Consider the following 121,743-nt stretch of genomic DNA (forward strand, 5'->3'; position numbering starts at 1 on the left):
ACACACACACACACAGACACAAAGTGCTCTGGAGTGGTTGACCTCCTCCACAAGATAATGCCAGAGGAGAACCTGTCCTGGTCTCACTATCAGCTCTGACATCACACGCTGACAACACACCACTTCAAAGACCTTGCTTTTGATGCTAACCATCAATATGCATTTCATCCTGCACCCTTCCCCTCTCCAACATTCCTCGCTCGCTCTCTTCCTCTATGGTAATTGCCTTCAAAGTCAATTAGTGCAAATCATTTGAGACCGTCCTGGAGGTAAAGACCTATAGTTGACACCCGGAAGAGTCGACACTGGAAGTGTCTTGGAGGTCACGTGTGTTTGCTCAGTGATTCTCATTTGATATAAGCCTTGCATTCTACGCTTGTTCAAATAGGCTATCAGCATAAACCATGTCAGCTCTCATACATTAATCTCCAAATATGGTGTAGGGCTTTTGAAATGCATTTTCAGGGAGCGCATCAAGCTCACGGGCCATGCGGCATGAACATGGGGGACTGGTAAGTATGTTTACTTAATTTGTTGGACTGTGTGTTGCAGGTTTGCATCCGTTGCCTAAGCTGATGTTTGGCTAATGCTGCCAGGGTCATTTCACCCTGGTGCCTGCCTGCATCCCCCTCGGAAAATACATGTTTTACTCCGAGAGACAGATCAAAGGAGAGGAGCTGGGATCAAAGACCAGCATCACGCCGCTTCGGTCACATCTGTGTTGTTTACATGAATGCTGAAGGCACTTATATATCAAATATGACCAACTTTGAAAAATATATGTGTTGTATCAAAGTATTTTGATGTCACTTTTGAAGTACATCAATGCATCTGGGGATAATTTGGAAATTTCACATTAACAATTTTGTAAGCCTTTAACAAGATTGAAGGACGGAGCCAGGAAGGTCCATGCATCCGTTTGCATCTTCAACAATTTTCAAATTTGGCGATGTTCACGGTGTCGTCCTTAATCCCTGTAGGTGTCTGCAGAGGATAGCCCCATCTCTCCACATCATCTCGCTCTCTATGGAGGGATCAAACAGCAACCCTTCTGAAAAATAACAACTGTTAAGAGAAAAAAATATGAGCATGTGATCTCGTCTCACATTAGATAGTGTGTTTCTCTCAAGTGTCTTGTCTATCTGGTGACCTCTGATATTGCCTGTTGGTAATAATCTGCCCTAACAGGGGTAGGAGACAGGAGGGGGGCTTCAGTGACCTGTGAGCCTGCCTGCTGTTGGGCTGGGGGCTAAATCCACCCCCCCGGCCCCTTCTCTAACTGGATTATAGAGCCCTCCACCCCCCCCCCCCCCATCCCCCCAACCCCCATCCATGCGCCTCTGCCTCAGTCCTCCAACATCATTAGGGGGTCGGGCTGGTCTCGGAGCATGACTAAAACACCAGACCCTCTCTCTCCACCTCCCTCCCCCATCCATCCCCAAAGGTGGGGGGTATTAAGGGGCAGGGGGGAGGGGGGGGGAGGTGTCGAGGAGTTGTCGAGGGATACAGAGGGATACACTTTTTCTTTCTCTCTCCTTTCTTTCTCTGTCTCCTCCGACCCTCCTATTCTCCAGCCAGTGACCCCTGACAGAGAGGTATGTGTAAAGATAAGTGAGTCGGGAGGAATGTGAGGTTCTGTGGGGTTTGGGGTTGATCTGGTCTGTCTGTTACCAGGTCACCACTGGACTGAGCAGAAGGACCCCCAGCCCCACCCCCACCCCCATCCCCAGCCCATGGCTCCAGGCTAACCAACAACTGCTCCAGAGGTTGGCACTCTTAGGAGGACCCTCTGTGCTCTTCATCTTCCAGAGTAGCTGAGATGCTGCAAGGTGTGTGACACAGAGGTGAAGGAATCCCCTGGCTGACTCCACAGCGGTTGTTGTGGGCAGGAAATATCTTTTGTTCATTCATATTCATTTATGCTTCTTGTTTTGTTTTGTATGAAAATGAGTGCAATGCATCTTTGCCCCTTGACCTGAATGAAGAGCGATAAACTGGGCTGTGTATTAATATTTGAAAACCGTCTTACAGTAAAAGTACAATTGTCCGAGAGAGAGAGAGAGAGAGAGAGAGAGAGAGAGAGAGAGAGAGAGAGAGAGAGACCAGGGAGACGGGGAGAAACTAGAGACAAAGAGACACAGAGAGACATACTGGAGAAAAAGAGACAGAGTCAGAGACAGGGAGAGAGACAGACTACAGAGAGAGAGAGAGAGAGAGAGAGAGAGAGAGAGAGAGAGAGAGAGAGAGAGAGAGTGAGAGAGAGAAGGGGCAGAGGCCATGTTGACCTGTAAAGTGATGCATTCTCAGCATCTGCAGTCCGATGAAGACAGGATCCAAGAGGAAGAAGAGACAAAACAACGTTTTACCTTTCTGAAACATCCAACCCATCAACTGGTGGAACCTGGTGAGATATTACCAGAAATTAAAGAGAGAAAAAAACATCCAGACATACTTATACCCTTACTAAGGACATTAGGCAGCCTAATACAAAAAGTGATTGCAATGTGAGGTGTGATAACAGGGAAATCGAAAGAGGTACAGTCAGCATGGAAGCACATTAAAACAGAGCACGACATGGAAGGCAATGTCTGAGAAAACAGACAAGGATCTAAAAGGCCCATGTATATTTTACAACTCTACTCCCAGTGTATGAGAGTGATAGCACCAAGCTCAGTTCACTCCAGCAGGCAGGTCAGAGCTTCAAGGTCCTGAGCGCTCCAACTGACAGTTTGCTCTCGCGGGCCTGAGTGGCCCGAGCCTTTCGAGTGTAAACTGGCGTTGGTCTGTGTGTTTTGGAGCCGTCGTGGCGGGAGCGGGCCGGACGAGAACAGCAGCAGATGCGTGCTGACACCCTGACGCCCCGGAGCAAACGCACAACGAGCGCAAACGCCTGCTCACACAACCGGAAGAGGTGACAAAATAGATCAGGTAACGTTGCTTTTTCGGGCGGGTTTCCTCCTTCCCACTCCCTCCCCTGGTGTCACAGACGCATGATACATCAGACGTCCGCGCTCATCGCAGGTGACGGGCGGAGAAATCATTTAGTAGGAGGGGGGTGACACTTACTGGTCCAGCAGATGCCAACCGCTGCTGGTGTTTTCAACGAGGAAACACCTAACTGCATCTCCAGTTTCTTTAATCGACAATTAAAATAATTAGATGTTCATCTGAATTATGGATTTATGTCTTGGGAAATGGATGGGAGGTTGTACAAACTGTTAGTACATTACTACAGTGCGAGCTTTCTATGGCATATCTAGGAGAGGCAAAGACCTCGAATTAAAATGATTTCTGATTGTTGAATATCCGTTGAAAAGAATTATATTTAAATTCCTTAACCAGTCTGTTGTTACAGGGGACCGCCATTGTCCTTGGTCCCTCATGCGATATGCCAGGTTCTGAACTGGGAAACTTCTCAAAGTGAAACCCTGAACTAAAACATTATTCCAGCGTAAAATTATGAGAAAAATTACTCATGACAATTAAAAAAGAATGACCACCATTGACATCAAATAAATGCCAACCACAGTGTTTCCTTGCTTGAATTTTTTTTTAACTACCTATGGCATTAGCTCTCACATTCTTTATTCTCTGTGTGCATACGTCCTTGGATAGTGTAAGGAAGGTATTCAAGATTGAGCCTTTGGGGGGCTTAGATGAGGGGGGATATTTTCAGTCCAGTCATTAATTCAGCAGGCATCTCCCGATTTGACATCACAACCCAGTTCACAAGCTCATAGAACCCCCTTTGCTGTTCCACTTGGTGACATTATGCTGAAATATTAAAAACTCGGCCACATCTGCTTTTTTATGCATTGAAGCATATTTTGTGTAGTGCTTAGGAATATTAAAGTATAATTTATATTTCAGGAGTTTGACACCTTGACATTTTGGCACCTCTGTTTTGAATTTCAGCATGCGGTTTGACATGTTTGTATTAATAACATTGTGATCTCAGAGGGCACTGGCCCCAGGCTACTTGAACAAGACTACTAAAGAAAGGATTTCAAAAGGAATTCTAGAGCAGCCTAGGGACTCGTCAAAATCAGCCCTGATACTTTTGCCCTGATAAAAATCCATTACACACATACGTACAAGTGTGGGGGGATGGTGGTTAGCACTGTGTGTGTGTGTGTGTGTGTGTGCGTGTGTGTGTGTGTGCGTGTGTGTGTGTGTGTGAGGGAGAGAAAGAGAAACTAACTCTGTGAATGTTTTTTCCAGAAAATCTTTGATTCATTTCAGATGGACGGCGGTGAGAACGTCTTGATGGCGTGCACGGACGATGGGCTGAAGACCGCTGCTTCTCTCACAGGTCACAGGCTTGCGTGAACCTTGCCTGGTGTCATCCTCTCTCACTGGGCGGATCACTTTTGTCTCCCAACTCGCAGCATCTGTTTATCCATTCTGGCCTCCTCAGTCCTCCATCTTGTGTCCATCTCTCGACTCCTCCATCTTGTGTCCTCCTCTCACCGCTGTGACTGCAAAAAACCCTGCCTTTTCTCTGTGAGACAGAGATCAAGACTGGTTTCTCTCTCTCTCTCTCTCTGGATCTCAGGTGTTCAGGTACATCACACAACGCCAGTAGCCTCAGGTTGAGCTCCATAAAGCACGTTTGAATGACTCCAGGTTTCACTCCAGTCTTTAGTCTGTCACTCTACCTCTACTCAATCTTTATCCCCCCATCACTACGTCTCTTTACTGGCAGAGAGCTGTGCTGTACGGAAGCTGCTAACTAATTGGATCTGAAGAATGAAACAGTAGAATTGAAATCTGATTAGTATCAGACGGCAGGTAACACAACACATACAAGCACAGGGAAGTGCAGTCAAATACTATGTCATTATCTCCTGCTGCCCTGGAGTCTAGTAGAGTAAAGACATCGATTACACCTAATGGAATCTAGTTAAAGGGAACCACCAGACACTGCTGGTGTGAACCCACAAGCAGCCAAGTCAGGGTGTTAAGTAATGGATGTCCCTGCCTGTTGGAGGGAAACAGAATGAAAACAGAGGGAAAGCAGAAACGAGAACTGGGATACAAAAAAAAGGCTTACATGAACTGTCAGACATACGATTGATAGTGTTTGACCGCTTCAAATGCAGGTGATAGAGAGACTTACAGTGAATGTGTGTTTGAATCTCCACTGGATGAAATCTAATTTAAGCACTGTTTTAAATTCTGAATCATTTAAAATTCTACAGTAGATATAAGATGAACATGGTACCTCCAGTCCAGATTTGGCTCTGTCATAAGGAAGCCGTCAGATTCGAACTTTCACAGGGGATTGTGAATTGTGATTGTTCTGTCACATCTGATCTTTCCCTTCTTTAAGAGTCCCGATGAGCTGCTAGGTCTGGCTGCTCTGCCCGTTATCTCCACTCCCCTACAGTGCTGCTCTGCTACTCCCTCTTGGTAGTCTCGTGGTTAGCTTGTCTCAACTGTGTAGCATCACAGGAGTCACCGTGGCTGTGCCGTGGTTACATTATTCATGCTTTACAAATCTCTGCTATTCCTTCACCCTCATGTGATAAGAGAGTGTGTTGCTCAATGAGCATCGACCCAAGAAACGACGTGTTGGGCTTGTTTCTGGATTACAGCTGTCTGCTGCCCTTTCTGTTTTCAGTCTGGGAGAAATATCCCTTTTTAACTGTTTATTGGTAAATAAAAAAATAAAAAAAGAAGATTATGACATTGTTGGGATTTTTGTGTGTAATGATAACATGAACATTGACGCACAGAACATATTTCTGAGTGTACATCACGATGTTGATGTATGTCAAAAACGCAAGAATTTGGATTGACTTTGGATCTACACTATTTCCTGTACACAAGTCCTGCATATCCACCCTTGACTGGTCACCTCCACCCCAGACTGTCACCTCCACCCCAGACTGTCACCTCCACCCCAGACTGTCACCTCCACCCATTACTGACCACCTCTTTCCCAGACTGTCACCTCCACCCCAGTCTGTCACCTCCACCTCATACTGTCACCTCCACCCCAGTCTGTCACCTCCACCTCAGATTGTCACCTCCACCCCAGTCTGTCACCTCCACCCATTACTGACCACCTCCACCCCAGACTGTCACCTCCACCCCTTTCTGGTCACCTCCACCCCAGACTGTCACCTCCACCCCAGACTGAGCGCTCCACTTCCGAGCCAGTCCTAACAGTCACAGGGGTTGTGTATAGAGAACATAGATTGGTTTAATTGAATTTCCAGTGTCCTCCAGTCCAATGCACCAGGGTATACATAATTCCCTTATTCACATCAATGCAGGCCCTCTGCTGGGCTCAGTGAAGGGCTGTGGACCTGCTGTTAGCTGGCAGGATCTGCCACAATCAATTACACAAGCCTTGTTAAATAGACCCTCTGATTTCCTGCTACCCTCCCTCACACTGGCGGAAGAGGGTTACAGAAGCAGTGAAACATGTAACTCTCTTGGATCACTGTTCAGCCAAAGCACAGTTTACAGTCTAGGTTGTCTTAGAGGCCCTGTCCTAAACGGTGTGGCTATAAGAGCCTGTCTATGAGAATGCTGGGTCCAGAGTTAGCAGGGATCTTGTGATTAGGGCTATCAGTAGAATGGCTGAGTGCATTCCCTTACACTAACCACACAACTTCACAGCCTACCCAGCAGGGGGTGGAGGGGGGGCGGCTTTCATCTGGCCACGCTCAAGCTCCCCCACAACACTTTGCACACACACGCACACACAAACGCAAGCACAATTACATGGACGCCTCATTACAGCTGTTTGCAAAAATAAATGTGTTTTTGTATTGTGATAGTCCATGTTTCCTTTGAAATTGTACGACATAATTATTAAAGACATGAATGTATCAATATAGTTTCTTCAAAATTCCCTTTCCATAATTTTTAAAATATCTATCTAAAACGATTTGACGAAAATAATTATATGTTTTTTTTATAATACGGCAATATCAAGGATTGAATTTTATTTAAATGTATTTTATTTATTTTAACTTAATATCATTATTTTAAATTGTTTAAATAAAAGGTAAATTAATATAGCACTCTTACAAATACTCTGTAACTCTTAACTGTATTAAATGATCACTGTCTAAGTGTCTTAAATTCACACTGACTTAAACTGTCTAAAATAATCATTGACTTTAACTGTAATAAATACTGTCTGTTTTTAACTAGATCAAAAACAGTATCCGATCACACATAACAATAATGGTAGTCATAAAAATTACATACCTATTTAATAGGGTTTTGTTTTAATGATGGTGTTGAAAAACTGACCATGATTTAATTCTTTGTTTCCATTTAAATATGAATTGATTGTATATTGTAATGTTGTTTTGTGCAAAAACATATAAAAGGAGTAAATATGTCCCTTTGCTCTAAGGCATACCAACTAAAATCATATTAGATGTCTTAAGTGTTTTAAAACACTTTCTGACACACTTATTTGCTGACAGTCTTTTCATCCTCCTGTTTTCACTCTGAAAAAAAAGGATCTTTTGTGAATGTGTTAATACAAAAATATATCTTTGCTGAAGCTCCTAAAAGCGGCAGCTCTTTCTGACACCTTCTCAGCTCTCAGTATTTAAGATGATTTTCTCTTTTGTGGCTCGCTGTATTGAGGAAGGTTTAAGTGCCTCCGCGAAGCTCCTCTTCATTGATGTGTTCTACTCTCTCCCATGGCCTCTCTTCAGTCTTCACCACTGCATCCCCCCCCCCCTAAAAAAAAGATGTCACTGTGAACTCCGACCCCTTCCATGTCCACATCCACTCTCTCTCAGGAAACACATGCCTGAACAATTAACTCTCGCACTGCCATCAATTTAGCCTTGGAGGAAGAAAGAACCGAGTCACTCAGGTTCAAAGCAAAAGAAGTAAAAAAAAATACAGATTTTTTTTTTGAGAAAAAAAATGTTTTCTTTTTCCACCGCCGTACCTGTCACCGGACTGACGGAGACACACTCTCAAGGGTTCTCCATTCATTCAGCGGCAGACGCCTAACTGCACTGCTAACAATGGCAGGGAAGCATGGGGGTTGTGTTTATCCTTAAATCTGCGGCTGTGAAGTTCGACCGGTGTCATGATGAACGTCTGCGGCAGGTACATCTGTTTGTGAAACTTCCAGGAGTAGAAGGGCCGTCGGAGAGTATTGATCCGAGTCACGCATCAGTAAGTGGTCAGCATGACTCCCATGGCGGCGTGACCCTCCCTGTTTGAAGCGGCGCCCCTGTGTGAGCTCACTCTGCCTCCAAACCCCCCCTCCCCCTCCCCCCCCTCCCCATCCCCCCTGTAGAGACCCTATTAGAGGCTTGGAGGGGCCGTGGACCTGCTTTTTAAAGTTTTCAAGAAATACTGACAACACCAAACATCGTTAACAGTCTTGCAGCACCCGATGCTGTCGGAGGAGCAGAGTGGGCAGAGCTCTAAAAGCAAGAAACAAGAAACTGAGCTTTTAGATTTTAAGAGGCTGTAATTATTTGAGGGGAACTTTTATATCAAGTACATCCAGCTAGCACAGAGACAAAGAGGGAAGCCGGGAGATACAGTGGTTTGTTTGGTTCGCCTCTCCTTTGATCTAGGGGTGCTGGTGGGCTGGTCCCAAGGTCAAGGGGAGTCAGATCACTGGAGAGGACTACTGACAACCAGCACTGGGGAGTCCTCGCCCTCTTTTTCTCTCTTCATCCATCCCCCTCTTTCACCTTGATTCTGGGGATGAGTGGAGAGCCCTGCCTGCCAATTAGTGCCAATCAGGCCAGCAGTGAGCTGAGGTGTCAGCCGCCAGGCGGAGGGTCTGGGACTGGGACCACCTGGCTGCAGCTCACATCTGGCCTTCAAGCCCCCCCCCCTCGACAGAACCAGGCCTCACTCCCACATCTGACAGGACCGGGCCCAGAATGCGCCTAGATCCCCCAGTACCACACTGGAGTCTACACTGTGTGCATTGGTTTATTTATGTGTGTGGATGTGTGTGTCAGCGTGTGGATGTGTGTGTCAGTGATTGGATGTGTGTGTCAGTGAGTGGATGTGTGTGTTTGTGTCTTTGATGGAGTGGTTTTCAGCACATGCCTCTGCCCCAGTGCCTCACTGCAGCTCCCAGTACGGAGGTTTTGGCCTCAAGTTCTTTCAAGAAATTGCATCTGATCACTGCTCTAAATAATGCATTGCAGGGTTTTTGTAAAAAAAAAAGTTGTCTTTTAGCCATGTTGTTGGGACAGTAATGCCACCTGACAATCGTTCCCCGCAGTCTTGACTGTGGGCTGCAGACAAGAGGCAGGCTCTGTGTGATTGACAAGGACAAAAAGAAGACTGATCCCATTTATGTTTTTGAATTGTCAACCGCAGCCAGGGGATTTGGACATGAAGGATGAAACAGTGACTTTGACTACAAGAGGTAAAGGACTTAAACATGACAAGTGTGATTAAAATATCCAGGAAAGTCACTTAGGGCGCCATGGTAAGAGACAATCTCAATAAGACATTCAATTATTTATAACATCAGGGAAAATGGGGCCACTAGTTTCAAGGCCAAACGTATTCCAACGGAAGCTCACAGTTTTTAAGAAGTGATTTAGTCACACATAGTTTAACAAAACCAATATTACTGTTCAGTCAATACTTAACAGAGATTTCAATTGGGAGAGAAAAAACCCCCCGAACCCCTCAAAAAGTGATTTAACATCACGTAGCCCCTTTGAAGCTCATCTTAATGTTTAATTCCCCCCCGGGGAACACAGTGTTCATCCCGCCTCTACCTTTTAGGAACCCTTCAGCTGCCTGGGCTCCCTACACCCGGTCACTAACCAGAGACATGTTGTTCAGGATAACGACAGATTATTTGAATCCTTTCCTTATGAGCTTTGGTAGCTGTTAGGCGAGTGGAGGCAAAATTGGAATTCTTTCGCTTCTCAGCCACACCAGTGAATTCTCATGACTGTGATCCACTTCACTGAGCTACAGTGCCGTGTGCCATATAACAGTACAGTATAACTGCATGGACTGAAGATGTGAGGGTACAAAATGTAGGATCGGTGTTTCGCCCTGAGTGAGGGCAACAGTTAAGTGGTGCAATGTGCTCAATCCCACAGACTCCTGCTCCCACACAATACTCTAATGGTACCAGTACTTTGGGCCCCTATCCAGTCAAATGGCCTTATGCAATCAGTAGCATCCTCAACCTCTCTAGACTTGGGAATGACCTCATCCCGGCACAGTTTCATGTGGGGAAGTTTAGCTACACCACAGACTGTTAGGCCAGGCCGGGCCAGCCCACACTCCTGCAGTCAGTTCAGATTGTTTCAGGGACCTGGACCTTGGAGGGAGAAATCTTAGACAACAATTCGCAGAGGCCAGACCTTCTGGGCCTTGCTGATCTCTTCATATCCCAGTCATGTTTTATTTTATTTTAGTTTTTTTTGCCTGTGAAAAGCAGTACTATGTAATCGCTAATAAAATGTCACTGGGAAAAGACAAAGTATTTTACTTGTCTACAAAATGAACAGGTTCCATGTCAACTGCTAGCCCGTGAGGACATTCCACAAACAAAAACACAAATGCACAACACACGACGACACACACACCAACACATACCCGCATACACTGTCCACTGTAGCCATGTTTAGTGGTCTGTGAACGCAGCAGGAGTGGATGTGAAACGTATCAGTGGCGTAGTCACCCTCCCAGCGCCGCCAGCACCATGGCGCTCGGACACCCATACCAGATGCCGAGCGCCCTGGGCTCCGAGCATCCCTACGAGGGGAACAAACGCAGCGACCAGAGCGGGGAAATAAGCACCTGTCATGTGCCAAGTGAAGTGTTAAGTGCACAAATTGTGGAGGCGAGGGTGATGTTTCCGCGGGGGTGACAGCTCTGGGTCTGGGTGCCATGTCAGGCCCTGGCAGATCATGTGGAGCACCCCCCATCCAGTCACGTCCCCCCCCCCCCCCCACCAGCCCTGCCGACGCTGAGGGGCACAATGGCAACTACTATTTACTGGCTGTCTGCCTCGTTTCCTCACATGCATCCTGGCTGGGCATCGCAGGGCTATGGGGGTGCCCTCCCCCCTCCCACCTCCCCCCCCCCCCTCGTGTCATCGCTGAGGGGCGGCAGTGGCAAAACAATCTCCAACGAGCATTTAGATCGTTTATTCAGAGCGCCGGGTGTCAGCCGCAAACCAAATTGCCCACGTTTGCACGCCTCTGTCCTCTCTCGCCTCATCCCTGAGGTTGGGGACGAGCGAGAGACCGTAGAAGGTGTTCTCCTCGGGTGTCAAAGGGCCTTTCCGCAATCTAACATTAATGCCACCTGAAGGCCCAACACTGGACAGTGTGAAACTGTGAAATGTATTATAAATTGAGTGAGCCAGGGGCTTGTGGCTGAGAAGCGCTGGTTGCAGGCATTGTTATGACTATGGCTGTTTAGGATCATGGGAGTTGACAGTGCACCACTGGTAGCCACAGACTGCACATTCAGCTGGCTGCTTAGACCAATGAACAACTGTCACACAGCAAGGGGAATACAAGAGGAATACTTGGAGTTTCAAACAGCGTCTTCAACAATAAAAATGGTAGGCCCTACCAAAGCACTATTACCAAATGTACAAAATATTGGTTTCAAATAACAAATATTTCAAATGCAATATTAAACTCAAAGGACATATTACTATTTAGACAGACAGACAGACAGACAGACAGACAGACAGACAGACAGACAGACAGACAGACAGACAGACAGACAGACAGATATATACATAGGCCGAGGGGTAAGAGTGGTAAAAGTTTGCTAATTGATCATTTACAATTTTTGTCTGACCTCATATCCTGCTATCCTGATCATAGGGGGAAAGTAGAGAACTGAGCAGAACGCTGTGAAGCAGTCAAACATTTACTCACTCTGCTGCCATCTATAGGAAGACTAGTGAACTGTTACAAATATGATTATTAAAGCGCATGTTATGATATCATACGAATCCACTGCCACCTACTGGAATCTGGAAGATGCGTCGATTTATTTTTAACAAATAATCATACGCTACAACTCTTGAAATTCACAAATCTTTCCAAAGTTTGTGGAATAGGATGTCCTTGAAAACAAGGCCAGAAACTTCTCACAGACTCCTTTTCACTAATAATGTATTTTTGTGTAGGCTATAGCTTTCAGTGAAAATATTTTTTTGGACCAAATTATAAACTATTAATCAACATTCCTGGGCTATAGCCAAAACAAAACAGATTATCGGTTCAACGTGTAATTCAAAGATGACAACAAAAAATTATCTACGCAATTTTTGGTATAGCTAAAAAGTGGATTCCGTTATCAAACATATTAAAATAACAAATCAAACCTGACATACATTTGTAAATTATCATTTTTATTTTGCGTCCACAACTATAACATTTAAAAGGTTTGAAACAGGTAGGCTATGAATATTTCTATTATTGGATAGTTTTTATAAACTACAGACGCACCAGACCTCTGCTGTCGTAGTGACGATGTTGGCAGTGTTAATGCGACTTATATTTTACTATTAATCAGCAGCACATGGAGAAACAGGGTCAGCTTCACTTAAGGATTTTTAACCGTAACCTATACTGGATACATACACACATTTTTTGTGCGTGTGAGGAGAGGCACCGTTACCAGGCCTATTCACCGCTTAAATTATTTATTTCCGTGTAAACTGCAGTCTTGCTATCAAAACATTGATGGTCGATAATTCTCCTCTCTGTTGAGAAGGACGAAAATCACCAGTAAATAATCGTATCATTGGAATATTCACGGAAAAGATGGCTCGACCACGGCCGCGGGAGTACAAGGCTGGAGATTTGGTTTTTGCAAAAATGAAAGGATACCCACACTGGCCAGCGAGGGTGAGTATGTGATGCAGCCGAGCTGAAAAGAAGGGAGGCGGGGTTGCCTAAGACAATACCACCGATGCTTTGGGACGAATGCTATGGAGCTTACCTCCTGGTTTTACCTTGCTTTCATGCCGTACCAGTAACACCTTTACATGCCATGAACATATTCCTGTCCTCTTTTACATTTAGTAACACCTCCAGGTCAGATCCTATGGTAAATAAGAAAATATGTTTCGTAGCTACAACATCTACGCCAGGAAATAGTAGGGTGAAATAGAGTGGCACGCGGTAGGTAGGGCACCTCGTACTTTGTAGCCTGTAGTTAATTTCCACAAGACACTAGATTTCCAAAGGCTTTAAAGAATTACTAGAAGGTGCGCTGCTGTAAGCTAATTAGCTTGTAGGGTTGCTCTTTAAAACCTGCTCCCATCAGTAGTCTATTGGAATAGTGATTGCTAGATGAGCACTTGACCCTAGATAACCGGGTAATCCATCATTGGAATGAGAATTATTCTGAATAAAACTATTGTTTCGTGCAGCCAGGCTTGTTACATTGTTAAAATGGCAGTAATTAAGCAACTGTAGGCTAACTCAAACATATGACAGGCAACTTGGTTTTGTTGGGGAGATCCAGTAGGATTGTGTTCGTATTTCTTTCTTTCAGATTGATGAACTTCCTGAGGGAGCAGTCAAGCCCCCCGCTAATAAATATCCAATATTTTTCTTTGGAACTCATGAAACGTAAGCACGCTCGCATCTTCAGGCCTCATGACGATTTCTCTGTTTGAAAGCCACAACTAATATTTAAACATTTATTTTCAACAATCAATTTTGGGAAACACGGAAGTATATGTATGTTTATTTTCTCTGTTTCTCTCCCTCCTCAGCGCATTTTTGGGGCCTAAAGACCTCCTTCCCTACAAGGAGTACAAAGACAAATTCGGAAAATCTAACAAGAGGAAAGGGTTCAACGAAGGCTTGTGGGAGATCGAGAACAACCCTGGGGTCAAGTTCACCGGCTATCAGGTCACCCTGGATTCATCCTTACAACCTTATGTCTCACAGAGCACCGGGATGTTTTCCTAACCAATAAGGGAGTGTGTTTGTGTCCAAACAGGCCACCCAGCCGCAGAGCTCCTCTGAGACAGAGGGAGAAGGGGGAAACGCTGCTGACGGCAGCAGTGAGGGAGAGGAGGGAGACTCCATAGGGGAGGAGAACGACCAGGGCAAGGAGAAGGGAGACAAGGCTGCTTCCAAACGGAAAAACACGACCTCTTCCAAGGTACCTGCCTGGCTGTTACTCCACTCCGAAGGGGGGGACCTACTGGGTGACAGTGAGGCCCGTGGCCAACCACCTTTCTTGGTGGGAGTCAGGTGGCTGAGCGGGTAGAGCATCGGGCTAGTAATCTGAAGGTTGCCAGTTCGATTCCCGGCCGGTGCACATGACGTTGTGTCCTTGGGCAAGGCACTTTACCCTACTTGCCTCGGGGAGAATGTCCCTGTACTTACTGTAAGTCGCTCTGGATAAGAGCGTCTGCTAAATGACTAAATGTCTTGGTGACCTCGTAAAGGTGTTTTGTTTTCTGGGAGACGGTGGCGTAGAATCACATTAATAGTAATAATAATCTACTGTCACCTACTGTTCTTATGCAGGGTATCCATTGTACACATGTGGGCTGTTATCGAAGGACTCTGTGCTGGGTGGTGTGTGAGGGAGCTGGTGTCACACGTCACCCTTCGTCGGGTCTGCTTCAGAGCCAAAACTGTGCTAGCATGAGCAGAGCAGTAGTAAGGGGGGGGGGGGGGGGGTTGTGGGGTAGACGAAAGCACTGTAGATCGAGGCAGGTTGAAAAAGTCACCCACAGCCCAGCTACCCACTCCTTGCTTAGCAACCGCTGTTGCCTAGCAACTGCAGGGGCTCCGTTACGCAGGCACATGCAGGACATCCACCGGAATGTAGCTCCGCTTGCTGCTGCTACGGCTGCATTGCTGCAACGGAGCGTTCAGCTTCAACACTCTCCTATCGCTGCTTTAGTTTGTTTTCGTAGAGGAGTATTTGCTGGAGTCGTCTATTTCCTACACAAGTACCACCTAGGTGTTGTACTCATGTCAGTGTGATTTTAAACCATGAACTGCAAAGTGCAATACAGGGTCGCCATTCAAAGGTAGAATAAACAATATTGGGTACGCCAATGACTATTAGTACCCTGGACATAAAGCGGTTGTCTGCGGGCTCATGGTGTTTGTCATTGCTCTTCTGTGCTGGTCCCAGAAGTCATCGAAGCTGTCGAGGATCTCGTCTGGAGAGGAGGACCTGGAGAAGGATGGCAAGCAGGATGACCAGAGGAGTGTCTCAGAGGCGGGAGACCCTGAGAACAACATCATCCAGAACACCACGGACAGCAAGGTGACCAATCACCCACTCGACTGTCCCCGTGCAGTATCCACATATGTCCACCAGGGGGATCCTTGTACACAACTGTGGTTTCATAAGTGTTTATTGCTTGCTAGGACATACCAGGGCTATTCAACCAGGCTTGAGAGGTATATGTGACTTATTTTCCACACGTGGTCACATGGTTCTTGTTGTGTATTGTCTTCCAGAACCAGTTGCTCAGAGAGGAACACTAGGCCGCGTGGATTCATCGACTTGGGACAGGAAGTGATTCATTGTAGCCTTGATATTAGAATGGTGAAACTTACATTAGCCCCCTCGGTTTCATGACCGTCATTCACCTCCACCACTAACAGCACCATAGGTTTCATCCTGACCGCACATGTCTCGACTCCGGCCTCTGCCCGCTCACTCACCTGCCATGTCAACCTGGCTCTATCGGAGCCTCTCTGAGGCTTAGGGCCAATGAGAGTGTCCGCCGATTAGTGTTGCAGAAACCACCTCATACAGTATCTAAACACAGTGTAAGATAACCATCAATCAATATTTATACTGACCCCTCACCTACGCCACTGATCCTAATGATGACATGTCACCAGGTGTAAGTTAACAGTGTTGTTTGATAAGACTGCCATGAATATACAATGTGTGCTCTTTAGCGAGCTATGATATATGTTGGTTATAACAGTGTGCTTATACCTCTTATTGTAGCTTGAGATTGCTTTTCTGGAAAAAAAAGGGTAAAGGGGTTGGGTTTCCAAATGGAATTTCTGTTTGTCAAACATGATCCACATCATTCGCTATATGTTACTCTTTTATGTAACCTGAAAAGAAGAATGGACCAACGTAGATATGTCTATAAAGTGTTTGTATCTAAATATTATCTATATAGTTTCATTTTGCTGTAGAATATAGCAGCACTATTCTACTGGACGGCTCTAGGTATCTGCATACATCTGATTTCTGTGTCTGTGAATTGATTCACTGTACATTTTAAAGCCATTTTATAGGTAGGTATTTTACATGTGTGGCATGTTCCAACTGTTTTTTAATTTTACATTCACACATCTTCAGCTGTACAGACCTGAATAACATACACAAAATAATCCTGTTCTACAGCATACAGATTGTCTCACGACATACAGACTGTGTTGCAGAAGACAGACTGTCTAATATTGAGTGTGCAGTCTAGCATTGAGTGATCTTTCCTCCATCTCCTGTTTCACAGTTGCATTTCTTCCTCGTATCTCTTTTCATGATAAATGAGTCTTCACAAGATATTGTATTTATTTTTTTGATAGTTGATTAAAGCACTGTGTGATATGTAAACCCCATACAATTTTATTTTTGTTACCTTTCAATCTTTGTTAGCTCGTAATTTGAACATATTTTACATTTTCAAGGTTTGTAGTTTAATGTAAACTGTTTTGCTGTTTATGGATAACTTTTACAGAATAAAGTAATTGGAATGCTGTCCAAGTGTTCTTTTTACTCATCTTAAACACCTTACAAAGTCATAAAAACCTTGATTTGTGGCTTTGCACTGTATACATATTTAATGCGACTATTACTGAATACATAACCTGATTTCACAGATTTACCTAAACATCCAACAGTCTGGTCATCTATCATTGTTTTGGAGAAAGGGAATGTTTTAACACAGGGAAAGTGGTGTACATCAGCTATTTTGTATATGTCACTACGGTAACCAGTCCCTAAAGAAAGTTCTGGTATGATGCTATAATCTTCATCTACGTAACAATATCAGTGTATACAGTAACTGGTCCTCTACTCAGGCCAGAAGACCTCACTGAGGACCATTTTATAAACTAAATTGGTTGGAATAAAAGTGTCTGCTAAATGCATAAATGTAAATGTAACAATGTATCAATTCAAAGCCCCCTCAGATCTGGTCAACTATTCTCCAACAAAGTAGTCTCACTCACTTCCCTCTATCACTGACTCAGTCACTTCCCCTCCCTCCTCTCTCCCCCTCTCTTCCCCTCTCTCTCTCTTTCTCTCACTCACTCTTCTTGTTGAAAGGAGGGGCCCTGAAGAAAAAGGCAGGGTTGGTGACACAGCGGTAGCAGAGGGCCTGGGGCACCAGAGCATACAGGACGTTCACCAGCAGGAACACAGCCTGGCTGTCAGCAGGTACTCTGAAGGAGAAGGGTGTCCGTGTGTGGACAGACGCTCCGATGTGAGAGAACTGAGCCTGGGAGCAGAGAGAGGGTCAGGAAGGAGTTAAAGGCAGGGTAGGCAATGTTGTTGAGAAACACTTTTTGTCATGAAAGTAACTTCACGTCTTGATAGCAAACAATATATCTAAAGGTTTGACGGTAATAATAAATAATTCCGACATCTGTGGGCGTCGCAATACTGTAATAAACACGACCAATCGTTAAGGGGTACCCTGACTATTGATTGGACAGGCAACCTGTCTGTCTACCTACCTGGGAACACTCTGCCCCTCCACTCAATACTCGTTACTGTAGTGTAACGGGAGTGGCTTTGAAGGGAGGAGGTGGGATATTTTGGTTTGAATCATGTAAAAAAGAAGATCAAATAGCTTGCTTCTGCGCAACTTGCCTAGCCTGCCTTTAAAAGAGGAAACCAATCTCCATCTCTGCCGCTAGAGGACACTTTCCTATCTGACGTCCTCAACCGTGAAAGGATGTTGAAAAAGACGTACGAGTCTGTCTCATAGCAACACCAAACTGTGTTTGTCTATTTATAGCCAGGCCAGACGCCCGACATTCAGGGAATGCCACCATTCCTCCTGGTCTGTCGTCATCCTGCTGGGAACTGGACTTCAAGCAGAAGGAAACACTCGGCTCGGCAGAGATCAGAATGCAGCCAGACACAGATGCTGTGTGGAACCAAAGAGATTCCTAAAGGATCTCTCCTTAACTAAACTAAGAACAGTTTGTCTTTTTCTGGGTGAGCTGCACAACCATGACCTACTTTCTCAGAAGGGCATGGGAGGCCAAATACATGGGAAAGCAGGACCTTTCAAGTGATGATAATACGGTACCTTGCAAGAAAGTGCTGCAGTGTGTGAGTCATTTCTATTACTTCCCAGCTGGGAGGTTGGCCGTGATAAGAGTTACCCTCTAAACCTTTGTTATTTAGAACAACTCATAGACAGCAGGTATTTATAGCTGTGGTCAGAGTGCTGTCTGGTATCTGTATTCCATTTTAACCTTGATGAGTGCTACCATCTTTCTCAAAGGGCTCAACTCCCACAGCACACTCCGCACAGCCATAATGCCTCCTCCCCTTTATCCGGTTCCACTGACGACAACATTCAGGGCAACTCAAGATGCTCTTTTTCAGTTAAAAGCCCCGTCACACCTTAACGTTCTGGTTACGTTCTTAATCGTCCATGGTCGCTGGTATACTAGGGCCAGAAGAGCGTTGTGTGGACGCTGGAGATGCTATTGGCGGTAATCGGCGGTGATTGGCGGAGGTCCAAAAAAAAGATTTGAACATGCACAAAAGTGCAAGTAGCTTTCAGGGGTGGTGACTTGGTCGCTGTTACACGCTCCTCGTGCGTCAGTCCCACGCTAGTCGTGCGTTAGTCACACGTTAGTCACTCGCCCTAGAAAGCTCGAAATTTAACGATTAGAACGTTCAGAGAACGTTGACCAGAACGTTATGGTGTGACAGGGGCTTAAGGTATACAGAGTGGACACTGTCGAATGATTCACATACATCCTGCCACATAGTGTATCCGGTCCCCCTCACCTGGGCAATGGCTCCTGAGTGCACCAGGGTGAGGTCAGTCATCCAGTGGCAGCCTGGCACCAGGAGTCCATACAGACAGAGCACATAGTAGGGCACGGAGTACAGCATGCCCACCAGCATCTGCCACACAGACACAACCATGACTCATAGTTACTCACAGGGTTACTGCACTCGACTTCCTATACAAACGTGTTTAAGCTTGTTTTTGTTGTTGTTTTACCTGTATTCTAGAGTAGGCACAGGGGTCTTTAAGGTAGGGCTCGTAGAGTTGGCTGTATTCCTGACACCATTCGGACGGGCAGTCCAACGCCACCTAGGACACACAGCTTGGTGAGCTGCCTCCTCACACTGCATCATCTGCCCTCACACCGAGCGGCATGCTCACCAGGCCTCGGAAGATGCAGAAGACGGTGGCGGGGATGAGGCAGAGGGCGAGCAGGAAGTCAAAAGGTCTCTGGAGCAGATTCTTCTTCTGGGCTTCCTGGATATTCTGACGAGGCGACAACACGGCAGATGTTCCTTTGCTATCTGATGTCGGCTGTGGTGGACAGTTTTAACAGTGGTGGGCTCCTGTACTGATAGGTATAGGAGGTCACGTGGCTAAGCGGTTAGGGATATTAATCCGAAGGTTGCCGGTTCGATGCCGTGCCAAATGACGTTGTGTCCTTGGGCAAGGCACTTCACCCTACTTGCCTCGGGGGAATGTCCCTGTACTTACTGTAAGTCGCTCTGGATAAGAGCATCTGCTAAATGACTTAATGTAAATGTAGGTATACCGCCACAATTAGTCACAGGGCCTAGAAATGTTGGGCTCTCACCATTGGCTGGGTCTCCGTGGTGCAGGGTTGTGTGATGATGCGGAAGCAGGCCCACACAGACACCAGGATGTACAGCATGTGGACGAGGAACAGAGGGCTCACCTGGATCCCATACTTCCCTGCAGATGGAGCAGAACTAATCTGTACCTTAGCTCTGTTTCATAACACAGGAGAGGTGTGTCGTGACAGGTAAAGATATCTGTCTGGTAGACAGATATCTCCTTATGAGTTCATAGAAAACTCCTAAACTCCTTATGAGTTCATAGAAAACTCCTAAACTCCTTATGAGTTCATAGAAATGAACTCATAAGGAACGTATTTAGTATTGGAAAATGTATCAGCCGTATCAACTTCAATGGTGCGAAATAGCACATTATACTGTTATCTGCTTTTTCTGAACCCAATAATGGTCTCATCAAAGCTTTTGCCTGACACTAAGTGCCTTATTGTCACATGACAAACATATGTGTCATGTATTGCATGTGTCATGTATATATACTCAGAAAAGTAATCTGCTTTAAATAGTCAATTATTATTTATGTGCTTACCTATAGCATTCCCTGTATTTAAGACAATGGCATGGATGAGGAATGAGCCCATCCAGTACAGTCCAATGGCTCTGTAGCTGGCCCTGGAAACACATGGCAGTCCTGAGTTCGACAACATGCCTTCCAGACTGAGAAGGTGTCTTGCTCGCTAAACAGACTTTCAAACCATCTGGGACGGATGTTAGGTTAGCTTCCTTAATCCAGGGAGTCAGGTGGCTGAGTGGTTAGGGAATTGGGCTATTAATCAAAAGGTTACTGGTTCGATTTCCGGCTGTGCAAAATCACGTTGTGTCCTTGGGCAAGGCACTTCACCCTACTTGCCTCGGGGGAGTGTCCCTGTACTTACTGTAAGTCGCTTTGGATAAGAGCGTCTGCTAAATGACTAAATGTAAACGTAGTCAATGTTGCCAAATTTGGACCAGTGTTAGGAATCATTAGCAAGGTGGTGACCATGTATAGGACTAACAGGAGTTGTTGGGGTGACACAGGACTGTAGAGAAGGAGCACGTACCCCCATGTTATTGCTGCCACTATCAGAAGGTACATGAGATAGTGGACACTGCCATCCCAGTAGGAGGTCATGTGACCATGCGCAGTGTTGATGTAGGGATCTGCCTGGACAGCACAGATACAGTCACACATAAACATTCTTCAGACCCTAGAAATAATAATACATTTGTTACAGACTATAAAGCTCGTATTTTCTGACCGGATCTCTTGGTGTGTGCACTCACTCACTCACAGCACAGTCTTCCTCAGGTAGATACTTGCCTTCTGGAGATAGTAGGTCATGAAGTCGTCGATGATGCCGTCCTGTTCCAGCGCTATGATCAGGTTCATCACACTCAGGAAGGTGTAAGCAGCAAACACTAGGGGCAGAACCAGACTGTTCATATTGAAGGCATCAAATGAGATGATCTATTTAAATTATTGATAATAATAAATAAAAATACCATAAAATAACGGGTCTTTAAGTGCTTTCTTCTTTATTAAAAAGTACGCTGATATCGCAAGTATGAGAAGTGTTGTAGATCCAGCATAAAATACTGCTTCGATGCTGAAAGTTTAACAGTTTAGTTAGAAATACGCAAACGCACTTTGCCATTTTTAATCCAATCTCAATCCATTCTAATTGACAAGGCAACAAGATACATTAAGCATTGATAACAAACAAATCATAAATTGTCTCTCACTCACCCGCTACTGTAGACAAGGGAATTGAATAAATAGGAGATGGGTATGGACATCAAGGACAAGACAAAAACTCCTGTCCCAGCCGACGCATTCATTGCCAACTGCTTTTACGTTTAGAAACTCAAAATATTTTTCTTTTAATGTTTTGAATTGCACAGCATTCAATTGAAAGAACTACAAGCATAGCCTATTACAGCATCGTCTTGACGTAAAACACATGCAGGCACTTCATTCGTGCACGCTGTGACACACGCACCCACACACAGCTACAATCCCTCTGTCTGCAATACGGAAAAGGCTGCTGTAGCTTTAAATTAGGTGTGTATGACAATAGCGGGTTCGACATGGCGGAATATGACTAGTGCAATAATGTCTTAGCTTCAAAACAAAAAAGGTTATGTTATGTTAAACTGCCGTATTGCACACAAATTAAATAACAGAATTGGTGAATGTTGAGAGACTAGTTTATCATATTAAAATCTCCCCTTCCGCACACATTTGATGTTAGTCATGCAATTCCCTGTCGGGCAAGTGATTATTGTGTGCTTAACTGATGGATGAAATATTGCCTTCTAGTGGGTGTTTCTAAAACACCAATTGAGCGTAAAAATAGGTCAATCTTTCGCAACACAGGAAGACGCGTCAACCACGGAAGTGTACGTCATTTCTGGATTGCGCATAGCAAGTAAACAAGAAGACAAAGTGATGGTCGGTTCTTCTGGTAAAACCTGTTAATAGACCGTAGATATGACCAATTGACATTATAGACGTTGGACAGTATCGACATAATAATATTTCTGCTACATAACCGTAACAACACAATGGCAACAGGAGGTGGTGGCGACGGACCCGCATCAAATTATGAAGGACAAGCATCCAATTTTGCTCGTTCTGGTGCGGGCAGGAACGTCGCAGCGGTGTCGAATGCACCGGTCGCCGTCGCAGCGGCACCGATTTGTCCCCCGTCTGTGGGCCTACACCGGGAGCCTATGTATAACTGGCAGGCCACAAAGAGCTCGCTGAAAGAGCGCTTCGCGTTTCTTTTCAACAATGAACTACTAAGTGACGTTAGGTTTATTGTAGGGAAAGGTAGACAAGCACAGAGGATACCAGCTCACAAATTCGTTCTAGCTGCAGGTAGTGCTGTATTCGACGCAATGTTCAACGGTGGTATGGCCACAACCTCGGCTGAAATAGAGTTACCCGATGTTGAACCTGCTGCCTTCCTCGCTCTGCTAAGGTAAACAAACTGAATGATAATGATCTCTTTAAGTTTGTCAGTGGCCCAGATTAACGATGACGACCTTTTCCAACAACATGATACATTCGTGTCATTCTCAGTCTGTAAAAAGACGATTTCCAAATGTATACACTGTGCATATATGCACAGTCCAAGTCATTTCCATTTGAACGTAGTTAACTTGTTCTGATTGGCCTCATTGTGCTCTGGGTGTGTCCACCCTGATCCAGGTTCCTGTACTCTGACGAGGTCCACATTGGTCCGGAGACTGTAATGACAACTCTGTACACAGCTAAGAAGTATGCTGTCCCAGCCCTGGAAGCTCACTGTGTGGACTTCCTCACCAAACACCTGCGTGCTGACAACGCCTTCATGCTGCTCACTCAGGTACAGAGAGTCAGGAGATTTCTCCGAACAGCCGACGGCAAACGGCCGCGGCAAAATGCAAAAAAAATCAAATATATATCAATAATAATACACGGCCATGGGCCGGTCTGCGTTTCAAAGTCCCGGTCCAGACCTGCACTGAATCATTCATGTCAGCCAGTAGAAGTGGCCGACATGTTCAAGAGCACTAAAAGTGGAGCATGAGCCATAAGATGTACTTGGCTAGAAGCCATATACACTTGCAGAGCTGACATGGGTAGCAAACCATTGTATTCTCAAAGTCATTCCTCTGTGTTTTGTGACATTTCCTTTGCTAAATGTTTGGAATGTTTTCATCAAGTCCTTTCCCCACTGGAGGTTCCCAGTGTGATAGTGTCCAGTCTTGTGGTGTGCGTAGACGCCTAGCTGTCATGCAGTCACGCGGCCTATCTTGTTCTGTTCCCAGGCCCGGTTATTTGACGAGCCCCAGCTGGCCAGTTTGTGCCTGGACACCATAGACAAGAGCACAGCGGATGCTATAAACGCAGAGGGCTTCACCGATATCGACCTTGGTACGGCAACACCTGTTTTTGGCCCTCAAACTGACAGTTGACGAATGTTTCATAATCACAATAACAGTTTTAATCTTCAGGGCTCTTGGATCAAAGTGGATCTGATGTGTGTGTGTGTGTGTGTGTGTGTGTGTGCAGACACCTTGTGTGCGGTTCTGGCAAGAGACACTCTTGGGATTCGAGAGAACCGTCTGTTTGGGGCGGTGGTGCGCTGGGCTGAAGCCGAGTGTTACAGACAACAGCTTACCCTGACCTCGGAGAACAAGCAAAAAGTTCTGGGGAAAGCTCTCACACTCATCCGCTTCCCGCTCATGACCGTAGAGGAATTTGCTGCAGGTGGGCTGTCCACCTTCTCAGCGCAAAGCGTATGACATGCTTTGGTCAAATGAACATCATCCATAGCAACATTCATCCGTTCAATTTTATCCATATGAACATTCATGAACACTTCCAAATATATTTTATTGTGATTATTTGTGTCATGTGTCAAAAAACATAACCATAGAAACCAGTTTGATATTCTCTCTTGTGCAACAGGGCCTGCCCAGTCTGGGATATTGTTCGATCGGGAGGTGGTAAATCTGTTTTTACACTTTACAGTAAACCCCAAACCGCGGGTAGACTACATAGACAGGTCACGCAGCTGTCTGAGGGGCAAGGAGGGCAGCATTAATAGGTTCCAGCAGGTTGAGAGTCGCTGGGGGTACAGTGGCACCAGTGACAGAATCAGGTGAGACTGCCTACCTGGACACCGTAGAGGACTAAGGACACCTGAAAAAGGCTGTGTTGTTAGCAGGGGAAATACTTTGATTAACATTCTCTTGGTTTTGCTCTGTAGATTCAATGTAAATAGAAGAATATACGTGGTTGGGTTGGGACTGTATGGGTCCATACATGGGCCCACAGACTATCAGGTCAACATACAGGTTAGTGGATTCATTTGGAAGGTGAATACTTTTGTCCCCCACTGTGTCAAGGGGAAGACACACAGAACATGCTAAATCCACCTCATCTTCCTGTAGATCATGGACAGTGACAACAGCCAGACGCTGGGACAGAACGACACAGGCTTCAGCTGTGACGGCTCAGCCAACACGTTCAGGGTCATGTTCAAACAGCCTCTGGAGATCTTACCTAACGTGAGCTACACTGCTTGCGCAACCTTAAAAGTAAGCTTGCCCGACAGGTTAACCACAAAACACACCTGCAGTATCACTGTCTGGAACCCTCCCTTCCTAACTGTGTGTGTGTGTGTGTGTGTGTGTGTGTGTGTGTGTGTGTGTGTGTGTGTGTGTGTGTGTGTGTGTGTGTGTGTGTGTGTGTGTGTGTGTGTGTGTGTGTGTGTGTGTGTGTGTGTGTGTGTGTGTGTGTGTGTGTGAGTGAGTATTGAGAGAGCCACACCTCTCTAACCTCAGATTACGTATATGTTATGTTATGCCCAGTTACTTTGCGTTGTCTTGTCCAAATAATCTTTTTTCAGTGCACAGTCACAGTCTGACTTTGTTGTTTTGTGCATCTGACAATCCAATACTTGGAACTAAACTGCCTGTCTGCTGTATCTCAGGGTCCAGACTCTCACTACGGGACGAAGGGGTTAAAAAAAGTCACCCACCAGTCTTCGACGGGGACCAAGACAACGTTTTTCTTCTTCAGCTCTCCTGGGAATAACAATGGCACTTCAGTGGAGGATGGTCAGATACCGGAGATCATCTACTACACCTAGAGGGAACCAGCTGCCACCCCTCAGCCTAACTTGTAACCACTCGGAGGGTTCAGGCTGTGTGTTTTCTGTTGAGTGTGTGTGTGTGTGTGTTTGTTTGAGTGTGTGTGTGTGCGTGCCTGTGTGTGAGAGAGACAGACAAAGAGAAAGAGAGAGAGAGAAAGCAATCTTAGAATGGTATTTTTGTTTGATTCAATTTAAACGGTGAAGTATCTGGTTACTGCTTTTTGGTCGCCTTCTTCCAGGAAACACGACAGAGGCCTGTCTGCATTGGTCAAACTGCAGAGTTACTCTGATGATTAAAGTTACCACAATTATATTTAGTGTTTGCTTCAGGGACCACCTATGTTCCACACCTGTGCTCTACCCGAGTCCTGTTTTCTGTTAGTGTCAGGATTCCTGAGGGGGTTTCCATGGTGAGGATTAATGTTTGTACAAAATGTGAAAGTTTCGACTTTTAGACTACTTGCTGTCAATGGTGTAAAATGTTCTGCACTTGTCATCTACGAGAAGAACATTGATATTTGCTGGATAAATAAAATGTATATTTGTAGCTTTTCGGAATAAAATGATTGGTTTTCAAATGTGTTCAATGAACCATTTGAAATCAGTTTGTATCTATGCCAAGAATCATCTATCGAAACACCCCAAAGCCATGTGCTTTTCGTTTGTGCCACCAGAGGGTGCCAAAGGAGCAAAGACCAGAGATCCATTTAGGTTTATAGCAGTGGTCACATGTACTGCATTTAACTATGAAATTGACAGAAATACATCAGCATTAGTAATTAAAGCAGTTATGTTATCAATTGTAAGGAATGACTTCTGCGGTCATTTTATATTGTAGGAGTGGAGTGATATCAAGGACAATGATATCTGTTATGTCAAACAGCTTGTCTTCACAAACCCAGACACTGAGTGTCTGTCAGCATTATACAGCCACCTCCTCATCTAGTCCAACAGCATCTACTGGATTTTGCATGTGAACATTACATAAAAACCTGTCATCCACCATCAAACACAACAAACACTCCAGATGACTGGAGATCTTTCAAGTGTTCTCTGCAGGAGAATGACTCAGACACAAGCCTGTGAGTCAGCAGCACCCCTGACACCTGGCCGCCCACTCCTCCAACCCTCTCCTCCACCCCACTCCTCCACCCCTCTCCTCCACCCCACTCCTCCACCCCTCTCCTCCACCCCACTCCTCCATTAGGTATTCTGATGTCTGCCCCTCCAAACGACGTCTTGGGCGCACACAATAACGACACGCAATTAGACAACCACCAAAGGTAGAACGCGGACCACCACCTCTCTGCCGACTGGATCTGAGCGTGTGCGAGTCCGCCCCGCGTGAAGGATATCATTAAAAGTGAGCTGAGAAGCCGCGTCAGTGGGCAGACGAGGCACACAAAGACGATGCCTTGTCTGTGTGTGCGAACAAGTGGGCAGAAGGAGCAGCAGAAAAGGCTGTCTTCTACTTCAGTTGGACGCCCACGTAGAAACCCTGAACAGGAGGCTGGGGCTTGCCTCGGCTGTCCCTGGCCTCCAGCAGCACAGCTCCCTCTCTCTGTGTGTGGGAAGGAGCTGCAGCCCAGTGTTGAAATGCAGTTGTGTTGGAACAGTCCCAGGTCCTAATGAGATTCAGCTTCTCTCCATCCGTACCAGAACATTCCCTGGAGGGCATTTGAGACACCTGCGTCCTACAGTATTCTGTCTTCGGAATAACAGCACCACCAAACTTTTCTTCAACCGTTACTTGACTATGGTGAACCATGAAAGCCGTGTGTCGAAGCCAGTAACTTGGTCTGTGTGAGTCCAAGCAACTGCTGACCACTCGCATGTGTGCAAAGACAACTGCCAAGCAGGCATGGTTCCCCTTCATGCTACCCTTCATGTCATGTCACTGGACAGTTCACAGAGAGAGAGATAATGTATGTGTGTATGTGTGTGAGAGAGAGAGAGAGAGAGAGAGAGAGTGTGTGTGAGTGTGTGTGTGTGTGTGATAGAGAAAAAGAGAGAGTGTGTGTGTGAGAGAGAGAGAATAAGTGTGTGTGTGTGTGCGTGTGTGTGTGTGTGTGTGTGTGTGTGTGAGAGAAAGAGAGAGAGAGAGAGAGAGAGAGAGAGAGAGAGAGAGAGAGAGAAGCAGTGGCCAGGGCTGTCCAGCTGGCCATGGTTGTGTAATCTGAGCAGAGTGTTGTGTGATGCAGCCTGGGTGTGGATTATCACCACACGCAGGACTGCTGTATTACCTTATAAAGGACACCATGCTCTACCTGCCTTAGGCCCCACTGCCCTGAACATGTGTTTCCACTCTCTCCTGTCTGTGCTGTCTGTGAGGGAGCTGTGTGTGTGGTGTGGAGTGGTGTGTGTGAGAGAGAGGCGTGTATTTGGTGTGTGTGTGTGTGTGTGTGTGTGAGAGAGAGAGAGGTGTGTGTGGTGTGTGTGTGTGTGTGTGTGTGTGAGAGAGAGAGAGAGGTGTGTGTAGAACAGGCAATGCCAACCTCCACCCTAACGCTTACCGACACGTGTTTCCATTCGGTTTTCCTTTATCGAACTGCATGCATTACATCATCACACCGTCGCTACAGGAAGTATCAGCCCATGAAGAGGAAGCCACTGCTTCTGTGGATGGTAGACTAGAGCAGAGGGCCTGCTAGTATGACTGAAGCTGACAGGCACAATATGTCCATACGCATTGGGGCCACCGGGCACACATGACTAGAATAGATAAGATCCATATTGTAGTGTGTAGGCGTCAGGTGGCTGAGCGGTTAGGGAATCGGGCTAGTAATCTGAAGGTTGCCAGTTCGATTCCCCGCCGTGCCAAATGACGTGTCCTTGGGCAAGGCACTTCACCCTACCTGCCTCAGGGGGAAAGTCCCTGTACTAACTGTAAGTTGCTCTGGATAAGAGTGTCTGCTAAATTACTACATGTAATGTGGTGAGCATGAACTCCTAGCCTGGCTAGGAAAAAGGTGAGATGTGCTCTTGTGTTCTTCAGATATTGTTTCCACAGAAACCGACTTTTTGAAAGTGTAACATGCTCCCAGCGTGATCCGATTGAGCCACAAAAGAATTTGGTCGGGAAGTTGGATCTGGAGGGTCTCGTATTGGGAACAACTATATAAAACCAGAATCTGGGCGGACCAATGAAATTGCCAGGGCAGGCTTTATACGATGATGGACAGATGATCAACAGTAACATAATCAACAACGTCACGAAAGAGCCCTTGGGTTCAATTCGTTTTCAACAAACAACATATTACGTTGCTCTGATTGGTTGTAGGTCTATCCAATTGAGCAAAGAGGCATTTGTTTTACGAGTTCGAAACAAGCCCAATAGTCACAGACCAACGGAAAGTTTTCAGACTCATATTCTGACTAGAATTATGAGTATGACAACGTCAGGATAATTAACTCAATTTTCTACCTGCAAATATGAAATATTGTTTGGACCAGGACGTCTCTGTGGCTTGCTTGAGTCTTGTGTGCTTGGCCTTCAGCCAGAGGTGCCGGCTATGCAGCGAAGCAAGTGGAAACAGGATTCATTTTAGTTCGTTTTTTTTCCTCATCTGCTCGTTGTTGATATGATGCCTCAAACGGATCACGCTGGGAGCATGTTACACTCTGAAAAAGTCGGTTTCTGTGGAAACAATATCTGAAGAACACAAGAGCACATCTCACCTTTTCCTTTTTTTTGACAGGAGAAAATATTGTCATTCCATTATTCCAGGAAGCATACACTTGTTCACTCAGCCAGCTCTCTGCTTCCTCTGTCACACACACATATCTTGGGTTCCAGCACACTGTCAGGAATACAGACAACATGTCAGCCTTAGCCCAAGGCTCAGCACTGTTCGTTAGATATAAATAGCCCCGAATAGACTGAACATCAGACATAAACACATCTCAACCCACACAGCCCACACTCATACACACACACACACACACTCATACACACACACACACACACACTCATACACATACGTACACACACACACACACACACACTCTCATACACATACGTACACACACACACACACACTCATACACATACGTACACACACACACTCATACACATACGTACACACAAACACACACACATCTTCTTACTCTTTATCCACGGATGCTTAATTGATTGGGGCGGTTGCACCAAATCCAAAATTGGAGATTCACTGTATTTTCTTATACGGTCATTTGTGAACAGCAGAGTCACATGTTCCTATAGACAAATATCTCTATGTCTATGTCTATGTCTAATATCTATGAATGACTATGTTTCTAATCATAAGTGTTACAGTGGTGTCTGGGGCTGCCAGGCTGACACAAGCAGAAAGAATCAAACTAACAACTGCAGGAAGAACAGGATCTTTGCATAGCTGATTGGAGTGGCTGGATCGTTAAGATAAAGAGCGTTCATTTCCCATAGGAATCCATTATCAAATCCGTTATCAAAGCTAATCTGCACACAATTGCAGGGTTTGTTTTTAAATATTTTTGTGGTGTGTGTGTGTGTGCATGTGTGTATTTGTATGTATGTGTGTGTGTGTGTGCATGTGTGTATTTGTATGTGTGTGTGTGTGTGTATGTGTGTGTGTGTGTGTCACTAGTGTCCCTTGTGTGAAGTCATGGGATTTTAATTCAACATTAGAGGCCAGAGCAGAGCTAGACATGAACACTCTTCAGCTTGCACACGTCACATGCTACATTAGCACGCCCCGCTGCCCACTAGGAGCTGGATGGGCCGCTGCACCCTTCGCCCCTCACACTCCCCCCCCCTTCACATCCCCCACACCCGACACCAGATGTAGGTCGTTGAATGCTGCAGGGGTGGATGTGGTGTGTGAGAGAGGGTGAGACAGAGAGGGAAGAGGGAGGGGAGAGAAACAAAGAGAGAGAGAACGAGAAAGGAAGAGAGAGAGAGAGAGAGAGAGAGAGAGAGAGAGAGAGAGAGAGAGAGAGAGAGAGAGAGAGAGAGAGAGAGAGAGAGAGGAGAGTAGATGGGAGAGGGATGAGTGCAGCCTTAAAGACAGGGCCACAGCACACAGCCACTGCTGTCACATTGCATCCCCACCAACACAGCACACGAGTCCTGACAGCTCAGCACAGCACACTAAGGGCACTCAGAAACGTCTCTCCATAGTCCCCTCTCTCTCTCCCTCTACCTCTCCCTAGCTGAGGATGTATTTTTTATTCTTTCTGTGCCTTTTTGTCCACTGAGGTCTGTTACTCCCACACTCCACTCACAGTCACGTTACACTGAGCGGGTTTTTAAGGATTTAATGGCCGCCCACTGTGATGAAGGCTGGTATGTATGTAGTGTCTGAAAGCAGTCTGCGGCACGCTCTGACCGTCTAGTCTCTGAGCCTATGTAGCCATGCATAAGACGACTGTCTGCCCTGTGTACGCTGAGCAGGGCTAAGATCAGCACACTGCTCTCTCCAACTCAACACACAATCTGTACGGCTGGAGCTGTGTGAAGAAGTCCATTGTTATACTGTGTTCTCCTGCTGTTAGGTGTTATGTTCTCATGTCTCTGGTGTCTGTCAGTCTTCCCTGCTAATCAAGCTCTGTAACACTGTCTGTATCTCCTCATTGTTTTGGCTGTCTTCATCTTGCTCAAAGGATGAAGTCTAATTTTAACTGATTGCAGTGGTGAGGCAGTTAGTCCCACTGTGTATCACCATCTGACTAGACCCCCCACCCTACACACACACACACACACACACACACACACACACACACACACGCACACAACTCCTGCCTTGTTGTCTTCCTACTGCAGCTGAAGTCCACAGGAGATGCTCACAGTTTCGGGGGAAGAGAACAGCATGGCACAGTTTCCTGCATGGGATCAGTGTCAGCCCTGTTTGGCTTCTTCGTGGTTAGACCCTCACCTCTCCTGTCTGCTGGAGAGGGGTGTGACTTGTCATCCTCTGAGTTAACCCGAGCCCATTCTGAGATTGTAATGATGAAATGTTCATCTTTCTGTTCAAGACATCAGACCAGATCAATCCCTTCTGAGTCACTTAAATGTGTTGTTTTTCATGTTATGGCAGGCCATTAAAATTATGATTGAAGCCTGAAGCAGATGTTAAAATGGTGGACTGAGGTTATCGCAGATTTGAATAAACATCTAGATACATTCTTACATTCCAATATTGGCTGTAGAGAAATGCATAATAGTTGTCCAGAAAACAGAGATTAATACAGAACCACAACAGTTATGTAATAGTGAGCATTCTCACAGTGGTGTGGGCTTCAGTGCATTAGCTGGCCTTTTATATACAGAACAAAAGGTGGGCAGGATTTTCTATGGGGCTCAAATGGAAATACCACTGCAACTGCACAGGACGGGATTCTGTGTTGGCTCCAAGTGACTCCATGTTGGCTCTAAGTGATGTAGTTTCAGTGAGTCGCCAGTGTTAATGAGGATGCAGGGGTTGGCCACTCTCTCTCTCATTGCACTAATGAGTCCGAGTTGCTTCAGGCTGCTGTACCCTCCTGACTGCTGAGGACGATATTGGGTTGATGGAGGATGGTTCCTGAAGGGGACCCAGGAGTACTTTAAACACAATGTGTCCTTAAGCTTCTTTTGTATCTATATGTATGTAAACTGTAGGGGTTTAACTTCATACTATATGTCAATATGCATGTACTGTGTATAGAGTACTAATCCAATACTACAGGTCTATGTACACAAGATCCTAGTGCAATTCCACAGATAAATGTGTATCTATACTGTAAGGTCCTAACCCTGTACATGAGTTTAGTACATCTCACTGGCTCAGCACACTTTGATGGTTTAAGTCATTTTCATGGTTTTATTTTTCACAAGTTGATGAATGAAATACAAAAAAGTGACACTCCTTGCTTACAGTAAAATAACTTGGGATGTAAGAAAATAGATAAAGTCTGACTGACAGCCTTTTCTGTCATATACATGATTCAGATTTAATGTATGTCACATCCAGCCCTGCTGGGTACAACAGAGATAAACAACTCTAGACATCAGTAAAAAACGATACATCCAAATCATGATGCATACATTGCCTCTTCTACATTAATGAGTTAATCAAACATTTGCAAGGACTTTCCCACACATAGAAATACTATTGAATCGTGGATGGTAATAGTTGCTATGATGACCATCTACTGGAGGAATGAGTGAGTTTTGACCGTGTACATGTATAAAGCAACTTCACCACACGGTCACACATCTCTGTCAAGTTTAGTAGCGGTCGTGATGTGGTCTCTGGTTAGGTGAGTTGTATTGCTGGTTATAGCTGTGAGATCCTGGTGGATGCCCACTTCCCTGCCCTCGACCCCCATGATGGTCTCTGTCCTCCGAGCGCTGGTGCCCGCGATTCTCCCCCCCCCCAACCTCTGTCCCTGTCCCCCCCCCCAGCCTCGACCTCCTCCCCAACCTCTATCCCTGTCCCCTCCCCAGCCTCGACCTCCCCCCCAGCCCCTGCCCTGGTCTCGGCGGCCTCGATCCTGATACCTGGAGGGAAAAAGAGAGAAAACACATTAACGTTATCTGATGAGATGTGACAATGAGTTGAGCGCTGGTGGGAATGTAAGGCGTCTTTGATGTGTAGGGCACATGCATGTGTCGTGTGACAATTTCGTTAGTAGTGTTTTTCACTAAATTGGCCTACCTGTTGTCTCGCCCTCGTGAATGTCCGGCTCCGCGACCCCTCCAGTCCTCTACCAAAGGAGGCGGGGTGTCTGGGCGACTCAGGTACGCCTGATACTCGTGGTCTTCAGTAGTAAACCGGTGGGCAAACATCTCCTCGTAGTTTGGCGTAGCGCTAATATCTGTCATTCTACAAACAGAAAATGCGGTCGTTGCATTAGCTAACTATATTGTCAGCAAACTAGTTTACAGAGTTTGGTTGAATCTATCCAATTCATTGTGCAAGTTTAGCTATTATTAGCTAGCTTTCTAATAATATTTAACGATCATTAATGCTAAATAGCATTACTACGTAAAGTGCTTCTGACAAGTGTAATTTCAGTGTATGTCTTGTTAGCTATAGTAAAGAAACATGTACATAGGTAGGCTACAGGATTACCTTATAATAGATGTTGCTAGATCTAGTAGAAAGCTACTGCGAATAAAGGAATCCAGTCCAGTGTTGACAGTTGCGTTACATCAAAAAGGTACCTACAAATGTAGACTACTTGTAAATGGTTCCGGGATGCTCACGCCCCGTAATTATTGAATGATTGTGACACTGAAGTTTTTCAAGTCGGCGTTGAACATAGCACCGTCAGACTACTTCAGAATCGAAGTTCAAACAGTGATATTTTGCAGTTGGCTTTAATTTAAACAATTCATTCAGAGCTATAGCTTACTGCCAGAGGAAGTGAGCGTCCCCAGGGTTAGTGAGTTTGGTCAGGTTGTATAATATAGCCTACGGCCCGTGACACCCCACAACCAGAACAAGCGTGGTCTACAAATTTAAAGTAACATGTAAGTTCAACTCGATTAAATAGCGTATTAGCATTTTGACAACAAAGCCCTACAAGAAGATTCACGCGTATTTTTGCAGTGGTTTAATATATTTTGCATGCCTGTTTTATTAGTTTATCGAAAATATGCAACGTAGAATTTATTTCTGAACTCCTTTCCTTGCCCTTGTTATCATGAAGAAACCACTGCTTTTGAATGTAAAACAGCATGTGGGAGGTTGGAGATGAGGGCAGGGGAAGCCGCTCAGTGTCGCTGCGGCACAGATCTCCAGCCTGATGAAACACAATCCCATAGGCGAGAGGGCGAGCGCGCAGACAACTCCAGCGCAGCACGCAGGGAAATGCGAAGCACTGTAACTTAATTTCTAACGCGGCATTTTTTATTTATTTCACGGCTGAAGGAAGACCCAGAAAGTGGGATTTCATTTCTCGTGATCTAAAGAAAAACTTCCTGAAATTACAAGTGGCTTTAAGATCACAAGAGAAAGCTTGAAAACCCTGTGATCGAGTTCATGAAGAAGTGTACTCATATTTCAGGTCTCGCTTAGACTGTTAGCGCGGAGACAAGAATGGACTAGTCTAACCCTTAATTTGAACAGTGGATCTAATTTTATTAGAAGTGTGTTAACCATTCATTTAATATTTCATACGTCCATAAACTGAAGGATTGTTCCAAAAGTCCGCAGCAATGGGGTAAGTAATCCGCGAGACGCGCGTGCCCTTTGTATCTTAGTGCATGTTATGACACCTGCGCTGTAGTTAGCTTCATAGTGAGCTATTGACACAATTACTTGATCTATCGGGATATTTATTTATTTATTTCGTATATTAAGATGTACTCGTTCTTGTATTTCGGCAGGGAACCGTTCTTGTGCGTTCAATAGGCGACAGGCTAGGTAATGTGACGATAATGCAACTGTCAAACCACTATAAATGAAAATCTTTTGCCAAAAATCTGCGTCTAGTCCCTTCAATTATTCAATAATTAGCAAGTTGTCAAACAGTTTCGCATTGCCTCAATAATTTGGTCTTGTCAGTATATTATTTAATGCCTTAAGATAACCTAATATTATGAATGGAAAGTGCTTGTAATCAGCATTCGCATTTTTTCCTCAATTTGTGATTTTGTTGAATAAACAAGCAATTCATTTTACAATGAATTGAACATGAGATGAAGATGGGGTGATTTGTAGCCATTGCTATATAAAGACTAGGCAGGTACCTCGCGCTCCCCACGCGCTGTGGGAATGTAGGTGCCACAGTCAGTGCCCACGCACGATAGCTCCGTGCAAAGCAACGACATGGAGAGAGCGAGTGTGTGTGTCTGTGTGTGTGTGAGTGTGTGTGTGTGTGTGTGTGTGTCTAAGTTTGTAGAATTGCAGAATGTGTATATGTATGTAACAGAGAGGAGTCGCAACATCTTTCAAACAGATGATGTACTGCAGAGTGCATTCCTACATGAATTGTATGGTATGTCCCAACAGTATTGAATTTGATAGTATCTTAGCTTCTAAAGGCGATGTATAATATTTGCTGTGATATACTTAGACCTAGAAGACAGTGGAGGGAAAATTATTTGAATGTATAGAATGTGGCCGTACTATCAATGTGCGCCTGGTGTTCAGTCATAAACACAGGGTGTAAGACTGAAAAATATGCCAGGGGAACAGGGGAAGGAGCCCGTATTTCCATGATAAATTGACAGAGCCTTGGCATGTACTGTGTGAAACCAGTTCAACGGACAGGGTCCTTCGCTATAGCTACGACGCTAACTCGCCTAACAGGTTGTAGCAGTAGGGCCTACTGTCTTGCAAAACACCAAGGGTTATTGAAACTACTCGGTGCCAACAAAAACATTTTTCCTCTCCAACACACACACTGCCCTTCACTCTGAGTTTCGCCTGTCCATCCATATGCTGAAGTTACCGGAAGTAGGCCTATATATTTTTATGTAGAATTGTGATTATTGTTTGCGGTCTTCCATGGAAATGATGACATTCACAAAATAAAGCAATTTTGTTGAATCATCCACAGGTACAATAGTTCTGACAGATGAAATATAAAATGCAGTATAAAGTTGCCAATCCAAACTCAACATATAATCCAGTATAGTATATAGGATGGAATCCTGTATATATTCTAGGATATAGTGATCAGACCCTGTCCTTCAGGCTGTTTTCCAGAATGTAGTTATAGATTAACTATGTTCTCTCTCTCTCTCTCTCTCTCTCTCTCTCTCTCTCTCTCTCTCTCTCTCTCTCTCTCTCTCTCTCTCTCTCTCTCTCTCTCTCTCTCTCTCTCTCTATTGCGCTCTCTCTCTGTATCTTTCTCTCTTGAACATTCCATTGCCCTCACTTTGTCCAAAGGGGGTCATTCATTGATTGCTGAATAGTTACATACAGTTGCAAATTAGTTGGTTAGACGCTCAACCTTGACCTATGAAATGGCAGCAGAGGTTAGCCATACATTGTGAAAAAAAACAATGGACTTTTTTACTGTTCAGAAGAACGTTCCGCTGCCTTCCTTAAATCCTGCAAACTTCAGCACTTGATCGCTTGAAGCCCTCGCTGCCTAAGTAAGGGTCAGTCAGACTAAAGCCACAAGATAGACGAGAGAAATGGAAAAACAGAACGAGGGTGAGAGAGAAACTTGCATACTGAGAGTCAGAGAAATAGAGAGAGAGACAGTTAGAAGGAGGGAGGGAGGGAGAGAGAGAGCGCTATTTAAAGTAAACCCTGCTGAGGAGGCAGGTCCCACACAGGGTTAGATGGTAATCTTCAGCCCAGAGAGTGACAGTTCAAGACTTACAGTCATTGATTAGGCTGTGTGACGCAACATGGTGTTAGGATTCCTTGACAGCTCGAGGTACAGTAGGAGAGGTTTGGAGGGCAAAGGTCGTTGATCTTCCGTCGGGGCGCCAGTTGCGGGATAAGGACGTTGTGTCCGGGTCGTTGCGGAGCAGTAAGACTTAAGGACGGGTAAATGAGAGGGGAAGGGCTGATTGGGCGTCTTTTCACCAGATGGTTGAGGGCTAGGGAGCCATCTGCCATGGCTCTGTAACGGGATGATGTCCTCCCCTACCCTGCCCTTCTCCTCAGTTCTGTCATCAAGAATTGTCGGAATCCATTCTGAGCGGACCGACTCTACATTTATGAATGTCTTCTGATGTTTTGTTGCTCTGAATTTGCCCCCCTCCTAGCCCCCCCCCCATGCCCCCCACCACCACCCAGCCCCTGGTATTGTGCTCATTCTGACGGGGATGGCTCCCCAGACTTCCTAATAGAGCTGGATCCAGCCCTTGGCAGGTGTAGTGGAGCAGAGTCCGAAGGCAGTGCTGACAGATGAACTGTATTCATCAGAGTTATGAGCTTTCATCTAATTAATTAAGAGTGAGACTTGTGCCGTGCTTCATAGGTGCACATATGAGCGCTTCCTTGGCTGCGCTAGTGCAAATCTGTTTCATTTTTTATTTCGGCTGTGTCTGAGTTTCCAAATATATGCACTTTGTGACCCAGATTCACGGGTTGTTTGCGGGCCTTTTCCCGAGCAGATTTGGGATAAAATGTCCTTTTGTTCTCTTTTTCTTTGGAGTAGCTGCACACTGAAGCTCTTTCTCTCTGTGCTGTTATCAGAAACAGATACAGAAACAAAAAGCTGACACACTACCAGGCTCTGCTCTTCTAGAGAAGCTCTCTTCTAGAGGAGCTCTCTTCTAGAGAAGCCTGTGTCATCTGAACATAAGCAGCGTAGCAGCTAAGATTTGCTGATTTACTCTGTCTTGATTCGGACATTCAGGTTCTGGACCTGAGATGTGGTTATGGACCTCTTGCACCATCTGTCTTTTTAGGTTAGGTTGTCAATTATGACTACTTTTTATTCCCCTTATTATTAGCTAGACCCCCCCTTAGTATTAGCTAGACTTTGCTCCTTTTGTAGTTAGCCCACATCTTCAAGTTTCAATATTCCGATATGTTTAATGTATGCACCTCCCTGCCAAAGTAAATTCCTTGTTTGTGCAAACCTTCGTGGCGAAGGTTCCTTCTGATTCTGATGTGTTTAGAAGATTGACAGGGAGTGTTCCTGCCACATCCTCAATGCAAACTGGCCTGTGTGTGTGTGTGTGTGTGTGCGTGCGTGCACACCTGCCTGTGAGTATACGTAGCTATTGTCAGAGTGGGTCACTAGCAGGTATAGCAGCATTTCTGGCTGATTCCCTGTCAGGAATGTGAGAAATGTTTCAGATCATTCCGGCCGGCCTGGAGCTGTACCCAGGGGGTTGCTATCTGGATGGAAGTTTTGACCACAACTGGGGCCGACCAGGTGGGGGTGCATTGAACTGTATAAACCTTGGCCAGTCAGAGGATGTGACACTTCTCCTGTACAGACTGATAGACGAACCCCAACGTAGGTTAGATAGACAAACTGGTTCTGAGAATGGGTGTGGATCAAGAATGACTGGAGAGGTTTCAGCCCTGGAATCCAGACGGGGTTGTTTATTCACTCTTTCCTGAGAAGGAAAGAAGAGCAAACTTGTCATCTTTTTTCATAATGAATCATAATCGTGGGATAGAGCTCTACAGAGGGAATGTGGCTATATGTTGTGTGTGTGTGTGTGTATGTACTGTAGGATGACTGCAGGGGTTAATCCTGCTTGATTTAAAAGGGGTGGAACAGTCTTCCCTAAGCAGGAAGATGCTCTGGTATTAACCCAGCATCTAGACTTCCCACGTTGAGGAAAATGCCTCATAGGTAGAACCGGGGAGGGGAGAGCAGTCGACCAGATATCTGAAGGGCTTGAGAGAGTAAAACCTAGTCTGGCTTAGTCATACATTGCATCACCATCTTCGTCCTCTGAAAACTTGCCTGGATTTTGCCTGATACAGACTTGAGCTCGACATCCATGCATCTATCTGCAAGTGCTTCGATATTTCACTCCACACACCATCTCTGATGACAGTAATGATGCCGTTTCTATCCACGGTCACGGTGTACTAGAATCAATGGTACAATGAAGTCAGAGACGCAGTCAAAGTCGCAGTCAGAGACGCGGTCAGAGACGCAGTCAAAGTCGCAGTCAGAGTCGCATGTCTTAAAGGTGCTTTTTGAGGTAAGCCTGGTGGTACCTTTTGGAAAGAAAGCAGACTGAGACTAGAGTGAGTCAGTCCTCGTTTACACACTCACTCACCTGTAAATTATTCAAGACTGTTGGGTGGTTGTAAGTTTAAACAATCGCTGAATCATTTGAATGACATCTAAGTGTGACATCATCAACTTTAAGGTGTGTGTATGTGTTTGTGGGTGTCTGTGTGTGTGTGTGTTGGACCGTGACCTTTCTCCTCCCTTCCTGCCAGTGTGTACACACTACAGCTGGCTCTAGACATACTTAATGCAAAGGTCAGTCTCCATGAGGGTGTGTTTGTGTGGGAGTGTGTGTCTGTGTTGCTTTGTGTGTAAAACAACAGTGACCTGAGTAAAGGCTATTATCAGATCAGGATTGAGATTAGGATTATCGGGGACAGTGAATTTATTACGGTGGATTTAATTTCTTGTTGGGCCATAATCCCAGTGACGGGCCCTGTTTTATTACGGCTATTTGCTGTTGCTGTGATTAGCCTGTGTGGAGAGAGAGTCCGAATGGAAATATGATCTACGAGGACTAGAAGGATAGAGTGGGAGTTTTAGAAAGAGCGGATAGGAGGAGGAAGATGGGAAGAAAGTTAGAGAGATAAAGAGGACGGGTAAACATGATTCTCTGGGATTCCACATCAGCTCTCAGTACCTGGTATCTGAACCGGTGCAGTTGACACAGAGCTAGAGAAATAATGAAAGTTTATGTGTTTGTGCGTGTTTTAGTTTCCGACTGGTAAACAGCGTGTGTAAAGCGTGGGAAAGCCGAGAGGAGGGGCAGCAATGCCACACTAATTTGTCTGACTGAGATCATAAAACTTTTAACAGGCATCCTAATTCTGCTCTTTCATCCTCTGAGCATGTTTTCTCCACAGCTGTGGGATTGAGAAGCCTCCGTTTCTGCTTTCCTGAAATACTGCACAGCTTGGAGGCAGATCAAACAGACACGATGCTGTTATTTTTGAGGCGCGCCTTTCTGTTAGCTCACAACGTTTGAGAAAATGGAGAATCCCCCCCTGGCAGAGACGTGGCCCTAGACTGAGCCGTGTTCCTGCCTGGTCATGCCTACGAGCTGTGCAATGGGCTGGAATGGGCTCAGGTTGCCACCACTGGTTTTGAGTGAAGGTTGTCAGTGCGATTCCCGACTGTGCCAAAATGACGTTGTGTCCTTGGGCAAGGCACTTCACCCTACTTGCCTCTGGGAAATGTCCCTGTACTTACTGTAAATCGCTCTGGATAAGAGCGTCTGCTAAATGACTAAATGACACACAGTTATTTCAGTTGGTGCGAGAGGGAGAAGCTTTTGATCCCAGGGACCCAGGTTGTGGACAGAGACCGTGACAATTTGGAGGAGATAAACAAACTCTTCACAAACACAGTTTGGCAGCCATATTGAGTGTAATTGAGTTACTGGGGCTGCAACTCTGTCTCATGACTTCCTGAGGTTTACATCCCTACTGTGATCATCCATGTCGTACAGCACAGCTGAGAAGCAGCCCAGGTTTGTGAGATTTTTTGCCATGGTCGTGGAATTGCTTGAATTACGTCTACAGTAAATATCTTCTACTGTGATGATTCAATTGACTGTTCACTGCTGGGCTCATTGACAGTTTTACACGAGTCAAGTAATGGTGCCTACTGGTGTGGCAGCTGGCCAGCTATCAGAGAGTCCTCGGGTCACCTGAGAGGAGCTGCTGTGTGTGTGTGTGTGTGTGTGTGTGTGAGTACTGTTCACCTGAGAGGAGTGGTGTATGTTTCTCTCTGTGTGTGTGTGTGTGTGTGTGTGTGTGTTGTCCTTTCTGCTGAGAAAAGCCAGGAGGTGCTGATGTGATAATGGCTGGGGGTTGCTATGGGGGATTACAGTTAGTGTTACATTAACACCCGCCCTTAAGAGAGGGGGGTGGGGGGACAGACGACAGAACCTAGTATCCCAGGAGACAGCCCAAGAATAGGCAGGATGTGATGTCACATGACAGCTGTCACGTGAGGTAAAGACATTATGGAAGCTACAGCTGTAAGTGCTTGTTTCGGCATGTATGTGGAGGATCCTTCTGAAGATTTGAACTTCCTCTTACTCCCTTCTTCTGTCTATTCCTTCCTCTCCTCCTCCTCCTCCTTCCCTCTCTCATCTGTTACCCAGGGAGCAGCCGATCTTCACCACCAGGGCTCATGTCTTCCAGATCGACCCAACCACTAAGAAGAACTGGGTTCCGGCCAGCAAGCAGGCAGTCACCGTGTCGTACTTCTATGACAGCACGCGCAACAGCTACAGGATCATCAGCGTGGATGGATCCAAGGTAAATTCAGTCAGTCAGTCACTCAGTCAGTAATAAATCTGATTGCTGTGAAGAATAGAACCGTCTGACTTAAGTTTCCTGTTGGTCAGCGATAACGCGATACTGCGTGTGTCTCTGCAGTGCTTCTGTGACAGCGGTTAGGTGTGAAAGTCCCCTGGTGGGTGTGTGCTCTCTGAGTAATGTCAGAGGAAGGTGTGTGTGTGTGTGTGTGTGTGTGCATGTGTATGTGTGTGATGGGGGGGGGGGGCTATAAAGGGCAACTCCAGGAGCCCCCTCCCCCTGTGACATACTTCCAACTCTGCCACATTTTCAATCACAAGTGCAACCTTCACTGGTGAATCATGCCCACATGCTGCAAACACACCCACGCACAGCGCACCCTCTCACCCCTGCCACCACCACCATCCATATTAGGGGTCGGCTCTGCATAAATTCTTGTTGCCTCAACAGAGTGAAACCCACAGAGCAACATTATGCAGAGATTAATTTGAACATGCACTGCTTGATACTGTGTGTGTGTGTGTGCTCTGGATGAGAGCGTCTGCAAAATGACTAAATATAAATGTGGGCGTGTTTGTGCACACTTTATGTATCGGCGTGTGTCTGTCAGTCTGTCTCTGTTAGCTAGATTACCCGTTTCCATGGAGATTGGAGTTTCTTTGGCGGAGCTGCGTGATAGCAGTGAGGTCATTTAGATTGGGTTATCACCTTCACGGGGCCACTCAAGTTCGACGAGATGAGACTGCTATTCATTGTTTAATGAGAAGGTCTTCACGATGGTCTTTACAGACCAGCTCCTCTCTTCTTCAGTCCTCAGAAGGCCTTTGTGATGTGTGTCGGAATGAGACACATCTGAAAGGGCTTAGTTATAACATCCGTTCTCTTTTCTTCAGAAGTCTGTTTCCTCAGTGCCTCTCCCTAGCCCTGCTTCTCCTTGTCTTCCCTGCCTCTCCTGTCCACCCTGCCTCTCTTCTCCCCTGCCTTCCCTCTCCTCCTCCCCCTGCCTCTCCCAGCCCCCTGCCTCTCCCACCCCTGGCTGTGTTCCATGCTGAGGTTCTGTCAGAGTATATAATCCTTCTGCGCATGGATGCCTGTCTACTTCAGCTAATCTCTCCTGTAGATTCCATCCACTCCTCTTCTCCTTTACTCATCCCCTATACTTCTCTCTCTCCTCTACCCTTTTCTCTCTCTTTTCCCCAAAGGGGAGGACTGTGTCGTTCAGCCGAGGTCAATGTTCTGGCTCTCTATAGGATCAGAAGATAGAATTAAAGAGAGCTCATCTGATTCATCTTCATCATGCTAATTCCATTAATTGGAAGGTGCAGGATGTCCGTGGGTTGCTTGTACTTACATGCTTAGATCTTTACCTGCCGAAACATGAAATGTAGAGAGACATACAGACTGTATATACCTGCAGAGAGACAGACTGTTCTGTATACCTGCAGAGAGACAGACTGTATACCTGCAGAGAGACAGACAGTATATACCTGCAGAGAGACATTGTGGACTTGGCTGTAGCGCAGAGTTATGATTGGTTGGCATTTCCATTCTTAATCCCCAACAAACGACAATATTTCACAACCGATATAAATATCACAATCGATCTCAAAACCCTTTGGCACGTCACCTCACATTGTAAATGCCTCCCACTGACAAATAATTACACGCTTTAATCTGTTTGAGTGTGTGGGGGCTGAACCCTCCACAGTGTTTGTTGGGTAGACCTTGGTGCAGCGTAGGATAGTTGTATAATTCCAGGTAGTCATTTCCGACCTGCTGACTCGTCGACCCGAGCCTTACCCAATATTACAGATCTGTGTGTTTTAAACCAACCCCCTGGTGTCTGTGCAGGGAAAGAATCCCTCTGCTGTAAATATTTTGTATACATCCTCTTCCCTTCCTTGGCTCTGTGCTGGCCTTCAGCTCCCACGCTGCGTTCTCTCTCCAATCCTGCCGAGTCTGCAGCTTCTGTGTGGTCAGCTGACACGGTCACTGCCCTCCTAGGAGGACAGGAAGTATCCCATAATCCCCCCCCCAATAAGTGCCCCCACGTTGACCCCAGCCTCATGCCCAGTCCAGCCCTGCGCCAGCCTGCAGCCATGCCACCCGATACCCACCTCTTCACCTCCCAGGTGGCCCTGTCGCTCACGCAGGCCCTGGGTGTGAGCCAGGGGCTGTGCTGGTCGTGAACCAGCATCTGGTCCAAGCTTTCAACGGCGTACAGCAGGAGTAATAGATGAGCGTGCTGTATCTTTCCTCTATTCTCCTCCTTGCATCACTCCATCCATCCATATGGTGGGGAGGAGCTGGGTTTGAGTCATCTGGGTTTGAATGCTGCATGGTGTGTGGGGTAATCCGTGTCATAGGCTAGGAACAGTACTATCTGGGTGTCTGAGACCAGCTTATATGGGAACATCAAAAAGGGATGACTTTCAGATCAGTGTCTTATGGCGCTGTCACATGATAGATGATGCATTATGGGTCACCAAATCGTGGAGGCTCATTACTCACCTCAAGCTTCACGTTAGAGTATTGTTTTAACCAAATAAAACAGAAACATTCTCACCCACAAGTATTGTTTACAGTACACTCACCAGAGGCTCAGTGGTGTGTGTAGTGCACACACACCCACCCAGACTCACTCCACCGCTGTTTAGAGTGGAGGACTGACAGGGAGAGAGAGAGACAGTTGTGGACAGAGGCAGTTAAAGACAACTTTGATGGATCAGCTTTAGTGGTATGATGTGGATTATACAGTATTTCTCACTGAGGATAATTCCATTACACAGCTCATGACAGGGAGAGATCAAACCAGGACAAACCTGGTTCGTCTTCTGTCAGCCCTCTCTCTCTCTCTCTCTCTCTCTCTCTCTCTCTCTCTCTCTCTCTCTCTCTCTCTCTCTCTCTCTCTCTCTCTCTCTCTCTCTCTCTCTCTCTCTCTCTCTCTCTCTCTCTCTCTCTCTCTCTCTCTCTCTCTCTCTCTCTCTCTCTCTCTCTCTCTCTCTCTCTCTCTCTCTCTCTCTCTCTCTCTCTCAATTATTATTAACATTAATTAATAATTATTAATTAAGTGTGAGAGAGCCTCTCATGCATCAGAGAAGACTGCCCGATCCTGACTGTAAGGTTTGGGACGTACCTGAACCAGAGAGAGGCCTGTGATCCAGGGTCTTATTTACATTGACATGCCTTCATTATCCAGAACAACCTCACCTAGGAGAGTGGGACCCTGGTCTGTTCCCCAAATGATTTCCCTGTTCACATCGAGTTGATTTTCATGGAAAAGCTGTGACACAGTCATTACATCCTAGGTACAGTATTTAACTAAGATGTGTGACTGGCGAGACGCTGTACTGCTGTGTTCTCGGTTCTGTGGCGATGAGCCGGCGTTACAGTGCCGTGAGAGGTGTGAAGGTTCCAGTGCTCTGGAGAGAGGCTGTGGGAGTGGTAGACAGTTAGACAGCCAAGGAAGAGGGGGTCTGCCGAGTGTAGAAAAGGGTGAGAAAGAGAGAGAGAGAGAGAGAGAGAGAGAGAGAGAGAGAGACGTTGGTGGTGAGACAGAAGCAGAGGACAGAAGAGGCTGCCAGTGATTCCAACTCTCCTCACCCTGACTGCACCCTGATTCAAAGCAATGTTTTGTTGCTGTGAGATGAGATGCATGTTCATGTCTGCATCTTCTTACTGTCCCAAACTTTTCATGGGGTCATTGTTTTCATTATGGAAATGTTGTTTTTCCGTCTTAGAAGTTAACTAGAGAGACAAAGTGTTTACTCATTTTAGGACAGATTCTGTAATTTAAGCAATCAATCATCATGTTTTTTTCCATATAATTATCTATCTTTATTATATAGAGCCAGTTGTACTGTGATTATTATTATAGTTGTGTCATAGTGTTGATGTGACGCAAGTGTGGCAGCCTGTCTTCAACTTTAGTTGTGAACATCCTCCAGGTCTCTGAGTCTCTGTGTCTTTGTTCGCATAATTGATAGGCTAGCTCTGAAAACGTCATCATCCCTGACCTTTTTGTGTCGTGTGTGTGTGTGTGTGTGTGTGTGTGTGTGTGTGTGTGTGTGTGTGTAAAGAAGTTTTGGTAAAAAAAAACCGAGAATAGAGACATTCCTGATCACCCATGGTGATAATGATGGAGATATTCAAAATTGTCAGTGTCAAAAAGGATTCCTGGGGGAGGCGTCTACAGTGTATTTTTTTTATTAATCTGAGTATAGTCTTTTCAGATACTTTTCAGAGTATCTGTTCTACTTGCGTGAAGGATGTGTGTACTTTTGCCATCTGTGGTCAGTCTATAAAAAATTGGTTTTAGCAAATCCCACAAGCAGGTAGGTAGTGACGTGTGTCTCCTTGACAGGTGATCATCAACAGCACCATTACCCCCAACATGACCTTCACCAAGACCTCCCAGAAATTTGGCCAATGGGCTGACAGCAGAGCAAACACTGTGTTTGGCCTAGGGTTCGCCTCTGAGCAGCAGCTAGCAAAGGTCAGTCTCCTCTCTCCCCTCATCCATACTCACCCCTCTCCACTCTCCCCTCATCCATACTCACCCCTCTCCTCTCTCCTCTCTCCTCTCTCCTCTCTCCTCTCTCCCCTCATCCATACTCACCCCTCTCCTCTCTTCACTCTCCCCTCATCCATACTCACCCCTCTCCTCTCTTCACTCTCCCTCATCCATACTCACCCCTCTCCTCTCTCCCCTCATCCATACTCACCCCTCTCCTCTCTCCTCTCTCCCCTCATCCATACTCACCCCTCTCCTCTCTTCACTCTCCCTTCATCCATATTCACCCCTCTCCTCTCTCCCCTCATCCATACTCACCCCTCTCCTCTCTCCTCTCTCCCCTCATCTATACTCACCCCTCTCCTCTCTTCACTCTCCCTCATCCATACTCACCCCTCTCCTCTCTTCACTCTCCCCTCATCCATACTCACCCCTCTCCTCTTTCCACTCATCCATACTCACCCCTCTCCTCTCTTCACTCTCCCCTCATCCATACTCACCCCTCTCCTCTCTTCACTCATCCATACTCACCCCTCTCCTCTCTCCCCTCATCCATACTCACCCCTCTCCTCTCTTCACTCTCCCTCATCCATACTCACCCCTCTCCTCTCTTCACTCTCCCCTCATCCATACTCACCCCTCTCCTCTCTCCACTCATCCATACTCACCCCTCTCCTCTCTCCACTCATCCATACTCACCCCTCTCCTCTCTTCACTCTCCCTTCATCCATACTCACCCCTCTCCTCTCTTCACTCTCCCCTCATCCATACTCACCCCTCTCCTCTCTTCACTCTCCCCTCATCCATACTCACCCCTCTCCTCTCTTCACTCATCCATACTCACCCCTCTCCTCTCTTCACTCTCCCCTCATCCATACTCACCCCTCTCCTCTCTCCACTCATCCATACTCACCCCTCTCCTCTCTTCACTCTCCCTTCATCCATACTCTCTTTTCATCCCTCCTCTCTCTCTGTCCTTTTGACCACCCCCGAAGACCAGTGACCAGTGTTAATGTTTTGCTTCATGTGTTGTGACTCTGTGTATAAATATGATACCGTCGTCACTAAAGTCAATAAACATGACAGTCACAATCATGGTTTTTTTTTACCAAAAAAACGATGAATAAGATGTTTTGTTTACTGAATGCCATGAGCTCTGTTTCCCCCCTCTAGTTGGAAAATGAATCAATTTCTACAGCTGTGTCGGAGCCCATCACGTCTAAATCAGTTCCCTCATTCTCTCGAGTTCACAGCACAGTAATTACCATCATGGCTCTGCACATACTGTTTATTCTTCTCTGACTGACGACGGCTTGTCCCGCTCTCTTCCCTCAGTTTGCTGAGAAGTTCCAGGAAGTGAAAGAGGCGGCCCAGGTGGCGAGAGACAAGTCTCAGGAGAAGATGGAGACGTCGAGTAACCACTCCCAGGTAGCCTGCTGCCCTCCTCACAAGTCCTGTCTGGGAGTCATTCGCAGATTCTGCAGGAGCTGGAGACCCATCACATTTAATACATTTGAATCCTCCAGCAGACGCTTTCATCTAACGCAACGTACAAATGTACATTGGCAAAGTACAACTGATGAGAGAGGTGAAAAGAGAGATGGAGGGTCTTGAACCCGACAGACGCGGAGCCAGAACAGAGTCACGGCTAGATAGTTTCTGTTTATTGCTGACACTGGAACGGACAACGTTAATTGATCGGCCGTCACACTCTCCTGCTCCATCCTGCTAATCTCCTCAGATGAATAGAACTCTATGTTGACACATTAGGTCAGTTTAACAGTTTAATCCCATACACACAGCCATGCTGAGTAGAGGAGGAGGAGGAGGAGGAAGGGGGGGGTGCAGAGGGTTGCTTAGTGCCATCCTACGGGTGAGTCCAGATGGCAGCTTCTGACTGCTCCGTGAAGCAGAAAGCTGCTCTGCCACATGACATGATGTAGGCTGGCACCAGTCCCCCCTCACCTCTCCCCTGACGTAGCTGATGTGTGAGGGGGGGCTGCTGCTGGCCACGGGGGGGTTTCCTGTTCTCCTGACCAGGCGGGCTGAGACCACCTGGCCCCTCACCGAGAAATACGGACGTCCAAGCTGTTAGAGGAGGGGAGGAATGAAGGGAATAACGAGAGGATACCTAGCTTTACTGTGTTAATCCTGTATTTACTGTAACCCGACGGTATTTGCAATGTATTTACTATGTGCACCCCCCCCATCCCTCACCCCAACAATTCACCCTCACCCCCCATCACCACCCCCCATCACCCCTCCACCCTCACCCCCCTCAGGAGTCCGGTGGTCGTGACACCCCTTCATCCAACCAGGCATCCAGCATCAACGGGACGGACGATGAGAAGATCTGCTTCACAGGGCCTGAACCCGCCCAGCTGAAGAGCGAGAACGAGCGCCTGAAAACAGCGGTGGAGCAAAGGTACCCTGAGGACATTATACTGCTGTTACTGTACACCTGGGACAGTTACACTGCTGTTACTGTACACCTGGGACAGTTACACTGCTGTTACTGTACACCTGGGACAGTTACACTGCTGTTACTGTCCACCTGGGACAGTTACACTGCTGTTACTGTACACCTGGGACAGTTACACTGCTGTTACTGTACACCTGGGACAGTTGCACTGCTGTTACTGTCCACCTGGGACAGTTACACTGCTGTTACTGTCCACCTGGGACAGTTACACTGCTGTTACTGTCCACCTGGGACAGTTACACTGCTGTTACTGTACACCTGGGACAGTTGCACTGCTGTTACTGTCCACCTGGGACAGTTACACTGCTGTTACTGTCCACCTGGGACAGTTACACTGCTGTTACTGTACACCTGGGACAGTTACACTGCTGTTACTGTCCACCTGGGACAGTTACACAGCTGTTACTGTACACCTGGGACAGTTACACTGCTGTTACTGTACACCTGGGGCATTAAACTACTCTTAAGGGACTGATTCAATGAATTAATTAACCAAACTAAAACTTGAATTCACATATTTATGAACTGGGCCTGCCATTATAGGTTCACTTGTGTCTATTTAGAGGGACAAGGATCAATTTTTGCGTGAGAAGCAACTGCCCAACAACTGAGTCAGACTCTAGACTCCTGCTCCTCGCTGTACGTCAGCATTTGCCGCAGCAAACTTGTGCCCATCCATGCACACAGATCATTCATGCACACAGATCATTCATGCATAGTGAATTCACATCAGCACCACTCGTCCTTTGCTGCAGTGACATGCACACCTGAAGGAAGATGTGGAGAAGCTTTCAGACACAAACGCACCTCATCATGTCCCTTTAGGGTTGGAACCTGTCCCATGACCTTTGACTCACCTCTCTCTCTCTCTCTCTCTCTCTCTCTCTCTCTCTCTCTCTCTCTCTCTCTTTCCTTCCTCCTCCTCGTCCTGTCCAGTAACACCAACGCCAAGAAGTGGGAGACGGAGCTGCAGACTCTGCGGGAGAACAACGCCCGTCTGGTGGATGCCCTGCAGGAGTCCTCTGCCAACGTGGAGAGCTGGAAGAAGCAGCTGAGCACCTGCAAGGAGGAGAGCGACACGCTCCGGGAGAAGGTGACGGCACATCCTCCTCCTTCCCCCTCCTCCTCCCCCATGTCCCTGGGGAAAGGCCAGGGTGGCTCACTGTTGTTGGGGGCTGTCTGATCAGGGGCTGAGCCTCCTCAGCCTCTGCTGGATGGAGGCTGGATGGAGGCTGGATGGAGGCTGGATGGAGGCTGGTTGGATCTCAGCAACACTGCGGGATGCGTTTAGCTGGCCGCAAATCCTTTAGTAGCCTGGGATATCTTTTTAATTTGTTCACGAATACGAGAAATGTGTGAGGATTTTTACAGCTGGATTCTGGGACTGCTGGAGATACAATAGGCACTTTTGTGTGTTTCCATAGTTGTCCAGCATCCATAGATCAGCAACATTCCTCCCACCAGTCCTATCTGCAGAACTCCTGCCAGCTCCTCTATAAATAGACCCATTTCAGTTTCATAATCAATGCAGGCTGATGCCTACTCTGGACGGGGGGAAAAAAGGAGATCCATATTTCTATTGTTCTCTCATGGACGGATCGTTAAAGATTGGCATACTGTATGTATGCCAATGAATACTGTCAAATAAGTTCTGTCATCTGTGCTGACACGCGTGGTCATGTTCTCTGCCGGTGTAGATAGCTGAGTTGGAGGCTCAGTGCAAAGAGGCCAGTGCGGAGAAGGAGAGGAATTCGAAGCTGGCTGTTCGTGTTCAGGAGCTTGAGGTCGAACTGCAGGACAAAGAGCAGGTGAGAGAACCAAACCGTAATCAAAGACACACTCATCACCCTCACGGCCTCCCTCCCCCCTGGCTCCACCGAGGTGTTCATTAAGAGTATTGGAGCTGTCAGAATGGATAATCAGGGAAGCAGGTGTTACACCCTTGTTCTGTATGTCACACACTGCGTGCGAAGAAGTTAGATTTCTCCGTCTGACTCGAGCTTTAAGGGACCGAGTCACGTAGCCGCGGGCAGGGTTGAGGATGTTTCCAGGAGACAGGAAGAGTCTCTTTTCTCCGGAGGAAGGTGATGGGTATTGTTGTGGGACCCTTTCATGTCAGAGTGGCTCTTTATGGATTAGCTCTCTCTGAGCCTCCAGTCAGCTAAACCCAGACATTTATACGACCTCCTGGGACATTCTGTCTCGTTGCTTTATGGTAGTTTGTCTCATATGATTTATGCCATCATAAGTTCAGTTCCCCATTGGTCCTCATAACCTGGAGTTCCCCCTAACCTGCAGGGTGTGTGGATGGATTCTGACTCTGACTTAATGAATCTGTCTGGATTTTTCAGACCACATAAATCTTGTATTTGTCGGAGTTTTGTCAACACTTTATTATATCAAACTGAAAATGAATCCTAGTTATAATCTCAGCTGTTATGACTGTCCCATGTCCCTAGCATCCCAGCACACTAATCAATGGGCCATGTTTTCCAGTCTGTGGGCGTCAGGGTGGTGTAATGAGGGTTGTCGCCGGCTGGAGGCCTGGAGTGGACACACCTCCTCTTGTTAATGGATAAATGTTGTTTCTGCCTGCAGACAAATGTTTCATTAGCATTGACTGTCCTCCTATGTCTCTATCTCTCTCTTCTGTCTCTGTCTCTCTCTTCTGTCTCTATCTCTCTCTTCTGTCTCTGTCTCTCTCTTCTGTCTCTATCTCTCTCTTCTGTCTCTGTCTCTCTCTTCTGTCTCTATCTCTCTCTTCTGTCTCTGTCTCTCTCTGACTCTTCTCTCTTTATTGCCTAGGGCTAAATTGGAGAAAAATACATATTAGATATACTGCATAACTATATGTGTGTCTATACACACACACACATATATATGTGTATATATATAAACTTATATAGAAAATTCTTCCCCTTCATCCTGAATCTCTAGACTGTAAAATGGGGCAGTGTGCATTTCCCTTGGCAGCGAAATGAGATTTCCCAGAGCACAGTGCACCCCAATACCTTGGAGCCCAATCATCTAGACAGCCACAGAGGAGAATCGCTCAGAAACTGTCGTCCTGGTCACAGCCAAATACAAACACCGTTCAACATTTAAAAAATGAATTATTAAGCCTCCTCCGTAAAGCGGTTCTCCAGCTCTGGCTGTGACCTGCTCCAACTGTGGGACACTTCAAAAAGATGACCAATTAGCGCTTAGCTAACGGTGCTTCAGCTAATGGGAGGGGGAGGGAGGGAGGGAGGGAGGGAGGGAGGGAGGGAGGGAGGGAGGGAGGGAGGGAGGGAGGGAGGGAGGGAGGGAGGGAGGGAGGGAGGGAGGGAGGGAGGGAGGGAGGGAGGGAGGGAGGGAGGGAGGGAGGGAGGGAGGGAGGGAGGGAGGGAGGTCCTCTGGGTCTTTGATGTGTACGTTTGAAGGAAAGCCCCCGCGGACGGGCTCATCATTAGTTGAATGTGATGCATGTGCATGTGCAGTGTTCACAGAAACACCATTACCATTTCTGTATCTCACGTGCTTGCTGTTTTGTACCTCCTGATACTGTACGCATGTCTACTCTGGGGACGTTCCAGTGTGGATTTATGAGTCTCGAATGTGTTTCACAGGAACTGGAGAACCTGAGGAAGCAGGCGGAGATCATCCCCCAGCTAATGGCTGAGTGTGAGAGCATCACGGAGAAATTACAGGTCCTGTTCAAATATATAACTCTAACCGCTAACTTACTGACCCTAACCCTACCCACTCCCTTATCCTAACCTTTCATTTACTAACCCTTACCTCAACTACTCCCCTAATCCTAACCCCTACTTCACCAAGCCTAACCCTACCTACTGCCCAAACCCTAAGCCCTATTTAAACCCTAATCTTTAGGTCAGAGGTCTTCAACCCTGGTCCTCAGGGACCCCCTGTCCTGCACATTTTAGATGTTTCCCTGCTCCAACACACCTGATTCAAATGAATGGGTCGTTATCTAGTTAAAAGGCAAAAACCTGTTAACGACCATTCATTTGAATCAGATGTTTTGGACCAGGGAAACATCTAAAACGTGCAGTGCCAGGGTTGAAGACCTCTGCTTTAGGTTATGACAGCCTTTAGCGCAGTAGAACTGACTTTTTAGAATATGTTTCCTCTTGGCTGAGGTCAATGGCATCGCTCAGAAGCTGTCAGGCACACCAAAGGACATTCTTAAGTGCAGAAGTAGGAGAACTTGATTGCTATACTCTGCCTCAGGCTGGTGACAAACTCCACACACACACACTCACGAAACTCACACCCAACACACATACACTCACACATGCCAAACACACACACAACCACACACATCTTTCATCCGGCTCCATGTTTATAATTGTCTCTCTTGTTGTGTGTATTAATACAGTTCACTGTGTGATGTTTTAATGAGAGGACTGAGTGGTGTTAAAGAGCAGATGGAAATGATCAGCACTGTTGAAAGGTGTTCTCTGTCTTCACATAAATCGTAGCTTTGTTATAATAGGGACCGTTTTAATTACTGCTCAGTCTGGCTTATTCCTCTCGAATGTTAAGAGTTAATCATTAGCTAATCATTGGACTGATAAGAGATGGTGTACGAGAGTCTTAAACAGGCTTGGGATTCCACGGTTGACAGGAATCCTGAAACCATATTGATTCACATGCCAGATCTTCCTCCTTTCTACCCGGTAACAGGGAACACCTGTTCTTGTCCGCCTGTTTGAACCCAGGCACACGTCACACTCTGCGGTGGCGGCTCAACCCGTATGGCTAGTCAGGCTGCAGTCCTACCAGTCAGACTGCCTGTGAGGGGAGTGGTATCAACAGTGATGCTGGCATCCTTCTGGAGTGCGATGGGAGCAGCATCGATAGTGACTCAGGCCCTCTTGCTGAAGTGTAACTGGAGCGGTATCGATAGTGGCGTTGGCTTCCTTCTGTGGTGCGATGGGAACAGTATCGATAGTGACGCTAGCCTCCTTCTGTTTCTATCTGACTCATAGAGTGAGATTTCATTGCCCAGGCTGTCATATTTGAGTGCTACACAGGCAGGATATGGGTGGACAGAGAAACCAATGTTAGTAGAAGTTCTTCAGCTTTAATCTGCTCTGGTTGCCAGATATACCATCTCTCTGCTTCAGCCAACTGCATGATATTAACAGCCTTGGCTAAGACGGACTCTGGCAACCGTGCTATGGTGTTTCACAGAGAACTAAAACCAACAATGGCATACTTCAAATACCTTCCCTTTATCCACAGTACCCTAGAGGAACACCAGCCAGCCAACAGCCACAGGGGTAGTCGGGAACTGATGAAACAGCCCTTATATTTCAGTAGGATTTAATATTTAATAGTATGGCACATCAGAATGATCAGTGTTCTTCACAGGTGGTCATTACCATAAATAGCTGTTACCATGGAGATTACGCATCAAACAACCGTCTTGACTGCTCGGTCGTACGCACGCTTTTCCTCTATTCTATCAGATCCACATCTACGTTTCCAGTTGGGACCTCTATTTAAAGGGGGCACTGTGGTCAAATTACAGGAGTCAGCTGCCAGAATGCCACCAGCCGTGGCATTTAAAGCTCCTATTTTAGCCCCCTCCCTGCAATGGCATCCCTGGCATCACTCCTCCCGTCTCCTCGTCTCCCCGCCTGCCTTGCAGCATGCTCATGTCTGTCCCCAACATTACCGGGGTGTCGTATTTGACCACCTCATGTCGTTCTTTATGTTTCGCTGTAATGTGATTCTGGTTTCACTGTGTCTCTTACACAGTGATTCTTACAGCCCCTTTAGTATTAGTTAGACCTTGTACCAATAGTATAGTTAGACTGTTCACCAGTATTCAAGATTTTTGATCCCCATATGTTGAATATATGCACCTTCCTGCCAAAGTAAATTCCTTGTCTGTGCAAACTTTCATGGAGATGAAACCCCTTTCTGATTTCTCGTCTCCTCCCAGGCCGCCGAACTGAAGAACAAGGACCTAGAGGAGCGGATAGAAGGTCTCTCTGGGGAGATCGAGGACAGCCAACAGAAGCAGGGCAACATGAAGGGAGAACTGAAGAAGTTCATGGACATCCTGGATGGAAAGATCGATGAGCTGCATGAGTTCAGACAGGGTCTGTCCAAGCTAGGGGTGGAGAACTGAAGGGGCCTGAGGCAGAGGACTGGAAGTGTGACTGAGGTTAGATACAGAAATGGAGGATTTTCCAAAGTCTTCAGGGCGGGACACTGTGGCACTCGATCCCCCAAAGTGAAGTCCACACAAAACAATCAGCTAGAAACAAAACCTCAACAAAACGGAAGGGAGGGAGGGAAAGAAGGTTGGATTGAGATAGGAGGAGCACAGGAGCGAGGGGAGGGGGCCTAAATGTATCCTGTGTCCGCATTCTGGGAGAGAGTCACACTCACTGTTTACTGAGCCGTCTCTGGGGGTGGGGGTGGCACTGGGGGGGGGGGGGGGGTGGTGGAGAGCTTCTACAACAGGTGGAGGGTTCTTGGATTCTATCTGTGTATTCCTGCAGGCTGCCAGAGTTCCGAACTGGCAGTTTGATGTTGGTGAGGGCAGAAGGGGCTTTAAAAGGGCTAACGTGAAAATCCGAAACGGCGACATGCGGTTCAGCAACAGTAAAAGTAATAATGATCCATGTTAATCCCGATGGCCACTTCATGAGAACTGATGTATCTTTTGAAAAGAGTCTGCTTACTAATACTTCACGTTTCATCTCAGGTGTGTTTGAAGACGGTTTTGTTCTTGTTAGGTTAATATGCACACACGACACACGGCCGAGTCACAAAGTGCCTCTGGGCAGGACGGCTCGCTACGCACCCGCCTGGCTAGGAGATGCGGCCTGGATCGTCACCATAGTAACTGACTTTCTTTGAGAGAGAGAAAAAAAAAAAAGATTTATGGATTTTCTTTGGTAAACAACAGCATGAAAACATCTGGGCTAAAGTAACATGAAGGAACAATGAATATTAGGCAGGAGGCCTGTTGATCTGGGCTGACACGCTCTTACTAAGAAAGAAATGACAAATAGTTGTTTGTAATAGCTAGGGTAAAGGAAATTGCAGGTGCTTTGAAAACATTGCCTGCTAGGTGGTTTGTGCATCCAGAACATCATTTTCCGCGATGGAAGCAGTTGTACACAGAAACATCATCCTCAAAAACTATGCTAGTTTCCCCATCTGTTAGGAGTGCAGTGTTCTTAAGGATTTTGCATGATTATTATTTTATTTTTTTGTGAGCAAAGTATGTCTTTAAACGTGGTCCCTGTTGGATGTGCTTCCCACACAACTGAAGTCTCTGTTGGTGATTTCTGTATCTGAGGGGAATGTTTTTGCTGCTGGAAAGAAAGATAACGTGAACATGTACGTCATATTCGACTACTGACGGGCCTTCAATACAACACTGAAATTCTATATTTTGTTCATGTTTTGATTTGTTTGTCGGTGCCTATTGACTTGTCAACTAGTCTGTCTAGTTCTGATCCACTTATATGAACAACATTACCTTAACCTGTGTTTTTCTCCAAGTACTATATATTACATACATTCAAACTTTATGGCCTCAAGACTTTTATAAAATATTATTTTGGGTGATTGGTGGTGTGATAGTTTATTTTAGGATGTGGAGTCTACCAGTTAAGAATGCAGCACTGTTAGCTGTATTTGAATTTCAATCTTTCACTTGTATCAAAGGGACGTTTAGTGGAATATTTATGGAAAACGCTATCATGCTGTAATTGTATATTTTCTATCCCAGTTTGATGAGAAATGTTTTGAAAGGGGATGTCTACCAATGGATTGTCTCTGTTTCCTACTGCCCCATCAAATAGGGACTTCCATGAGGTTTGCAGGAACCTAACTATAGACCTGAAACTTCCTTGTCATAGTTTTGACTCCTCCCCTTTTGTGACCACTGTTCAATATTGTACAATATAGAATTGACAATTGTTGAAATATAGTTTAATTACAGTGTGTGGTCTGTGTCCTTTTGTCACTGTACAGCGATGACATGAGCACACACAGTGCTCTTTATGGATGCTGTTACAGGCACGCTGAGTAGGTCAAGGCAGCTTCCCTCCTCTTTGACCCCGCTCAGTACTGCTTCCACAGATCCAGGGAAGATGGCCGTGGCTGGAAAGTTCTGGGTTGCTAGAGGCAGCTTTGTAGGTGAGGTTACTAGGGGGGATGCTGGGGCTGTGTCTCAATCAGAGGAAGAGAGCTTATGGGAAGGGAGGGAGGTTGGGTAATAGGGCTGTGTCTCAATCAGAAGGGAGGTGACGAGTAGGGCTGTGTCTCATTCAGACGAGAGGAGGGGATGTGGACAAGGGAATGCTGGAAAGAGGCACACGCCCCCCCCCGCCCCCCCCCCCCCCCCAGGTTTCCTACGTCTTCCCACCGTGGAAACGGTTGCAGTGGTGGAATCAGCGGACATGTTGCCACGGCAACTTGATCCCACTCACTCCCAAGTATTGATTGAGCGCTTGGTCGTAAGTGGCTGTGCAGATGACTGACTGGAAGACGTGTCCACTGCTGTCTCTCAGAACAAAAGATATTTAATTAGAGACGAGTCAATCATCCTTTCCCCGATAAATTTGTTTCATTATTGTTAGTTTCCTTGGGAACCATTTTCTATGTGTCTTTCTATCCACCCGTTATTCTATTCGAGAGGCTGGTTGTGCGATGGGGCTGTGGACCAACAAGGTCAGTGGTTGACGCCCAGACCTGTGCACAGGGCAGGGAGTCAGTATTCACCAGACTGACTGGTGTTCTCCTGGATCAATGAAATCTCATCATGACACAACATCACTCTCGCTGACGCAGAATACCTCTGATGAGTTGTAGCTTCTGTTCCTATCCCTGTCTTTTAGTGCCTTTCTCTGACTCTCTGACTCACTCTTCCTCTGTCTTTATCTCTCCCTCCCTCTCTCTGTCTCTGAATCTTTCTTCCTCTCTCTCCCTCTCTCTCTCCAGGATTCATTGTGGGATGGGTGGTGAGTGGGCGAGTTGGTAAAACATCATTATGGGAGTGTGCTGCACTGTGTGTGTGTGTGTGTGTGTGTGTGTGTGTGTGTGGGGATGGCACTGTAGGCCACCACCACTGAGACTTTCTGTTGCCATAGTAACGCAGGCTGCCGGGATTGCTTGTCAGAGTGTGTGCAGCCAATAGGGTTAGCCCTTTAACACCTGCGCTGTGTTCTGCCTAGGAGTGTCCCTTCTTTCACCTGGAGAAGGGCGCCAGTGTCACACACACACACACACACACACATGAATTACCTGGAAACGTGATGCTCCTGGAAGTGTAACTATCAGACAGGAAGTAAAGCTGAACACATGAATACATTCACACAATCAACATTCAATAAAAAAAGTGTCTACCTTTAGTAACTTTTTATTGGGGTTTTAGATTCTCACGATGAATTACTTTATCCCCAAGGCACTTCAACATGTTCTTGGTTGAAAATGTGTATCTTTTAAAATAGATAACGATACTGAGCTTTGACAAACGGCTACAAAAAAAAAAAGTAATACAAATCAGTGCTCTACAGTATGCGCTTGTCATTCCGCTGGCAGATGGAGCCAGAGTGATGCATCATTCTGATGTAAACAGATGGACAGCAAGCTGGCCTGAGGCCTCCTCAACAGTGGAGGGACTGGACCGTCACCCCTGACGTACAGGAGGAAGTCGGGACATCAAGTTTCATCTAGGACGTGGACCTGTGTGTGACCTCCTCTCAGATTAGCTGACCAGCACGTTAATTTAGGCGAGAAGCCAGCGCTGTGAAAACAAGAATATGATATAGGATGCATTGAACACAGCTCAGTGTTTAGCTACTGAGACATGTCAAGGATAGTCCCATAAGACATGAGGACATTATTAGAGACTATGTAGTGTAGAGGAAAAACAGATACGGTCATTCATCAATTCGTCGTGCACTTCCCTTGGAACACTTAAAAGAAAAAATACTTTGGATTCAAGTTGTCAGGTTAGTGGACCGACGCCAGGCGACTGATGGAGCCACTTTAACAGACCTCAGGGACACTGCCTCCATGTTCGTATCTGATTCATTATGAAGCTATCAACAGTCAAGCTATCAAGCGTCAACCAGCACAATTGAAGAACAGATCACTGATCATAATTATTGATTATAAACAGGTTTCTAATGTGTGAGAGGGTGAGTGTGTGTGTGTGTGACAGTGCGTGTGTGACAGTGGGTGTGGGACAGTGCGTGTGTAACAGTGTGTGTGTGTGTGTGAGTGTAGTCTCCTCAGGTATCCCACTCTGCAGACTCTCCTCCTCCCTCTGGGTCTCCGTCTTCATCCTCGTCTGAGTCTGCAGACACCCTCTTCATCCTCAGCATGGCCGCCTTGATGCTCTTCTCCAGCTCAGAGTCTCTGCACTCGGGCGGGGCCGCGCACACCTAACCCCCTCAGGGAGCACAAACAGGTCAGATACGGACACAACACCACATCCACGCCTTTCACATAGGCACGATCAGGCGCGCGGTGAATGGAATCACGTGATTGGCTGGGCCCCACCTTCTTGAGGGTCACCCCCTGTCTGATGGCACACATGATGCTGGTCATGGCGTCCGGGGCGGAGGGGGCGGCGCCGGGGGCCAGAGGAGCTGGGGGTCGGACCCGGCGTAGCCGAACTTGCCCTCTCTGTAACGAGGCCAGCACCTCGTCCATAGACCCTGGGGAGAGAGGGAGGGAGGGGGGAGGGGGAGAGGGGAGGGAGGGGGGAGGGGGAGAGGGGAGGGAGGGGGGAGGGGGAGAGGGGAGGGAGGGGGGAGAGGGAGGGGGAGAGGGGAGGGAGGGGGAGAGGGGAGGGAGGGGGGAGGGGGAGAGAGAGAAAGGGTTGGAGAGGGCGAGAGAAGGAGTGGGGATAGAGAGGGAGAAAAAGAGAGAGGGAGGAAGAGGACTTAGGACCAGTCAGAATATCTTACAGGCTGCCTTCCTGTGAACATGCTCTCTATACTGAGCTGCTAGGAACACCATGACATCCACTCAAATGTGTGCTGCGATGAGCCCAGTCAGAGACCATGACAGGAATGTTAGACCTGCTCACCTGTGTTTTGTTTGAGAGTGTTCTTGGCAGGGAAGGGAGCCGCCTCTTTCTCGCTCAGGGGCTTCGGTGTGTCCCCTGCCTGGGACTGGGAGGGTGTGAGGGCAGGGAGGGGGGAGGAGGAGGGGGCAAGGGCGGGGGAGGAGGGGGAGGAGGAGGAGGAGGAGGGGGCGGGGGGGAGGTCTGGGAGGGTGGAGGGGCAGGAGGTGGAGGGGCGTAGATGGTCACAGGGATGTCCCTGGGTTTGGCAGTGCTCTGTTTTTTCTTGGGGGGTTTCCTGGGGGCGGGGGCAGGAGATCCAGCCGAGGGGGCGGGGCCAAGGTCAATGATTGACAGCGGCTGGGAGGAATCAGAAGACGGTGATTCTCGAGCAGCCATTTTGGATCGAGGAGTCTTCACCACATACTGTCCCGGACGCTTCTGGAAAGGACAGGAGGAGAGTGCTTTAGGAGTGTGGTACATCTGGAGCACCCTATAGGAGACACAGGGGACAGCAGTAGGCTCTCCTGCATGGATACAGGCTCAAACATGTAACACAGATTCAGTCCCAGGGAAGAGAGTTGGAGTTGCTGAGGGTTTATTACAGGAGAGGTGCAGCAGGGAGAGAGATAGACATAGGGGGAGAGAGAGAGAGAGAGAGAGAGAGACATAGGGAGAGAGAGAGAGACATAGGGAGAGAGAGAGAGAGAGAGAGAGAGAGACATAGGAGAGAGAGAGAGAGAGAGAGAGAGAGAGAGAGAGAGAGAGAGAGAGAGAGAGAGACAGACAGACAGACAGACAGACAGACAGACAGAGACATAGACATAGGGAGAGACTCACCTCTCTAAAGGAGCGTAATCTGCTCAGCGTCTTCTCTCTCTCCTCGTCCACCCACTCCTTTCTCCTCTGGTCTTCTTCTTTTCTCTTCTCTCGTTTCTGTGGGTGAAAAGACAGGGATGAAAAGAGAGAGAGGGGGGAGAGAGAGGGAGATAGGGTGAGACAGAGATGTTGGGTGGGTGGGTGGGGTGGTCCATCGGTGGTTTTACCACCCCCTGTGGGTCCCCCCCCCCGTTGTCATGGCGACTCACAAGGTGGACTCCGTGGTGTTGGATAAAGGTGGTTCCGCTCTCTTGGGAGGCTCTGTGTTTCTGCTGGTTGGCCTCCACACACTGATCCTACAGCAAGAACACGCACAGGTACACGTTAAACACACGCAGGCACGCGTGTCACACCCACACACACACACACACACACACCCACGCGTGGTTTACCCTCTTGTTGCGGAGATAGGCCCTGCGGGCGCCGATGCTTCCTCTCTTGGACTCCAGCGCCTGGAGACGACGTGTCAGGTGACTGGCAGGTGGGGCGGGGTCAGGGGAGACGCCCGTCTGAACCAGGCTCTGGAGCTCCTCTGGGTCCTCACACACATCGTAGTACACCACCTCCTCCTTCAGCTCTGGAACACACACACAGGATTATTCTAGATACGTATAAATATATATATTTGGGGGAATTGTATGCTTTTTTTATAGTGACAGTTTGGGAAAGGCAGGGGAGAATGTGAAGGAAGGTCATGCCTAAAAGGGCCCTGGTTGGAATCGAACCGTTACACTTTAACCTCTGTGGTCTGCACTCTAGCGGGCCACTCTACGGCTCCACGGGACCCCCCCCCCCTCGTTCATGTTTATTAAAGCTTTCCTTCAAAGCTTTCCTTCACAATGCCCCTCGACACACAGTACCCACAGCAGTGTGCACTCTGGAAAGTTCTCAGTCATGGCATTATGAGAAGGAATCTCCACAGAGACAGAACCTCTCACAAGTCTGTCGTCTCCTCTCTCTCTTCTTCTCCTGGGGGGGAGGGGGGAGCAAGGGGGAGGGAGGGGGGAGGACAAGTGCTGAAGTACCACTTTCTGCTTCCCTCTGCTTTTAAAAATAAATCTGATGCCCATAGTGCTCAGAGCCTAGCCAAAACACACACACACACACAAAGCTTGGAAGTTGGAAGCAAACAGCCTATTCCCCACGTGCAGCAATTAGCGGGCATTTACATGCATAAAATATTACCCCAAAGTAAATATGCTTTTGCGAGATTATTTAAAACACGGTGTCGAGGCAGACACACCACTCTGTGTTGTGAAGAGGCTGTTCTGTTGTATCAGAGCACGATCAGAGATGCCAGACGTACAACTGACGCTCGAACCTGTGACCCCAGGGACCGTCTGTGATTCCAGGACCCGTCTGTGACCCCCAGGGCCCGTATGTGACCCCCAGGGCCCGTGTGTGACCCCCAGGGCCCGTGTGTGACCCCCAGGGCCCGTCTGTGACACCCAGGGCCCGTATGTGACCCCCAGGGCCCGTCTGTGACCCCCAGGGCCCGTATGTGACCCCCAGGGACCGTCTGTGATTCCAGGGCCCGTCTGTGACCCCCAGGGCCCGTGTGTGACCCCCAGGGCCCGTGTGTGACCCCCAGGGCCCGTCTGTGACCCCCAGGGCCCGTATGTGACCCCCAGGGCCCGTCTGTGACCCCCAGGGCCCGTATGTGACCCCCAGGGACCGTCTGTGATTCCAGGGCCCGTCTGTGACCCCCAGGGCCCGTATGTGACCCCCAGGGACCGTCTGTGATTCCAGGGCCCGTCTGTGACCCCCAGGGCCCGTCTGTGACCCCCAGGGCCCGTATGTGACCCCCAGGGACCGTCTGTGATTCCAGGGCCCGTCTGTGACCCCCAGGGCCCGTCTGTGACCCCCAGGGCCCGTCTGTGACCCCCCGTAGCTGGGAGGGACAGAAGACGGCATACCTTTCATCTGCCGGCGCACGGTGCCTATCTGGGCCACCAGGAGAAGCTCCTCGTTCCTCAGGACGTTGAACTTGGTGTCATACAGCTCCAGCTGGGCCTCGTAGTACTGCAACTCCAGCTGGTCCACGGCTTCCTGCTGGCCAGGTCCAGAGCCCTCCTGAGCGAGAGACCTCATCTAGGGCAGAACACACAGGGGCTCAGTGCCACAACGACCAGGGTTGGGCTGCACGCTGGCATGCACGCCGCGTGGGGAGCTATTGAGAGGCACTTCCTCTTGGCTCCGTGACTCATCTACAAATCCCTGAGATCTGCGTAGGGGTAGCTCCCTTATCTCACAACACAGACACACACACACACACACACACACACACACAGACACATTCACAGTTGGCTCTGATGGGGCTGGATACACAGTAGACTACAGTATAACAACACAGACACACGCAAGGTTGGCTCTAATGGGGCTGGTTACACAGTAGACTTTGTAATTGTGTTCTAGCTGTGTCAAATGGATTAAAGAACACTGGAGCTGCCACAACAGCCATCTAGGGGTGAATGAAACTAAAAACGACATTGTATTTTTCAAATGTCTATATCTTAACTGTCACAGTCACTAGACTACTCTCAGTATAGTAATGTAAGCAGTTGGAGGTTTATGTGGGGACTTTCAGTTCTATAAATAGATCAATGTCCGCCAACAGGACGCTGTGGGCAGATAGATGAACCAGAGCAGAAACCTGGCAACCCCGGTGCTGACCCAGCGTAAACCTGGCAACGCGCACACAAACACAGACCTGCCCTCTGATGCTGGCCTTCCTGCGGTTCAGGCACATCTCCTGGGCCCTCATCTGCTGCAGAGTCTCTTTGGCCAGCAGGAAGCGCAGCTTCTCCATCCTGGGAGCAGCGGATGCCCATGCGGCAGGGCCAAAGCGACACTCATCCCCCTCCATCTGCTTCAACATGCCTGAGGGCCGTGCACACACACACACACACACATCAGTTTTTTTCACCCCTGGTTATTGTTTTAGGACGCAGACCAGCACAACTCTCTGGTGTGCAGGTGTTCCCGGAGTAGTGCGGCCGATATTGGTTTGGAGTGCTCCTCGACAACGAGGAGTGTGCTACGACACAATGCACTCACACACTCAGTGGCTCCCTCGCTCCCATACACACACACACACAACTGTACCGGCCAGAGCCTTTGATGTCTTTTTGAAGTAGCTGACAGTGATGTCCTGTATGGAAGACACCGCATCCTCTGCTCTCCTCCTCCATTCCTCCGCCTCTTTCTCCAGAGCTTCGATTCTCTTAGGACCCAGCTCCTCATACTCCAGAGACTTCTGCAAAGATTCCCAACAGACAAACAAGTCAAGAACCACTCTAACGTAAGCTGTGTGTGTACCCTTCTCTGACTTGTGGCTTCTCAAGTCACAGGGACATTGTTTTCTCAGCCTCAGGATTGAACTAGACTAGACGAGACGCAAGTGTAGAGATGTACTGCGGAACTTCACTTTACCCGTCCTTGTATTAGGTTGGTATAGGTGCAGTTCTAAGGGCGTGTAGGTGACGCCCCATGTGACACTGCTTTTAAAAAAGGGCTATATACAAATGAAACTTGACTTGATTTGGGTCTTTACCAGGATCTCCATCTTGTACAGGCAAGCCAGCTCTCGCATGTCTCTGAAAGGCTGCAGCAGGTACTGGAACAAGTGTGTCGCCACGGTGACTAGGTCCTGGTAAGCCTGGTCCTCCTGGTCATAGATGTGCAGCAGCAGAACCATCCTGTCAGCAGTGCTGTGGCTCTGCTGTATCTGCAGGAGACAGACTCACACTTAGCACCGAATGATGGAGAGATCTAGGTGACTCTAGATCTAGGTGCCAGTGATAAGTATTGGTTAATCCGTAACAAGGCCCCTATAAGATGCTTGTTAACATTAAAATGTGTTAATAAGACTCTAAACGTATAAAGGCCTCATTAATTAAATCATATTACATGCACCAGGATATAAAGTGTCACCCCAAATGATTATTTCACATTACAGCCTCTGTTAGAGTATAGCATCTCACTTCAATGTTGCATTTAATGTAACCTTGTCATTGCAAGCTATAACTGTGCACATTTAGTCTGAGCTGCATCAATTCAACAAACTGGCAGCACACTGAGGGCCAAACTAGGACTAGAGTCTGTGTAAATGGACACAATGAGGATGGCATTTAGATGACTCAGTTTCACATTGTAGAATCTTCAGCAGAACAGGAATAGCAAGATTAGCAGAAGGCCTTGAAGAACTTCGCTAAGTGAACAATCTAAGTCTGACTCACTGCATTTGAGGCACTTGAGGCAGTCTCACACTCTCTCTCTCTCTCTCTCTCTCTCTCTCTCTCTCTCTCTCTCACACCCCTCATCTCCCTCGCATTCTCATCCCTCACCTCATCTCCCTCAGCAGACAGTAATTCCTTGTTTCCCCTCCCCCTCCCCCCATCATTTCCCTCAACCTCTCGTCTCTACGTCTCCCATCTCTCGCTGTCTCTCCCAAAGTGAACATCTTGCCCTCACCGTTTGCAGGAGATCCTTGGCTCTGGTCACCTCTTCCTGCATCGTTTTCTTCTTGAATTCCTGAAGGTTTTCAAAGTACTCCTCAACATCTCGCTCATCTTGGGAGAATAGTGAGTCGAGGACAATCTTTCGCCCACAGATATCAATTGCATGGCTGAAGTATTTCTCAAGTTGTCGACAAGGTGTATCAAGGTCCCTTTCATCCTCGGGACTGGATACACGGTTCAGAAATAAGTCCCAAATGTTACCATCATCAAAGTCTGACAAGTCTGGAAAAATTGGTGCCAGAACATCACTGACACCTGTAAACTGACGATGAACGTTTTTTAAATCGTTGACAGAGAACAATCCAGCCCAGCTCGTTTGGTTGTCGCTAACTGCAATCTCGTCTTTCCGTTTCTGTCGCTGAAGAGTTCTGTTGTGACAGGTGACAGCAAATTTAGACTCGATAGCATTCCATTCTACTATAAATCCAAGCTTAAATATTTCGTTTTCTTCAAATATATTACTTTTTATAGCCACCCAACCATCTAAACTGTCTAAACGCTCGCAGTCCACGTTATTCATCTTTAGAAAACATGTACAACTTGTGTTTCGCTGCTCTGTTTACACCATCCGCCATTTGTATGACGTAGTCCGCTCTCGTCTACCTTCAACTTTGACCTTTTCCTCATGACTACCGGGGAATTCCACCTCCCGTCTACGACACACCCCTTAGTAATAATAGGTTTATGGACACCACAGTCAAAGCAGTTTATAGTTAGGCTGATAAAAATTCAACCTCGCAACAGAGGGCTGAAAAGAGTAGTACGTCTGTTTTTCGAAAAATACATTCCGAATATCAGGCCTACAGGTTACTTTAAATAATGATAGTGCGACGTGTATGGAAGCAAATCAGTGACAATGTTTTGAATTTTAAAAGGAATTGAATACTCATACAAATTTAAACAACACCGAATGTGTGGTTTTGTGTGTTTAGTGTAGTGAATTCAACTCTTTAAAATTGACATATTAATTTCAATGGTAAAAAAATAATCCGATCCATAAATTCAAGGTTCGAAATGAATTTTGCTAGACATTGACATGTAACATTGACAGTGATACTATGTGACCAGTCTCGCTTCACAGAGTAGAGAAAGCGAAGGCTCTCGTGAGAATAGTCTTGACCAGAAGTCAGAGAGAGTTCTGCAGACCAGGCCAGTCAAGGGGCAGACCATACCCAAAGGTCTGATGATGTCCAGATGCAAAGGGATACATTCTCCATGGTCTAATTAATCTTATTTCCTATCTCCTGATATTGACTCTCACTCGAGTTGTACTCTCTCCTCCCATCCTGCCTCCTCAGTACCTCTCACTGGCCTTGATGTCAAACAGCTCTCTGCAGCAAATCACCATGCAACCAATGCCATCTTTATTTTTTGCATCAATTAGGTTGCAAACAGCCTGGCTGCCAGCCCAACTTCTCCTTACCCACAAAAAAATTTGGTCGGGAAGTTGGGTCTGGAGGGTCTCGCATTGGGAACAACTACATAAAACCAGGATCTGGGCGGACCAATGAAATTGCCAGGGCGGGCTTTATACGATGATGGACAGATGATCAACAGTAACGTAATCAACAACGTTGCAAAAGAGCCCTTGGGTTGAATCCGTTTTCAACGAACAACATATTACGTTGCTCTGATTGGTTGTATGCCTATCCAATTCAGCGTAGAGGCATTTGTTTTACGAGTTTGGTTGAAACACGCCCCGTAATCACAGCCCAACGGAGAGTTTTCAGACTCATACTCTGACTAGAATTATGAGTATGACAACGTCAGGCTAGGTTGCAAAGGTCTTGAGACAGCTCTTTGCTATTAGCCCTCCTGAGCTGTGTCTTGTGTGACTCCTTGGCAATGAGACCTTTTTGTAGGCCATCAGTTGGGACTGAACCAGCTGATATTAATTTGCACTGACAAAGTACTGAATTGCTTTTTAATTACTGATAGATTTAAATTGTTTTCTTGGCTTTCCATGCCTTTTTGCACCTCCCTTTTTTCATGTTTTCAAAAGGTTTTCCCTGTGTCATTTCACATTATTACACATAACTCAATTTCTGAACTTATTTGTTTTGGTTTCTTTGTATGTATGGATTGCAGGGTGAAAATGTCATTTTAATAGCACCTTTGGAAATATAACGCTAGTTATTGAGAAATAACTGGTGACGTGTTCAATACTTATTTAATCTGCTGTATGTTCAGCGGATGTACACATTTTGTATATCTGAGGTATTGATTATCTTTTTATTCAACAGAGACATATAACATGAAATAACAGCATTGAATTCGCAGTAAAACTTTTATTCCCCCACAGAACACAGGGGGAACAGATTTCCCTGGAGGACCGAGGAAAGTGATCCCCCTGTATATTACAGCCTGCAGCTACACCTATGAGAGGGGCCTGAGGAGATAGTTGGACCCTTCTCGGAGTAGTGAAGTGGTTCGATTGCATTCGGCTCGATTGCATTACCTATCCTTGATATCCCGGATGTTGCAATCTGATTTATTTCGGCTCACATTTTTTTGCAACTTTTTTGGGGGGGCTAACCTTTTTTCGAAAATATTTTTACAACCTTCCGAAACTATGTTTTTTTCTTCTATATTTTGTTTCAGACACAACATGAAAAAAGTTGAAAGTCGAATTTGAGCAGGCTAAATTGTGTTCTATTTGAATTTCTGAAGATTAAATTTTTGGATAAGATTCTTTTTTTTTACATTGAAATAAATTCATATTTTAAAGAGGTGAATTCAAAACCAACCAATTTGGTGGTGTTTAAACTTAAATATTAAGTATTCAATTCCCTTTGAAATTCAAAACATTATGTCACCGATTTGCTTCCGTATGTATTCAATCTGAGTAAAGTTATGTCTAAATCGTCGTTAATGCTGATTAAACTTGCATTGTAACGAATATTCATGTTGACACTTGAGCTGCCTGTTAGGGTCCTTTCTATATTTATCACAAACTCGGTTTGCTTTGCTTGACTGAAAAACATTGCCAATGGCCGCCCTAAATCGTCGCTGCTGAAACATTAAACAGGAAAATTACTAAATGATTTATCATCCAGGTAACCAGAAATTAAAATCTAATCCTATTAACAAATTGTAATACATTTTTATCAACATACATCGATTACTATAGCAGTGCATGGATTCCGTTGATGACTCGAGCAAGCTTAAAAAATAGTACTGGTGATGTGTTGTCAGTGTATAATTTTAACGGTGAAAATCATCATACATTATCACTGTATAACCTAGTAAGTATCTTAAGGTCTTAAAAAGGACTCCAAATAGCCAAAGTCTTACAATTAACCACGCCATAGGGGTTAGCAAACGCTGTAGCACACAGTAGAGCTTGGCCACATTGAAGACTCAACCTGGCCATTACCTCCCACAGTGACAGCAAGGGTACCTGCTGGTCATGGATGTGTGTGATATCAGAGGGGCGGTGTTGGATGTGATCGCGGAGGAGGTTCTGAGTGGAGACGAGGATCACGACGGAGACACCAAAACTGGTCTGTCTACTGAGCCCTTCGTGGTGGTGTCACAGAGACGGAAGACTGTGGCCTCCACCTTTCAGCGCTTCTCCGTGGACACCAACGAGTCCCTGAGCTTTGAGGCGTGCGTAACGTCAGACGAGGAAGAGCCGGTTTCCCCCACCTCAGACGAACATGACAATGTTTTTGATGAGCATGGGGACGAGGTAAGGGGCAGATATCTTTGGGGGCGGCTTTTAACACCTTGTGTTGAATACGCTGGAGGAACCCATCGTTTCTCTGTCATCTAGAAATCATCATCATAAATCATTTAAAAAAAAAACATTCCCACACTTACTGCAGTTCGATCTTTTTACCTTCTTTTTTATTTAGAATGTCATGAATGAGACGAGAAGCAAGCTACAGGAGAAAGTTACTGAGATGGAAAACTTTGCAGGTCACCTGGAGGAGATGTTCCTCACCGTTGAGGTAAAAGTCTCACCTGGAACTCAGGATGATCACGAACCAAGTCCTCAAGTTTTTTTTTGCTTTTCACAATGTGTGTCATGTTTTGGCTTCCCGCAATGTTTTTGGGGCTATCTCCTTGTTTTTTGATTATTGACCTATGCACTTTTTGTAAAGCTCTCTCTTGGAAGTCGCTTTGGATAAAAGCTAAATGAATACATGTAAATGTAATGTAAGGTTTCCACCTCTGGAGCCTGACATCCTTGTGAACTCGTTCAGGAGAATTTCGGTCGTCAGGAGCAACACCTGGAGCAACATTACAACGACGTCCTGCAGACCTTGTCTCATCGCTATGACGACAGGGCCGCGGGTCTGGAGGAGGAGAAGAAGAACAAGCTGGAGTCTCTGTACACACAGCTGCTGGGATGCGGTCGCACCCTGGAGTCCTCCAAAGAGCTCATCGAGGCGGCTCAGGCACTGTACCGTATCCAGGACAAACGCCTCTTCCTACAGGTGAGCCCCTGGACTGCCTTCCGTCAAAGTGATGAGCTCTTTTGATGGTTTTAAACCTAAAAAATGATGCCACATGAGTTGAAATCTTAAGTTGTTTACTTGTCGTTGACAGGGAGTAACGCCCATTCTTAAGAGGTAGAATGAAGTGTTGTCTGAGAGTGGCCATGAACTGGCTTACACTAACGCTACAATGAATGATCATGGTTTTGTTGTGATATCTCAATGCATGGGTTTGAAACATCACACCTCCTCACTCATGACTTCATAAGCATGCACATGCATCAGAGTGGATAAAGGTCTAATGTGTCCAGTGTGATGCAGACAAATGTTTGGAACAGCATGGTGCAAGTCAAAACGTACGTGGAGTGGATTTGCTTTACCCCAACTCGTGTGTCTTTCCATCTAGAATGGAGGAGTTTGCCAAAGAGGAGGTCGACCTCACTATAACCACTTCTTTATCCTTCGACACGCCCCTGGCTGACATGTCAGACGTGACAACCATGATGGACTCCATCAACATCGTACCAGGTCTGACCTCCAGACAACTTAAATCTTTTTCATTTACTCAGTTGGTGTTATTTTCTTCTTCTTTTTTCCAGAATAAAAGCTTTCAAATCATCATTGGTTCTATTCATCCACATGATTATGGATGATGATAAGTGTTGTGGTTGCCTGGAAACTTAAGGATTTGAGTAGCTTTAATATTGGGATCTTGTCAGCTCCGTCGGCCCCAGTCATCAACCCCCAGTCACCCAACTCTGCCACCCAGACATCCCTGCGTGTGTGTTGGAGCCTGTTCTCTGATGACACGGTGGAGTTCTATGAGCTGTACTACAGAACAGTGCTGGAGGACACACCATCAGAGAGCACCTTGGAACCACAGGGTAGGACACGCCCACATAGAACACCTTAGAACCACAGGGTAGGACACGCCCACATAGAACACCTTAGAACCACAGGGTAGGACACGCCCACATAGAACACCTTAGAACCACAGGGTAAGGCACGCCCACATAGAACACCTTAGAACCACAGGGTAGGACACGCCCACATAGAACACCTTAGAACCACAGGGTAGGACACGCCCACATAGAACACCTTAGAACCACAGGGTAGGACACGCCCACATAGAACACCTTAGAACCACAGGGTAGGACACGCCCACATAGAACACCTTAGAACCACGGGGTAGGACACGCCCACATAGAACACCTCTGAATATTGTAGTAGGGTGAGAACTTCCATGAGTAGTCACAAGATCTTTCGAAATTCAGTAAAGTTTCACTTAAGTGGAAAGCCGGGAGACATGAAAATAGCATGCTACGTTGGTTTAATGCTCCGGAAGTATTTATTTATAATTGTGCCGATTAACTGCATTCCAGTGTTTCCGTTCCCTGAAGTGTCAGTTACACAGGTTTCACCTGTGATTGTCATCTTTCTCCGTAGTGTCCATGGTTAAGGTGAAGGAGACCCACTGCACCGTGGAAGACTTGCAGCCCAACGCTCAGTATGAGTTCTGGGTGACAGCTACCAACACTACAGGCATCAGCCCCACCAGTGAAAAGGCCCTGTATATGACAGGTAATTAGCACAAGGTTGCACTCAGCCCAGAATGTTGTCAGCAGAAAACGCTGGGAAATTTCTAAATTCAGTAAAGCTGTGACAGGTTGCATAAAACATCCAGCCAGACACTTGGCATCCTCTCTCTGCTTCAAATCATTGAGTGGAATGGATCCTCCTGTGTTGTTTTCATAGCCTCACCCAGCTCTGTCCTCTTTCCCCCAGTCCCTTCCCCTCCCCTGATCAAACAGAGGGCGTGTACCAGCTGCCCAGAGGCTGCTCTGATTCGCTGGGAGTCAGGAAATACAAACCCAGTTGACTCGTACACTGTGGAGCTCAGCGAAATGGGCTCAGATGGAGAGCACAGTGGGGTTACTGAGTAAGACACACTCAAAATTGGAAAATCTTTCTGTTATCACTGTCTTATGTATTGTTTTGCATCAATGGCTCGGCAATGGTGAACGACATACATTACCTACAGGATTGTATTTTAGGTCTCATCTTGAGTGCTCAGTGATCTAAGACTGAAAGAACTTCCAGAATCCCAGGAGGTCCTGGTAGCATCATGTTTAACAAGCCTCTTTTTCCAGAACGTTCATAAATGAGTCCCTCTGTTGCTGCAGTTTTAGGCGGTATGAGTTCCCAGGATAGAGTAGTTGCTGACTCAGACTGCTAGTGTCCTAGAAAAGCTATTCTTAGTCAGGCCTCCTCCAGCGCTCTCAGCCGGAACCTCGTCCTATCAGCCTGGGTCCATTTCACATTCCATTTCAGTCAACTCTGGTCACATCGTTGAAAAATCATTTAGACTGGATAGAACAATTCTTTACAGCTTAGTAAGTCTCTCACCTTAAATGATGCATAATTAAGTTACTGATGCATAATTACCTTGATTCTATAATCTGGTACACTGCATCAAATGCTTACATTTATGTTTCAAACTAGACATAGTCCCTTTTTAAATAAAATAAGTAAATGACTAAATCTCATATTGTGTGTTGCCAGGTCCATTGTGGCTATCCCCACCTGTGAGAGTATGATCTTGCTGCAGGCAGGTAAGACCTTCCTGCTATCTGTCAGGGCAGTCAACATCGGAGGTCCCAGTGAGAGAAGTGAAGCCTTTACTGTCTCCACCACAGGTGAGACCCCCACCATGCTGTGGGGTTAAATGAGCAGTTAAGTGAGCATGTGTGTTTGCATGCTGACAGTGAATGGGCATTGATACTGGTTGCACCATCAGCAAAATTGCACCAATTGTTACCCCAATTGTCTTTAGGTCAGTATAGGTTTATAAGGTTAGTATAAGTTAATATGTGCATTAGAGGTTTAGTATACCGTATTGTATATTATTTTGTATATTTAGGAGGGGTATTATATTTTAGCTAATCATAGGCGTAATCTATGTTCTGAGTACTTATATGTTATGTTATGCCAGGTTGCTTTGCCCTAAGAATTTCAGTGCCCAGTCTGACCTAGTGTTGTCCTGTGGATCTGACAGTAAAACACTTGACCAGTGTGTGTGTCCTGTAGGCACATTCTTCCACCTGCTGGAGGAGACTGCCCATCCCTGTCTGTCGCTCTCGAAGGACGGCTTCACCGTGTTCTATGGGGACGAGGAACTGCCCCTGAGTGCCATGGCCTTCGATGACAACACCTTTGCAGGGTAACACAGGTTAAACCACCATAGGGGGGCCACCGTCGTAACTGTGGGCAGGCCCGCCAATAGGGGGGGACAAACGGGTCTGTTGTCCCGGGGCCAAGGGTAAGGGGGGGGGGGGGGGGGCAGAATTGGAGCAGAGGAGAGGAAGAGCAAGGGAAAAGGAAAGATCTGGGAGCGTGGGGCTGGCCTGACTGTGGGGCTGGCCTGACTGTGGGGCTGGCCTGACTGTGGGACTGGCCTGACTGTGGGACTGGCCTGACTGTGGGGCTGGCCTGACTGTGGGACTGGCCTGACTGTGGGACTGGCCTGACTGTGGGGCTGGCCTGACTGTGGGGCTGGCCTGACTGTGGGGCTGACCTGACTGTGGGACTGACCTGACTGTGGGGCTGGCCTGACTGTGGGGCTGACCTGACTGTGGGGCTGGCCTGACTGTGGGGCTGGCCTGACTGTGGGGCTGGCCGGACTGTGGGACTGACCTGACTGTAAATAACTGTGTAATTGTATTGTGTTTTGGAGTGTAGATGCGTAGCAGTCCTGGGGGACCTGATTCCTGTGCGAGGCAGACACTACTGGGAGGTGGAGGTGGAGGACGACACAGAGTTCAGGATTGGTGTGGCATATGAGGACACGCCCAGGAATTCCTACCTGGGGGGCAACAACACGTCCTGGTGCATGAGGCACATCCTCACCCCCTCCAGGTTAGAGTCTGGAGCTGAAACACTCATCTGGATCAGCACTGACAGATCAGTGGTCAACTGTTCCTGTTCAGCTGCTGGGATGGTTCTCAGGGTAATATGTATGCCTGTCATCCCAAAGGGGTCTATCGCCCATTTCTGTGTATGAAAAGCAGGCCGATGCAGGATTATTTCTGGTCGTTCAAAATATGTATTCTCTTTGTGAGACACTGTGCTTTTTTCATTGTTTTTTCACAGCAATGCCTTGTTGGAAGTATTCTTCAGTTAGGTGTCCGTGAAACAGAATGTCATTGCCGTATAGCTGTTGCCATAGCAACTCTGTTCCGCACAAAGCAGAACAGCTGTATTGTCCTTTTCGGCAGATCCTTGGTACAGACATATCACAAGCCACCACATGAATGTGCTTCTGAAGCTCCAGTCTGGCACTGGCCCAGTTCATGTGTGAGTGCCTACGCAGAACCAAGCCTCTGGCCCCTCCTGATCCACCGGTTTACAGAAAGGATTAAGCATCAACATCTCTGCTATGCCCCCTTGAGTTGGAGGAAAAACAACACTACCTAGTAGCGCGTTTCATTCCTGCACACACACACACACTAAACCCCCTCAGCCATGCTGTTCTGGAATCCCCATGTTGTCGTTAAATGTGCCACAAACTTCCTGTCGTCCGATGCACTAAAACTCCCACGTCGCTTTGTCAAACAGGCACAAGTACGAGTTCCTGCACAGCGGCTGGAGTCCCGACATCCGGATCACAGTGAACCCGGTGAGGATCGGGCTTCTGCTGGACTACGGCCAGGGGACCCTGTCCTTCTTCAACGTGGACCTGCAGCAGCACCTTCATACCTTCTGCTGCCAGTTCCAGCGCTACGTCCACCCCTGCTTCGCTCTGGACAACCCCGGGGTGCTCACGCTCCACAACGGCATAGCAGCCCCTCGTTACACCCAACTGATTTGATGTCAGTTTTGTAACATGTTCAAGCTGGGAGCTGAGCAGTTAGGGAGTCGGGCTAGTAATCAGAAGGTTGGCGGTTCAATTCCCCAAAATGCTAAAAGACATGCCCTTCACCTTACTTGCCTGGGGGGGGGGATGTCCCTGTACTTACAGCAAGTCGCTCTGGATAAGAGCGTCTGCTAAATGACTAAATGTAACCTGGCTTCTCTAGCTGCAGAGATACTAAATTAAATCAGATCACACGTCTTCTCTTGATAAAGGATTGATAAGTCTTTTTTTTTTCAAATTGTTTATTACAGTATTCCATGGGAACAGGTTTACACCATTTTCCAAGATAAGAAAAGTTACAATATATATCAGTAATTGGTGCAAAGCAAGTAACGAGAATCTGAAGGCAAGCCAATTCATAAACAGCATATGGTTTTAAAATAAATGAAATTAAACTACCTTGAATGAACGATCTATTGTGACTATAATGGTGGTTAATTTCCTTCTGTCCACCGAGGGGGTCAGAGGGCAGGATGAGCTGCTCCTGGGAATGGGAGAGCTCTGGTCACAGGGGAGGAGAGAAGGGGGAGCTACACCATCTTACTGCTGCGCGTCCTCTCCTCCTCCTCGTCTGAGGAGTCCCCTCCATACGGCACCAGGCCCGAGGCGTCTGGCACCACCCGAGGCTTCTTCACGCTCTCCTCCTCCGGCGCTTCTGCAGAGCATCAACATCAAGAGGGAGAGAGGGACAGGAGGAGAGGGGACAAAGAAACAGTGACAGAAAGAGAGAAAAAGTGTGACAGAGACAGAGGGGTTTTTGACAGAGAAGGCCATTGAGGAGCCCCATGCCAGGAAGTTGATCCACAGCCAAGGACCAGCAGCACAGCCAAGGACCAGGACATGTGGAGAGAGAGAAGACAAGAGGAAGACACAGACATATAGAAGAAGAGAGAGTTAGTTAGCACAGGCAGTCTGGCCTTCACACAGGGTTCCACCTCTAGTCTGGTCAGTCAGGGGGGGGGGGGGGGGGGGGGGGGGTGAGGGCAGGGTGTGTTTGCAGCGCTGCGTACCAAGGGTTGTGGGGGGGCTGGGGGGCAAGCTCACTGGTTCTCGGGCTCTCTTGCGTGCTGGAGGCGCAGCGAACACAGAGGGCATGGGTGGAGGCGGCGGCATCAACAGCCTGACGAAAAGACACAAAAGATTACTCACAAATATCCAGGTATTAACAGCCAATAAAAAGGGGGATAGGAATCAGGAGTCAAAGACAAACCTTTCAGCTCCTTCTTCCACCCTGGAGGGCGCTGGAGGGGGAGACCTCTCTGCAGTCGGGACATCAGCAGCCTGGGGAGGGAGCAGAGTGTAAGTCGTGGCTGGTGTATAACAGGAGCCTGGTAAGAGGCTCGCGTTCAGCACTTCCTGAGTGGCTTGTAAACGGGCGGTTCCTACTCACCCGAGGCGCCTGCTCGTCCTGGGCATCTTCCTGGAAATGGCGCTTGGGACTTCCTGCCTGAGGCGGGCTGGTGGAGGAGCCCTCGTCAGCCTCAGAGTCTGTGCTCCCAGGGTCCTTGGAGACAGAAGGACACAGATGGGCTCTGGACTCCCACTCATTCACACACTTGGAAAACTCAAAGAGGCACAGCTGATTGGCTTGGCAAGTATTGGATGTGAAGTGCGGGGGGGGGGCGGGGGCGGGCTCTGTGGACCCCATACCTGTACTAGATAGGGGTGTGGTTTCCTAGGACAGACTGGATACTGAACCATTGCCTGAGAAGATTGAGGGGTTGTCGACAGGTTAGAATGACTTGGGGCACCATTTGCACTACTCCAATAACCACTGGATCCTGGGTACGGTGAATAGCCGCCCGCATACCCATTTGCAGGGTAGCTATACCAGGACCCCTGGCTAGAGTAATTGCTATTAGGTGGATATCCATGTGCTGCGTATGCTGAAATAAAAGTACAGGACATGGAGTTAATACCAGGCCTCTCTCAGGGCAACGCACAGGGCCTCAGCCCTGACCTATTCCAACTGCTTCTAAGGGTGACAGAAAAGGAATAATTACAGAGGCTAGGCCCTTAGCTTGTCAGGGTGTAGTATTTAGCTGTGGTTACATTAAGAAAAGAAAAATAATATATACATATATATACACACACACATCTGAGTTTTTTCTTTGCAAGAAGACCTGTGCAGCAGGCTGGTTTGCGGGTGTACTTACGTTGTGTAGAACCAGTCGCTGTGTATATGGACACCATTCGCGAGTGTTCAGCTCTCACCTGGACAGAGGTGAGGAGAGCAGGTTGAGAACAGGCATCGCAACATGTTAGGAACCTCAAACAGCTCTCAAACAACAAAGACTCTAGTGTTCTTGTCAGTAGGAGCAGAGCACTCTTAATCCACAACTCGAGGCCCAGGTGGTTCACCCCACTGTTTCATCTAGGAGGTGGGTATCAGTGAACGCTACAAACCTCAGCAGCATCACCTTCTAAAACCTCCAACATTATTTCTTTACATGTCGTTCATAAAGATGTGAATGTTAGACACGTGGGGCTTACTGTTTCTAGCAGACTTTCGGTGAGTTTCTTTGCAGATTCCAGTCCTGTCTGGTTTGGGTGGCTGCAAGACACAAGGAACCATTTGTAACTCTTCAGCACACCTACCGATCATTATCAGGTCCAAGCAAACCAGATTTACAAAGCTGCAATGGCATGTCTTTTAACAGCAGGATGACATGGGAACTCAACCACACCTTGGTGGAGGAGATGCAATGCAAGTGAATACCACCTACTGTACAGTGCAAAAGTGAAATGTTAAAATAACGCAAAAAAAATATGTAATATTGCACTTTTATACTGTTGCACAGATACAGAAGGCAAAAATAAATATGTAACACAATAGTCATGCTATTGGGCATACTGAGGTTCTTATGACTTTTGCACAGTACTGAATTGCAAGTTGACACCACATTAAAAGCGGCGCGTTCCATTCACCTGATGTAGACGTAGAGCGGCTCGAAGGACTCCCGTCTGGACGCCTGCTCGATGTAGCCAGACGTCTTCCCCCGGAGAAAGACCCGCGCGCCCGTCTCCGTCTGGATGTGTCCCAGGTACGTCCCTCCAGGACCCTCCACCTTCTCGTTCACATTGAAGGAGGGCAGGGCCTGGTCCAGACCCACAAAGATCTTTGTGTGCACAAAACTCTGGGAGAGGACAGGCGAGATGTGAGTCCGAGATCAGTCCGGAATAGGAACTTTAACCACCGAAATGAAGAGTTTAAGGATTGGGTGTTTAGAAACATGGGAGTGATGGAACTTCCTGGTCATGTGGACCAGTAAAAACAGGAGTTGTGAGCAGGCACAGTAACCCTGGGCAGTGTCTGGAGAGCAGAGTTGTTCTTCCTGCTGCCATGCTGTAGGAGGTGGGTTTCAGCAAGGCCAAATGATCTTAACTGGCCTCACTTTCTTGACCTCCAGCAAAGACTAGCACCATCACACATCTCCCCCGCCTCTAACCATGTCTCTGAAGGAGCCGGCTCTGCCTACCCCTGAGTGTGGAGCTGCAGGTCTGTGTCCCTGGGGGGTGGAGGAGCTGCCGCTGGCCGCCCGGGGCATGTGAGGGGCAGATGAGGTGCGGGAGGGCTGGGGGTAGAGAGTCAGGGGAGGAATGATGGGCACCTGCTGCCCTCCCAGAGCTGCGGCCGTCCGCAACACATCCTCAGAGATGATCTCTTTAATTCTTCTCACGGCCTCTAGCAGCACAGGGAGAGATGGGCTCTGTGTTAAAGGGTTAGGAGAGGGAAACGGCCATGTCCAGACCAGCTCTGACTCAGTTCACAGATTTGATGGTTCGGTTGCACTACTTACTATTCACCTCGTCCTGACTCCTGCCCTGGACATGCAAATACAAAGGCCTTTCTCTAAATAAAGAAAGATAATTAGAATACAACATGAACACACCCAACAGAATATAGGCACTGGAAGCAATCTCAACATAATACATACACTGCTTTTCCTTTGTCCATATCACTCATGTAGTGACCCTTGGTTGACACTACCGCCCCGCTGCACTGGCGAATCTAGAATGTAATAAAATGGACCATTAAAAGATGGCCATAGAGACATTGGATTCTGGAATGGGGTTAAAAAATGGTAGAACAGGTGTATCAACTTACCTCTTCTTGAGTTTTGCCTTTGGTAAGAAGGTTTCTACAGTTTATTGGGACATCGTTGATGTCAACCTCTGTGACTACAGTTTCTTCTGCCGTGCTGGACACTGACAAACATGAAGGTACCTGAAACATTCATACATAACTCATTACTGGTGCCTTTCCCCTGGTTATTTAAATACAGTCCAAAACCACTGTTACTGTTGAGTACCTTAGACGGTAGCGGTGGGGGAATCTTCAACTTTCCCTTTGCCATCAACATGGCATTGATTTTAGCCGCCATAGCTGCAGCCATCTCCACTCCACCTTGTGAGGCTGTCTGGTCCCCATCAGACCGCAATGGCCCGGGCCCTCTGTTTTGGGTTGCATTCTGGTTGATGACTGACGTGCAGCTAGCAGGGACACTAGGGTGCGATGAGTTTCCCACGCAGGCCTGCATCACATCCACCCTCGGTTTAGGTTGGGCGGGCTGGTCCCATCTGCTAGTTGTAACGCACCTGTGTGGGTAAGTTTGTGGTTAAGGTTTAAGTAGCGCTAAGTGTGTGTAGGGTCAGTAGGCCTCGGCACTCTCGACAACCTGTAGCCTGTTCAGCCGCTACTAAGTTTTCTAGGAGGGTGGTATCAGCGGGAAACCATTATTTAAGAGAGACCGCTTTCTTAAGCCTCCACTTGGCTAACAGTACGTGTAACGTGCTAAAGCGGCCACCATTGTTATTGTAAAAGCTCAATGAGTCTATTTATTAAAGCTAGCTAACATTAGCAAAAAAAGCTGACGACGTCAAGCTAGCAGGTAGGTAGCCTAGTTATGTTAGCTGGCTAAACTGATAGATATCTAGCCACCGCACTAGCTAGTCCTTTGAGTGGTTAGCTATATTATTATATAGCTTACGAAAGTTATTTTCTTCAACTGATACAATGTAAGAGGCACAATTGTGCTATTCTATATTATTACGCTTCGTTGGAGAACAAAGTTCTATCGCTAACTTTCGCGTCGTCCAGCTGAAGTTGATTGCAGCGTTGCTTGTTTAACATTCGTGGTTAGTTCGACAATGGCACCCGTGGCTAATAGCTAGCACTAGCTAACGTCTTAGCATTTGAAGCTAGAGCTAACTACTCTGCATTTGTTGAACATTATGAAAAGGAACGGTGGATCTGGAATGAAACGTGAAACTTACGGCGTTTGTCCAGTCATCCCTGAAGACATCACAGCATTCAGCTTGTTTAGGAATTTAGCTGGCTAGCTATCTCCTGGTCAACGTTGCATTTGCTCACTCTTCATCCGACAGTGGCAGTAGGAAGCGAGATGTAAAGGCGGTTTCTGTCGCAGAGAAAAGCCGGATGTTACCAAAAAAAACAGTCACGCTCTTGTGTAATACGAGCAATAACGCGAGAAGTCGTTTTGTGAGCTACATTTTCGAAACCCTATGTGAAACGTAATTTTATATATTCGATATAGGACAAAGAAATACAACATTTGTATTATTTCATTAGGCCTATATTATATCCATAATGGGCCATGCCAGAATTTAAATTTAAATCCCGGTATTAAAATATTCAGAGATTAGGCCTAAATAGATGTTGCCCTAGCCTGAACAAACGCTGGAGATTGTATTTTTTTTTTTTTTTACTCTTCTGCACACAAGGGTCTGGACCCTGCTTGTGTAACTGGATGGACGCGATTTCGGCATTGACGATCGGATAAGGACACTGATGCATTGACTTCCTCTTTTGGCAAAAACATGTTTCAAAAAACAAAGTCCACGATGGATATATGTTGTTCTCACTAAATAGCATCATAAAAAAGATCTCCACTTTCAGTTGCTGCCCCTCAGGCCAGTTCCGGTCATCTCCTGACTCATCCAAGTCAAACACCACACATGCCGCCTGAGAACATGACAGTTGTTTTTTCGCAGAACTATATCTGACAGTAGCAAACATGGTTCTGTAAACTTGGCCCTCAATCTGTCTTTTTATTTTCTTTCCTTGTGCTATTTATTCCACACTAGACTTATGGTATGAAGGAGGCAGTTTTGCTTGGAAAAGGTAGCCTAATTGAAGGGTGAATTTATGTTAATGGTTCTGAATGGACGATTCCTGTAAATTTGCAAGGTATATTTCTCTTTGCATTATTGTGCATTTTCTGATTTTACTCCCTCAACCTGCAGCCCATACCCTCACTGGTAGGGTACCCCTGTGATGCTGTCATACGGCTTCCTGAATGAACACCATGGTAAAAACTGAGACTGTCACTGTTCTCAGCAAGCCTCAGCAAGCTTTTCCTCTCAATGACAGCAAAGAGAGTATTTCAGGCTCTTAAAAAACTGATCACTTTGTTCAATCATCTGTGTGTGTGTGTGTGTGTTGGGAAGAGGTCAGTGTGCCCCCCACACACACACAATATGATCTGTTTGTTAACAGTTACAGATGTAGTGCAATGTGAGACAACAAGCATCCCATTTTGTGTGCGTGTGTGTGTAAATTCTATGACAGTTGGAAAGGATTGTCAAACTAGTCATCGTCATTATTTTATTTTCCATTGAATAATTATCAATTTTTTTGTCATTTTTCAGCTCCTCCGAACCAGAAGTAGTGAGTCAGAGGGAACAAACATCCCCTTACTGAGTGTTTACGTCGGTCTTCTGAAGAGAGTAACAAAGATACCATGGTCAATACACTCTTATTAACCAATGTTTGCTTATGTGTTATGGCATTTTATATACTGTTTAAATAGGAAATAATCTTAATAAGCAACATTCTTTAACATATATTAGTATCCTAATCTGAAACCAACCGTGGGTAGTTCCCTGGGTACTTTGTCTGCACGTAAGAATCTCAGACAAAATGGCCAATATAGAATGATGTTAAAATATAATGGCCGATATAGAATGATGTTTGTCAAAATCAAAGCAAGCTGGCTTCCAGGCGACTGGTTAAAGACAGTGATAGACAATCCTGTAATCCACATCCTTCATAAACCATAGAGTTCTCTGTTTACATGACTGAAATGCCTCTCCAATGAACATGGTTTCACAGGTACTCAGATAGCTAACGGCTGTTTCATTTGCTGTCCCTCCAGTGTAAAATTCATAGTCTATAAAAATATTGAGATTTACTTGAACATAACTTTTTTTTGACTATGTCATTAAAAACTCCAGGTGTCCGTTGCAGTTGCACAGTGGGATGTACTGTATAAATATTGTATAAAATAAGGCAGTCTTTTTCAGTAGGATAAACCAGATACAAAAATTTCTGGGCAAAAAATCATTCAAGTCCAAAATGTTTTCACAGATCTCTGCTGTTATGAGAGGCCGGATAACAGCGGTGAAACAGAAGTGAGGGAGATATACAAACTCGCAGGTGATCAACACAACACAGCTAATTCTTAAATTCAATGAACATATCACTGAGACTTTGACATTTCAATTATTGTTTACAGTGCAATGCAAAGGTGTTCATTCAAACGGGTATTGTACTTGTGATAAGAAAAGAAAAAAAGTTTATAATGTTAATGTTTCATATGTGTAATAATCAAGGATAAGACCCCGTTATTGAATTCATATTAATCAGCTTTGGCTTTTTCTTACTTACTTATTTATCCATCAACTAATTATTTGTATTCATTTTTAGTATAGAAAATGTGGAACATCTAAAACAAATAAATTAACCAAACTTTTAATTACCTATGATCATGGTGTTTAAATTTGTATCTTTCACCAGTGGCGCAAGTAAAGTTGAACACCTTAAACACCCATGAAAACATGCCCACCCTCTTGTCTTTTAATAGCCTTGAGTTGCTATACATCTCCCTAGCCTGCTGTAGTGGACGTGCTTCTGATAGACAAAACTAAGAAAATACAGCAAGAAAAAAAAATAAGGGGTGGAGTGTAGTTCTGTGAAGTGGCCTCTGGGGGCACATGAGAGTAATTCGGCCTTGTCACAACAGATGGGTGTAGGTTTGATGCCGTCATCCGTGGTCTGGGTTTGACTCTGCATCACGTGACCTCATGACCACCTGATCCTCAGTTTTGCTCAGCAGGAGCTTGACCAGCTCTCAAAATCCAGCCAGACAGTGTTTCTCTGTTGCTCTACCCATGAACCAGCAGTGTTCAACATAGACAGTAACATCTGACCCCTCCTATGAAGAGGGGCGACCCGTGTGTTTAACTGGGGGAAAGGGACTCTGTGCCAGGGTGGCTCTGAGGGTGCGTCTCACAAGTCACCTGACCAGCTGCTCCGTCCAATGCCTGCGCGGCGTTAGGAGTTAATGAGGATGCCGTCCACTCTGACAGGCGAGAGATCCTGATCCGGAACTCAGGCTCCAGCTTGTCCGTCTGTCAGAGAGTCGATCTGGACGGACTTGGCGTGTGCTACAGAAGCGGAGGAGTGGAGGCCCTGGGCTGCTGGGATGGGCTGGTAGAGAGAGAGAGACATCCCCGCAGGTAGAGGAGAGGAAGGTTACTCTGGAGGAAGGGGCCCAGGAAGGGGCCAGGGGCCAGGGCCGACCCCCTGCAAACGATGCTCCTATTCTGGGGGAGGTCGCAGGCTGTGCAGCTTTCGTTCATCCAGGCCTTTCCAGTATTTGAAGTTGTTGTCCAAGTGCTGCATGAGGTTGGGCAGGTCTGCGAAAGCTGGATGGAAACGTTATTGAAGAGTCAATGGGGCATGACAGTTTAACCATTTAATAAGCTCATGTTGTCTAGCCAATTAACAGGTTCTAGCGTTACTCAGAGCAGGAACACAAGCTTTCCTACCATCCCAGGCATCAAACATGTCGGTGATGAAGTAGTCTATGAAGGAAATCTGGGACTTGGGAATGCTGCAGGTGTTCCTGTCAAACACGGGCATGACCACAGGCAGACCCTGTCTCTTCTCCTCGTCCGTCTAAACGACAAGCAATCAGACACACTTGTTAGTAGACAGACACAATATATAAAGAGGTACACAATTGATTGTAAAACACTGCAGAAACGCTGTTCGACTTGATCTACAGTCCAGACGGTGACGCCATGTCTGTCTCGTTTCATTACCTGTGCAAAGTATTCCTCAGAGATGCGTCCTGCCCATTCTATACACAGCTCCAGCGGCCGGCAGGGGTTGGAAATGTCTGCACACTTAATGAGCATGCGCTTGACAAGTATCCTGTTCTCTGGGGACGTCAGGATGCCTTTGACTGACTCCTCGTCATTGTTCCCCTGACATATGCAAGACAGATTGTCAGCAAAACAACACACGCACCGCAGCATCACTTTCTGTCCTGCTCAGAAGTCCACATGTCCGACATTTATTTTATGGAGTGAAGAGAGCTTTTAAGACAGAACAAAGAACCGACAGGTTTGAGAGTGGTTGGATGGTGATGAGTAGCTCTAATGATTATATCTACAAAAACAAAATGTCCTCTTTGTCAGTTTGTGAACATAGTTTGAGCTGAATACAGGAATATGAGGAGGGAATTCTTTTTCCTTTTCCCCCCTTAAAAAGACCAGAGATCTTTTAAAATGTCTGTGCTGTGCATTCCACATAGTGATGAGAAAGATGGTACCAGCTTGTAAAATTCTCTCCCCTCACACAAGACTGTTCCAAAGCTAAGGTGGGCCACAAGTACTTTCAAACCAGCATTGCTGTTCCATCCTGGATTACAGTTAGCTGTGCATGTACTGTATATGTCTCAAACCTATTTGTAACACTGCTTATCTCACCCCATTCTCCTCCAGGGCAGCCAGTGGCTTGTTGATGCTGTTGACAAACTTGTTGACATGTTCAAAGTGTTTGGTCATCTCTGTGGCCAGAACCATGTCTATGATTGCCTGACGTAGAGTCCTGTACTCGTTTCTACAGACAGCGAGGGAGAGAGGGAGGAGAGAGAGAGAGACAGAGAGAGAGAAAGAGAGAGACAGAGAGAGAGAAAGAGAGAGAGAGGGAGAGAAAGAGAGATAGAAAGAAACAGCGGGGTGAACAGGATGAAAGGGCCTGTGGACAGATTTACCCTTCTGACTGCATTGACAGCGGGGATGAATGAAGTCATTGTTCCCTCCCTTTGTGAGACCAACACATGTGAGCCATTCAACTCAGGGACTGCAATCACATTACTCCCCAGCCTCCACAACACTTATTCTCTTAATACACACACACACGTCCCTTGACTGTTCATGAGAGGATGTCCAGCAGACATCTCAAGCTAGACACAGTGATATATCTTCTAAACAACATAGGATCATTCGAAAAGGTATTTGAATACCACTCTGGTATTTCTCTGATTTAGGTTTAGGTTTGTGCTGTTATTTGTTAACAGTCTACTGACAAGCTGAAAAAACAACACTGACAGCCTGACAGCCTGACCTCTCCATGTTCTTGAAGATGTTGCACTTGTCATCTCTGGTGGTGATCTGGAAGGCCAATGCTGCGTGGTGGCTCTCAAGCACTGCCGTGTCATTGTACAGGATGGCCAGCTCACTTCCTGCGTTACACAGGAAGCTGTTGGTGCGGCCGGGGTGGTCCACATCATGGACAGTTGCAGCTATCAGGGCTGCTACCTCATCTATGGGGTCCAGACTTTGCTGTTAAGAGGGGGGGGGGAACCACACTATTAATATGCCATTGTCAAATAAGAGCAAATTATTTTGTTTTATTTACATATCCAGTACTGTGAAATTGACTGTGTTACTGTAGAACAGGGTGCTTTTTCCGTCCATACGATGACTATCTCCATGGTTACAGCTTTGAGGTCCCAAGTGACCATGATGGTCTGAAGCTCCCCTGGCTAAGCCAATGAAATATAACTTCTCAGAGGTTAGAAATAGACTGGCTGGTAATCAGCTTAACCAGCACTCGTTCAAGAAAATCCTGGGCCACTGACACACTTGGGACCAATAACGTCCCCGCGAATACACATCGGACACTGGGGCACTATGACAGACAACTAGTCCATGTCAGAAGGTAGTATGGAAGCCTAGATTAGGAATCAATGTCTGCTGGGGCTTTAAGAAATATAACTGACTCTCTAAGTGATCCGTCCCCCTTGGAAGCATACTTTGACCCTGTCCTTGGAAGCGTACCTTGGCCCTGTCCTTGGAAGCGTACCTTGGCCCTGTCCTTGGAAGCGTACCTTGGCCCTGTCCTTGGAAGCGTACCTTGGCCCTGTCCTTGGAAGCGTACCTTGGCCCTGTCCTTGGAAGCGTACCTTGGCCCTGTCCTTGGAAGCGTACCTTGACCCTGTCCTTGGAAGCGTACTTTGACCCTGTCCTTGGAAACATACCTTGACCCTGTCCTTGGAAGCATACCTTGACCCTGTCCTTGGAAGCGTACTTTGACCCTGTCCTTGGAAGCGTACTTTGACCCTGTCCTTGGAAGCGTACCTTGGCCCTGTCCTTGGAAGCGTACTTTGACCCTGTCCTTGGAAGCGTACTTTGACCCTGTCCTTGGAAGCGTACCGTGACCCTGTCCTTGGAAACATACCTTGGCCCTGTCCTTGGAAGCGTACCTTGGCCCTGTCCTTGGAAGCGTACCTTGACCCTGTCCTTGGAAGCGTACCTTGACCCTGTCCTTGGAAGCGTACCTTGACCCTGTCCTTGGAAACATACCTTGACCCTGTCCTTGGAAGCATACCTTGACCCTGTCCTTGGAAGCATACCTTGACCCTGTCCTTGGAAGCATACTTTGACCCTGTCCTTGGAAGCGTACCTTGGCCCTGTCCTTGGAAGCGTACTTTGACCCTGTCCTTGGAAGCGTACTTTGACCCTGTCCTTGGAAGCGTACCTTGACCCTGTCCTTGCAGAGGAAGTATGCAGTGGCGTGCAGCACGTCGGACGCGTGGCTGGAGTTGTGGTAGGAGTTGGTGGCATGGTAGTTGGCCTCGATCACCTGGAGCCAGGAGCGCAGGGTGGCCTCGGGGCAGCTGAGGAACTCGCACACCCCGAAGCGAGAGAAGATCTTCAGGCCCAAGTAGGTCAAAGGCCTGGGTGAGAGAAGCGACAGCACGTTTGATAGCCGACCTCGCTTTTCCTGCACCCTACTTGTGCTCGCACACCCAGCTCACACGCTTACGCACCGTTTCATGGTGGCGGCCTCCAGGTTGAAGACATCAAAGTCCCAGGAGTCTTCGTTCTCCATGGTCTGGGCGATGCGAGGGGGGATGTCATTCAATGAGAGAGGTGTGGTCAGGTGGCTGGGCAAATGGTGTGGCTCTGAATTTGAGAGAGAAAGAGACAGCGAGAGAGAGAGAGACAGCGAGAGAGAGAGAGAGAGAGACGGCGAGAGAGAGACAGCGAGAGGGAGACAGCGAGAGGGAGAGAGAAACAGAGAGAGAGAGAGATTGAGCGGAAAATAATAAATTGCCATTCACTTTTTCATACGACCACACCTCCTTTAATACAGAGCCTTCATCGAACTAGGACAGCTCATTATGACCAGATAAAGTAGGACTCACGCTTTGTAGCAAAGATGTACTCATTTCCTGACAGTCTGCGCAAGCCATCCTGCAAAAAGAGAGAGATAAAATGAGAGATAAAATGAGCTAGAGTCAATAAAACAACATCACAATCGTCACCATTACCTCAGGAGTCCGTAACTCAGTTTAAAGACACTATGATGGGTGTCACCATGCCAAAATCCCTCTGTTCCCTCATCTGTCATATGACAGGGGCTTTTGAAGCGTGTGTAATAGTGGATTGTGCAGCCATGTTGCTAGGTTCACTGAGGCGTCTGGTTGTGAGAAATGTGCAGCCAAGCAGGGGCATTTTAATCAACCTAATACACCACTTAGAAAGTATTACCATAAATATGAACCACAGCAGTTGTGTAAACATTCAAGCTTTTAGAATGTATGAGAATGTATTTAGAATGTGTCAGACGATTCTTAGTAAATTATCCAATATCCTTATTGTACTTCCTTATTCGTCCCTCATATCAACGCTGCACACTGTGGTATGTGGCAAATTAACTGCATTGTTAGGAGGGTTACTCAGGACTTTGTGGATTCCATTTCTGGACTCAATCCAGCTCGAAATATGAAAGAATTATAAATGCATGGGTCCAGTCAGTGTCAGTCTCTCTGTGTGTGTGTCTGTCTGTGTGTGTGTCAGGGAGTAAAGTGTTTACTTCACGAGTGAGAAAGGAAGAGAAGACTGGTTCATCTTTGACCTGAGTATTGTCTCATGGTGGCGTTGCCTCTGTACACACTGGTTATTTTAAGACTTTCTCCCCAGAAAGATGACAGCTCCGCTTTGAACAAACACTCGCAGGAGCTGCTGGGCTGAAAAGGAATCACACAGCATCCAGCGCCGCACTGGGGACTACAAATATATGTCCACAAAAGAAATAAATATAACACCCACCGTGTAAATAGATACGAGTTTACATAAATAATTGTTTGGATCACAGCTTAACAAGACAAGACACCCATGGAGATAGTCCATGGCTCTCGGATTCCATCAGTCTCTATTTCGCTTCAGCACTTCTTCCACCCCATGTGGATACATGCGCCCTCTCTATGAGCAACCATGATCATCTCCGCGCAACCATGATCATCTCCGAGCAACCATGATCATCTCACAGCCTCTAGTGTGTAACTACTTGTGTAAGAACAGTCATGTTTATTCATCTAACCCCTTGGAACAGGATGTTTCCAAGCCCGTGGAGTTGGGAGGAAGAAGTCTGTATGTGTGTGTGTGTGTGTGTGTGTGAGTGTGTGTATGCGCGTGTGAGGTCTTTCCTCTTCAGTGTACAAGAGCACAAAGGACAATCTAACACTTCCTCTGGGACTATAACCAAGACAGCCACCCTGGTGCTCTCTCCTTTACCACCATGGCTCCCTCCCTCCCTCACCACCCTGACCCACCCTCCCTCCCTCCCTCCCTCCCTCCCTCCCTCCCTCCCTCCCTCCCTCCCTCCCTCCCTCCCTCCCTCCCTCCCTCCCTCCCTCCCTCCCTCCCTCCCTCCCTCCCTCCCTCCCTCCCTCCCTCCCTCCCTCCCTCCCTCCCTCCCTCCCTCCCTCCCTCCCTCCCTCCCTCCCTCCCTCCCTCTCTCCTTCACTACCCTGGCACCTTCTGTATCATCTAAGTCATTGTGTTCTTTTGAAGACAGAGTGTGTTTCTTCGCAACCAGAGACCTCACCTAACCACGCTGGTCCTGCCCAGAGCAGTTAAGAAGTTAACAACCATCTCAGTGCCACTAATAACATCTTCTTCTCCACCGCACGATCAGCACCCCACCTACCACTTGAGGTAAGGTTTCATAAAAGCAAGTACCCTACAGTTTGCGGGCACAACTGAGGCTGGCGTATGGACACACTAAAGCATTGCTGGAAGTCAGGAGTAAGGGACAGGGTTGGGTCTGCCAGCTTCCTGGAGCCCAGACGGCTCTCACCGTCATCAGGCCCCCCACCAGGTCGTTGGTGTGGGGGTCCTCCTCCTTGGTGCCCAGCTGGGGGGAGTAGAGCTCGGTGGTCCTCAGGATCTCCAGGACGCGGTCCAGCGCCTCCGCCACCGGCATGGGACTGCTCTCCTGGGCCGCGTTGATGATGTTGATTACCTACCAAGGAGGAGGGAGGGGAGGAGGGAGGAGGACGGAAACAGCACACGGTTACGATTATGAATCCGGGGGAAGTTGTCTTGTCACTCTACAGTCAGGTTTCCCTGAGAGTGGCAAATTGCTTCGACATGGCACAGACCGTATCTCGGTTTTGCGTTTTGAGTTTCAATGCGCCACTGAGCACTTTAGCAGCCCAGTAGAAATTAACAGGATGCCATCTTTAAACAGCTATGATGCTTGCTCTACTTAATAATAGGTCTATGACACACAAATGCCATACACGCGCACTACAGACACACACACACAGTACAGTCAGCCGCTTCATAAGTAGCTCTATTCTGGAGAAGAACAGGCCTAGAGGGGCTGACAGCACAGTCATGTGATGGAACATAGGAACTGAACTCTGTCAGTTGACAAAACCTTGGGGACTACGAGAATATCACATGACAGAACCTTGGGGACTAGGAGAATATCACATGACAGAACATTGGGGACTACGAGAATATCACATGACTGAACCTTGGGGTATCTTTCCCCAACACAGAGAAACCCGAGTTCTGGTCAAGAATCCTGTCTCACATGGAACAACTTGCCAAACCTACAGAGACTGTTGTGTTTGTGTCCTTCAAGGCAGTTGTACTGTAGTAGCATGACTAAGCGGCTGTTGTTGTTGTTAGGACAGCAGAAAAGACTAGAGGATGGGCCTGTGTGTCCTCAGAACAGCCATGTGACCTTGATAAGACGTACCTTGGTAATGGGAGCTTCGATGGTCATGGAGTGGATCCTAGCCATGGACGAATGCCTTCGCTGGGAACTTCCTGTTGTGGGGGAAAAATAACAATGTTTTAAAAGTCTGTTGTATCAATCAAAGAAGTTGACAAAGCTTAAAAACAACGGCAGTGACCCTGCAAGACAACAAGACCTGTTCCTACTAATTTGTCAGGATACTCAAATTTCACACTTCAGACGTGTCTCTGGAGGTGTGCCCAATTAACACCTGGTGGGTTTTGATAAGCTAGTGAGTTTCCACTGTCCGGCCCCCTCTGCCCTCACCATCACTCCCTCTGGACGTGGTGGATCTGACGTCAAGAGAGCCTTTCCTACGGTCCTTATGTTTACTGGGCTGGATGTCTGGGGACAGGAGCACATCACACACACACACATGCTCACTACCACGATAACCACACAACTGGTAGGAAGATTTGCCTGATACCTCCCTCCGTAGTAACCTTGCCTCGGTGGGGCTAACACAGACTGCAGATAGCAGCTGCCCTTGAATTATGAAAAAGGCGTACATACAGGAAGTGTAGATATCAAGGCAACCTTCCAATCCCCTAAATGATATTTTGGGGGGGCTGGGAGGGGGGGGGCACTTGATATTGGGCACTACGAGACAGACTAGATCTACAGCAAACCAGCATACCTGTCTGAGACTCTGCCTGCACGCGCTCACTGGACTTGTCAGTCTGGGAGAACGAAAGGAGAGAGGCAGCTTGAAATATCTGGGTCAAACTGATCGCACACATCTACTGTTGTCATGGTAATAAACCATTCTTACCCTATTATTATCATTTAAAGGCCTGTTGATAGACACATAGTGTCTGATTTTTCTGTCGAAAGAAAAATAAACAGACTATAAATACAGGCCATCGCCGTTGGTCCATCATCGTGATTTTCCCCCGGATCATCCGAACGACAGCAACTCCGCCACTCACCCTCCCTGTCCAATCACAGGTGTGATCTTCACATTCTGCTGAACACTGTCTCCATTCTTCTTTTTGGCATAATAAATACCCTGCCACTCCTGGAGAAGACATGACAGGCAAGCACAAGACAGGTGAGGCGCCACGACACTAATAAACTGGTGGCTCGTCAATGATGAAGGAGGAGGAGGAGGAGGGTGGCTCGGTCTGTGGATGGTAAAGAAGGGTCATCCAGGTTTATCAAAGTGTGATGAGACGCTCTACTGGACAGGGGCGGGGGGGGGGGGGGGGGGGGTAGTGTGGCAGTCCAGTCGTTTCATGTGTGCCACCGCTGGTCTGGTGCTCTGGTTCAAAAGGCCTGTCCTACTGTTACACTGTCTGGGAGCGACCTTCCCTCTCTCTGTAGACGCAGCCCAACACAGCCAGTCCCCACTGATGTCAGAACATGAAACAGAGCTGCAGTGTGACTTGCCGGACAGGTAACACACACACACACAGAACTATTAGCATACACACACACACACACACACACGCAACACCTTCAAGCACACAAGCAAGTTAACAGCTACGTGGGATAACATCGAACTATCCCAATGCCGCATGTATAATGATCTAGATGCGTGAGCAGAAAAAAAAAAAAAACGATAGTCGTATCGATTACCTTTCCTTTCCGTATGCAGGAGTTAATCGTTTCTAGGAGATCCGGTTTGTTCTTCTCACTTTTAGGCACTTCTATGATTTCCTTTCCTATCAGCTCTCCTTGCTGGTAGCCCATAATGGACTCATAGGCAGGGTTCACATACTGCGAAAGAGCAGACAGAGAGAGGGGGGGGGTCACGCACCTTAACATAGATAGGGATCTGGTCTGAAGCTGTTTGAGAGAGCAAAGGTGTCAGTACAGATGACTGGAAAACGACCACCATCACAAAGAGCTTCCAAAGTCGGCTTTCCGATGCTCTAGAACGCAGTTCCAGTAACAGGGACACACAAGTGTTGCTTTATGTGAAAAAAGAACGATAAGATAAGATGCTCTGTGGCTCAGAGGACAGAAGGAGCCATTGAAGGAAAGAGAACACAGATATTATCACTGATATCAGCGGTCACAAGACATCAGCAGGCGTGCAAACAGAAGGAAAACACTACCCTATAAGAGAGAGAAAGAAAGAGAGGGTTAGAGGAAGAGAGAAAGACACAGAACAGAGAGATAGAGAGAGAGAGACACATGGAGAGAGAGACAGAGACAGAGAGACAGAGAGAGAGAGAGAGAGAGAGAGAGAGAGATAGAGAGAGTTGGCGAAAAGAAAAACAGACCGAAAGAAAAAGAGAGAGAGAGACTTCTCTTACGACTGAAGGTGACAATACTGGAGCTCTTGATACCATGTGTCTCTTGACAGTTTGGTGTAAAAACAAACCTGAATCACTTGGTCCTCCGAAGTGATCTCGATGGCTTCCTGGCTTTGTTCAAGAGCAGTGAAAATAGCGTTGCAGGCCCTTGTAGATACAGAGAATGAGAAGTGTTGGGAAGACAGAGAGAGTTACGATTACGCAAAACCAAATGGTTAAAAACGAATGAGGCTTTAGCGTAAAACACATCTCTGGAAGCTTCTCAACATTGATTCCCTGGGTAGTGCCTGAGATAAAGTCTGGTATCTGACAAACGTCATGCCCAAACACTGACAGGTGTGCGGTGGATTTAGAGAATGGTTTCTCTCACCTCAGTTTGAACTGTGCGCGCACCTCTCCATGCTCAAGCTGCAACAGCTCATTATAGCACGCCATCATATTGGTGTTCTCCACATATCTCTGCGGGGTCAGAGGTCAACACAAGTCAACATGGATCAACCAATCAATGACTCACGATTTCACCTTTGGCATTTGTGACTGCATTGCATGCGTTGGTTATCTCACTGACTCCCTCCATCAGTGCTAGACCTGTGTGTAGCGCAATCCTGATTTGACTTGACCTACTTACAAGTTTCAGCGCTAACACTGACATTTTGGTTATCACTTGTATTAAATCGAGCAAACAGCTTACATAATAGCTGACATAATAGCACAGTAACATAGTAGCTAACTGCATTATTATAGCTAACATAGGGAATAGTATTCTAAACTAACACCTGACATCATTATTATGGACGGAACATAATTATTCCAAAGTATAACATCATCTTTGCAAAGTATTGAGTTTATAGTATGAGCGGGAACAAGCATGTTCAGAGGGTGGATGTATTCAAACTTGTGGAGTGAGGAGGACCACTTGCTCACCCTGTTGAAGCCGGCATTGATGAGAGGCATCACTGCAGCTTCCTCCCTGTCAGGCCTACAGAAGCAGAGACAGAACGACAGGCATCTGAACCTACAGGCTGCATGCTGACTCAGACTGTCCCGTGTGATCCCACGCACCATCCAGGCGACACAAGAGGTCAGAGGTGGTCGGGCTTCTACGTACCTTTTCACAACGGCGACTATCACAGTGTTTTCCGAGGAGTTTACCGCTCTAATTGACCTGAATGTAAACGGAGAGAGAGACCAAGGCATCACATCAATGTCGTTTCAGTTATTCACAGTGTGATTCTCCCGGGCAGAGCCCAGGCAAGGTCCACCAGCGGGCCTCTGAAAGAATGCAGTGTACGAGGCAGCTCATTGGCCTGTGGTTTCCCCCTGCCGCCGGCCATAAAGGCCCTTTAGTCCTCCGCGGGGCTGTGCGTGCACACTGAACGTATAGACTGGCCACCATGAATAGGGTGAACATGCACGCCGGGCAAGGTAAATTAATGTTTGCAAACGTGTTTTTGGTCGAGTTGCAGGCTAAAGATAGAGAGAGGGGGCTGTGGGAGACTGCGGCTCATTTCTCATGGTGGTGACTTCACCGCCAAGCAGTCTGTGAGCGGAGCTGGACCAAGCCCACCCTCGCAGAGCAGCTAGGAAACCCAGTGTCACTACAACATCCTGTCTGTCTTTAGATGGACTTGCAGTTGAACAATGGCCCACCGACACACTTGAACACAGCCTAGCATTATGTAGCATTCAGATGAGAGCAGAGCGACGTGGAGAGGCTATTTCTGTTAAGACAAGCAGCTCAAGCATGAGGACCTGTGGTTCATAAGCGTGGCATGAAAAAGGAGGAGCCCGTTACAATGTGTGATTCAGTACATTCGTGTGGACGCTGTACAGAGGGAGCTTTTGACAACCGTACCGGCATAGTGCTTCCGCGTCAAAGTATCTGGAATGTCTGTGGTCGATGATGACCAGGTCGTGATGCTTCTCCAGGAGACTCTCAAGCGCAGCCTCGGGGGTCCGCGCCACGTTGCACCGGAAGTTGGCCTTCTCACACGCCCAGTAGAAGCCATTATTCTGACTGTCCTCTTTGGCAAATACTAAAAGTACCTGAACCAGAGAGAGAGAGAGAGAGGGGGAGAGGGGTCAGCGGTTACCATAGAAATAATGACGTCCACAAACACAGCCGGTAGCGGACACAGTGACACGCCAACATATTCAAACAGAAACTGTATCATGTGACGTACACCGAAAAAAAGTTACAAAGGAAATTAAGAAGAAAAAAAAAAGACGGTGTGATAGACCAGCCTTGCCCATGCTTAACCCTGAGGCTGTCCTGTATCCAGCTTCCACAGGTCCCATGTCCACTGTCTTGACCAAGCTACTGGCCAAGCTAGCCTTGACTGGCTGTGGCCCTCACCCGCTCTGGGTATAGACGCCATCGTCACACGTGGTTTTTAGGTGCGTACGTACACTTGCTGCCAGCAAACTCCATAGAAGCCCTTACTGGATACAGGGCAGGAGTTTTAGGCCCGCCTCCAAGGAGCGCCGCAGCACTAAGCGCAGATTCATGAGTCACTCTCCCAAACAGACGTCACCTCAAACAGTTGGCAGGGAGCAGAATGAACGTAAAGAATGGAAAGTTTGTTCAGCGGTCTCCGGGTTGCATCACAACTGCAAAATCGAGTTAAGGTACAAAGACGTGTTTCTGTTCAGAGAGCGGGAGAGTTAAGTCCCTGCGTATCACTGTGTGTGTGGACAGAGCGTCTACTGCTGTATGATTATCCTTCTGAATCAACCGGGGGGGGGAGGTTGTATTCCATTATTTATTCATAAAGCCAGTCACAGGCTAGTCACAGACCAGGCCACTCAGGGCAGAGTGTAAGTTGTTCATACAAACAACGTTTTATGACAACATCATGAACTGCCCTATCATAATCGAGTGCCGCAGCAATGTTTGGGTCTACAGGGAATAAGATCCAAATTCCACATTGGCATGTTAGGTTTAGGGTTACAATGTCGGTACAAAAGTCAACATTCTGGTGGAGGCATAGGATCAAGACAGGGTCTGGTCTCGTCAGAGGCCTGTAGTGTGGCCAGACACCTCTCTCCTTGTCTGCTAACCATTCACACAACTATTCACGTACATCTCTGGAAGCCTGCACAACAGCATGGGCAACATTGGGACACACAAGTGAAATGAGGAAGGAATGTGTGAAGTATGTAGTTCTAAGTGGTTTGTAGTATTCCACCTCCAGACATCAGAGGGGAGTGGGGGGTGATATGAACGCTGTCTGAACTCTGAGGACGGAACTCTGAGGACGGAACTCTGAGGACGGAACTCTGAGGACGGAACTCTGAGGACGGAACTCTGAGGACGGAACTCTGAGGACGGACACTGAACCTTCACACAGGCCCAATAAAATGACCTACTCACCTCCCAGTAGCTTGAGGTAGTTTTCATTAGAACTATAAAACAATTCACTTAAATGGATGACAGTGGGATCACAACAACTAAATGAACAATGATAGAAATAACCAAGATCACAGGGTTAAAGGCATCCCCATCAAACTGCCTGTCTGCCTGTCTATCTATGTGTCTCTCTTCAGTCACCTCTATTTGACTACATAACACATGACAAAGGAGAGAGCAGAGTGTTTCAGAGCTGCGGTAATAATGACTAACTGAACGGAGAATGTCTGACTTGCGGTGACAAGGCTCATGCGGATCCATTGCTCCTTCTGTGTGGCTCTCATATAACATGCATTGTTCATTATGGTATGTTTATAGTCATTCGTGTTTGGTCCAGTTGTCGTGGCAACCCCGGGGTACGTCACACTCACAATGTGTCCATTAAGAGTTTTTTTTTTTTTTTTTTTTGTGGCTTGAATGGGTGATTGTTATCTTAAAGCTAGCTGGGTGGCATCGCTTTCTAATTAAAGAGTAGCCTAAACTGCTGAACATGTCAACTGTCACTTCTGGCCCTTCATTGACCTTCTAATTGTAAAGCAAAACATGGACCCAATCTAAAATTGGTCTAGAACCAAAGTCATAAAATACCAGGCTTTCAAGAGATATAAGACTGGGTAGATCATCAACACTGTACGTAGACAGAGATGTGCTCACAGTGTGGTGGAAATTCTTCATGCTCATGTTCAGCTTCATGAATACTGTGGTGTGGCAAGATACGGTACCTGAAGCTGGTCTTCGTACAACTTCATTGGTCCAAACTGCACCTCTGTTAGTGTGGTCTACGAGAAAAGAGACAGACTGTGGTTAGAAGGACACACTATTTAACCTGGTGTCTAGAAGCACGGAGCCTTGACTGGGACATTCCGGAACACTCGCATGGAGCACCCTCTTCATTCTTGCCACATCTCCGACAGACTGATCTCAAAGTTGAATTTACTTGGAACCTGAAATTGGATCAGACACAACACAGTGGACCTTGCAATCCAATTCAGTATGGATAGAAATTCAAAACCATCCGCCCAGAGATGTAGAGGAAATAAACACTGTGTCACTGATTACAAACAGACTGATGGACGAGTCATCACACTTTCCCCACATTTGAATTCTCTCCACCAGTCTGCAAATAATTTTGCTTCCCTCCTGCTAAATGGAACCCAGCACAGGGGTTAGTAACCATAGTAACCAAGCCCCTTGCGGACCACCATCCCTCTAGGATTCCGGTTCTCCATAAACAATCTACACACGTGAGGAACATACAGAGGGAAAAGTCAGAATAAGCCGGGGCACGTCTCAATCACCCAATCACTCAAATGTAAGCCTGTCGAGAAAACATGAAAACGCCACCAAAAAATCTGTACAAACAAGCTGGTAAGTAGTAAGTCTCACAGTAGTAATTGACGTCACTGCCCCACTGGGTTCTGCTTGTTTGAAAACTCACAGAGAGCAAGTCCAACATCAGAAGGCCACACTGCTGATGAGAACTGTGATAATCTGATCTCTCACAGACACAAGAGCACATCCTCATGATAACCTCGTGTGTGCAGTCCCAATCTGTCTGTGTGTGCTTCTGTGCATGAGTATGTGTCTGTGTTTAGTACTATACCCTGAAAATGGTCAATTATAAATCAAAATCGTGTCAAATTAATGTCCTGTGTACCTAAATGCAAGCTACCAATCATTCCAAGGTGGTTTGTTTACAGTAGCTTTAGAAGAAAGGTTGCAGCTGCTAAGTTAGGCCAGGATGAATAAACTAAAAGCTTAATCAACTTTCAACAGTCAAATGATTTATTTTGTTGAGGAACAAAAACACTCTTTGTTTGATCAAATTAAATGCAACTAAGATTCTTGTCAACAACAAAAAAATGCGGAAAGATAGATAACATCTCAATGTGATGTTTACTGTGATGATGTGTCCTCCAGGGTATGGAAGCCAAGCTGTTGCAGAGGACAATCATCAGATGTATGGAGCTTGGCCACATGGGTTCGTGAGTCTGGGTAGAATTCAAACAGAGCAGCACGCTCTGGCCTGGTCCTGGTAGAGTTCTAGCTGACTGTTCCTGGGATCTATCCGCTGAAATACTATTCGAACTGTGCACGTCTGGTCTTTGATTATCTGCTGTAAGTACCATATTCACTATTGGTATGTCGCTTTAGATAAAAGCATTAGCTGAATGAATTATTTTTCATGTACCAGAACACAGAGTTGGCCTGATCCTGATCTGAGTTCTAGAAGAGCAGTCTCAGGCTTGGCAGTGGGACATTCCCTGCTCTAATTGACGCTGACAGAACCAATACAACGCCGGCTGAGGTTGTGTAACTGAAATAGCCATCCTGCTCTACACAGACACACACAGTGACACACACACACACATGCACAGCCTGCCTCCCCAGACAGAATACAGCTCTTTCAGTACAGTACAACACACACACACACACATGAATCACTCACCCAGGCATTTGCATCCCTCAAACATCACGCTGGCACTCTACCAGGGGAAAGTGAGTGAGCATGTGGGCCAGGCGGGCAGTATGGATATGGTGTGTGTGTTTGTGTGTGTGTGTGGGGGCGCTTTTGCACTCATGCCCCTGACTATACGCTGTGCCACACACACACACACACGCGAGTGAGCACGCACACACACTTTGGCCTGATTTAGCCAGGGCTTGTGAGTTGCTAACAGTAAGTGACAGGCCTGTTGAACTGGGGAGAGGCTAAAGCAGATGCACTTTTGTTCCACTGCAGACCTTGTGAATGCAAGTATTAGCTTACTGCACTGTATTCTGGTCCTTGGAGTTTTGACAGAGACTCAGTTAGTATGCTTTCCAGGGATTCCAAATGGACCAAGATTTGGGTGAATCCTCCGTCAATCCACTCCATTCATAAACCGAAAACTCGTCGTAAACAAAACCGAAAGACAAAGGGATAGACCGGCTGCCAAAATAGTCCAATCAGCAGATTTCCAGAAAACCCAACCATATTGCCATGAACATGACATACTCACACTCTTTGTCCACTCTAGGAGAGGATAACCTTCACAGCTGGCCTGTCATGTTGAAGACAGACCTTCACTGTCTGCTAAGCTGTCATCTCCACTGAGATGGCGAGACAGAAAGAGAGGAAAGAAAACAGAAAGAAAGAGAGGGGGAAAAAAAGAGAAAAGAAAAAAAGAAGAGAGCTGCTCCCGTTGAACACACCTAATGTATTTACATAGCAGAGCAGCGATGACCCCATATCCTGCTCTCTGTGCATCCAGGCCTATGGATCTGCTCCTAGGGCCGCCCAACCTCACACACTGCTGGAAGAGTGGCTTTCCACTAAAGTGAAAAACAGGAAATTGGATGACATTGTTCGGGGCGCGGACGTCAGCAGAGAGAGATAGAGAGAGTAAACAGCTTCCTCTTCCCAGAGCAGGCACCAGGATGCCGGGTAATCCTGGAATGGCGGCTCTTCTTAGCTCTGAGGTAATACGTGGATCCACTTGGTGGATTCTGGAAGTCTAAAATACTCATTTCAGTCTGGCTTGTTTTTCTTTATGGTTTCCATCTTGCCATCCTCTCAGAATAAGTGTTCATCTGTAAACAGGCCTCAAGTATGTGTTTCTTGCACTGCCTGCCACTCTACCAGTGTGGACCAAATGAAGATGAATCAATGTTCCTCATTAGGTCTGATTAGGTATTATAGCCAGCCACAGGTGTGAGACGAACACTCTGTACCAGGCAGACCATCACTGTCTGCAACCCAGAACCCAGCCAAGCTAGCAGCTAACTAGCCTTAGCTTAACTTAAGTGTGCAGTAATAAATGACTTTTTTTTGGGGGGGGGGGGGGGGTCTGTATGTGGTTACAGATGGTTACAGAGCAGCTCCAAAACAGTAGCTCTTGTCGCCAACCCAAAACTAGCTATACACCTGCCCTCAGAAGACATGACTGTGTCCCTTCCCGCCGCCAAGACGGCTCCCACCACTCTCTGGTTGTTTTCTGGTGCCTTCCTTTAGCTACCCCAGTATGGTTTACTGAGCTGAGAAAACAGCCACTGACCTGGAAACAGAATCCCGACCGCCCCTCCCTCCCCCAACACTCAAAGTCAAATAACATAACCCATGAAAATGAGGACATACTGTATCTGGTACGTTAAAATAATTACTGCGGTTCATCCATTTAGAAAAATAACAGGAACAAACGAGACAAATATATAATGCGTGTGCACACTTGCCTTTAGCCTTTCCACATGCATTAACCACGTTGCCCAAATCGACAGTCGGCCGAGCAGAAGTCTAGGTGAGTCACCAGCAGCCAGTCAGACAGACAAGCAAACAGACACACAGGCAGTCAGACAGACATGCAGGTAGAGGTAGACGGACAGGTAGACAGACACGACTGAGGAAAGTAGACCCCATGTAATGGTGACGTTCTCTGCTCTCTCTCAGTCTATATAGGACGCAGTTCCAACCACTGGTGAAACAGATCCACACACACAGGCCCCAGGCCTGGACTGATAATCTGGCATACCTGCCCAAGTGGGCAGACGCACTTGGGGCCAATATGATATTTAATATATATAAAAATCGTTATACACCTTTTGTCGTGGCCAGGGCATTTTTTTTGTCCCAGCCCTGGCTAACCCTGGACAGTTGAGGAATACTGCTGAGTAGGTAGCGAGATCGCCGGTCTTATGTCTCTTCAACATGCATATTCACACTTCAGGCTTACGTGCTACTGAATTAAAAGCAACAGAGTGTGCTTGAGGACGGCTGTAGCTCCTCCTCATCCCAGTGGGGCCTGACTGATCTGTTCATCTGTGGAGGGATGGACCGTCTCTGGGACAGACAGATACACACACAGGCCCCTACAGTAAAATTGGGCAACACACACACATACAATGCCTGTCCACACACCTATGCCTTCACACACACACACACACACACACACACACACACACACACACACACACACAAGTACACTAGGACATAGATTGTGGCTTGTAGCCTATAGTTAAAGTAAGGACGAAACAATAGTTAAAATAAGATTTTAATATCAATGTAACAATTGTAGAAAAGAAGTTCAAATGAATGTTTCATATTGCTTGGGTAGCCTACACCACACAGCGCATAGTCTTGCTTCTCGTGGGTCTGGGTTCTGTTTCATTACACAGTCCTGCTAACTGAAAAGGTCAGAGTTGTCTTTCGGTCCCACACAGTGTGTACACAGGCGTGCCCACTTCATTTCATGCCGTGCCGTGCCTGGCCTGGCCGCACTGCCTCAGAACGACCTGCCCCTCGTTCTGTCTGCAGCGCTATCTCTTCTACCACAGCAGATAACACAGGGACGCAAGCACTGGAATGCTACCGCTGACACACACACACAAAGTCAAACAAGCGTAGGGAAGACACCACACAACTCAAAGGGGACTAAACACATAATTGTACTGGAATTTCAGCAAAAACAAGCTAGTCTACGGTTAGCTAAATCAACGTTAACGGAAACGGACTCCTTAGCGACGTGTCCCCGTTTTTCTGTAACCTTCACACATGGCCCTCACGGCCGGCTCGGAGGGTGCTGCTAAAATCACCCGCAGCTGCGAGTCGTTTTAAATAAGCCTTCTCTCGAGGAGTGAACTGGATGTCATTAGATCACAGCTCAGTGTTCCTCCAGGAGACACAGAGTACGACACACGGACCACCACGGTGACGATCCCGAGTGACATCACAGAACACGGATTGTTCGAGGCAGACGCTGCTCTGCTGTGCCAACGTGAATTTGTGTGTGTGTGTGTGTGTATGTGTGATAGAGAGACAGAGAGAGAGAGAGGGAGGGAGAGAAAGGTAGAAAGGGAGATTCAGGGACAGAAAGTGTGTGTGTGTGTGGGGGGAGGGGGGAACAATGTGTGTTTAAACCACTTGTGTGTGCGTGACGTCAAAGGGACAAGCAGTGTTCCCATTGGTACTGACACAGCCTAGATATGTGTGTGTGCATGCACTATATTTCTGTGTGTGTGTGGTCTGTGCGTCACTGTGCCGAGGAGAGTAACTTTGAGGCCTTGCTCTGGTGCATTTCCTGCTGCCAGATCATGTGATGAGGGTTAGACACCAGATCATGTGATGAGGGGTAGACACCAGATCATGTGATGAGGGGTAGACACCAGATCATGTGATGAGGGTTAGATACCAGATCATGTGATGAGGGGTAGACACCAGATCATGTGATGAGGGGTAGACACCAGATCATGTGATGAGGGGTAGACACCAGATCATGTGATGAGGGGTAGACACCAGATCATGTGATGTGGGGTAGACACCAGATCATGTGATGAGGGGTAGACACCAGATCATGTGATGAGGGGTAGACACCAGATCATGTGATGAGGGGTAGACACCAGATCATGTGATGAGGGGTAGACACCAGATCATGTGATGAGGGGTAGACACCAGATCATGTGATGTGGGGTAGAGCCTGAGAGAGCAACAAGAGCCCTGAGCTGTCAACAGGAGGAGGGTGGATATTTGTTGCCAACACAAGTTTCCACTGATAAAGAACAATGGTTTTCACAAATTAACTATTAGAAATGAACACTAGTCTCTTAATAAAATAAAAATAAAAAAAAGATTAAATACCTGAAACTAACTAGTGTTGGTGAGTTGAATGTGTCCCAGTGTGCTGAGAGTATATATCCATTTGTCACCTCAATGCTCATCAGCATAGCTTCCTCCCTCGGGTTTTGACTCAACGCACAACTGACCTCCTCTTATAAACAAAACTTTGGCCAACTACGCCACCGCTAAACTAGCAATTTGTTGGGGGATGTGGGGCTGTGTTTATACTGAGGAGTGAGATGAACTAATTCAACTATGATACTGCATATCTCTGACACAGTTAGCCATCAAATACCCAGAGAGGTGCTGCTGTTACCGGCCTGCTTCCTCGGTTGATTTTCAACTCTGTCGCTACGGGCATCGTTGCTAGGAGATAGACAACACCTCCAGTAGCCAGGTGAGCAGCACCTGCACTCAGAACCCCATCTCACCAGCATGAAGGAACGCCATGTCATGTTACAAAACAGCGCAATGCCTATAAGTAGGGAGTCAGATGGCTGAGCGGTGAGGGAGTCGGGCTAATAATCAGAAGCTTGCCGGATTGATTCCCCGCCGTGCCAAATGACGTTGTGCTCTTGGGCAAGGCACTTCACCCTACCTGCCTCGGGGGGAATGTCCCTGTACTTACTGTAAGTTGCTCTGGATAAGAGCGTCTGCTAAATGACTAAAATGTAAGCACAGATCCAGAATCAGATAGAACTTTCTGCACTCTCACCCGTGGTCGCAGCAAGGGCCTTCTTTCAACCACTCACTGGTCATATGGCATGTCGGTGACCTGTGCTTGATGTCCTTTATCTCAAACATAAGTTTGACATGACAAGATGCATCCCATCATACATATTGAGACCAGTATTCCATTCATTGTCTGTTCCACGAATGGCCTTGATAACTAAAAATAGGCATGTCATTCTAGGTCCTTTTCCAACATGGATAATGTAAAGTACAAGGATGAATCAATTAAGTAAAAGCAGAAAAATAAATTTCCTGGTGAGCGAGGTGCTCTTCTCGTTGTTCACCTTCAAGGTATTTTTGGCCTTATCCAGATTACCCAGAAATCCGCCTAATACCAGGCCAATCCTAAGCCACAGAATGGGCAGCACTCAGGGGCAACCCAGCGCGAAAGCTTGCTCTGCACTCCCCCTCATTCACTCTCCCACACCATCTTTCACACCAGGGACCTTGCCTCACTCGCTCTTTTTCTGCATCAACTCCATCTACTCTGTCTCTCCCTGCCTTCACTCCTCTCTTGTAGCAGGGATGCTAATCCTCCCCACCCCCTTCAGCTTCAACAACCCCCCCCCCCCCCCCATCAGCCTCTTCCAGGAAAAAGCCAACGGCCATCAGGGCAAAGGGACAGGTTGATGGAGTTATCCAACACTATTTGAGACAATGCCCAGCTTAGATCTTCAAGCCCCAGTGTCACATCACTGATCTTTACTAACCAGGTCTTCCCAAGACCAGATCTTGTACCTCGTCCTGGATATGTGACCAGTGTTCCCTCCTCCTCCTCTTCACTTGCTCTGAGTAGAACAGTGAGGTCAGTATCGTATGAGGGATCAGCGAGGCCTGTGTTAGAGCTAGGCCCAGGTTTGGCACAGATACACACACACTCTGCACACATACAGACAAACACACTCAGACCTTTATAACCTACAACTGAGCAGAAACCTTTTTTTCCCAGAAAAACAACTATCATTGACACAATGTTATCCAGTTTCCCTTTTTTAGTACTGAAATACCTCTTCTCGTTCATGTTTCTTGCCTGCAAGTGTGTGAATCACCACAGTAGTTCTGCTGTGTTTCAACTGTATGGAGATTGGGCAGTGGTGTAACAGTGCAGGTTTCACAGCACTCACTCGCCCTCCCCCCATCTCTCTCCTGCTCCCTCTCCCTCCCCCCCCATCTCTCTCTTGCTCCCCCATCTCAAAACCTTCTAGAAAGCTTTCCAGAAAGAAATTTATAATGTGAAGCACTTTTTGTCAACCAACAACTGTATATTTTATTCTCAGAAATATGGGACTGTATTATCGTATTTCAAAACCTTACTTTACTGAAAAATAAGGGCAGCGGTGAACTCTGACATCCCTAAAGATTCTTATTTACTTTTTCTAACAAAATCAATTAAGCTTTTGAGCTCATCTTGCTTTGTCCCTGCTAGCTGTCCCAAGACATCATCCAATTTGGCTCACCAACCTCACCATCGTCTTGTTTTGGAAACCTATCTTGGCTGAATCTTAACCAGAGATGTAGTTAATGTATGGAGTGCACTGTAATTGTGCAATAGTTGTGCAATGTCAGATTTGTTAACGTTTTGCAAAATGTTCTTTGGGGACTTAGGGAATACAATTTGTATTGACAGTGCATTCACACTAGCTGTGCAAGGTGTCTGTGCGTATGTGAATGAATATGGGAATGTGTGAAAAGAGAGAAAGAGAGAGAGAGAGAGAGATCTTGTGTGATGCAACGTGAAAATGGGTAAAGAACTCAAATGCCCAGAGGCTGTTGTGTTAACGTGGTGTGTCATGCACTGTTACAGAAGGCCTCACTAACACACACACACACACAAGCTTGTATAGCTATTCTTGTGGGAACTAAATTCAGTCTTTCCTAACCCTAACAAAAACCCTAACCCAAACTCCTAACCTCAGCCCCTAAAGTAAGTCTAACACCAAAAATAATCCCTATAAAAAGCACTTGAACTTGTGAGGACTAAGGAAATGTCTTCACAAAGTTTAACTTTTCTTAGTTTACTTTTCTTGAGGGCCCTTACAGCATATGTAACAGCACACACACACACACACACACACACAAGCCTCAACACCTATGCCAATTGTCAACTAGTGTAGGAATCTGACCTTGGCGTGGATTCATGTTTAGACTATTTCTAAGAGTCCTCTCATTGGTCAACAGGCAGGTAGGTGGAGCTAAAGTTTCCCTGGTCGTGACACGACAGTCACAGTGGGACACAGACACATTCAAGTTCTACACTGACATCAGAGAACACTGGTCATCAATTCACTGAGCGGCCGAGTGTCCGTTTACAAACACAGCCATAGTGTGACATGTCTGCAGCGGAGTCCTCTCCAAACTCACGTCTACACGAGGCAGCGCTGAAGGCTGCAGAAGGTCACTGTCTGGCTTCAGTCCAGTTGCTATGTCATTCCTGGGAGCTTCTGAAACAGAACAGAGAGTCTGGCTACAAAGTAAACACTTTTGGTGCCTTGTTTTGGAAGAACACCGCTTCTACAATCTTCTGAAGCTATCACATGCCGCCCTTATGATTCAAAGTTTCTATCCTTGAGGGGGAAGAGGACAAGCCATTGAATGCAGCCTTATTTGTGAAGACTATTTCAAAAACAATGGAGAGGTCTGTTCCACAATCACACTCACCTTAGCTGACACCTCACAAGTGAACCATCTTCTGGAGTAAAAAAGGACATCTTGACCAACATCAAAAGGGACAAAGTCTACCATTTAATTAACTGTAGTGTTCTAGAAGGGAAAACCAATGCCAGACAATCCAACAACATTTAACTTGATGTCAACTAAAATTTAATTTTAAAAAGTAGTCCAATAGTACGCTACCATGTAGACCACCAATGATACTTTGTTTTGATATTTAGTTGTTGTTCTAATATCTGGAGGCTGCACTCTAACCCTCTCTAACCCTAACCTGCATAGCACTGGATAGTTAACTGGGTTTGTTCCAGAGCCTTGAAAAATGGGACTGTTCTGGTGTACTATAATTCATCCTGTAGTCTAGACAGTGTTCATGGGCCCCCAACCCTTCGTGGTCTTCAGCTTATGTGCCAGCAGAGATAAAAAGTAGAGTATGACATGGCAAAAAACTAAATGCTAACCGACATGCTGCCACTGGAGATACCCCAGACAGGAAAGGAAGCACGGGTGCTGCAGCACAAACACACAGGTCAACCTGCTGTGGATTTTGGCTAAGTACAAAATGGAATGTCCATCTCAATTAACACGTGTGTGTGTGAGGCTTACCGTACAGTATTTTGAAAATGACACAGAATAACACTCAAATACAAAATGACACCTTTTAAAAAACGCCTACTACAATATTCTGCATTCTCTACATGTCTAATTCAGTATCTCGCTCCATCCTGAACTATCCTGAACGGAAAGTCACACATATAGTTGTTCAGACTGAACAGGTACCACTATTTTCCCTGTGTATGTATAAACATGACATCCTCTGCATAAACAAGAGCTGAAGTTATATCCTATCCCGCTGTCACATGAGCAGACCCCTGGACATCCGCAGAAACACTACCAGAACCAGACAAGCAGCATTTGAGGCTACACAGTCTGTAGTCCCGTAACCGATGACAGCAGAGAAGTATCTGTCACTTAACCGAAATGACCTCTGTTCAATAACTGAGATACACGTGAGAAGAATTAACCTTCATACTGCTCAGAATAAGACACAGGAATAGCAATCAGAGGAGTATAAAAAGAAAGGGGAGCAGAGAAGGAGAGAGAGGAGCAGAGAGAGAGAGGAGCAGAGAGAGAGAGGGAGAGCAATAGCAATAGATGTGGTGTGAAACCACCAATGGGTAGGGTGTTTTTGTATGGACATAATGACAGACAGTGAGAGGTGAGAGAAAGCTAGTCAGAGAACGAGAGACAGAGTGAGAAGAGGGTAGAAGGAAGGAACATCAGTCTCTCCTCTCCTCACTCAGCTCCACAAGCTGCACAGTGGATTCATTCATCACCATACTAAGCCTTTGCCCTCCTCTGGAATAAATTACCCAATGGCGCTCAACTTAGACTCGAAACATGCACACACACACACACACACACACACACCCGTCAGCTCCACTCCAGTGGCCAGAGAGGGCTCCAGACAGCACACGGCAGCAATGTGGGGACAGGAAGCCCTCATCTTGAAGAGAAGTCAGACAAACCACTGGGCCAGTCTTCTAAACTCGACCGGAAAGTTCTAAGGCCTAACACAAGTATCCCAGTGGGCTTCGACAGCAGGTTCTGGATCAGAGAAATCACCTGATCTGACCTCACTTCTGCAGCTAGAATGCTGGTCTTTACTGTGCAGACACCAAGGCGTGAGGGAGAACGCCATGTGTGCAGACTAAGACTGGGGACAAGCTGCATACGGAACCAGCATGCAGGCGAGGGGTGTCCCAAAGCACCGTCCCTGGGTCAGTTTCTCTTAACCCCTGTAATGGTTCAAGTTGGAGCAAACTGATCCCAAATCTGTGTATTGGGTTTGCTCTATTCCCTGCATGACCCCGTCGGGCTTCATAGAGCAAGGCTAGATAAACTTTGCTGTGTTTGGTTGAACCCTCTGTCAGTCTCTCTGTCAGTCTCGCTGTCTGCCAGCCTGTCTGTCTGTCCCCATGCCTGTCTGTGTCTGTCAGACACAATAATCTTGTATTTGCCAGCTTGTCTGTCTGCCTGCCATCCTGCCTGTCTGTCTGCCAGTCTGTCGGTCCTCCAGCTTGCCTGTCAGCCAGCCAGCCAGTCAGCCAGACAGCCAGTCTACCTATCCATCTGTCTTGATGCCAGCCAGCCTGTCTGTCTGTGTTTTTGCCAGCCAACCTGTCTGTGTGTTGGCCTGTGTTTATGCCAGCCAGCTTGTCTGTCTGTCCACACATTTAGCCAGAAATGCACCCACAGACTACGACAACTATCACAAGACCTTGTACTTGAGCCTTATCAGAGCCAGAGCAGCCCAGATGGTAACGTATCCTTGACGACACAGACTCGCATCACTCTCTCAGCGCCCAATCTGAGCAGTAGAACACTCTCCCTACGAGCGAGTCTCTATCTTCCCCCCCCCCCCCCCACACACACACACACACACACACACACACACACACACACACACACACACACACACACACACACACACACACACACACACACACACACACACACACACACACACACACACACACGCACGCACGCTTCCGAATAAAACGCCTTTATCTCCCTTTCACACTCGCAAATGCATGCACACAGTACACACCACTCTCATCGCCCTCAGATCACAGTTGTTATTACAAACTGAAGGTGGCAAAGTCAATATTTTTAACTAAGAATCATCATGTGGATCATTGCATCTTAGACAACAATATTCCATTCTACTGCCGTTAAGTTACTATATTCAATCCTACCATATTCCCCATCTACAGTATCCAAGTCTAAAGAATTCAAGTCTATCGTAACCCAGTCTATATTATCCAAGTCTGTAGGGAAGTAGATGAATTGCAGTGTGGGTTCCATCATAACGATTTGCCCTTTCCAATTCAAGGAGATTTCTCTGCCATTAGTCTAACTGGGTGTAAGAAGTGACGTCCCTGAAGTCTTGATGAGGGGGCATCTGTCACACTGTGTTACGTGGCCCACCCTGTTTGTATTTGTTTTCGGTCTGTGTTCCAATAGGTGGTGTTGGGAATGGCCAAGCAGCGAATCATCATCACGCCAACCAGTACCAACTTCCACCTGCATCCAATAATCAGCGGTCGCCAATCAGCCCATCACATCCATCCATCCGCTGTTTAAATAAGGGCGCAGTGTTATTCAAAGGGGAGCTGCGTTGAGAGCAGACTTTTGTTTTGCGACGTATACACTGAGACATTGGAACATACACTTTTGACACACATCCGTTGACACATATACTTCACACATACATATACTTCACACATACATACACTTCACACATACATACACTTCACACATACATACACTTCACACATACATACACTTCACACATACATACACTTCACACATACATACACTTCACACATACATACTCTTCACACATACATACACTTCACACATACATACACTTCACACATACATACACTTCACATACATACACTTCACACATACATACACTTCACACATACATACACTTCACACATACATACACTTCACACATACATACACTTCACACATACATACACTTCACACATACATACACTTCACACATACATACACTTCACACATACACCCTTTGTGACATTCATTCTGTACAGACCCATAGTCTGTTTGTCTTTTTGTCCGAGTGGGTATGACTTAAACACTGACTTCTCACTGGATCCTGTGGCGACATTTGGCCACAGCATTCAGCTTGACAGAGGCCTTCAAATAGCCTGCAGTCTGTGAAACAAATATGCGCTCGATACACAAGCACACATTGGCACCCACACAAACACACACATAAGGTGAACACAACAAAATGGAAAACAGCTGAAACATTGTCTAGGAGCCCACAACATTGTGAACACAGTTATTATAGAAATAAATGTACAAACAACTATTTTATGTTTTAGAAATGGAATAAATAGTTTCATGAGGCTGTGATGTAATGCTAGTTGAAGTATCAAAGCAGCCAATGAAGAGCCGCTAACAGGCCTCAGCTAGCAGGCTCCACTGTGCTCGGCTCGATTCCCCTCTCATTCAAAAAGTCAACTGATATTCAATACAACTACTGATTAACAAGTCAATAGCTTTGAAGACTGGGCCTGTTGCATTTGTCCCGCAGCCTAATCCTAACCTTGGATTTGTTATATTATAAACAGAACACTAAAGTCACGTGTCTGCCCCTGTCATGCAGTACAGAGCATGACATGTGTACAGTGTTTGTGATCTGCCCGCTCTGTGTCCACTGCTCTTCGTAATGACAGAGTGAACGGTTGGGGCGATAGAGCCAGAGCTGTGAACACTGGAGCAGTTACCGAGCGATCGATGCCCAATATTGATCTCCAACAGCAGGTAGGTATGGAAATCAGATCTCCTCATCCAAACCCAGCTGCTTAAAATAAACACACAAGCTTTCATGCTGCTGATTTCATAGGGCCACTTGATGGAAATAGACATGTGTTACGTGAGGAGAGGAGTGTTTTTAACAAAGACTCTATGCTGTATACCACAGTATGGGTCCTTCAATACATTACTTCTATAAGCTATTTTGGCTGCCAGATGCCTTAAGTCCTTAAGTCTACCCTAAGACAGGCCCAAACCTGCTTTACCTGTCCTGTACTTCAAGTGTTAAGGAAACAGCTCTGTAAGCAGAATAGAACAACATGGTGACGTGATGACTTCCAGTCCAACACACATCTTCTGGCTATGGCATAACTTACAACTATAAATTAGCATGTCAGCATGAATTCAACATGAGGAAAAATAGAACACTCACAGTAGCTGCTAAAAAATATTAGATTGAACTGATGGGTCCAGTTTCATCTGAACTCCACACATACATTACAAATCAAACATCTGAACTATTCTGTATGCATTGAATTAGCCTACAACAAGCTGTAAACAAATTAATAGTAATAGTATTTGAGAATCTTTTTTAGGGAACGACTAGGTGATGAGAGAAACGGTTCATCATTAATGCTGTGCACTGCTTCCCTATGTTTTCAACCCAGGCCCGAAGCCTGTGAAGGAATCAACCCTATGACTGGTGCTCATGACCCATTGACCTGTCGATAGGGATTGAAGGCAGGCATGAGGTACAGTTAACTGTAATCCACTTTAGGTATCAATCTAAGAGGCCCACTTTACTTTAGAATAGCAGTCTGTAAATTAAAAACATACAGAAAAAAATACAACCTTAATTAAACGTGACATCACACACGGTAACAGTGTTTCCTCTCTCGGAGTCGTTCCCTCACCTTGCAACTCGAGGGTTTTATCGGTAGTCCCGAGGCAGGATTTCCTTGCTGCTGTGTAGTATTAGTCTGCTGGGGCGAGTGGGCATCCTCGGACTCTTTTCCACCGTAGACCACCCTATCTGAGATATGAATGCTTGAAGCACAGCCCATGCTTCAACCCCACTTCACACTATTTATTTTCCCCAAGTGCTTTACTTATACCCGAATGTCATTCGTAATGGCCTTTGTCATCAGACGTCTTCTTTCTTGGATTAATCTTAACGTAAAACGTGTCTACCCAGTTTTCCTAGCATAAAGAAAGCATGAATAATATATATATATATACAAAAATATATATATATATCCTTCTCCACCCTACAGTCTTACCAGGAAGCTTATTTCCTTTCTCTGTCCTTTACATTAAGTTAATTGAAGATATTTTCCAAACGGTCTGTTTTATCCTCGTATACATGAATCCCGCTATTCTTCAATTTTGCTGTTCAGATTCCATTGGCAATGGATCCCTCACTCTGGTTCCTCTGTTCGTCTTCGTACCACATCATCATTTTCTCGTTTTAAACTTTACTCTTCTCAAGTAAACGTCAGCTTTCTTCAATTCATGCAATAGTTTTATCCATGTTCGTCCAATGCCACTACTGATGCCGTCCTCCCCACCCAAAACCATCCAATTTTATGGGGAGTTCTCTTTTCCTTTAACAATCTGGTTACTTCAATTCAAGACATTGGCCACAAACCCGTTCTCACGACAGTTTGCTCCAGTCCTGAGCCGTTCATCACCAACAGGCTAAAATATTCACACAGCATAGCATTCTTCTGATCAGTCGCTCCAATGTCAAGATTTCCCCATGCAACAAAATGACATTAAGTCTGACACAACACTCCATTTATCTACAGAAATCACACAATTCGGAAAAAGAGAAATCTTGGTGTAAAATCGCCATTCAGACATCCGTTGTCAGATTGAAAAAGCTTCGCCACAGATCACAAACCCGGGTAAAAACCTGGGTTAGTGAAACATAGGCCCACGATTTTCCCTTTTTGAAAAAAAGATGTAGAGGCTGTCAAATCATATGTTGAGGTACCACCTCTGGTGAATGCAATCGCTTACAAAAACAAGACCGCTCCGCGTCCCCAAGTTTCGTGTTTCAAAAAGGAAGGCATGGGATTGATATTTATAAACGGATACGCAGAAATAAGCTACATAATGGGGTTTCTATTAGTCTTTTCTCTGCCTTCCTAGCGTTTGCCCTTCCAATTCTTCAGCACTGCTTGACAGCAGCACATCCAATAAAAGCACCCGCAAGGATTGACCTACAGCCTTTACTGACGTTAATGCAAATGAGCGCAACTCGGCTAATCAGCGTCGTCCTTGGCGCAGTTGGGTGGACCCCTCTTGCAGAGGGAACTTTGAAATTGCACAGAGAACATGGAAATTCAGCGGGTCTTTTGGGGTTCGTTTGAATGGAAGCGGGATAGAGTGTAAATGACAAAAGAGATTGTGTCTCTTGCATGTTTCGGAAGTTATTTGTTAAATCGTGTTTCAAACAAACCAGACTAGCAGATGTTACATTTTGGATCGGTCTAGAATATAACAATTCTGTCCCACACGCCAACACATGCAATTTGACAATTTGACTTACAGCGTGCTGTTCCCTGTCATCATTATGTTTAGCTCTTTTTAACCACAGGATATTAGGCCTAGACTATCAAACAGTTAGCCTACTGTAGAAGCTCATAGGCCAATACATTGTCAGGTAAGGTACTGTAGCCTAGAAAACAGGAAATGTGCAGAAAAGGCATTTATTTAAATGTTAAATCATGTTTACATGATTTTTGTTTATCTGTAAAGTTATGTCACAATTCTTTTGAGAACAATTCGTCTGAAATATATAGCATGCCTCCAAGATAATACTGTTCATTTTCTTATTTTTGTGACGTGATAGGGGTTCTGAACCAACTATGAGCTTTGTTTTCATTCTGTATTTTGATCTTAAGTATTGAACTTTGACGTCAAGAAGTAGACTAGGCTACTTCAAGACTAATTGTGCAACGAGTAGAGAGGTAGTAAGGGGGCATTCCATACACACCAACATTGAGTACATTATCAGAGTCACCTCATGTACTTCTTCCTGTCGCCTCTGTGATTGCAGTCTAAATTCCACGTACACAGCTTGAACCTTTGGAGTCCACGACACATAGCAGGGGATCTAATCAAATCTCAAAACCTTTTCCAATGCAGAAATGTATGCACATTATGCAACATTATCTTGAGCGTGTCATGTGTAAACTCTTCCAGGAGGTGGTGCCAGAGGACAGACAATGAGTGGGATCACTTATCTGTCACTACTTGAAATGTGCTTCCAAACCCATCAAATTAAGCAAGTGATTACTGTTTTATCCAGCTATGAATATAAAAGAATATCTACTGGTATTATTAAGTTAGACTAAACTACAGGACAAGTTCATATTGTAACACGCAGTGTGTGCTGCACCTCAGGTATTTCACCACACAAAAATATCAGTGCAACAAACTGACAACATTTGCAAGACATGGATCTGGGGCTCTTACATTAAATTCATTTCACTGATTTTTCAAATGAGCTCTCAACAAAATCTTGCATGTTGTGCTTGTGTTTTTGTTCAGTGTACATTAGAGCCTTAAGCATATTTATATATATAAGCATATATATGTTGCAGATTGTTGTATTTGACCAATTTCACTTATCAAATAGATTATTTTTAGTTTGTACTGAGTCTGAATGCTCAGAGAACTTCCATTGTCCACTTTATGGCAATAACAAATATTGGTTAATTGGGAGATTCTTAAAAGACTAAAGAATGGTAGGCCTAATACATTTAACGATCCTGAGAGACTTTGTCCCTTGCAGGCACCTAAAACTGGCTCAGATTATACCCTAACCCTACCAATCTCCTGGGCCAGTTCAGCATTGGATTAAGAGCTGTGGTGGCGATAAAAACACACTTTACTAAATAACACTGTTATTCTGGTCCACTAAACACCTATATAACTCCATGATAAAATTATGCAACAGAAGCAACGTTAAAAACCCTTGAGGGGGCATCCGATTGAAATATCACGAACGTGTGTTTAATTTAAAGGTTTGTTAGCCGTTTGGGTCAAAATTATAGTATAGTGCAGTAGAGTAATGTGACGTAAGCAGGTAGGCAGTGACTAAATGTGACTAAATTATTCATGTTTCACAATTTTGAGATTATACAATGGCAACACGTTTTAGCTCGCGCTTTAATTCCCAAGAGCTTCAGTGTGGTTGGGCACAGACGAATGCTGACGTGTGTGATGGGGCAAAGCTCGTGTGGACCAGAAATGCCAGCTCACAGCTGTGTGAGTGAGATCATGCCTATAAACTGACCCCATAGTCGACTTTTTGAAAACGTTTTAAAAGTGACCGATACCAACCTGGTGTGCAACTAAAGCAGCTAAATGAAAAATGAACTCGACTGACCTATTTCGATCAGAGACAGGGGTTTGACTTGAGAGGAACTTGTCAGTGTTTTCATGACATTTGAATAAACCTATTGGTCTTTAGGCCTGTCTCTGAATTTAATCATTTTACGGCTGACATATTCTAATCGTATCTGCTGCTGGTCAAATCTACTTTCTAGATTTCATACAGGACATGCACGCACATAATCAAACAGATATTCATTACCCACTCTTATCAGATATGTGCATTGCAAATATGTGCATGGAATTCTACAGTAGGCTACATTACTTATCTTGGCTTATCCTTAACGTGCGTTGCTGTACCGGACAGGGCAGCCGGGCAGTACCCGAACGGACGCAACAATACTTCTTCGTCACGTCACACGTTAATAATCAACAATTCATATCAGGAGTTAAATATGGGCAGTAGGCTACACTGGTGATAACACTATTGGCAGAGCTATATTACTGTATTGTATATGGTTGAGCATTAAACCTGAAATTGAACTAAATACACTTGAGGATTCAAGTAAATCTATATAGCCTAACATTACAAACTTGTATAAATCAGCCTACAATTTAATGAGCCTAAACTGCAGCTAAAAATATTATTTACTGTAAATGGGTCCTTTAAATTACCTAACTGTAATCGTATTAGCGGCACGTAGGCTATTTGCATTGTTCTGTAGGTAATATAGTCCTCCTCGACAACTGTCAACTTTCACTCACCTGGACATGTTTTCCTCAGTTATAAACTATGCTCACCTTGACCTGCGGTCCATTCTTCAACTGTTCTCCAAGAACTCCTCGTCCGATGCTTTCCATTTTTTCAAACCCATTGCCCGAGCATAGTGCTACACAGTCATTCATTCATCATCCCCCCATCATGTATTCATTCATTCATATATTCATTCATTCATTCATTCATACTAAATGACAGCGTCTGCAGCTGAAGACTCTTTCCCCGATCAAAATGGGAAGAAATAATCTGAGCAATGTCTGCAGGCTTCACTGCCCTCCCTGCAGTTCAACACCCAACCTGTTGAAACACGAGGGTCTTTTTTCCAGTCTCGAGGGAAAGTATGAAGTTTTGTTAGGAAAGACGTAACAGTCTAGTGCGTTACTTACAATGTAGGCCTACTGTATTCTTATGTATGTTTCGGCTCGGGCGGAATTATAACAAATGTGCTCAATGTTCTTGGCGTGTGTTGTAAGATCGTGTTTGAGGTATTGGTACAATTACGATACATGACAGTTTTTTGTTTGTTTATTTGTTTACTCGTTCCTTGGGCACCCTCAATGCAAAAACATCTTACGTACGTTATATTGCCTATACACATACTGTTTTGCTGTTTGAGACATCTTCAGGGGCTACGAGCAATTATTGATCAGTTAGATTTCAGATGATCACAAGCTTTACTGTTTTATGCTGTCGATCAATCGATTTCTTTATTTAAAATAGGATGGTAGACGAAACATTGTGAAACCCATGAAACGTTTTTCACCATGCAAACACGGAAGCAGCAAAGCGGTTCACTAAGGATTAGCATACAACTGGCTCAGAATTGCTATTGTAGAACATAGCAGAGGCAAAAGGTACAATATCTGATACGGGCCTCATACTGTGTTATAGGATATAAAATGCGTATTAATGGAAAATATGAAAAGTATATCAGCCCAATAGTAATAATAGTGTAAGAAAATATATAAATAAAAAATTGTTTTGTTTAATTATCTTCTATACAAAATAGAAAACCAGAGAAAAATAAATGAATAAATGTTCAATGACCAACTATAACAACTTTGACACATATTTTAGAAGAAAAAAAACTTAATGGCAACATCAATTGAAAATACAGAGAATAAAATGTAATTGTCTGAGGTTTCAGGGGGAGGTAGCGTGCTTGTATCACGAACATCTCCTCTTTCTTAATTCCAGCCTGATGGCATCTCCATACCAGACATGCACCCTGCCATATACACAATGACCATTAGGTGTTACACCAGCCATTCTGGATGGGTCACTCATTCACAATAGCCAAGCCAGAAATGCAGTAATTATTGAGATGACTGATAAATATTTTCTGTTGTTATTTTCTTGCTTTTCATTAAAATATTTAAACAAAGCTTTTTGCCAAGGCACTGTCACGCACTGTTAAATCAACATACAAAGATAATTATGGGAGAACCCAACTGTATAGAGTATTGTCGGTTAGATTCAACCTTACAAGCTCAATAAAAACTGCCTGTTTCTGGCAAGGCTAGTGAAAATAGGACTGCAGGGTACCACGACGACGCACGTCGGTTGTCCAGCAGTGGAAGCCACCGCCCAGGGAGTTGGCATGACGAATGTTCACTTTGATGGTTTTTATGCCTGATGGAGGAAAACCAATGTCAATCATCTATCATAACTGTGAAGCAGATGGTATACAGAGCTTGTTTTACATGCACTACGTATTATGGCAGTCAAGTCATAATAATGTATGAACTTACCAAGGTTATCAAACATTTTGTGAATGGTGTGTTCATTGGCATCCACCATGACCCGTTTCTCTCCCAGCATTAAGACATTCATAGAAAGCCACTTGGAGGACATCCAAAGAGGATGATCTGTGAGGCAGGACAATGTTTATCAATGTTTTGGGAGTCAGGTGGCTGAACGGCGAGGGAGTCGGGCTAGTAATCTGAAGGCAGCCAGATCGATTCCCGGCCGTGCTAAATGACCAAGGCACTTTACCCTACTTGCCTCGGGGGGGGATTGTCCCTGTACTTACTGTAAGTCGCTCTGGATAAGAGTATCTGCTAAATGACTAAAAACGTAAACAAATGTTTATTGTTTACAATGTTACTTTATCACGAATGTGATGTAACATCACATCAATACAAACAAACCCTAATCCTCTATCAAAGGATGGGCTGTAGAACACCTTAATCCCCGCTATTACATGGTTGAAGGGTTTACAGTACAGTATCATATAGATAACATGTATGCATTGATGTATGTAACACATACCATCAGGAATCAGAGGGGTTGGTGGTTTCACAACGGTCCAGCCAGCCTTCTTGAACATATCGACCTAAAACATACCAGGTTAGTATAACTGGAGGTATTTTCTGCATTCTGTCACCAGGGGGCAGTGTAAGACAAAAATGCAAGTTCAGAAAGCGTTGGAAGCATAGACTGTAATGATGGCATGTCTATTTTGTCTATCTTTCTCTTTTTGTCCCTCATTCATATCCACTCATCTCACCTGGCGACAGGGTCGGTCTGGATTGGACAGAACAAGACCTGGCCCGATGATGTTGAAGGTGGCATCGATGTGCATGGGGTTTGGGTCCTTGAACGAGATGATGTGGACATTGTAGTTTGGGGCAAGATGGCGACGCATCCACTCGATCCCCATGTAGTTCGTAACCTTCATATTGGGGAAAAGATATTTGTGAGTAAACAAGGTTTCCTCCAGCACACTGAGTGAGGCTGTGTTCTGCTTGTGAGTGAATGCAGTGAATCTTCTGGGCCAGGATGTAATTGCGGTAATTAGTGTGTAGCTGGGGCTGCATCGTGAGATTAGACAACACTCGCAGAAGCACAAAGAGACCAGTGAACCTCTTCCCGGTATAAAAACCAGCACATTATTCCACTGGATTGGTTCTTCACATCAACAGCTGATATAATTGTGGCCTTGCAAGTGTTTTTTCTGAACTAAGAGTAGCTAGCCCTCACAGATCACAGCAACATGAGAACAGAACATTTACATTTAGTCATTTAGCAGACGCTCTTATCCAGAGCGACTTACAGTAAGTACAGGGACATTCCCCCCCAAGGCAAGTAGGGTGAAGTGCCTTGCCCAAGGACACAACGTCATTTGGCACGGCCGGGAATCAAACTGGCAACCTTCATTACTAGCCCGCTTCCCAGCCACCTGACTCCCTGAACAGAGAGAGTGTACCACGTACCTGGCTCCTCTGGACGAACAGATCCCGGCCAGCTCTGATGAAATCAGCAGCATCGAAACAGGGCTCATGCTCAGTGGTTACAAACTTCCCCTGGGCGGCCAGCTTGTGCCTGTCCTCCACCGTTCGGATAGGGTAGTCCTGGATGGAAAACAAAATCAACTGAAAGCATTTCGGGAGGGTCTCTCAAGTGTGGTAACTTCAATGCAATTTATGAATGGTTAATACTGAAAACAATAGCCATTACTGCCATTTGATTTATCCTCTAATGTAGTAAGATTGTATTTCGGGTACTATCAAACTAAAAGAGAGCCTACCTGATCATAGAGGTCGTCAGCCATGGTGGGCTTGGGAGCAGTGGTCCACTTGGCCCCCTTTTTGAAGTACTCCTTGATCAGAGGCCTGTAGGCCCGGTACTCAAAGAAGCGTGCCCTCCATGCCATGGGAGCTTCAATAATCTCATTGCCTACAACCATGAGGATGTCCCTGGGCATGGCAGCATACATGCCTGGATAAGAGGGAAAGGGGGCATAAACAGTGCATTTACAGAGTCAGATGGCTGAACGGCGAGGGAGTCGGGCTAGTAATCAGAAGGTTGCCGGATCGATTCCCTGCCGCGCAAAATGACGTTGTGTCCTTGGGCAAGGCACTTCACCCTACTTGCCTCGGGGGGGAATGTCCCTGAATTTACTTTAAGTCGCTCTAGTTAAGAGCGTCTGCTAAATGTAAATGTACAACAGCAAAACTAAATGTAGTTACCTGGGATTGAGAATCATTTGATTTTAGAGATAAAAAAAATAAAAAAAATAAAAATCTGCAGTAATAACCACTCACCTGTTGATGTAAAGTCTGGAGTTTTATATTCGAATGACCAGTCAAGGGGTTCCGGCCTCTGAACTGTAACTCCTTCAAGACGAAGAATATTGCACATTTCCTCAATTTCAGCAACAGCTTTCTTCAAGTGGTCTTCAGGAAAGGTTTGGCCCCCATACTTCTGGTAGAAGGGCCAATGCTTCTCGTATGTGTTAGCCTGTCCAAAAAGGTTTTATATGAATTACTTAGGAGTCGGTTCATGTAGATCATTGGCCAAACACACCTGGGAATACCAGCCACTCCTTTTATTAACCAAGCATCTTCCTTTAACACTTTAAAATAGTCTTAAAATGGTATGCAAAAACGTAAAACCTTTGAGAAAAGAAAAGGTAGGCCTACCTTAACCTCAACGGTAAAGGGGGGCACACGGGCGTTTTCAGCGCGACCTACGATGACCTCCTCAAGTGGGTCCCATTCATTGTAGGCACAGACAGGACAGTCGTGCTGCACAGCCTCAGTAACAACCTCGTCTTCCACCACCATGTGTGGCTGTGCAGCTGAACTTGAGGTGCTTTGGAACGCACCCTGCATCCAACCTGTCACGGCTCGTCCAAGCTGGGAACAGAAACAGATACATGAGTTACACTGCTGAATAATGGGTGATAGCCAGGCCATTTATGAGGCCAGGAAATTAGGATATTTCTTGCAGGACAGAAACAAGAATAGGCTGCAGTTTCACCACTTAAACGTTAGTTTGGTTAAAAAGTATTTATTGATGTAGGCTAATTGCTGTTATACCTGCATTGAGTCCAATTTTACATGTACATAAACTGCATTTACATTGGATCCAAAATCTAACTAAACAAAAAATATAAAATACTGTTCAGGAGTTTAATTAGTTCAATTATAGATTAATTAATTTAATTGTAGTTTCATTTTATTCCTTCTTTTTTTAACAGGACAAATAACTAGCCCAACTGAAGCCATAAACTATCACCAGTTTCTAATGTAGCCAATTGTAAATGTCTTAAGGAGTATTAATAAAGGAGATACACAGTGCCTGGCTATGTCACTAACCAAAAGAAAACGTTTTAAATCGGGAGATTTGGTTAAGAGCCAATGCACCAGGCTTCCAGTCCGAGCTTCTATCTCCAGACAGATACGATTTCAAGGTTTCTGTTGGCGCATGAGCGCATGTGTCACTGAGTTTGGGAGTTCAGCAGCTGCTGTGCACTGTCACTCAGTCCTAACCTATCCCGCGAAAAAAAGCTGACGATTACATTCTTTTCACTCTTTTTTATTTATATCTCCAAACTTGGGCTCCTTCTTTGAAATGCACGATTTTGGCAATGTAGCTCTTTTGCATTTTACACATAGGGAGGCTATTTCAGGTTGTAATTAGAGGTTGATTCAAAGTTGTAAATTGTAGAGTGGAATATTTTTTGTTAAATCCATGAAAAAGGAAACGCATTCCACAATTCACTTTAAAACATGTTGACATTGAGCTGTTTCTGTGCACTCTGCATGCGCAGTTTTTTTATTCATGTATTTGTTTTTGTAAATTTTGTAAATAAAAGCAATCTAATAAAGGACATAACTTAATACCAACCATAGCTCCGATCAGGTGGGCAGCCTCAGCGCCCCTGCTACCTCCTCTGAGACACCTGACACGTAGCATCGTCCAACCTGATTATTAAAGTTATTTGATCAATCCTAGAGGCGGCTTCGCGGCAGCTCAACGTCCTCCTGTCACTTCTGAGAATGAATGAAGACGCCCCGGTTCAGGCTTAGCTTTATAGCACCGCGTCTTATTGGCCCGCTGTTACAAGTTGTAGAACTAGGGCAACGTGACTGAAGAAAAATGCACCCTGAAACACTATCCCTTACGACAGCACATTCTTATCGTCTTCACGCGCAATCGCTTCTCCTTCTTGGATTAAGTATGCACATTCAAGTCACTGGACAAACTTGGCACTGGGTCTGCGTCATCTGCTCGAGACCTGTATTCTCCAAATTGTCAGAAAAGCCGTTGATTTTGATTTAGGCTGCACGAAAAAGCTTTTTATTATGCCTACTATATTGAATATGCAGACTAGTCAGACTGAAAACATATTTCTAAAATAGAACGTCAACAACTGTATGTTTTAGGCTATGTATTTAAAATGAAATGTAGACTCATTTAAAATGGTTAATTGAATTGTGTGCACGTTGTGTAGCATAATGCATTAGCCTACATTAAAAGGTGGGTAGTGTATGACATTTCATATTGCGCACACATTCGGGGTGCAAATGAGTTCAAGTTATCACTGGAAACGTATAACCGCCATACTCACTTTGCATTACAATTTCAGTATTTACTTCATGATCGTAGCCTAGTAGCCATTGTTCGGTTAGCTTACGCCTCACAGCACCTGGCAATAGCCTAATTACAAAATGAAAAAGGTACATTTAAGATCATAATGGCCTCAGAGTACACTGAGCCGACCTAATCCAAAAGATAGCACCAGCTGTATGGAGCCACATGTTTCGCTGGACTGCTCCTATCTTTGTGTTGTGCAAGCATGACCTCATTGACCGACGACAAGCCCCGTAGGAGGCTCCAAAGGTCACAGATCAAGGAATGAAAACGATAGCCTATAGGATTATTTAGTTATTCAGGACGCACGTTCCTATCCGATGCACAGGTAAACACATCCATAGATATTATATTTTAGTTAGAATCAGAGTCAGCTTCATTCGCTAGGCTATTAGTAAGTTTGCACAAGCAAGACATTGACTACGGCAGGAAGGCACCCTATAGGGTAAACACCGATCTACAGCATCAGTCCTAAATGACTGTAGCATACTAATGCAAAGCCATATAAAGTGCTCCTAAACCTAAGCCAAAGGAGTTTGAGAATCCCGTATGATTAATGGCAGGAAGCTAATACACACTACCAACCCTGGACATTGGCATATCCAGAATCTAAACATGATCTGGGTTACACGTAGGTGCTCTATTGCCGCTAAAGGTTTACGAGGTCTC

At 46.2% G+C, this 121,743-nt stretch overlaps 10 protein-coding genes across 18 annotated transcripts; 4 read left to right on the forward strand and 6 right to left on the reverse strand.

Annotated features, from left to right (window-relative positions):
* Positions 1-12,147: 12,147 nt before the first annotated feature.
* Positions 12,148-16,993, forward strand: hdgfl3 (HDGF like 3). Of its 2 annotated transcripts, none has more exons than XM_084682171.1 (6): positions 12,148-12,860; positions 13,513-13,589; positions 13,736-13,874; positions 13,966-14,130; positions 15,124-15,255; positions 15,453-16,993. In XM_084682171.1, the coding sequence occupies exons 1-6, from the start codon at positions 12,777-12,779 to the stop codon at positions 15,477-15,479; spliced, it is 624 nt and encodes a 207-aa protein (XP_084538297.1). In that variant the 5' UTR covers positions 12,148-12,776; the 3' UTR covers positions 15,480-16,993. The 2 variants fall into 2 exon arrangements, with proteins under 2 accessions (XP_084538297.1, XP_084538296.1); XM_084682170.1 differs by having other exon boundaries at positions 12,160-12,860; positions 15,121-15,255; positions 15,453-16,742.
* Positions 16,994-17,199: 206 nt separating this feature from the next.
* On the reverse strand, positions 17,200-21,645 carry LOC146246587 (transmembrane 6 superfamily member 1-like). Of its 2 annotated transcripts, none has more exons than XM_084682169.1 (10): positions 21,554-21,645; positions 21,310-21,413; positions 21,128-21,225; positions 20,868-20,971; positions 20,357-20,439; positions 19,809-19,927; positions 19,376-19,480; positions 19,211-19,303; positions 18,991-19,110; positions 17,200-17,458 (listed from the first exon to the last, which is right to left on the reverse strand). In XM_084682169.1, the coding sequence occupies exons 1-10, from the start codon at positions 21,643-21,645 to the stop codon at positions 17,264-17,266; spliced, it is 1,113 nt and encodes a 370-aa protein (XP_084538295.1). In that variant the 3' UTR covers positions 17,200-17,263. The 2 variants fall into 2 exon arrangements, with proteins under 2 accessions (XP_084538295.1, XP_084538294.1); XM_084682168.1 differs by having other exon boundaries at positions 20,868-20,967; positions 21,124-21,225.
* Positions 21,646-22,218: 573 nt separating this feature from the next.
* Positions 22,219-26,070, forward strand: LOC146246588 (BTB/POZ domain-containing protein 1-like). 2 transcript variants are annotated; one of them, XM_084682991.1, is made up of 8 exons: positions 22,219-22,790; positions 23,021-23,177; positions 23,623-23,728; positions 23,867-24,064; positions 24,266-24,458; positions 24,567-24,654; positions 24,751-24,897; positions 25,293-26,070. In XM_084682991.1, the coding sequence occupies exons 1-8, from the start codon at positions 22,372-22,374 to the stop codon at positions 25,449-25,451; spliced, it is 1,467 nt and encodes a 488-aa protein (XP_084539117.1). In that variant the 5' UTR covers positions 22,219-22,371; the 3' UTR covers positions 25,452-26,070. The 2 variants fall into 2 exon arrangements, with proteins under 2 accessions (XP_084539117.1, XP_084539118.1); XM_084682992.1 differs by having other exon boundaries at positions 24,329-24,458.
* Positions 26,071-32,244: 6,174 nt separating this feature from the next.
* On the reverse strand, positions 32,245-33,614 carry LOC146246589 (RNA guanine-N7 methyltransferase activating subunit-like). Its single transcript, XM_084682738.1, has 4 exons — positions 33,527-33,614; positions 33,110-33,277; positions 32,873-32,952; positions 32,245-32,828 (listed from the first exon to the last, which is right to left on the reverse strand). Exons 2-4 carry the CDS (start codon positions 33,274-33,276, stop codon positions 32,680-32,682), a joined length of 396 nt encoding a protein of 131 aa, XP_084538864.1. The 5' UTR covers position 33,277; positions 33,527-33,614; the 3' UTR covers positions 32,245-32,679.
* Positions 33,615-33,907: 293 nt separating this feature from the next.
* Positions 33,908-54,779, forward strand: homer2 (homer scaffold protein 2). 2 transcript variants are annotated; one of them, XM_084682641.1, is made up of 9 exons: positions 33,908-33,927; positions 41,194-41,350; positions 45,714-45,845; positions 47,199-47,291; positions 48,146-48,288; positions 49,282-49,438; positions 50,043-50,153; positions 51,954-52,034; positions 54,302-54,779. In XM_084682641.1, coding segments are annotated over exons 1-9 (1,065 nt in total). In that variant the 5' UTR covers positions 33,908-33,925; the 3' UTR covers positions 54,491-54,779. The 2 variants fall into 2 exon arrangements, with proteins under 2 accessions (XP_084538767.1, XP_084538766.1); XM_084682640.1 differs by lacking the exon at positions 33,908-33,927 and adding an exon at positions 34,233-34,619.
* Positions 54,780-57,723: 2,944 nt separating this feature from the next.
* Positions 57,724-65,503, reverse strand: whamm (WASP homolog associated with actin, golgi membranes and microtubules). Its single transcript, XM_084682993.1, is given in 12 exon segments — positions 57,724-58,769; positions 58,888-59,045; positions 59,420-59,518; positions 59,521-59,836; positions 60,236-60,331; positions 60,484-60,570; positions 60,667-60,851; positions 62,191-62,365; positions 62,985-63,154; positions 63,380-63,530; positions 63,828-64,001; positions 64,748-65,503. Coding segments are annotated over 12 exon segments (2,331 nt in total). The 5' UTR covers positions 65,315-65,503; the 3' UTR covers positions 57,724-58,616.
* A 2,242-nt stretch (positions 65,504-67,745) lies between these two features.
* fsd2 (fibronectin type III and SPRY domain containing 2) lies at positions 67,746-74,562 on the forward strand. 3 transcript variants are annotated; one of them, XM_084682259.1, is made up of 14 exons: positions 67,746-67,850; positions 68,180-68,485; positions 68,652-68,747; positions 69,003-69,236; positions 69,349-69,371; positions 69,643-69,764; positions 69,956-70,120; positions 70,683-70,817; positions 71,022-71,175; positions 71,799-71,932; positions 72,324-72,456; positions 72,975-73,151; positions 73,511-73,589; positions 73,851-74,562. In XM_084682259.1, the coding sequence occupies exons 2-14, from the start codon at positions 68,204-68,206 to the stop codon at positions 74,115-74,117; spliced, it is 2,001 nt and encodes a 666-aa protein (XP_084538385.1). In that variant the 5' UTR covers positions 67,746-67,850; positions 68,180-68,203; the 3' UTR covers positions 74,118-74,562. The 3 variants fall into 3 exon arrangements, with proteins under 3 accessions (XP_084538385.1, XP_084538386.1, XP_084538387.1); XM_084682260.1 differs by lacking the exon at positions 73,511-73,589; XM_084682261.1 differs by lacking the exons at positions 73,511-73,589; positions 73,851-74,562 and adding an exon at positions 73,386-73,504.
* LOC146246593 (KH homology domain-containing protein 4-like) lies at positions 74,389-79,581 on the reverse strand. The gene is made up of 14 exons (XM_084682262.1): positions 79,426-79,581; positions 78,462-78,747; positions 78,257-78,376; positions 78,087-78,160; positions 77,949-78,001; positions 77,628-77,833; positions 77,077-77,285; positions 76,642-76,702; positions 76,305-76,362; positions 75,799-76,034; positions 75,539-75,652; positions 75,359-75,429; positions 75,159-75,268; positions 74,389-74,803 (listed from the first exon to the last, which is right to left on the reverse strand). Exons 1-14 carry the CDS (start codon positions 79,452-79,454, stop codon positions 74,679-74,681), a joined length of 1,752 nt encoding a protein of 583 aa, XP_084538388.1. The 5' UTR covers positions 79,455-79,581; the 3' UTR covers positions 74,389-74,678.
* Positions 79,582-80,762: 1,181 nt separating this feature from the next.
* pde8a (phosphodiesterase 8A) lies at positions 80,763-111,804 on the reverse strand. Of its 3 annotated transcripts, none has more exons than XM_084682191.1 (22): positions 110,486-111,804; positions 95,953-96,009; positions 93,677-93,867; positions 92,930-92,986; positions 92,746-92,800; positions 92,192-92,280; positions 91,890-91,968; positions 91,139-91,279; positions 90,490-90,578; positions 90,333-90,384; positions 90,198-90,240; positions 89,828-89,905; positions 89,522-89,592; positions 88,610-88,774; positions 86,673-86,721; positions 86,295-86,430; positions 86,003-86,201; positions 84,587-84,804; positions 83,947-84,079; positions 83,278-83,442; positions 83,002-83,131; positions 80,763-82,878 (listed from the first exon to the last, which is right to left on the reverse strand). In XM_084682191.1, exons 1-22 carry the CDS (start codon positions 110,633-110,635, stop codon positions 82,772-82,774), a joined length of 2,454 nt encoding a protein of 817 aa, XP_084538317.1. In that variant the 5' UTR covers positions 110,636-111,804; the 3' UTR covers positions 80,763-82,771. The 3 variants fall into 3 exon arrangements, with proteins under 3 accessions (XP_084538317.1, XP_084538316.1, XP_084538319.1); XM_084682190.1 differs by having other exon boundaries at positions 91,139-91,348; XM_084682193.1 differs by lacking the exon at positions 89,828-89,905 and having other exon boundaries at positions 91,139-91,348.
* A 3,403-nt stretch (positions 111,805-115,207) lies between these two features.
* gatm (glycine amidinotransferase (L-arginine:glycine amidinotransferase)) lies at positions 115,208-120,492 on the reverse strand. Its single transcript, XM_084683043.1, has 9 exons — positions 120,328-120,492; positions 119,118-119,333; positions 118,740-118,935; positions 118,223-118,413; positions 117,909-118,046; positions 117,203-117,367; positions 116,965-117,028; positions 116,445-116,561; positions 115,208-116,325 (listed from the first exon to the last, which is right to left on the reverse strand). Exons 1-9 carry the CDS (start codon positions 120,394-120,396, stop codon positions 116,213-116,215), a joined length of 1,269 nt encoding a protein of 422 aa, XP_084539169.1. The 5' UTR covers positions 120,397-120,492; the 3' UTR covers positions 115,208-116,212.
* Between the last annotated feature and the right edge of the window lie 1,251 nt (positions 120,493-121,743).

This window comes from Hypomesus nipponensis, chromosome 19 (assembly GCF_054491055.1).
Source record: "Hypomesus nipponensis isolate SF chromosome 19, ASM5449105v1, whole genome shotgun sequence".
Classification (NCBI taxonomy): domain Eukaryota; kingdom Metazoa; phylum Chordata; class Actinopteri; order Osmeriformes; family Osmeridae; genus Hypomesus; species Hypomesus nipponensis.

Coding starts and splice junctions, on each gene's coding strand:
- hdgfl3 (XM_084682170.1), top strand. CDS start 12,777: ATGGCTCGACCACGGCCGCGGGAGTACAAGGCTGGAGATTTGGTTTTT. Junction 12,861..13,512: donor ACCCACACTGGCCAGCGAGG/GTGAGTATGTGA, acceptor TCTTTCTTTCAG/ATTGATGAACTTCCTGAGGG. Junction 13,875..13,965: donor TCAAGTTCACCGGCTATCAG/GTCACCCTGGAT, acceptor GTGTCCAAACAG/GCCACCCAGCCGCAGAGCTC.
- LOC146246587 (XM_084682169.1), bottom strand. CDS start 21,645: ATGAATGCGTCGGCTGGGACAGGAGTTTTTGTCTTGTCCTTGATGTCC. Junction 21,226..21,309: donor TAAAGACCCGTTATTTTATG/GTATTTTTATTT, acceptor TTCTGCCCCTAG/TGTTTGCTGCTTACACCTTC. Junction 19,481..19,808: donor CCACGGAGACCCAGCCAATG/GTGAGAGCCCAA, acceptor TCGCCTCGTCAG/AATATCCAGGAAGCCCAGAA.
- LOC146246588 (XM_084682991.1), top strand. CDS start 22,372: ATGGCAACAGGAGGTGGTGGCGACGGACCCGCATCAAATTATGAAGGA. Junction 23,729..23,866: donor CTTCACCGATATCGACCTTG/GTACGGCAACAC, acceptor GTGTGTGTGCAG/ACACCTTGTGTGCGGTTCTG. Junction 24,898..25,292: donor CTGCTTGCGCAACCTTAAAA/GTAAGCTTGCCC, acceptor GCTGTATCTCAG/GGTCCAGACTCTCACTACGG.
- LOC146246589 (XM_084682738.1), bottom strand. CDS start 33,276: ATGACAGATATTAGCGCTACGCCAAACTACGAGGAGATGTTTGCCCAC. Junction 32,953..33,109: donor TCACGAGGGCGAGACAACAG/GTAGGCCAATTT, acceptor TTTTCCCTCCAG/GTATCAGGATCGAGGCCGCC. Junction 32,829..32,872: donor AGGGGACAGGGATAGAGGTT/GGGGAGGAGGTC, acceptor GGACAGAGGTTG/GGGGGGGGGAGAATCGCGGG.
- homer2 (XM_084682640.1), top strand. Junction 49,439..50,042: donor GCGACACGCTCCGGGAGAAG/GTGACGGCACAT, acceptor CTGCCGGTGTAG/ATAGCTGAGTTGGAGGCTCA. Junction 50,154..51,953: donor AACTGCAGGACAAAGAGCAG/GTGAGAGAACCA, acceptor TGTGTTTCACAG/GAACTGGAGAACCTGAGGAA.
- fsd2 (XM_084682259.1), top strand. CDS start 68,204: ATGGATGTGTGTGATATCAGAGGGGCGGTGTTGGATGTGATCGCGGAG. Junction 69,237..69,348: donor ACAAACGCCTCTTCCTACAG/GTGAGCCCCTGG, acceptor TGTCGTTGACAG/GGAGTAACGCCCATTCTTAA. Junction 71,933..72,323: donor CTTTACTGTCTCCACCACAG/GTGAGACCCCCA, acceptor TGTGTCCTGTAG/GCACATTCTTCCACCTGCTG.
- LOC146246593 (XM_084682262.1), bottom strand. CDS start 79,454: ATGTCTTCAGGGATGACTGGACAAACGCC. Junction 78,377..78,461: donor CCCCACCGCTACCGTCTAAG/GTACTCAACAGT, acceptor TGAATGTTTCAG/GTACCTTCATGTTTGTCAGT. Junction 74,804..75,158: donor CAGCCCCCCCACAACCCTTG/GTACGCAGCGCT, acceptor GATGCTCTGCAG/AAGCGCCGGAGGAGGAGAGC.
- pde8a (XM_084682190.1), bottom strand. CDS start 110,635: ATGGGCTGTGCTTCAAGCATTCATATCTCAGATAGGGTGGTCTACGGT. Junction 96,010..110,485: donor TAAAACCCTCGAGTTGCAAG/GTGAGGGAACGA, acceptor CTTTTCTCGTAG/ACCACACTAACAGAGGTGCA. Junction 91,349..91,889: donor CGGAGGACCAAGTGATTCAG/GTTTGTTTTTAC, acceptor TCTCTCAAACAG/CTTCAGACCAGATCCCTATC.
- gatm (XM_084683043.1), bottom strand. CDS start 120,396: ATGCTACGTGTCAGGTGTCTCAGAGGAGGTAGCAGGGGCGCTGAGGCT. Junction 118,936..119,117: donor CCTTTACCGTTGAGGTTAAG/GTAGGCCTACCT, acceptor CTTTTTGGACAG/GCTAACACATACGAGAAGCA. Junction 116,326..116,444: donor CAAAATGTTTGATAACCTTG/GTAAGTTCATAC, acceptor TTCCTCCATCAG/GCATAAAAACCATCAAAGTG.